We start from the raw sequence: 144,179 nt of genomic DNA, 5'->3' as shown, positions 1-144,179 counted from the left end.
CAGAGAACTACAGGCCTGTCAGTCTGACCTCGGTGTCAGGGAAGGTTATGGAGCAGATCACCTTGAGCGCCATCATGTGGCACGTACAGGACAATCAGGTAATCAGGCCCAGTCAGCAAGGGTTTATGAAAGGCAGGTCCTGCTTGACTAACGTGATCTCCTTCTATGACAAGCTGACCCTCTTAGTGGATGAGGGACAAGCTGTGGATGTTGTCTACCTGGACTTTAGTAAGGCCTTTGACACCGTTTCCCACAGCATTCTCCTGGAGAAACTGGCTGCTCGTGGCTTGGACGGGTGTACTCTTCACTGGGTAAAAAACTGGCTGGATGGCTGGGCCCAAAGAGTGGTGGTGAATGGAGTTAAATCCAGTTGGAGACTGGTCACAAGTGGTGCTCCCCAGGGCTCAGTATTGGGGCCATTTCTGTTTAATATCTTTATCAATGATCTGCAGGAGGGGATCAAGTGCACCCTCAGTAAGTTTGCAGATGACACCAAGTTGGGTGGAAGTGTTGATCTGCTGGAGGGTAGGAAGACTCTACAGAGGGACCTGGACAGGCTGGATCATTGGGCTGAGGCCAGCTGTATGAGGTTCAACAAGGCTCAGTGCTGGGTCCTGCACTTGGGTCACAACAACCCCATGCAACTCTACAGGCTTGGGGAAGAGTGCCTGGAAGACTGCCTGGCGGAAAAGGACTTGAGTGTGTTGGTTGACAGCTGACGGAATATGAGCCAGCAACGTGCCCAGGTGGCCAGGAAAGCCAATAGCATCCTGGCTTGTATCAGAAATAGTGTGGCCAGCAGGAACAGGGAAGTGATCGTCCCCCTGTACTGGGCACTGATGAGGCTGCACCTCAAGTACTGTGTTCAGTTTTGGGCCCCTCACTTCAAGAAGGACATTGAGGTGCTGGAGCATGTCCAAAGAAGGGCAACGAAGCTGGTGAAGGGTCTAGAGCACAACTCTCATGAGGAGTGGCTGAGGGAACTGGGATTATTTAGCCTGGAGAAAGGGAGGCTAAGGGGAGACATTATCGCTCTCTCCAACTACCTGAAAGGAGGTTGTAGCGAGGTGGGGGTCGGTCTCTTCTGCCAAGTAACAAGCGATAGGACAAGAGGAAATGGCCTCAAGTTGTGCCAGGAGAGGTTTAGACTGGATATTAGGAAAAATTTCTTCACTAAAAGGGTTGTCAAGCATTGGAACAGGCGGCCCAGGGAAGTTGAGTCCCCATTCCTGGACGTATTTAAAAGATGCGTCGATGTGGTGCTTAGGGACATGGTTTAGTGGTGGACTTGGCAGTGCTAGGTTAACAGTTGGACTTGATGCTCTTGTAGGTCTTTTCCAACCTAAACGATTCTATGTTTCTATATATTTTAGACTCTCACAGGGCTTAAGCGTTCTTAGATTTCATAACAACATACATGTAAAGAAGCATATCGGAGTCAATTAAAACAGCCTGTTAAAAAACATGCTTTTAATTAGTAATTGAAAAAGAAACATACTCAAATCACAAAGAAATTTAATTATGTCATACCCTGCTGTCTGCTGAGGATGCACTCCTGAAAAGTACAATGGTTAGCAGTTTTTAATTTTTCCCACTAGAATGTATGTAAGGGGGGCACGTGTATTTCTTAGTTTTCTGTACAATGTAAATACACAGGGACAGTACATTTGACATGGCGGATGGACCACCATGAGCATGAACTGGAGGAGATGCTGAATTTCAGCAGCTGGCTTTTTGGAAAAAGTTGGTATTCCAAAAGAACTCATCTGCTTCATTACAAAACTAAACACTTATAAAACATTTAGTTCTTGCTGAAGAATTAAAGTCAATCAAATCAATAAAAGATCAAGGATAGAAAAACATGGTAATAATGACAGTCATTGGTGCATGGTATTAAATGATTGATGATGGAATTCCAAAATGATAACTAGAAAAACAATAGATAGCAAAGGGGTATATTTGTATTTCATTATACTGTGTCAGTAATTTAAATAATTTTTACCTAGATAGCTGCTGAATACAAGAATCATTCTAATTGCTTACCTTTCTGTAAAATTATAATCTAAAAAAATGTTTTTCATTGGTTCTTAGAGAAAAACTGATATTAAAGAGAAATGTGTTTGCCGCAGAACAAAACTGGATTAATTCAAATGAGATACAGTAAACTTCATCTAGTGAATCTAATTCTCAGGAAACGGAGATTTTAATTGTGGTCAGAACAAATTCATTAGAGAGAAGAGTCACACACTGAAGTTTGAAATATAAAAAAATGGAAAAATGAAAAAATATTTCAACAGCAAGTTTAGGATCAATTTTCAGTTCTGTTTCAAAGACATTTTCTGATGCTGTAATAACAATAATTTCATTTTCTCGTTAGTCTGTAATGAAATGCAGCATCCTTAACATTAAAAGGCACACTTTTCAATCTCTGAACTGGCATGTCATTCAACACAGTCAGATCATCAGGTTAATTTTGTTGGCTGCTGTGCCTCGGCTAACCACTTGCCACACTCCAAACAAAAATTCCTCAGGAAAGATTCTATCTCAGAATAGTATTTGAAGAAACAAGTCAGAAGAGCCCACATGAAGCTCATTTTTGTAGGGCAAACAGTTGGTTACATTCCTTTTATTACATTATGCTTTAGAGAAGTTCAGGAATCAATCACACCACACTCACTACCAGTCCAAAGAGGTTCATTATTATTACATGCAGTCAAGAAACAGCAGATTACACAGAGCTGTCACATGTAGATGTTTCAATTGAGTTTGTTTCTATATAGGTATGGTAACAGAATATAAAATCAAGTGTAGAGCACACTTCACTGTGAAACACGCACAATGAGTCACAGAGAGAAAAGGAGTTATTCACTGGCCAGTCCAATACAAGAGAGAACACCAGGACTAGCAAAAAGATACTTGCTCATTTTGATTAGACAGTTATGTCCTGAAAAAGGAGGAAAGTAAGTTTTCATTTCAGGAGAAGATTAAATCTTGAACTCCAGCAGTATTTTAAAGAAGAAACTGAGTATAATGGTTAACATGCTGCACTGAGAATCAGGGCATCCCTTGACTAAGGCCCCACACATTAATGTGGGGAAAACGAGATGTCAGGCAAGCACAAAAGCAGAAACTGCTGACAGCTACTGGATGAAACAGAAACAAAGAGACCCTTTGCATTTTAACCTTAGGCTTTGGTTTATCTGGATGAAATACATAGGTCTAATTCCTCATTCTCCTCCCACACAGTCACACACACATTTATGTACTACCTGTTAGCACTGGGGTTCATCCGACTGCTTGGAGAGCCAATTCAGTTTACTACACTTGCAGAAATAGAATACATTTTTGAGAAGATAACTTAATTCTAAAACTTGTAAATTGATATCATGTTAAATATGCAACAGCTGACTCAAACAATGTTTCACATATACTACAAATAATCTTTCAATATCATAAGAATGTGTATTTGAAATAACAAAGTAAACACGTAATAGTTCACTTACCCCAAGAGCCACTAGGATCCAGAGAGAAATGAGATTAGGGTACATGAACATCATATCAACTGAGAGTAAGTATGTTTAATCCGTGTTTAATATCACTTCTGTTACTTCTGTTTCATCTCTCTGGAAATCTAACCTTGTCTTGGAATGCTTCAAACACCGTAACTGAAGTGCTGAAGGGAAGACGCTTCCGGCTAGTTCCCCAGATTGCACAAAAGTAAGGCCAACAGCACAGATGACAGAGTTTAAACTTTCTTGCCTTTGTTGTCAACAATTCTGCTATAGATGTCCTTGCCTTGATTTTGGGCTTTATTTACCGGTTACCCCTGTTCTGCCCAATCATAGGCCTTTGCTCAATATGACTGAACTTTACTTCCAGTTATCTTGATCCCCCGTTTTAAAAAAAAAACCAAAACAAACATTCTGCTTTTAGAAATTAGTTTTGACAGCATTTAGAGCTATGGACTGTTTCTTTGGCTGAACTCCACTTGTGCTTTTTCTCTAAATTCCTTAACACTGTAGCACCAAGCTTTTGTTTCTTGATGCAGTGCTGGAAGTAAGAATTCTAACACAGACTTACCCTATTCTTTTTCTTACCACTGGGTTTTTACCTCCTTTGAGGAAAGAGAGATGTCTTTTTTTATACATTAATGTATCAGAATGGGAGGGGGTTTACTGACACATATCAGTATATCTCATTACAGTATCTTATCTGCAAATAGTTGTGATTAAAATATTTCCTCTTATGCGTAAACCTTTTGACATATATTAAGTGGGAAGATAAATTATAATAATCTAGCAGCAGAATTTCGTGAAACTGGTATCGGGGATTCCCCTGGGAGTCAGCTGTGTGCCCAGCTGAGCTCCATTCTGCAGTGAAGCAGTGGGATCTCTGATAAATCACTACCCTCTTCTGGAAATGAGTTTCTAGATTCACTTGTTGCAACTGCATGACAAGAATGTTGCAGTTCTCTGTCATACAAACATCTTATGTAAGTCTCTAAGGTTAGAAAGTTGGTCCACCTTTACATCAAATTGAGAGGTTTCATAAATGGACACTTACTCTGAAATCTACTGAGGTCATTAGAGGGGCTCCCTTATTTGGATTCAGGGAACCTGCAATCTGGAGCAACAGTTTAACAAAAACAGAAAAGCAGAAGTGACAGTCACTAAGTGTGCCGAAGAAAGTTTAATGGTGAGTTCCTGAAGAAAAAAACGGTCAGCATTCTAACTGTGAATGAAAAACATGAGAAAATATAGGAAATTTATCATAGAGATAAGCTAGAAATACACAAATAATAATGATCCAGCATACAAAGAATTATTACAAACAAAATAGTATGTCATCCAGGTACCTGTAATGAGATTAAAGGTAAGCCAACTCCAACAGTTCCAGTATACAAAAAGGATGATATATTAGCTGCCACTACCTGAAGAAGAGATTGTAAAAAACAGATTAGTAATGAATATTACTGCAACTGATTTACTAATTTTTCAGGCTTCATCAGAATTCAAACACATTTTACATTAATTACATTAGTTTACTAAAAGTTATCATCACAAGTACAAACCCTGAAAAACTGCACAAGAATGTTGATTCCTCTTTATATATTCTGCTAGTTCCTGCCTGGCCACCTGTTACGAATGGGTGATGTAGAACACTTAAGGAATCACCGACAAAGGTATTAGCAAAAGTGGTTTTAATACGATGTCAAAGTGCGACTTAACAAAGTTCGATGGCAAGGTTCACTCTATTAATTACTGCATGGAAGAAACATACGAAGGAAAGTTGAGTTACACTTGAGTTAGAGTGATTCACAGAGAGACCAGAATCTCTAAAGAATGAGGAAGACCCTCCCGTTGAGTCATGAGGTTCAGAGTAGACCGCCTTGCTTTCTAAACTCCTGATGGAGCTTAGGTGTGGCTAGGTCCAATCTTAGTCTCAGACTTGGACAATGGTTTGTGTCTAAGGGATTGTACATGCAAAGTGTATATAATGTTTCATTAGCATCAATTCAGCATGCAATCAAAGTTACCATACTACAAGGTTATGTGTGATACCGGTTGCTTACCAAAGATCTGTCATTGGTAAAGGGTCTCTCTGCCTCGAGGAGCAACTTTGAGAGGTGTCCCAGCTCAAGGAAAGATCACTGCCATGCAGCCAAGCTGCCTAGCAGGGTGAGCTCAAAGAAGGCTCACTTAGGCTGTCATACTTACAGGATAAAGTGGTTGGCTTGTAGCCAAATTACATGCCATAGAAAAGTTATGCAGGAGACTCCGTCTACTCACAACTTTTTGTTCCCTGATAAATGAGTCTTGGAAAAGTCACCCACTATTCATGTGTTAATCACATGATCAGTGTTCCGAGCTCATATGCATTGATGATGACTGTGTTGCTCTGCTCCTTTGTGGGTTTTCAGGAAACAGATTTAAACTAGAGGAGTTCACAGCCCGGCTATGGCTGAGGCCTTTACCTCTTCTGGAGCCTGCACCTAACCACCACCAGTCTGGTCAGGGGGTCAAGCGCAACTGTCACATCACCATACTTCTTATCACATATGTATTTATTACTGATACACTTTAAACTCATTGATCTGTAAGAATCTGCAGGAACAAAAATTTTTCTTTTTTTCTTCATGCAGAAAAAGACGTTCCTTCCATTTTGATTAGTAACAACATTGACTATTTAGAACACTGAGCACTTCTCACTCACCTGTTCAAAACCACAAAAAGGACAAGCCATGAATATCAAATAAGTAAAAATTTGTTCTCAATATCATTTGTGCAGTTTCTAATGCCAGTTGAGTCTCATGTAAAGAGAGGAGTTCTAGATGACACAAAAAGAATGGAATTACTCAGTAGAAACAAGTAATTTAAAAATACCCCTATTAGAAAATGAAAGGCTTGCTTTCGGTGAAAAGCATCTGGAATGGTTATATGCTTTTAAGACATAGAAGAACCACTTGTTTATTTCAGCTAATCTTGTATCCCCATAAAGTATGCAAGCTAGGAAGTACAGGAGATCCTCAAGTTCTTGAAACTACTAGATTAGTTCTTGCTTGTTACCTTATTGCCTAATGAGACATAACTTTAATTCTTTATAAGAATGTACATGAAAGAATATTAAGGTGCTTTAATGATGCGTACCAATTAGTTACAGGTAACAGATATTTACTGAATGTCTCTTTTGTTAAACTGAGTAGTAATTCATGCAAGAAAACAAATAATTGCTGGATTACCATTGTGAAAATTTGGAACAGACCACTGATCCTAATATTTCGGAGCAATTAACCTCTGCTTATCCTTGAAGTAATCAAATTCATAAATTGTGTTGAAATACATTATTCCACATGTCTGCTTCTTTTTTTTTTTTTCCATATTGGAAAATAAACTTGCTGTTGGAAACGCATGATCAAGAAAACTGTAAGAATAAAATAATTCTCCCAGTAATAGTAAGGACAACGATTCAGACATAAGAAGCATTTATCTGCATAGGCTGACAAAATAATTTTGCCCACATAGTAAACCAATTTAGACCATGTGATAGCTGCATAGCTTCAGTTAAGGCAGTGCTGACTGGCAAGGTGTATTAACACCTTAGTAATGATGTTAACACTGAGCTTAATATGGTGTCCAGGTGGCTTAGAGTGTGTGCATAAGACTGAGTAGACATTAGAAAAACATTCTTCTCACATGGAAGACAAGACAGTCACTAGTCACAAATTACTAGATCTGTGTTTGCTGGTAAGTAGGTGCAAGCAGTCAGTTTGGCAGAATAGAATGGTAAAACTCGCATGAAGAAACAGAAAACAAACAAGTTTCTTCACATGAAGCATTTTAGCTGAACTCCATGCAGAGATTTTTAAGTGCCTTGGCAGACACCTATGACAAGCATTTATTGGTATTCACATTTGGTTTCACACATGCGTCCCTGATTGCTGCACACTGCAGGATACCTGTAAAGCCTTATCACTGAGAATTAAAAAATGAAAGAATAGATGTGACTTTCCTTTTTAAATTTCACAGTTTTTCAAAAGAAAAATTGTGGTCATCAAACCCAGATTTCTAATTTTGCAACAGATAATCCTTGCCACAAGGAGCACACAATCCAAGCATTTTTATAGTAACTGGTTCTAGGGTGGCACGTGTTTCTAACTAGCTATTTAATAATTTCAGTAAGAAATATTTTTCCTTCCCATCCTATCTTAAAACAATACGGCACAAAATGTCTTATGACCTGCTTTAGTTTGTTATGAGTAGCCTTAATCAGCCCACAGCTTCCATCAAATCACTTGAAAAAGGGAGTGAAAACCGTGGTATGCTGCTGATTTGGATGACCAACTCCTTTGGGCTTTTATCTAGTAGAAATATTTACCAAAAAAAAAAGTGTTAAAATACTCCAGTTATCTCACTGCTTTCTAGTTATTTACTCTTCACTCTTGATAATATATTCATTACTTTAATCAATTCTGACTTCATATTAATCATATTCACTGAAGCATATAGACTTTTATTAGTGTTTATCAAAGCAAAGTATTATCTTTAGTGGGCAACTGAAATTGCCAAAGAACTCAAGAGAGCAAAGAACAATGAGAAAAGATAAGGACTTTGTAGCTTTATATTTATATATATACACACATATATACACATATATACACATATATACACACACATATATATATAAATACTAGAACTGAAGTCAGAGTTTAATGGAAATCAGTGGCATCTAATGTATTGTACGATTTCAGTCATGAAACTCAGATTTTTAAGAGATTTTAGAGGAATCAGGCACATGAAACTCATCATAGAAATTAAAAAGAATTCTAGCACTTACTTACCTTCCCTAAACTCTCTAGAAAATCCTGTCCCCGGATCAGTACAAGTGCTTAGCATCATATGACAGTGAACAGTTGAATTGTTTTACACCTTTCAGTGTTCTGCTCTCGATTCTAGGGTGCACTCTCATTCACGTTTGGTAAATGCCACCTGCAAAATGTGTAAAATGGCCTTGGCAAGATCACACTTTCAGGATAGTCTTATTTGAAGGAGCAAATTGATTTTTTAAAAGCTATATAGTATCTGGTTAACTGGTGGAAGAAAACAGCTGAGTAACTAATGTACATAATCACTGGAAACTAATCCCTATATGTGAGGCTTTTCAGTGACCCAAACCTGAGAGTAGTTCTAATATTACTCACTCCTGACCACTATTACACAGGGCTCAACCAGAACTTCAAACATGCAGCAACTTCCAATTTTCTGTCATCTCCAAAATTAAGAGAAGAAAGAAAAAAAAGGAAAAAAACCCACCTTTATTTTTGACTAATTCTTCACCACAATGGAGAATACAGATCTGAACTGAGAATTAGTCCCCATCATTCCAGATTTTTTTTTCTCTCTAGACACAAGACACAACACAGTAGGCTATACACTTGGCTTTGCAACCGAAAGATTTTAGAATTCTGAAACGACTTCTCAGGTCTCTCTATTATTTTTGGCATTGTATAATTGACCTGCAAAATCATCCCTTTTTATTGAAATGAAAACTTAGATCAATTGAGTCAAGGAAATCTATTGCTACTTAGATGAGGAAAGACCAAGAAAGCTGGGGTTTAGTTTGGAAGAGAAGGCTCAAGGGAGATCTTATCAAATGTTTATATACATCTGAGTGGTGTATAGAATCATAGAACCATAGAATGATTTGGGTTGGATCGAACCTTCAAAGATCATCCAGTCCAACCTCCCCCTGCCATGGGCAGGGACTCTTTCACTAGATCTGGTTGCTCAAAGCCCTGTCCAGCCTGACCTTGAATACTTCCAATGATGGGACATCCACAACTTCTCTGTGCAACCTGTTGCACCATCTCACCACCCTCATCGTAAAAAATTTCTTCTTTATGTCCAATCTAAATCTATCCTATTTCAGTTTAAAACTGTTGCCCCTTGTCCTTTACTACAGGCCTTGGTAAAAAGTCTCTCTATGTCTTTCTTATTTTATCCACCTTTATACATTGATAGGCCGCAATAAGGTCTCCCCAGAGCCTTTTCTGCTCCAGGCTGAACAACCCCTTTCAGCCTTTTTTCATAGGAGAGATGTTCCAGTCATCTGATCATTTTCATGGCCCTTCTCTGAACCCGCTCTAACAGATCCATGTCTTTCTTGTACTGAGGACCCCAGAAGTGGATGCAGTACTCCAGGTGGGGTCTCATGAGAGTGGAGCAGAGGGGCAGAATCACCTCCCTCACCCTGCTGGCCGCACTTCTTTTTATGCAGCCCAGGATATGATTGGCTTTCTGGGCTGCAAGCACACATTGCTGGCTCATGTCCAGTTTTTCACCTACCAGTACCCCCCATGTCAAGAAAAAAAGAAGGGTAGTTGTCATAGGTGACTTCCCTTCTGAGGGGAACGGAGGGTCCCATATGCCGACCAGACCCAACCTACAGGGAAGTCTGCTGTCTCCCCGGGCAAGGATAAGAGATGTCACTAGAAAACTCCCCAGTCTGGTAAGGTCCTCAGACTACTACCTGCTGTTAGTTCTTCATGTCAACAGCGAAGAGGTAACAAAGAGAAGCCCTAAGGCAATCAAAACAGATTTCAGAGCCTTGGGGTAGTTGGTTGAAGGATCAGGTGTTCAGGTGCTGTTCTCTTCGATACTTCCAGTAGCAGGGAAGAACAATCAATGGAACAGGCAGACCCAGATGATCAACACATGGCTATGAGGCTTGTGTCATTGGCGGGACTTTGGGTTTTTCGATCATGGGATGGTCTGTTCATCCTCAGGTCTAATGACATCCAATGGGATGCACCTTTCTCAGAAAGAGAAAATGGGTTTTGCCCAGGAGCTAGCAGGGCTGATTGATAGAGCTTCAAACTAGGTTGGAAGGGGGAAAGGGACAATACCTGGCTATTCAGCGACGAGCAACAGGATGGCATGCTGAAGTTCGAGGAGCTGAGTGCTACTGAAATTCCTCAGACTGCTCCATGAGGCAACGGGCACAAAGAACCACGTTTGAAGTGTTTTTACACAAATGCACGCAGCCTGAGCAACAAGCAAGAGAAGCTTGACGCCTTGGCCCAGTCCCAGAGACATCATAGGCATAAGTGAAACCTGGTGGGATGAGTCCTGTGACTGGTGTGCCATGATGGATGGTTACAGGCTCTTCAGGAGGGATAGGCAGGGCAGGCAAGGTGGGGGGCTGGCATTGTATGTAGTGGAGGGGCTGGAACGCATGGAGCCAGCAGTTGGCGATGGCACAGTTGAGAGCCTCTGGGTAAGGATTAACGGACAGACAAATAAAGCGGATGTTGTTGTGGGAGTCTATTATAGGCCACCCAGCCAGGATGACGACACGGATGAGTTATTCTTTAAGGAACTAAGGGATGCTTCCAAGTTATCTGCCCTTGTCCTTATGGGGGACTTCAGCTTGCCAGATGTCAACTGGGAATAGCACACAGCTGGTACAAACAGGTCCAGAAGATTCTTAAAGCATCTGGATGATAACTTCTTGGTACAAGTACTAAGGGAACCGACCAGGAAAGGTGCCTTCCTCGATTTGCTTCTTACTAAGAGAGAGGGTCTTGTGGGTGAAGTGGTGATTAGTGGCTGCCTTGGCCACAGCGACCACAAAGCAGTTAAGTTTAAAATCTGTGGTAACAGGAGGAACACTGCCAGCAAGACCTCAACTCTGGATATGAGAGCTGACTTCAGGCTGCTCAGGGAACTACTTAGTAAGGTCCCGTGGGAAAAAGCTTTTGAAGGTGCTGGGGTCCATCAGTGCTGGTCACTTTTTAAGTACCACCTCCTAAGAGCACAGGAGCAGGAAATTCCAAAATGTTGGAAGTCAAGCAGGTGAGATAGAAGGCCGGCTTGGCTGAGCAGCGATCTTATGCTAGAACTAAGACAAAAAAAGAAAATGTATGACCAGTGGAAGCAAGGTCAGGCAACATGGAAGGACTACAGAGTGGCTGTTCGTCATTGTAGGGAGGAAATACACGCCACCAAAGCTCAACTAGAGCTGAAGCTGGCCAGTACTGTGAAGGACAATAAAAAGGGCTTTTCTAAATATGTAAATAGCAAAAGGCAGGCAAGAAATATCATTGGCCCATTACTTAATGAGCACGGTCACCTCACAAACAGGGACATAGACAAAGCAGAGACGTTTAATGCTTTCTTCACCTCGGTCTTCAACACTGATGATGGGCTCTGGGACCTGAGAGCCCTGGGCTAGAGAACCATGACCGCAAGAATGACAGACTCCCAACCAACCCCGAACTTGTGCAGGATTTGCTGCTCCAACTGGATCCCTATAAGTCAAGGGGGTCGGATGGAATTCATCCAAGGGTACTTAAAGAGCTGGCTGATGTCATAGCGAGAAATCTCTCAATGATTTTTCAATGCTCCTGGGAACCCGGGGAGGTCCCAGTTGACTGGGAGCTGGCAAACTTTGTCCCAATCTTCAAGAAGGGCAACAGGGGTGACCCTGGTAACTACAGGCCTGTCAGTCTCACCTCTGTGCCTGGCAAAATTATGGAGAAGATTATTCTGGGAGTTATTGAAAACACCTGAAAGACAATGCAGTCATTGGCCCCAGCCAGCACAGGTTCACAAGGGGAAAGTCCTGCTTAACAAACTTAATTTCCTTCTATGACAAGGTTACCCACCTAGTTGGCCAAGGGAAGCCAGTCGATGTAATCTTTTTGAACTTCAGTAAAGCCTTCGATATGTCTCTCACAGTATCCTCCTGGACAAAATGTCCAGCATACAGCTGGATAAACACATAATGCAATGGGTGAGCAACTGGCCCGTGGGTCGGGCTCAAAGGGTTATAGTAAATGCGGTTACATTGGGCTGGTGACCAGTCACTAGCGGGGTTCCACAGGGATCCATCTCAGGGCTACTGCTCTTTAATATCTTCATAAATTACTTGGATGCAGGACTTGAAGATTTGTTATCAAAGTTTGCCAATGACACAAACTTGGGAGGGGCCATTGACACTCTCAAGGGCAGAGAGGCCCTGCAGAGAGACCTGGACAAATTAGGGAGCTGGGCAGTCACCAACCGTATGAAGCTTTAACAAGGGCAAGTGCCAGATTTTGCACCTGGGACATGGCAACCCTGAATGCACATACAGACTGGGGAACGAGAGGCTGGAGAGCAGCCCCGTGGAGAGGGATCTGGGGGTTCTGGTCGACAGCAAATTGAACATGAGCCAACAGTGTGCCCTGGCAGCCAAGAGGGCCAACCGTGTCCTGGGGTGCATCAAGCACTGTATTGCTAGCCAGTCGAGGGAGGTGATTATCCCGCTCTACTCTGCACTGGTGCGGCCTCATCTTGAGTACTGTGTGCAGTTTTGGGTGCCACAGTACAAAAAGGATACAAAGCTACTAGAGAGTGTCCACAGGAGAGCCATGAAGATAGTGAAGGGTTTAGAGGGGAAGCCGTACGAGGAGCTGCTGAAGTCACTTGGTCTGTTCAGCCTAGAGAAGAGGAGACTGAGGGGAGACCTCATCGCAATCTACAGCTTCCTCACAAGGGAAGGAGGAGGGGCAGGTGCTGATCTCTTCTCCCAGACGACCAATGATAGAACCCAAGGGAACAGCAGGAAGCTATGCCAGGGGAGGTTTAGGTTGGACATTAGGAAAAGGTTCTTCATCCAAAGGGTGGTGGAGCACTGGAACAGGCTCCCCCAGGAGGCAGTCATGGCACCAAGCCTGACAATATTTAAGAAGCATTTGGACAACGCCTTCAGACATGTGGTGTGCATTTTGGGGTTGTCCTATGCGGGGACAGGAGTTGGACTCGATGATCCTTGTGGGTCCCTTCCAACTCGGGACGTTCTATGATTCTAAGTCCTTCTCCACGGGGCTGCTCTCAATCCCTTCATCCCCGAGTCTATTGGGGGTTACCCACACCCAGGTGCAGGACCTTGCACTTGGCCTTATTGAACTTCATGAGGTTCACACAGGCCCACTGCTCAAGCCTGTCAGGGTCCCTCAGGATGGTATACCTTCCCTCTTGTGTATCAACTGCACCACTCAGCTTGATGTCATCTGCAAACTTGGTGAGGGTGCACTCAATCCCACTGTATACAAAGATGGAGCCAGACTCTTCTCAGTGGTATCCTGTGGATGGAGAAGAGGCAATAGGCACAAACTGAAATACAAGAAATACCATTTAGACATAAGAAAAAAATATTTTTATGGTGAGGGTGGTCAACTAGAACAGGTTGCATAGAGAGGCTGCGGAGTCCCATCCTTAGAGATATTCAGAAAACGGCTAGACCATGTATTAAGCAACCAGCTTCAGCTGACCCTGCTTTGAGCTGGGGGGAACTGGACAGATGACCTCAAGAGATCCCTTTCATGACTTCACAGAAACACTCTCACTCAGAGCAAGAACTGGGCTCCTAGTCTGGTATAGAGGATCTCAGACCTCAGGAACAGAGGCAAGAATGAATTCCATTCGCTTACACAATCCTTAAAGCTGCTACACTTTGTATGATAATTTTATGACTATGTAGTGTCAGATATTTTTAGGTGTCCTTAATCCTCCTATCTTTATTTTTCCAACTCGTACTGATAATTGTTTCCTGGAACATGAACTGACTGATCAAAAAAATATTTTAATGACCTTTAAACCGAGGTAACATATTTGTAGCTATTTTAATGCCAATATCTTCAAGCCACAGATTTTTTTTAAACATTTCATAGACTTTTTTTTTAACCTTATCTAATATCTTCCAATTCTCCTTTTTCATCTGGCCAATAAATCCTGGTTTAGTATCGTCTTCATTTTTTCCCCTATATTAGCCTCTTAAAGAAAAATGTAATAATTTATCTTGAACACAGTGTATCTTCTAGCTTTACTATCGTTCCATTCAAAAATTGTTTTCCTATAGGCCTTCCATAGAAATTCTTGGGGGCACATTTTTCAGAGGCAAAAACAGCAGGCAAGAAAGCAATCGTCAAGGAAAACTATTGTCCATTAGGTCCCAATTTCCAGTGATGCCTTTGGAAATTTCGTTGCATGAGAGCTGCAGATCTCAAAGAAATCATGGGATAAGAGGGAAAGTTCTTGCATGGAAAAAATAACAAGTTAAATATTAGGAAATAGCATATAAGGCTGAACCCGTCAGTTCTCCCAGTGAAGGACGTTCATCAGTAAGGTCCTGCAGAATTCTGTGATGAGACCTATCCTATCCCATCCCATATATATTCATGGAAGAGGAAGTGGTAAGCAATAAGGTGAGAAGGTCTGCTTGATATTGCAAAGCGATCCAAGTTTTTAAGTAAGCGGGTAAACTGTGAAGAACTACAGAAGGACCTTAGGATACTGAGTGACACGGCAATGAAATGGCAGATAAAATTCAGTGCAGGTAAGTGCAAAGTCACGCATGTGGAGAAAAATAATCCTAACTATCATCACTAGTTTATTATCATTACTCAGAACTGAGGTCTTGAGGTTATGATATATATTTTCTCAGAACTATGAGGTCAATGTGCAGTCAAAAAGCAAATCAAATGGTAGGAATTCTCAGGAAAAGAACAGAGAACAAAATCAAGACCATCATAGAATCATAGAATAGTTTGGGTTGGAAGGGACCTTTCAAGGTCATCTAGTCCAAACCCTCTGAAATGAGCAGGGACATCTTCAACTAGATCAGGTTGCTCACAGCCCCATCTAGCCTGTCCTTGAATGTTTCCAAGGATGGGGCATCTACCACCTCTCTGGGCAACCTGTTCCAGTGTTTCACTGCCTTCATTGTAAAAATTTCTTCCTTATATCTACTCTGAACCCACCTTCTTTTAGTTTAAAACCATCATCCCTTGTCCTATTGCAACAGACCCTGCTAAAAAGTTTGTCCCCATCTTTCTTATAAGCCCCGTTTAAGTACTGAAAGGCTGCAATAAGGTCTCCCCAGAGCCTTCTCTTCTCCAGGCTGAACAATCCCAGCTCTCTCAGCCTTTCTTCATAGGAGAGGTGTTCCATCCCTCTGACCATTTTTGTGGCCTTCCTCTGGACCCGCTCCAACAGTTCAATGCAATGTTTCCCTTTTTCCAGTCACCAGGGACTTCACCTGACTGCCATGACTTTTCAAATATCATGAAGAGTGGCTTGGCAACTACATCAGCCAATTCCCTCAGGACTCTGGGATGTATCTCTTTGGGTCCCATAGACTTACATATGTTCAGGTTCCTCAGGTGGTCACGAACCTGATCTTCTCTTAAAGTGGGAGGGACTTTGCTCCCCCAGTCCCCGTCTTGCAGTCTATCCACTTGAGAGGTGTGGGAAGAGAGACTGCCAGTGAAGACCGAGGCAAAAAAATTGTTGACTACCTGAGCCTTCTCCTCGTCCATTTTTACCAGTTTGCCAGTCTTGCTCATCTGAGCGGGGGTAGGTTTTCTTTGACCTTCCTTTTCTGGCTGACATACTTATAGAAGCCCTTCTTCCTATTCTTTGCATCCCTTGCAAAGTTCAGCTCCAGCTGCGCCTTGGCCTTCCCGACCCCATCCCTACACAACTGGGCGGCGTCCCTATACTCTTCCCAGGATACCTGTCCTTGCTTCCACTGCCTCTGCATTTCCTTCTTGCCCTTTAATTTGACCAGCAGGTCTTGACACATCCATGCTTGTCTCTTTCCTTCCTTTCCTGATTTCTTACACCTGGGTATTGAGAGCTCTATGGAAAGTGTCCTTAAAGATCTGCCAGCTCTGTTCTGGTCCCTTGTCCCCAAGGGCATTACACCACTTTACAAGCTTATAGTTCACGCATGCTTTGAAATGTATGTGCAGTCCTGCCTTTCTCATCTCAAAAATAATACAAATTAAATACAAAAGTTTCAAAGAAAAGCAACTAGGATGACAAAAGTTATACAACACCTCCCATTCGAGAAATGAGTAGGTGGGCTAGCTAGTACTCTTCAGTCTGTAAAAGAAATAATTTAGAGTGGATATGCTACTTAAGAAGATTATTCTTCAGAAGAATAAGAACTGTTAACTTTCTCTTCCAATACATAATTCTTGGGTTCCATCAAATTAAACAAGCAGTATCCAGGTTCAAAGCTAACAGAAGAGGTGATTCTTTGCACAAAAAAATAATTTTATGTTTCTGTGAATACTTGAGAGAAGTGTTATCATATGATTGCCTAGTTCTTACTCTTCCATAGGCACCCATTTATGACCACTGCTTTTTTTTTTTTAAGGGAAAATTTACTGTCAAAAAGATGGGCAAGGGTACAGAGGCAGTACATTCCATAGACACATACATAAAGCAAATGTGGGCATTTCACACTCAGAAAATAAATATTTAATCTCTGGATCAAATGCTGCTTCTTGCATTTCCTCTTCTACTCCTCAAGAGAAGAATGCAGAAAATCTACTGCAAGACCATCTTTGTGAGGAGACAGCTGCAACCTATTTGGAGACAAGATACTTCGCTAGATCAACTCAGCCTCAAGCAAGCTCAGAAGGTAAAAGATACTGAAGACATGGTATGGCATTAGTTTATTGGGCAGAGGAACATAACTAGGATGGTTGTTGCCCTACATGAACTTGCAGCAAGTGGCCATGAAAATGCATGTATCCAGCTGCAAGTAGGATCCAAAGACGGAATAACACAGAGAGATTCATTTCTAATGGCTATGCATCATTATTGATAGCTGAGCAAAAAATTAAGTAGATAGAGAGGAAATCAGCACTTCAGAAATAGTATTTGTCCTGAGCAGGGGGACAGGTGAGCACAACTAACAGTTAGTTGTTTAGTAGCTAAGGTAACTCACATTAGAATCAGATGTTCAGATGGTATAAATTCTGGCACCAAGTACTGTGCTTAAGTCTCTACACTGACAATATAATGAATCTGCTCCTTTTCGCCTTAATTTGTTTAAAGTAGATACTATGTTGCCTGCAATTAAAATTTCTGAGAGAATCAGTCTATACTGCTCTGAAAATCTAGCATTTAGCACATTGTTTAGAACTGTGTATGGCTGCAAAATCACATTTCTATTATGAAAAAAAAATCCCGATGCACTGAAATGCACTACACTGTTTTAACATAATGACTTCTCCTTGGCTTGTACGCATTTGTTGGAGAAATCCTACTAAAGGTAATAAAAACAGTCCCTGACATTATTATCTTAAAACTATATTTAAAGAGAAACTTTTGAAAATTGGCAGAACATCAAAATACTTTTTCCTGTGCTTCCTTCACATAATAACAAAGCATTAATTTACTCCCTTTCTTAAAGAATCTGCATTATTTGTACAACTATAGTAACGGCAAAAAAACACTGAACAGAACACGGATGAAACACATTAACCCTTCAATGTATGAGCAGAATGCGATTTGCACACAAATGTGGGAGATTTATTTTTCTGAGTCACTCTAGCCAGGAAAAAAAGAACTCTGCATAAAACCACCTTCTCTTCTTGTGAATCTTGGTTTTACTATCAGCAACTTTCAACATCTACTTAAAATCCTCTTTTGACTGTGTTTTTGTTGCAGGGACTTGTTAGCAGTTTTATATGGAGTGGAGTTTTGCTTATTTTTAATATGAACGTAAAGGATTGGGATGTCAAAAAGATCTGGAGAAAGTAACATTTCATTTTCCCCTGGTTAATGTCCAGTCAAATGCACTCCGGGAACTAATTAGATTATTTTAATCTTGCGAGAATAACTTTTATCAAACTTGTACTTCAAATTTCTGTAATGGTAGACATAGTTTACTTTTCTAGCTATGTTTAAAAAATATTAATTTTTAAAAGATTAATGACCTGAAGATCTCTTAGTCTTCATATCCATTACTACGATGAACCATGAAACCATTAAACATGAAGAAGTATTATCTGATTAACCTTTCCACTCCTTAAAAATATTTCAGATGGGCTACATTACATTATCAAGTATTGCTGAGAGTCAGAAAATATTTGCTGCTGACTCCCACAACCAATATGCTTGCCATATCCATTTATAGCCATTACTTTAGAGAACTTTTTCCTCCAATTCCTGACAAAATTCTTATGGTTAGAATAAACTGGGAACAAAATACACCTGCATTTAAGGTGAATGGACAATATACATAGTAAATACACTCTCTCCATTTCACCCACTTTAAATTAATACTTATGGAATTTGATTTGAGATTAGCATTAGACCAAAAGCTGGAAAAAACTGACAAACTGGCACCAAAAGCCCCCAACCTGGCTTATTTAGGATAGATAGTGGTCTAAAATTGTACACCAATCTCTGAAAGCTTTCCTTGGCCAACTAAAGATCACTTCATTAGTGGTTATTTATTAGTATGTAGTAAATGAATGATGGACTTGTTAGAATGTATTTCTTGGCAAACTCCTCCATGTAACTACTTATACAGCATACCTTCCTGCAGCCATTTGAATCCCAAAATATTCTGTCTAGCAGTAGAAAAGAGCCTCTGGCCATATTTACTTAGCAATACAGACACAAACAAAGAAACAACATGGGTCCTCCAGCCCAGCTCTCCACGGTCATAGGTACCTGTGAAAGCAGTGCCCAGTCCAGCAGAGCCCACAGAACATCTACTCCGTGCACAACAAAACACAGAATACTACCCAATACTCTCTAACAAATGTAAGACCTATAGATAAATACCAAAGCAAGAACTATAATGTTCCACAGGAACAGAGCAGGCAAGATTGAGACAATGTATTTCCAATTTACTTAAGATCTACATTACAGTCCTGATTAATCCTAGGAAATTGGTACATTCTACACTATAGACAAACTAAAACCAACTGCTAGTCCTTGCCAGTTTACCCTCATTATGAGACTGATACACCTGCCTTGACAGGTTAAAAAATGGACTGAGTAAAGAAAAATCTATGTAAACTGTTCCATGCTACTTTTTTCATTAATTCTCTTGTCTGGGGAGTGTTCTTGTCATCTTAGATTCTTCTTGGTGCTGTTCAATTTCTTAAGCATTGCATGCTTAGACTTTCTAAGGTCCAAATTTTACCATTACTGCAATAAGTTGAAATATATTCTATGAGTCATCCTATTGATGCCAGTTGTTTCGTAAGAAAAAAGAAGAAATCATTCCTGGACCTATTAGCAAAAAGTACCAGATTGGTTGCTTTGAGGGTGAGTCAGGAAAAAAACCTGACTCCAATTTTGGAAGTTATTTCAAAGGCGGTTCCATTTATTTGTCCCTGCTGCTTTTCAAATTTGATTTTTAAGCTTTTTTCTTGTACCCTAAAAAACATAAATGAAGACATTGAATGTTACTTTCAAAATAACTGGTATGACTTTAATAGATTGATGAGTTATTATTAGGTTAGCAATAAAATATTATTCCATTTCCAAAAACTGATCAAGAATTGAAAAATAGCTTACATGGATGATCAGCCATATATTATAATGGCAACAAAATTAGGCCCTAAACAGGTAACATAGAGAATGGCAGGTTAACAGTCTAAAGTAGATCAAATAAAAAGGTAAGATGCTTGAGCTACAAAACTCCTTATAAGGAACGATTATGATTACTACAAACAATGAAATTAAGAAAAAATCCTTAAAAGTATCTCCTAATAAGCAAAAAGAACACTAGGAAACTGAGATAGGATGTGAGGAAATGGCGTAAAGCTGCATCAGTGTTCAAGAAGCATTTGGACAATGCTCTTTGACATATGGTTTAACTTTTAGGTTGCTCTGTGTGAAGCCAGGAGTTGACTCGATGATCCTCATGGGTCCCTTCCAGCTCAGGATATTCTACGATTCTGTGTTTCTGGATGCAGAGTACAGGTATTTCAAGTGACAAGGGTATAATCTAAATCAAGGTGCTATTTAATGGATAGGAATTAAGAGAAAAAAAAGCACAAAAGTCAGATGTTAAACACAATGATGGATATGAATGTTGCAACTACTTTGCCCTTTGATTCCCTTCTCTCCCTTCTTGCTAACATCCTTTATTCCATGAACAGCCAAAGATACACTATATAACCTGTATTTCAGGAATACCATAGTAATAACACAGGTGCACGTGAACATAAATATGTATGTCCCGACCACCTGTCCCCCCTCATAGTACCGGCACAGATTTTACGCTTATCAGTTCTTAAGATAGTGCCAATATGAAGTTGTGTTCATCTTACCTAGCTCTGACAGTATAGATTCATAATGAGCTTACTTTTGCGCACCTTAATGCAAGAAGATCAGATCCTGTTCAAGAGCTTCTTTTTTTCTGTTTATTCTAAGAAATTCACCACTATTCAGAATCAGGCTTTTTATCTGTTCTTTATCAAAAGGCTACAAATCTGAACCGTGGTTTAGTCATTAATCCAACTCCCATTAAACCAACAGAAAGACTCCCTATGATACCAAAAGGAAATGTATCAGATTCATCATAAATATAATTCAAATATTTTGGAAAGACAAACAGAAATAAAACCAGCTAGACAATCAATGCTCAAGAGAGTTTGTCTTTATATCAGTTTTTTAAGAGGCAGGCAGTACAGGCTGGTAAAAAGGCAAGACACTTTCATGGCTAAAGAAGGCCATGCATTGCTTTTTAGTATAGCAACATGGTGACAATTTAGAGGACTTTAAGGACTACTTTATTAAACCTAAGTATAAGCTTGCTGTTTTAAACTGAAACTTGGTAAAAACCAATGGGCTGCATTCACAACCCATAAACATATTACAGCTTATAATCTTCCTACACGAGTTAAAAAAGTTAAGGAAGTCCAGCAAGTTAAAATGTATTTTATTTCTATGCACTTTTTCAGCATGTAATTACTTTTTCATCACTAATAAATAAAATATTTCAAGTTAATAGTTTACAAAGGCTGGCAAACAAGTTTGCTTAACAATACCGTGCCTACATGTGAGGAAAGAAAGAAAACTGTGAAAATTCCGCACTGGCTGGCAGATGGCAATAGTTTATAGGTACTAACAGCATTTTCACAGAATCATAGAATAGTTTGGGCTGGAAGGGACCTTTAAAGGTCATCTAGTCCAAACCCCCTGCAATGAGCAGGGACATCTTCATTCAGTGCAGATCATGGCCGTTCACGTTTCACACACAGAAACACAAACAGGCGGCCAATTTCTCCTTTTCTGTCTTTCCTCTTTCGTTATTGCCTCCACAACGCAAGGGCCCAGCCCCCCACCCGCCAGACGTTCAGGGTCGAGCACACCCGACCCGAGCCCTGTTAGGGCAGCGCTGGCTGCAGGGCGCCTACGCACGCCTCCGCGGCCCGCCCTCAAAGCGCAGCCCCGCGCTGTCGTCAGGGGCACCACCAGTGCTCGGGCTCCGGTTTCGAGCACCACCTCCGCCACCGCAGACAGCCCCATAACTCCTGCACTCGCAGCTGCGCACGGGAGCTCCAGCTGACTACTTGATGCGTCACTCCGGGGTTACAGCACGCTTCGCTGCGCCCCGCGGCGTCACCTACGCTTTACTTCCGTGAGCGACGCCTACAGAAGCTGGTCCGCAGCTCCAGACCTGGCGACGCCTCCTCCCGCCCTGCACGCCCTCAGTGCAGGGAGCAAGGCGCTCCCCCACCTCAAGCCTGGGGTGGACTGGAAGCGACGACCCTGCAGCTGCGACGCCGACGGGCAACGGCCGCCGGGAGCGCAGCCTAACGGCAGGCCCACCAACGCACCACGAGAGCGGCAGCTCCCCCGCCCTACCCACTGGGCGCTGAGGCGGCGGCAGGCCCCGCCCACTACCCAGCTCCCTCGCCCCCTCCGCCGTGGTCACGCCTGCGGCAGGTTCCGATTGGCTGCAGAAAAGCGGATGCGCGGAGGGCTGGGCGGTGGGCCGGTAGCTGTCCTCTGTGCCGGGCGGGGGTGGGGCGGGGCGGGGCGGGGGGAAAAGGAGAGGAGGAAGAGAAAGAGGGGGAGGCTCCGCTTGCCGTACCGGCAGCTTGGTAACGGCCTCACTGCCCCGCGGGAGGGGGCGGAGGAGAGGGAAGGGCCGTTGGAGGCGGTGGCAGTGGTTCTCCCTCTCTTGCTGACGCTTCCGTCCGCGGTCGGGCGGAGGCTGCTGCCCGCAAGGGCCGAGCGCGCTCGCGACCCCCGCGCCTCTCGGCGCCTCTGGTGGCTGAGGCGGTGGTCAGCTTTGAGCCTGCTCGCTGTTGCTCGCCAGCGAATCGGTGGGCCTGGACTCTTAGGCTGCCCCTGACTTTAATCCCTGACTCGGCATCTTCTGGAGCTAGTTTGCACTTCCTGTGTCCTCGTTCACAGGGGAGAACGTTGAAGATAACTCTGTACTATCTTAGTACTTCCTCGATTCTTGCTCGCTGCAGATCTGAGGGACCAGCATTGCTGTGGTATAGTAAAAGTTGTAACTGGTGTCACTTTTCCCCTGATCAACAAATCATACATTAATGAAATGACTTAACAGTGGTTTATGTCAGAAGAGCATTTAACTCGGGTTTGGGTTTTTTTGCACCATAGGTAACTCTGTTCTCTCCAAATACTTAGTTATAAGAAGTGTTCTGTGTTTTGCCTATTGATGCAGATAGTAAATGCTACTCTCAAGCAGAAGAAAATGCAGATACTGTTCTGTTGGTCCAGAGTCACCAGAAAAAAAAATAACCACACCACAAGAATACACTGTCTGATTTTGAACTGCTGTGTACACTATACACTAGAATAGCTATAGTTTGCTGATTGTTTGAGTCTCTTGTCACCTTGAACTTTAGGTAATAGTTTATCTGTGTGCTCAATGGATGTAAATCTCTACAAAATCAGAATGTGTAACTCATTGCTTAGATGTATGTATATTACATGAAGTACTGCAAGACAGCCTCTTAAATATGTGATTTCTTAATATGCTTAAGATTAATTAGTAGATAATTGATGTATGGGGGTGTCTTGTCTTCATTTTCATCTTTCCTCACTGCTCTTCTTTTTCTTTTCCTCACTTCCAGTTCTATGTCTTCCTACTTTGCACCATCTCTGGCATTCATTATCTCATGCAGTATACCAATTCAACTTGCTAAGGCATCAAAAAGCTATTGCATAATTCTGGTTTTGTTGTCCATTATTCCATGAAAGTTGATTAAATCACTGCCAGAGTCAATAACGCAACAGCAGGATATAGCTGGAAGGAAGGTGGATGTGGGAGGAGCAGGACCTAAAGCTTCTTAGCCTTAGGCTGTAGAAAAAAACCTTAATGTTGTCTTATCTTTCTCCCTTAAGTAAGCCAGAAGGCCCAGAATTCCTGTACAGGAATTTCCATTGTTTCCCATCCCTTTTTCTTCTATTCGCAGGTAATAATGAACTGCCAGCAGCTGTTACCCTTTCTGTTTTGGCTGAGCTGACATTAGTACCCCTTTTGTTCTATTAGTAGATTGTGGATGCTGAGAGATTAAAAGAAAAAAAAGACAAAGGAATGTCTGTTCCTCTTGCCTAGTGCTTTTAGATAAAGAAGTTGTTAACCAATACTATGTTAACCTAACTATTGCATAACTATGTAATTGTAAACTAAAGCTAAAATGCAGTTTATTAGCTTTTTTGGGCATCTAATGTGATAAGAATAAATAGGAATCATCTAGATAGGTCCAGAAGAACTGTTCAGTAGACCTGGACAGGTTTCTGAGGTTTTTTAAGCTTTTCATTCCTATGTGATTGAGAGGAGAGGGTTTTTCTCCTTTTTGGACAAAAATCTGTGGCTGATATTTGACAGTGTATTGTCTGACAAATGTAGTTTTCTCATTCACAGCAATTTGTTTTTACTAAAGCTGTTTGAAATTACTGATGTTCTTAATTTGGATCTGAAGGGAAGCAGAAATTTGGCTTGTGTTCAGTATTATTCCAGATAAGAGCTAGCTTAATTTAGATGTGCCATTGACATAGTTCAGTGTTTAAGTATGTTCTATTTAATTGTTTCTTGAACTTTGAGTAACATGAAATGCAAAGTGTTTTTTATAATTCAATGCCTGAAACCCTAAAGTTTTTAAAAAAGATGTAATGCTCAAACACCCCAAGGTACTTGGAAATAACATTTCTAGATATGGAAACTAAGCCCATTAAGGCTTATAAATCAAAAGATGTTTATGTTGAGTTAAATCATGGGAGGGGTATAGGGAGTGGTGGATACACTCAGAGAGAGTAGGAGTTCCCGATTTAGAAATGCATACTTTGCTCCTTGTGTCCTGGATAGATCTTACCCTGGATGCCTCCTGCACTGTATTAAGCACCTTTTCTTTATACTTATGCCTACAGAAATAATGTCATAGAGTTCAGCAGAGATAGGCCCAACCCTAGCAGAGAACACACAACCCATTTTCTCTTTCATAGATTACCTTTAAATAAAAAAAAAAAAAAAGTTGATTATTGCAGGCTCATAAGACAAATCTAAAAGGTTGGTTTTGGTCAAAACCCTCATATATTTAGAAGAAAAATTTTTAGGTTTTATTGTTCCATAGCTTCTTTCCTAAGGAAGATGATACCCAGGTCTGTGTAGCTGAGGTGTGTTCTTCCTGTACACAAGATGATAGTGATTTAATTTGCGTAATATGCAGCTGCTATAAAGACTTGTTTTCAAGGAAACGTTGGAAGCATAGAGGTTATTTTGTCCTGGAGAGTGGATATGCAGGGTTTTGAGCAGGTACTGGCTTGATATTAAGTGACATTTGAAAGATGTAATACTTCTTTCTAGCATCTCTTTGCAATGGTTACCAAATAGTTACTATTACTAGTTCTACTATTAAAAAAAACCAAAAAAACAAAAAAAAAAACCACAAAAAAAACAACCCCAAAAAACTCAAGTAGCAGCAAGAAATCCATCTGTTTCCTATTTTTGTTTAGTACTAAAAATGTTGTCCTAGTTCTTGACATACTGCAGAATAGCTTCATCCTGTATTTCATATTAACTATATAAAGTATTAAAATGTGTAGGAGATGTTACCCGCCTTTCTTATAAATATGCTAAGGTTATGTGTGTTCCCACTCATGCTCCCACCTTGCCTGCCCTTTCCCCCTGCTGTAGGTGATGTTCAGTCCTTGTTACTTTCTGGAAAACATCAGGAGAAAATTACTCATTTATGAAATTCTCTGAAAAAATTTAGTCACCCTGAAATCCCTAGATCTCTCCAGTGCATTGGTTAGTTTGGAGGTAAGGACTTTGTATGTTTGTTTGATTGGTTGGTTGGTTGTTTTTTTAACAACTAGCTTAAGAAAGATGTAACCAATACATACTGAGTCTTGAAAGCATATGGAAGACAAGGTTAAGAAAGTGCCTGCTGTCTGGAGCAACATTGCAATAGTTACATGTATGCTTTGTTCACCTTTGTTTTCTGTGGAAAAACGAAGGGGAAGTATGAGGGAGAAGTTTATTTTCCAATAAAATTGAAAATCGGCATTTGTGAATTGAGGGAGTCTTAGTACCTAATTCCAGTTCCAACATATCACTGAATTGTAACTAAGGTGCTGATTCCTGAGATGTGTCCGAAGAGATGGGCAAGAAATGGTAGGTTGCATGCTGAGGTGGTAACTTTACTTCATCAGCAGCTAAAGCTTATTTTCCTGTAGCTATACAAAGTTTGCTTTAGAAAGCATGTATGGATTTAGTCTGTTTCAAAATGAGCAGCCATAGCAAGCAAACCTTTGGCAGTAGAAGTGAAGCATATGTAGAGCTTGGATAAGTATTTCAAACTTTAAAGTTTGTCTTTCACAAAGGTTATATTGCACTGGTGGGTGAGTATGCAGAAGAATATATTGCCTCTGCGTGTTGAGTTGACAACACTTGGAGGAACTTCTCTTTAATTGCAACTATGATTTCACAAAAACTCAAATATAGCAAATCACAGAAATCTCAGCAGCATCATGGGGTCCCCAGGTCCTTATCATAGGGATCTTCAGTGGTTGCTTGTGTTTTGGAGGTATCTGAGTTACTTAAGAATTGTTATTGAAAAATGGCATCAATATATTCAGCAATTATTACTTTTGAAGTTTTTCTGACTCAGATGAGATAGCAATTAAGTCCATGAATTGATGTTGAGCAGTAGCGTTGCTGAAATAAATGTATTTGCTGCTTCCTGCCTCTACCACAAGCACTAAAACAGACCTTTGTATGGCTGAGTGCTGAAATAAATCTAAAAAAAAAAAAAAAAAAAGAAGATGATATTAGAACACCAAAAATTACCCCAGGTAGTTATCTTTCAACTCAATCACCTTTCCAGTTTGGTTTACCGTAGTGATGTAACACCTGACATAATGAAGAGATATAATGTGCAGAGTGGTGTGAGAACTTGAACAAGTGACTGGAAGTGGCAAAGAAGAAATAGCAAGCACTTAGGTTTCACATGCTGCTTCAAAAGCTGGTTGTCAGGCTTAATCCTGAGATGTCTTTCTGTAATTAGAAGGAAGTTTTCTAATTTTCATTCTACCTTTTATAGCTTTTTGCAATGGTAATACAAAAATAAAATCGTTATTTTTTTCCTAGTTTGTAACAATCAGGTTATTTTCAAGGAAAACAGTGAAATGAATGGCTTGCTGTCGCAGCAAGGGAGAACTTTTGTTCCTTTATCTTCCTTTTCCGTTCCCTTCTGATACCTCAGGTCCTCCCTCCCTCATCCGTAGCTCCTGGCCACATAGTCCTGCAAATTCCCTTGCTTTCTCTTTGGCCCTCATCAGACAATTCTGTGAGTCAGTTCAGTTCGTTAACCTAGCAGAGAAGACAGTTTTCTTTTTCCTGGTAGACAATTTTCTGGCAAGTTGACGTGTTGCATGAGCTCAGAGAGGAATCCAGAGAACACAAGAGTTTGTGCAAGGTAAAAAGTATGTATATTTGTTGACAACACATTGACAACTTCTGATTGGAAGTATGGAGAGTGAAAAATAGGGGAAAAGTGTTGTCAACTCCCTCCCTTTCAGGATCTGTGAGCTGTTAGATCAGGTCATCTCATGATGCCACAGGTCGATGAATGCGAATATTAAAGGAGGACTGAGTTCATAATTCAGTCTTGCTTCTCTTTTAACTTCATGCTCATCTAAAGTAAAATATTTTTGGTTTGGAAAGTATGTAAAGGCAGGCTTTGTTCAGCAAATACCTTTATATGGACAAGAGATACCAGTCATGTCTGTTTCTCTTCTCACCCCTCTCCTCACCCCCTAAAGAAACAACACCCTCCCCCCACCCCCAAGCCATTTTATGTGAAGACCTAAACCTTGTGTGGAAGGGAGATTGAACATGTTGGTTCTGTCTTTTGATACAGCCTAGTAGGTGTTATATAACTTGAGATTTTGTTTATAGGAGGAAGTTTAACTCAGTGTGTCCATCAGAACATGGACAGTATTAGCATTCATTTTGCCTAGAAGATGACTGACTCATGCCATCCAGCAAAAATGTTCAGTTTCTAGCTTCCTGGTTTATTGGAGTGATGTACAAATGTTAACTTTGTTTGTTTTCTGTGTATTAAGAGGGTATTCAGCATCTAAGTTCTTTACTTTCTCTACTACAACCACATTTCATATCTATCAGAAGTGTTTAGACTTCATAGCTTGCTGCACTCCAAGGTTTGGACCTGCATTTGAATTAACATGTAAAAAAATCTGATTATTGCCTTTTCATAGTGGTCATGCTTCTAAGCCTTAGACAACTATGTAAGTAAGTAAACAATACATGTTTACTGCGTAAATGCATTTCCTTGTTTTTATAGGACAGGCAATTTTAAGGAAGGTGGCCTTAGGGTTGGGAGTTTGCTTAAAAATCTGGTGTAGAGACTCTGTCCATGTGTTTTATGCTTTTTATATGTGTCATGATGTAACCTTTGTAATGCAATCATAACATTGTTAAGTTTTTATCCTTTACTTAAATAGCAGACTACAGGGTTTTTTTTAATCTGTGTTTGGGGCTCTTATGTCTTGTTTTTTTGATGTTTGGGATAAAATACTTTCACCACCCATGACAGATTCCTAGTAAAGTCTAAGTGAACAGTCAGTAATATTTCTGATCTCCTTTTTTGTTTTTAAAATGCTGTAGAATGCATTTCTTTTGGATAGGCACTGTCCATCCATCCTGTCTAGGATGTGGGGAATGGATGTTTAATTCTCTGCTGTGCCACATACTGTCATGTGACCTTGAGACTGTGTCTTGAGTTTATACAGCTTGCATCTGGACTAGTAAATTAAACAGTCCTAGTATAACTTTAGTGGCCTTAGTTGCTGTAGTATGTGTCCATGGTTGTCTTAGGCACTGTAACAGGCAATCAGAGTATGACTGTCAGAGCCATAGTTCAATAGGTATGAACAGAACAGAATAGTTGATTTGGAAGGGACCTACAACGATCATCTAGTCCAACTGCCTGGCCACTTCAGGGCTGACCAAAAGTTAAAGCATGTTATTAAGGGCATTGTCCAAATGCCTTTTCAACACTGTCAGGCATGGGGCATTGACGACCTCTCTAGGAAGCCTGTTCCAGTGTTTGACCACCCTCTCGGTAAAGAAATGCTTCCTCATCTCAAGTTCGAACCTCCCCTGACAGATGCAGCTTTGATCCATTCCCACACCTCCTGGCACTGGATCCCAAGGAGAAGAGATCAGCACCTCCCTCTCCACTTCCCCTCCTCAGGAAGCCATAGAGAGCAATGAGGTCACCCCTCAGCCTTCTTCTCTCCAAACTAGAGAAACCCAGTGTCCTCAGTTGCTGTTCCATTTGTAACATGAAACGACTTCAAGGCCACATCTTTATAGGTACGTCTTTCAAGCAAAATCACCAGCATGATGTGTATTAAGGACTGTATTAAGTCAGTGTTGTGGCTTGTTAGTTAACTGTAGAAGAAATGCAAATAATGAAAGCTGAAGAAAGCATGCAACAAACTCCCTTAATCTAATTATTTCAAGTATTTGCTACTACTTTTAAATAAAATGAGATTGTTCAAAAAATCCATCAATGGATGACCTTGAAGTTTCCAGGATGTGGACTTTCAGGGTTAGATTATAAGCGTGTTCAGCTTTGGCATAAATCCTATTCATGTTTTAGGGAGACTACACTGGTTTCTGTAAAACGTCAGACTCCATTAATTCTATCAGTTTGGACTGTATTTTGGAAATATGAAATTAGTTCAGAATAAAGTTGTTCTGAAGTAGGGATCAAGGTGAAACTCAGAGAATACAAAACAATGCTATATTCTGCACTTAAGCTTTTATATTACTATCCTATGAGGATATGACTTGATTAAATTTACAGGTGCACACACGTCATTTACAGATTAACTGTATACACAAATGTTTTGATGAGATACCTTATTTACTTTTTGTTTGCATTTGTTCCTTTGAAATGTCTTGGTAATAGGCTTATCTTGTGCGCACAGTAACACAACGGAGGAAAACTAGATTCTGTTTCCTCTAGGAAGCTGTGCTGTTTTTTCTTTCCTGTGGAGCTACAAAACAAATCGCTATATTATTGCTTTGTGAACTTTGATCTGCCATCCATGTTGTAGTTTATTGTTTTATCATTGATATCAAAGGCCACAGAAAGTGAAGATAGCTACTTGTATTAGTAGTTACTAGTAGAACTAGTATTACTAACTGACTAAACACTATATAGTAAGATGTATATTTTTAAGTGGATGTTAACTGTGGAGCCTTCCTCATGTTTTCTGTGACTTCCTTAGAGTTATTTCTGTACTATTTTTTGCACGTAAAGGCTATTTGTTCGATTTTTCCCTCCTGCCAAATTTTAAGATTTTCATAGAAGACAGTTTGCATGTTTACCTTCGTATGAATAAAATCACATTGTTTCAGGAGTAAGACTAAGTTAAAGAATAGTCATGCTCAAATGAAGTATTCAGGAGCTTTCCAGTTTCCATATGAAGTCCCAATGCTGCTGACCTTAGTCATCACTTTTGGCCACTGATTCTGTTGCCAAAAATTCTCATGGTACAATGCCAGCCTAAATTTCCTACATGCCTAACTGTTGCCAAAGTTCTGTATTTGTCACCCCCCCTTTATTTTCCTAGGTAATCTAAAAATGTCATTAACATAAAGTCAGCAAGTTTGTTCCTATTGCTTCCTTTATAGCTCTAACGTGCTATCAATGGGAAATGAATTTCAGCAACTGATGTAATATAATGGATTTTTTCAAAATGACAGTCAAGTAACCTTTTTCTGACATCTGAGATAAAAAAAGAAATCCCCTTTCCTCTGTAGAATGGTTTGATTTACAAGATTTGTCAAGGTTTTGTGTACAGTTGCATGTTAGTATGGATTTCATGTCCTACAATGCTATCTTGAGTGCACCTATTTTTTCCATTAACATTTCTTACCTACCTCAGTATTGACACATCACATTAGACTGATAAACTGTCTTTTAATTCAATAATGTTAAAGATTTAGTGGTGTTGCTCTAACTTCCTGACTTAAACACTTGTGAAAACCTAATGTAATCCATTCCTTTTTGGAAACTTTAGATGATCGTCCAGTGAGTGATAGTGAATGAAATGCATCTTTGTTGCATTTTAGTATAGATCATGCATTTAAATGAAGTCTTCCTCAGCAACAGAATGAAATAGATGAAGTTAAAAGGTACAAATGCACTAACTGAAACAGGGATATTGAAATACTGTCACAGCAGTTAGAGCTTCATTCAAAAGTGAATAGTATAGTTAGGTGAGTTCAGAAAAATCCACAGTGAAGTCTGGAAACACTTAGAAAATCTACAAGACTTCACTCACCAACTGAATTTTTCCTCAAGTATTTTGGAAAGGTAATTACAATTAACTATAGTACTGCTGCCTCTCAATGTGGTGAACTGGTTTACATACAGCTTCATGCTTCAGTGGCTAGAATGTTTCTGGTACATCACATGTCTCATTTAAAAATAGCTGTCTTGTAGTACGCTCAGCAGCATAGATACGACCGTAGATATATCTAATAAGTCTTGTCAGTTTCTTGTGCATTAATTTACTTCTGGTGGTGCCTTTTCTGTTGGCATCACCTGTCTCCAGGTAGTCTCTTGATATTTAGTTATTTGTGAACGCATTAAAACATTAATTTTCAACACCAGCATCCTATGTTCCTGCTAGCTTGTTTCTAAACCTGGAATGGGTTTGTAAGCGTTTTGGGAATTGAATACTACTGGTTAGCATAGGGAAGAAAGGATTTCTGATGTATTCGGAATGATTTTGCTGTTTTGAAATATCTGGTTTGAGTGCAGTTCACTTGCATTTGAATTTCCATTGTGTTTGTTATTTGTATTTATGTAACTGTATATTGTGCCTTTAAGCACCCCTCTGGCAATAAAAACAATTTTATACTATATTTTGAATGTCAGCTTTGGCACTATCATTTTGTTATATCAAGATACAGGACTAGATTATAGCACTTACAATTATAGTAATTTTAGTATTTTGTCTTTACGTATTTCTGTGAAATTTATTTTTATAACTTTATTTTTTTTTTATATGTATGCTGACATAAACACAGGCATAATACAATTGTTAACTTGCCCAGTGTTTTTCAGTTTAGCAGTGCTTCGTTGTCTCCTTCTTATCTAGCACATTGTTGCAGCTTTCAGAGCTGTTCTCAGGTGACTATCCTGCCATTAATAGGTCTAAATAGGAGACTTATTTTAGCCATCTGATTTAAATTGTGGAGATGGTCAACCCCTCAGGTTTTTAGTCTTACATCTTTAAAGATGTCTCACAATTAATTACTTGTAAATAAAATAAAGACTTTGTGTTTCCTTTCTGCCAGTGTTGTGACTGTCTGAAATACTTTCATCAGTGATGTAAGCCTTCCAACAAGAAGTTCTGGTGTCTAGTTTCTATTCAGCTGAAATTACTCTTCAGCATGTGTTGTATGTAGAACTCACTGGCTTGGAGAATCCACAGAGACCCTAATACATCTGTTCTTCTTGCTCCTCTTAAGATCTTGTTTTTCTGGACAGGCAGTCAGAAAATTGTTGAACATTGTGGACATGCAGAGGTCCCTTACAGCCTGAGTTATTTTTTGATTCTAATTAAGGTACAAGCTAGTTATATACAACTTACTATTTTAAATTTGATTTTTCCTCTCAAAATGGTGTTGGAAAATTTTCTAATACATTATTGCTTTTCATTTAAACCCTATTCTGAAATTGTAATGTGCCACATGCAGAGCTGCAGTGGAAAATGACACAGACAATAAGTAGAAGAGAACAATTATTGACCTCCCCATTTTATAAAATGGAAGTTCGAACACAGAGGAGGTGAATAGACGAACAACACTCAAAGACATTTCTGACAGACCTCTAATTAAAACTAAATTGTTCCTGCCATAACTGCAAGAATATCCTACTAAAATCCAGTTGAACAAAGCTTACGCTGTCCTGTGACAAGCCCTTTGCTAGAAGCTAGGAAAAATCCTGTGAAGTAACCCAAACTAGAAAGGCTCTGCAGCAAAAGTATTGCTACAGATATTTTAATATTTTTCCCTAAAATTTTATTACAATCTGAAGGATAGCTGTAATGCAAACTTAGGCCTAGTGTTACGTATCAGACAGGAAACTGCTGTTACTGATTTCCCTTCGAATTTTTGTTTTGATACAAATTGGATTTGGATCCAGTAGAATTACTAGGAAGTACAGGAATTTGCTGGTATTTCAGGTGCCAAGGGCACCATTGCTTTCTCATTGCTGGTGCAAGCACCTTTCCCCTCCTTTGGTTACAGCAGGATTCTTCTGTGCTTTAAGAGAGCTGGCTGCTGCATTCCTGTGAGAGACCCTTGTAGGGAAAAGGGGCATGAGCTTAGTAATGTGGTCATCAGCTTGCCAGCAAAAGTCTTATTGATCTGAAGGAAATCAGCTGTCTTTCCTGTTAATTCTACCCTGTGTGACCTGATCTTTGCACTCAGGAAGGTGAAATATAATTAGGTCAGCTTAGATCTATATATTTTGTGAAATCTTCAGGAAAAAACCCAAGAGCTTGGTAAATAAAGTCGTGGATAAGGGAAGATAGTATCATTTCTCTGGCTTTTGTGAGACTCAGATTCATGCAGGGCTTCAAGTTCTGCATCTGGGTTAACGTGAGTTAAGTTTGGGATTTGTATAATTTTACTTTCAAGACAGCTGCTGATTATACAGTTGTTTGAGACAATTTTAAGAACGACATGCAAGTTTGGTACTTGTAGTCAATTTATTCTTATGTTTTTAAATTTTCAAATGTTATTTTCTTGGTATCTGCAAAATTGATGGCATAAATGTTAAAGAACAAGAAGTCTGAGATTGGACCCACCTCTCAAGTATGGAAGCAACACGGTAATTGTATTGTCATTAGCTGTTTGGTACCCATAGCTGTTTTGGTACCCGAGATTTAATGAAAAAAACCTGTACCTGTATAGGTATAGGCTTATAGAAATACCTTCTTTTGGTTATAGATGAAATGATCTTAAATGTCTGAACTTCTTTCTGGGATATTCATCTTTGTTCTGTTGTCAGCCTGGTATTTGCTCAAAACTGGGAGCATTTCAGGTTACAACTGAGGTACATTGTGCTATTGTTGGAATAATCTTGCCTTGCATTATTAGTCTGGCCTTGTCTATACCTTTCTTATCTCTTTCCTTAATGCTTTGGTTTTTTTTATTTTTGAAGTGTAGTCATAAAATTTCTTCCCACTGCTAATGGGAGTTACAATGGTATTTACAAAGCTTGGCTCTGCTGAATTGATGACATTTCTCTCATGGCTTTTGCAAGTTTAGCTTGTAACTTAAGGCACAATTGAACTGAGCAACCTGACACTACCTGTTTTGCCAAAACTAAAAACCAAAACAGATGCTTCTTTCAAACACTTCTTTCCAGATGAACCTTTCTTTTACTTGTCAAACATGTATATGTGGTTTTTTTTATTGCTTGAAGGTCAGCAGCTTCATACTGTTTGGGATCAAAGTGTTTCTACCACCAGCTTTCTTTAACATTTTAGATAGTAGGACTGACATTTCCATTGCTAGTAAATGAAGTAAAATTGCATGGAAAAGAAGACTAGTGCAGGAAGTGCTTCACAGTTGGCATAACACAATCTTCTTACATATCTGCTTTATCAGCTAACTGCAAGTTCAAGATCCTGAATTTTTAGCAATCCTCATGATTTTTTCCTGATACTTGGAGTCATCATATCTCTGTAAGGAGAGAGATTGAGGTTTCATTGCAAGAGGTGACAGATTTCTGTGAAGACTGTGCTGCTGTCTGCGCTTTTTTGGGCAGAGATAGAGTAAGTTTGTGTACTGGCTTTGGAGAGTTACATTTTAAAACAAAAGTTTGAGTGGAGGCTGCAAGAGCACGTAAAGATTCTTATTATTAGTCCATCATAAATATCAAAGATGACAGCAAAAAGATCTGTGGTCTTGAAAAAAATTTCTTATAGAATTTATTTCCTAGCATTTTGTATCACTTCATCAGGAAAAGGATATACAGGCTAGCCTACTAAACACGTGTCCTGATAGTTACAGTATCTAAGATGGAATACTGCAAAAATGATGGCATTTGCAGAATTTTATAATTTTCCTTTGGGAAAAAAAAAGGGGGGAAATGAGAGAAGAATCATTAGCAACCATTTTAACAAGCATGTTTCTGAATACAATTTGTTTGATATACCTAAATACCTTTGTAATAGGAAGTTAAGCTAATGCTAGGAAAAGATTAATTCTTATAACACTGCCTATGCAAGTGTAAATACTAGGGTCTTGATTCCTTGAAGAATGTAAATGTTTAACTTCAAGTAAGTAGAATAATATATGAAATACCTTATAAGAATTAGCTATTGGTGCTTTACAAAAAAAACCCCAGATGGTATGAGACATTTGCATTATATTTAATCACCTATATTTGGAACTTGTTTGGAATTTTGCATTAAATAATGCAAAATTGATGGTGAAGGGTTTAGAGGGGAAGCCGTACGAGGAGCTGCTGAAGTCACTTGGTCTGTTCAGCCTAGAGGAGACTGAGGGGAGACCTCATCGCAGTCTACAGCTTTCTGGCAAAAGGAAGAGGAGGGGCAGGCACTCATCTCTTCTCTCTGACAACCAATGACAGAACCCGGGGGAACGGCAGGAAGCTATGCCAGGGGAGGTTTAGGTTGGACATTAGAAAAAGTTCTTCACCCAGAGGGTGGTGGAGCACTGGAACAGGCTCCCCCAGGAGGTAGTCACGGCACCAAGCCTGACAATATTTAAGAAGCATTTGGACAACGCCTTCAGACATGCGGTGTGAATTTTGGGGTTGTCCTATGCAGGGACAGGAGTTGGACTCGATGATCCTTGTGGGTCCCTTCCAACTCAGGACATTCTGATTCTATGATTCTATGAAATACCTAGGCCTAGAGTATGAAATTTCAGTGTAGTGGAAATTGCTGAAGATTATATTAGTGTCTTGCAGGCAACCATGAGTTCAGTGTACTTATGCTCCGAATCAACAGAAAGCAATTTTAACAGCAGCAGCGCTAACACTACATGCTATAAGAAAACAATGCAGCGTACTGTGTTGGCAATCTATGGAAAAAAGCAAAAATATAGTGTAGCATAAAATTAGAAAGCTATCAATCTGTTATCACCTAGGTTTTTTATAATCCCAAACAATCAATAAGTGTGGAGTACCTGGTCAGTGGCTCAACTTTGAAAAGCTGTATTTCAGTTCTGTTAAAAATATACCACATTTTATTTTGTCATGCTTCGAAAATGAGGATTGTCTAAGTGATCCATTAACACTGTTTTCTCTTGCATATTCTAGTGTATATCCATATATTAAATTAGCTGTAGTTATTTGATAGCAAATCTAAATTTCTTTTTTTTTCTTTGCTACAGTATAAATATTTGTGTAATGTTTCACCAGCTAAAAATCTCAACAATAAACAAGGACCTGAAAAAGAAGTAGCAAAGTAACTTTTTCAGAAAGTAAGACTAAGTATTTGTCTAAAAAAAGACCCAAAACTACAACTTCAAGATGAAGCTTATGATAAAATTACTGTCCAGGTTAACTTTACAACCCATCCAGATACCAATTTTAGCACTTTAATTCTTTTGCTTGCTTTGTTCAAGATGTTGATTACAATGGTGCAAATTATTACTGTCTTCTATATAAAAGTATGAGTCTATGGCTGTTTATGGTTGTTTTCTACTTTTTTTATTATTCTGTGACCGTCAATATCTGTGAGAGAAATCTAATCTCTGTAATGAAATGGAAATCAAATTCAGTCTTCAAGTAGAAGGAATTTTTGAGCTTTCTAATCGGTGTCTTTACTGAAGAAAAGACTGTAGTCTTTAGTCATTACATGTATCTGTTGTGGCTGGCTCTGAGTTGCGTGTAGACTGGCCAAAAAGTGCCTCTTGCTTAGCAGGTGGTGTGCATGAGAGTACTTCAGGAGTGCAGAGTTGTAATGGCTTACGCAAACATTGGGTAATTTGGCTAATAACTGGAGGTAGCGTTGTGGAGGAAGAGATGCACATGGGCTGCATGAAAGAGGATCTTGAGCTAATGCTGAGTGCTGGATGCATAAATATAAAGACCATATAACAAATCTATAGGCATAAGGTGTCATATATACCGCTAGATATTGATTCATAGTTCTGTTAAGATTGCTACATCTCTTCTACCCCACAATCCTCAGAGACACAGTGGACACACATCTTGTGGTAGAAATGACATGGAACCGATGCACAAACCCCTGTGCTTCCTTCCTCCTGTGTGACAGGAGAAATGGGTGTGACCTTTGGGTTTCAGCTCAATGTCATACATTAGATATTTGGTAGTTCACACTCTCCTTGCTCTTCTCTAGCAACAACATATAGTGTAGGCTTCAGGAGAAAAATCTTTGCCTATTTAGCAGACAGATTCCTCCAGATGTAGTCAGTAAATATGCATAGAAATGAACTTGTATTGCTAAAGTGAGGTGAAATTTGCTTGTACCCTGGACTTTTTACTGAGGTTTGTCATAAATAATTTTAACCTTAGATTTTGGTGTCTCTTTTAATTCTTTGTGATGAGGGTTTTTTTTAAAATTGAAAACAGTTTCTAGGTGGGAGTTAGGTATCCAGAGCGTTGCCTGTCTCCTCTATGCCTTGTGCACCACCTAGTGGATTCTTTTAATATCCCTCCAAAGACTCATCTTTTCACAGGTCCGTGAATTGCAGTATTTGTTTCCAGAAAGATAACTCACACCCCACTTACTTTGCCTAGTAACAAAATATGTCTTAATTCATACCTTTCTGTTTAACTTCCAGTTGTGTTTAGCAACATCATAAATGATTCTTACTTTAACATGTGGCATCAATAATCATTAGTGACAATCTAGTTTAAATTTAGCCTTCACCAATTTAGAGAATCAGGAAGGACAGTACTTTCAAAAGTCTTAAATGCTGTTTGCATGAAACCATTACAAGTTATTCCAGTAGTTCATACATGCATTATTTTTCCTTAAGCAAAGATCCTTTTACATTTAGTAACTTGTATACAAGGTGATGGCACTGTAAAGTAAAGCAAGTAAAATTTTACTGAAAGAACTAAGCTTTTTCAAAATAAATAAATAGATACCTGAGAACTATTCTGGAAGTGTTTTTTTTTTTATCATCTCCAGACCTAGTTTCAAAAACTAGGTGGATTTTCATAGTAAAAAAAAGTCAATAAAGATTTTATTCTTGAAAGTAATTTTAAAATGAGGATATTCTGTTGACGTGACTGTGTATTTTTTTTCTTTTTCAGACTCACTAGAAATAGATGAATTATTTACTTCTTTAGAGGAGCACATGCAAGCTCAGGAGAGTTCTGAGACATTCTCAGCATCTGAATTGCCCAGCAACAGAAAATTGTACAATGAAACAAACCAACCTGCTGAGAAACAAAAACTTCATAGATTTGCAGAAAAATAATGAACAAACTAATGCTCTAGTATCAATGCCTAGGCAAAACTTATTTGTCATCTCTCTGGAAACTGTATGTGAAGAACAAAGAACAAAATTGGCAGACAGGTAAGCACTAGAAAAGAGAGCTGATTATTGTGCATTATATATCTCAAATGTTAAAATGGACCTTTAATGACAATTACATTTTCTTAGATTGCTTTTCAGAAATTAATATAGTTCTGTCACTCTACCTTTTTTGCTTGCAAAAATAAGAACTGCTGAGAACTCTGTTCTCTGCAATGCCAGGCTTAGGGCTCTCTAATGTTTTCATTCATTTGTTAAGCAGTCGGAAGACTGTGGTGACGGTATGCCAGTCCTATATGGAAAGATCCACCACCTTGTCCTGTTCATTGGAATAACTCTTGCCAGAAGGATCTCTGGCTTCTATGGAACAGTACAGTAGCAATTTGTTTTACACCTATGTGCATTAGCGTTATTTGTGATCCCAATTTGTTTTTCAGTGAAATCAAAGATGGAATTCTGTTAATTCTTTGTTTCACCTTTGGGTTGGGCAGGTTTCTAGTAGTGTTAGTAGGGACTTCGGGAAAAGCTGAACTTCATAAAGTGGAAGAGCTAGAGAAATAGTAGAGAAGCAATGCAAAAAGCTTTTGTTTAAGGTTCTGTTTTAGTCCAACAGACTACAGTTGTGTAAAAACTATTTAAAAACTGAAGAATAGAAGTTTGTAAAGGAAGTTTTTAAAGAACATGAATAAAAGTAAATGCATCCAGACATTTCCATAATAAAACCCTTTGACTTAAGACTGGCCAGCAAAGTGGTGCTTGGGGTTTTCCCAAACAAGCTAGAGCTTGTTGAACTTTTTGCTTAATACCAGAACTAGACATAGGCATTCTCATCTTGAAGAAAATAAACATTTTTTTCAGAAAAAAAGTTAGAACTACAGAACAAACTGTTGAGCACCTGTTTTAGGGCTTTTTAATGCATATACATTGTAAAGGATTTTGGGCAAAACTACCTGATTATATCAATTTTTGTTGCATATCACACTTTGCAATTAAGAAATTATTCCAGTTTAAAAAAACACCACTTTGATTTGAAAGTTTTCTATTTTTTTCCTCCAGTTACTTTCAGGAATATCATAAGGCAAAATCTCTGGCAGTCAATAAATATGTATATGAAGCAACAACTATGAAACATCTTCTGGACATAGTGGATAAACACTGCAGTGGTAGTAAACCATTTCACTGTGATGAGAAATTTCTTTTTAAGAATTTTACATATAAATAGTGCATTCTGTTGATATTTTGAGAGACTTTCATCGAAATGGACTTTAAGTCTTCTTGTCCTAGTGGATGTTGTGTATTCTGTAAGTCTATGAGCTGGTACAATGCAATTTAAATTTTGAATAGCTTGTGGTATATAAACTTCTTTCCTCTGTGATATGAATATCAGCATTCTAATATAAGTACAGAAGTAGTTATGTAAAGAATATTTACATAATTGCATAATAAATTTTACATAAAGTTTAAAAAAAATAATAACTAACCCACAACCTTAATTAAATCGACAGGGAGTGAACTCAGAAAGTGAATCTGCAGTGTTGCCTTGATGATTTTGGACCAGGCAAAATGATACAGTTTTGTTAGGCAGGCTAGTTCTAATTTTTAGCTTAAGGCCTAACTGTAGTCCAGCAAAGCCATTGGCAGAAGTGTGAGGGGGTATGAGGCTTCTGCTTACACTCCTCAGCTGGGCTAGTTGTAGTATGAGATGTAGCAAGCAAGACTGCTTCATTGGTCATAGGTGTGGCAGTGCCCCACTGGGTAGTATAAGGCAAAGGGTTTAGACTGCCTTAGCTCCTGTATCCCTTTTTTTCTTCTTCCTCTGCTGTGTGCCAGCTAACACAGGTAGGACAACTCGGGAGAGAATTTATGCAGTTGGAGATAAGCTTGGTTCAGATTATTCACTCTAGTCAACAGGTCTCTTCTGAAAAGTTATTGAAACAGCTTAACATTGTAGTGTCCCTTACATCAGGTTTGAAGCAAAGCTGTGTCTGAGTCAAAGCATTTAACTCATTTTGGTTAGTCTATTAGTCACTCAGATCACGTGCCACATTCACAAATCTTTGATTTTGTGTGGATAATCGGTTGTCTCTGGACTGTGAAATAAGAAGTAAGTTTGGAGACCTGAAAAAATGTTTTGCACAGGAGGCAGTGTTATTTTTAAAAGTGCTAGCTTTAATACTTTTTTTCGTATGCAGATGTTTCAGATTAAGCTACAGTTATGAAATCTACAAGGAATAGTTGCCTCTTTATCCAGGTAGGTTTATATGACTAAATTCTACTACAATCCTGAGTCATGCAACTAATGTCACTGACGTTCATGGAAGTCACCGACAGACTGCAGCTGAGGCAAAGTTTTGCGTTATCAGAAAATGTAGAAAATACGTGTTTAACTAGCTAACCTTGATTTTTTTTTTTTTTTTTTTAATTTATAGGTAAGGCAGGACCTGTTTTCTGCAACGTGAAAGAATCCAAAAGCAGATTAATAGAAAGATTCTGCAACAAAATCATCAAGAAATTAATTACCTGCTCTCAGAGGGGGAAAAAAACCTTTACAAAGCCACTCGTCAGAGCAAAAACAACATCATAGCCTGAAAATTAATTACTTCATGTCAGAATTGAGCAGTACTAACTGGAAGATTTAACTTATAAAATTTGCTGTAGGGTGTTGTTGCATTCAATTGGATGCATTTATAAAGCTTTAGGACTGTTTGCACTTTTCACATCACTCATGAGGTTCAATCTTTGTACACGATGTACTTTTGGCATCATTTTCTCTCTGACAGAATCTAGAGCTAGCTGTGAACATGCATTCTGTGAAGAATATTCTTTTTCAGGATTTTCAGAGACCAGTTTGTCATCAGGTTTCAAAAGAGGAGATGATGACTCAAAGTTGTTTGTCTGACAACTCCATATTCATCAGCCTCCTCAGAACCTTTTTTCAGCCTTCTTTCCACTGAGCATTGGAAGAATTTGCCTCTACTTTTTTTTCTGAAGATCAGAAAGGAAAAAGGTGGTTACTGGAACGGTTGTTTCTCTGAATTCATTCATTTTGGCCTTCAGTTGTCTGAGTAACATCACACTCACTGGTATCTAATTCTGATTACTGCACCTTACCTGCTAATTTTTGCGAATCATATAAAAACCTCTCGTGTCTCCTTCAAACATGTGGATTCTGCTTGCTTACCATCTTGTTTCTACTCTGCATTTCTCACTAAGACATGATGAGACTTCCGTTTTCCTAAATCTTTCTGTAATCTAATTATTCAGCTTTGGCAATACTGAGTTTTACCTTCTGCTGAAGAACAATTGAACAATTTCCTCTGCTCTGCTCGTTCCCTTCTGACCTCAGGCAGGCATCAAGAATAACACGTATTGTTTTGCCTTAAGTAAATCATCGTAAGGTGTGAACTTGGAATTCTTATTTTGCTGACTTCTGGTTGGTGATCAAGCACAAAATTTCTCTACCCTTCCTGTCTCTGTGGTGATTTCAAGACAGCAGTCTCTTGCATCTGTATTGATTCTCTGGTCGTCATTTATCATGATGCTGTTTAAGTACATTTGTTTCAGCCATGTAAATTACAAAGGCTATGCACAGACATGCATTCAGTTGAGTGTGTATAGTGGTTTTTTTAAACAAAGAAATAGTCCTGCTATTGCTACTACAAGCTAATTGTGGTTCATGCTTTATGAAAATGGACATTCTTGCTGATAAGGCAAGGGTAAAAATAAAGGCAGGAGAAAATATCTTTATGATAACCCAAGATGAAATTAACTTTGTTGAGGTTAAACAGTTTGTGTTCTCTGTTCAGTCGAGGACTTCAGTTAGACTTTACACATGGTATTTTGGAGCAGAGATAGAAAGTGTTTTTTTCTGTTGGCTCTTTTAACAGTGCTAACACTGAAACATTCTGAGGTGATTGAGAGATTAAAGTATCAGAGGCAATAGTGTCATATTCTGCATTAAAAACCATGTCTCTGTCTTCTCTTGTTCCTTAATTTGTGAGCTGTAAAATTAAGTCTTCTGGATTTCTGAACTAGGTACACTGGTGGCAGTCAATTCCATAAGTGAAAATATAGATATGCTGACAAGAAGCTCTTCTTTGCTGGGTGAATATAAAAAATAATTTTTTATTATTTTATAATTAATTGTTCATATTGAATATATTTTTGCATATAATATATAATTTATTTAAGGTTTTATTTTTATATTTATTATTTGTATATTCTTAATTTAAAATGTAATATTTAAATATTATAAATTAAATACAGTTTTGAACAAATTATTTTATAAAACGAAAGTAGTTGGAAATACCACTTAATATTTAATTAATGAAAATACATGCAATTCCCTGTAACGGCTGCTGAAGCTCACTGGATTTACATCATTGCTGTAAAACATGAAGCAAGGAAGCAGTGATCTTTAAGACAGAGGGAGAGAGTGTTATATAAAATCACTCACACAACTGCAGATGAAGAAGAAAATGATCATGTTTACTTACATGGTGTAGTTCTGTGATTCAGTGGTGATGCTGAACTCTGTTGAAAACACTCACTAACTTTAATCTTTTTCCTTAATTTGTTTTTAAATAACCTTAGACTGCTTTGAAATAGCAGATAGATCAATTTCTGGAACAGAACACCAGTTTGAAGTCTTTTAAGTATGGAAGAAAACACAGATATTTACAGCTTAAAGGTGAGCTTTAAAGATGCTTCTTCAGTAGTGTTATCTGAAGCAAATCTCAGTCATTTTATGGTAGGTGGAATTCATATATGGTGGCCAGACTGGGATGCTTTTATTCCCATTTTAAGTGTAGACAGCAGTCAAAAGGTGATAGTATTTAACTATTGACTGTGATGTCTCACCCAAGTAAGCATATTTAAATATGCTACTTTTAGCTGATGCTTGCTTATTTAGTGAAGTTTTGTACATAACTAATTTAGATTTGCTTAGCACAATGAGGGTAATAGAATGAGAAAACACAAGTCTGCTGACTGTGAATTTAGGAATAAATTGTGTTCAAAACTAAGTTGTGTATCATACTGTGCTTTTTTAACGTGGTGATCTAGGTAACTGAGTAAAACAAGCAATAAGGTTGGTTTACCTGACTGCATGTACCCACTTCCCTGTTTTTCTCATAAGTGTCATTGGATCATCAAAATGGGGAAAGCCTGGAATCTCTGCCAAAACAGTACATCTTGCCATGATAATTTCATCCCTGTCTATATTCTGGAGTCAAGCTAGCATCACAGAAAAAGCATACCAATTGTTGAGGCATTATTCTATAATGGTAATGGCTAATACGCCTCATCAGATGTTGGAAACGAGATGAACTGGCTAATAAATGTGTACGAGGGGAACTCTTGTGTAAACTCAAGGAGTCTGTTTAGTATCCAATCAATCTGCATTCATTCTTGTATTTTTCTCAGAAAAATCTGGTTTCTCCTTTTCTCATGCTCTTTTTTTAATCTCTTAATTTTGAATATAGAAAAAAACTGTGAATTTGCTGTCTCGTATCAGTATTTTCCAGCAAAGGTAGTAAGTGTTGTACTTTGGATACTTCTACTCTATTTGGCTTTCGTATTGAAAAATAGGATATATCACTTTGTTTTTCCTATGAAATAGTGTTAAGATTGTTTTCACATGGTGGCAGACTTCAGTGGAGTCCAACTAATAAAAATGTCTGAATGGAAATTCTGATGACACTTTTTCCTTCAGGAAGACCCAGTTTTCTGGAGTGTGGTTAATGGTTTTAAATGTTTGGAAAAAGCAATAGTGGAATATCAAGCATTTTTCAAAAACCTAACTACTTTTTACCTCAGAAAAGACTGAGCTTTTGGGAGAGAAGTTGAAGAAATATAAACTGTAACTTATCTTATATTCTAGCTTAGACAAGACTTTGACTTTTTTGGAAAAAAAAGGTGTGCAATAAGTTAGCATCCTCACATCTAGATGCAAATGTGATGTGATATAGTACTCTTTGTGTATGTGATACATGGTGTGCATATTGTTCTGGTCAAGCCTGTGCCTCCAAATCATAAGACAGTTTATGAAACTGATTGATTGAAAGAAATTATATAGATTTCAGGCCATACGGCCTTGAAACGTTTTACAAACTAAGCAAAATAGTTTTCAGATGCGTCACTTCATTAATGACAAATTTTCAGTAAATGGCAGCTGTCCATTCTAACAACATAGCTGCAATAAGTAGACAGCTTTAAAATAGAAAGTGAATTTGATTGACAATGAATACTGCCAAGAAAAGACTGAAGATAAGAGTACATTTAACTGTATTGGAATTTAATTAAAATACCCTATAACTATATAGTTACATAGGTGGTGGAAGATGAAGAAGTATGTGGTTATGGTCAAGAAAAACGTTACAGAATATTTTGGCATGAAATTCCAAGAATTTCTTTAGGATTTATTCAGAAAATGGATGTTTGAATACTGTAGGAAATAATCTAGGTTTTTTTAGAACTGCAAAATCATCAGTAGGTAACAAATGAAAATATTATTTTGAAGGAATGGCTTCAACACTGTGATAAACTTGAGGAGCATTTAAAAATATGGCAGTCACAGGTACACTTCTAAGTCCTAAGCATAAATGACACAGACAAATAAGAAGAATATTTTTTCTTCTCAGCAGTCATGTTTGACTGAAAAATTTAAGTTTGTCCAGTATTGTTGTGGTGGTGACTTGCTTTGTCTTCCAGTTCTGTTCAGTACTATGAAGCTGTGTGTCACTCTGCCTCTCTCAGTATTCACCTTGCTGATAAGACCCTGCAGTGTCAGAAGATTAGGGGACAAAAGGTGTACTTGTTTGCTCTGGCTAAAGATGTACCTAATGTTGTGAAAACCAATTTATTCTCTCTCTCAGTAAGTAGGTAGGTGGTAGAATGATTAAAGACAGCCAGGGATTTCATATGAAAAGTTGGAAATATTGAGGTGAGAGAGTGGGGCAAAGAGGCTGTGGGGAGGAAGACAACAGACTTTTAGCAAAGGAGAAGCTGTTAACTTTAAAAAGTACAACAATGCACAATGTGTGTTCAGAAAGATGTGCTATCAATCAGTGTTGTTACCAATATTTTTCTCTGCTTTATTCCTTAAGTGAGTGATAACATGCAAGGAAGCACTGGTGGGATTCTGGGGAAGAGTAGTCTGCCCCAGAAGCTGGCGCTGGGCCTGGGGCAGGCATTTAAGCATGCCAGCTGATAGAAGGGGGCAGCAGGTTGTTTGCATTTTGGGACTGTGGCTGGAGACCCAGAGTTGGACCAGCCCTCGGCATCTTTTCAGAGGTTTTAAAAATAAGGATATCCAACAGGTGATTTCATCAGTCAGATTTCCCAAAGTGTTGGCTTTGAAACAGAAAGTTTACTTCCTCCACGTCTTTCTTACAACCCTGCCACAACTTGGGTTGCTGAGGTCACTGAGGCTTTTCTTGACTAGTTGGGATCTTACACAGCATCTGTCTCTGCAGGTGTTCTGCTGTCAGTTTGCCCATGGTGAAACTGTCCTCTGCTTGGGTAGGTCGGATAAGACGAGGGGACAGGGGGGCAGAAACTTCCTGTTCTGCTTCATGGCCTCTGCCTTAGGCCAGAAGGCTGGAATATAATAAGCTGTAGCAATCAGAGGAGACAACAGCCTTGTTTACTGTAGCCTTGTTTCTAGATTTAAACCTGTGTAAAGTCAGTATTTTAAGGCCAAGTGTAATTCCTGTAGTTCTGGGATAAATGAAATCTAAATAAATGTTTTCTTTTTTTTCATGGAAGGTAGGTACTTCTAAACTCATATGAAGTGATACTTGGAGGGTTTTCCTAATAGGGACTTCTGTCAAGGAGATTGTAGATCAAGTGTTTTACAAAACAAACAAGCACAAATTCATGCTGTGTTTTATATTTCTGCTGGAAATAGGTTCTCCTTTTTTATCCATCTGGTGATGGTTAAACAGGCCAAATGAAATTGTGCTGTGTGCTGCAACAGTATAGCTAACCAGGTGCTATGTATGCCTGTCAGCAACATGAAATTTATGTCCTCATTGAGATGTGAATGATCCAGACATATGCATTTATTTTGAAAGCAGTGTTTAGATGGGATAGTATTGTACTGCTCAGTAGAAATACATCCTGCAGTAGAGGAAACCTGTGCATGTGCATAAACCTCTCCACCTCTGCTGCCTTCCCCCATATTTTTGTTTAGAAGTAGCAGCTGAGGATATTGGGGCTGCTGCTGCGGACAGAGGCTGGGTCCTGCAGCAGGGACAGAGGCCAGGCCAGGCGAGCAGGTGGGCTGCCATCCTGTGGACAGGAGGTGTCTGATGCTGCTGACAGGCTTGTTGAAGTTGTGAAGGAGTACGAATGTACTCCAAAATACTCAAATAAGTATAAAGTCAGTTTTTCTGCTTTTAAAAGAAAGGTGGTTTAATCAAAGCAAAATCTTTTAAGTACTCTGATTACCTACATAAAAGGTAGTGATAACCTGGTACTGTGTGTATGGAAAGCTTCCACTGACATTTTGTAACAGCTGTCACAGAACCAACCAGCTCATTTGATAAAGTGAATACCATTCTGCCAGGTGCCAGCACATGTGTCCTTGTGATTTAAAAAAAACAAACCCCTTCACTCTCTACTTGTTTCCACATTTCCTTTTTCACTGATGCATTCAACAGTAGTTGGAAATTAGCCAATTCTTGTGTTGCAGGAATTCTGTCTTTTCTGAAAAAAATAGTGTTTTGTATTTTATATACAAGCTCTTAAGCCTCTTAAGGCTTTCTAGCCTTTGAGCAACTTTATGCTGATTCAAACCAGTAACAGACACTGTAACACGTTTGTAACTTCTTATTGAAAGGTCTCACCTTATTCCATCAAAGGGTTAACTTCAGGCATGTACAGATGGTCTTTCCATTAAATGCACGGTCCTCAGGCTGCTTCTTGTGTGCCTTCTCTAACTTCACTGTGACCAGCTTTCTCTGTTCCCCTTTTCTCTGAAGTTTCCACTACTTTGCCTATTTTTATTTTGGTTGTTGTCCTCCTACCCCTTAACTACTCCATTCAAACTAATCTCAACTTTCTATAAGTGTATTATATTTACCAATCCAGGAGTAAAGCACAATAGGAGTATAGCATTTAGCTTTTGGCATCTGCCTCAATCTCACCAGGAGCAAAAAATATGATGATTGAATGAGTGGCCCATTGAAGTCAATAAAGATCACAGCTTTACATTGTAATAGCTTTGGATGAGGCTTTAGCGAAGCTCCAGAGAATGCATCTAACCTTCTCTCTCGTTGATGGTAATTACACAGAATCTACTTTAAGCCAGGTCAATACTTGCTTCTGGGTTAAAAAAAAAACAAACAACAAAACAAACAAAAACCAGAGGAAGTATTTATCTTGTAGGACCAGATTTAGATCATAAGAATAATAAAGGAGGACTCTTTTGAGGACTAAATCTAATCCATTAGTTCTCCAGGTCTACACACCATTAATGGATCAGGTAATGTAAGATAACATCATTCTTTGTGCTACTAGTCAATTTAGCTTTGACTTACTTTTTCGTTCTTATGTTCCTGAATAATGTTGTAGTAGTCTACAGTGTTGAAGGCAACAAATTACCTATAGATTGGATTGGGAACTACATGTATGCTGCTGTTTTTGTCCAGACCAGATGAAAAGTTAATATCCTAATAAATATTCTTTGGGGATTGAAGTTAACACGATGATGTGGGGCTTGGGGGGTGGTGGGTGGTGTGAGGTGTTGTTTTTATTTGGTTTTGGTTTCATTTGTTTGGTTGTTCTTTTTAATTTGTGAGTGCAAATAAACTTTCACATTATGTTGCTAATATATATATGTAAAGTAAACATTTCCTTCTAGCACAGAATTTTTCACTGAGTGTTTGACCAAAGCAATCTGTTAAATGCTGGGCTTTGGGTTTTTTTTTTTTTTGTTTTGCTGTAGTAAGTTGCCACCTTTTAGATGGAGCCAGGTATACATGAATCCAAACAAACTGGCAATACACCTTTGCATCTATGACTAAGACTCAAGTTCTTTTTCATGAACCAGGATATTTGACTGATGAACTAGCAATTTATAAAAGTGGTGATAGTTTAAGCCAGTTTAGTGGGAATAGGGAGGTGGGGAAGGCAGAAAGAAGTGGATGTACTGTCGGCTACATCTCATTTGCTGGGCAGGTTTAAGGTGAACTCTGTTGTTTGAGATCATGTTAACATAGCTGTATTTTAAAAGAGATGAGCTTGGGCCTGTTTGTTTTAGGAGCTTGTCTGCTTTCTGTTCATTTATAATTTATGGCATTCTACTTTGTGTAAAATATCTGGGGAAAAACTGCTACTTATTCAGTAATTAAAATAAGAGTTGTTATATGGTCTGCCTTCTAGTGGATCTGCAGAGCAGTAAAAATTTGGGCTAAAATGAAATTTTAGAAGACAATCTCATATTACTTCTAAAAAGAATTAGAAACACTACTTGGTCTAAAATTATCTCAGTAATGTTTAAATGAGATCAAGCTATGGCCCAAGAGGAGATAGACAAGAAACTGAGAAGAGCAGAATGAGACAGAGCTCAGCATAAAAGTCATTGTCAAGTGCTGTTTATGAGGTTGATGAGTTAATGAGAAGGTGATAACGAGCATAGATTGTTCATGGAACAAAATGCTGTGGTGCTGCCTTACGGCAGGCAAGTTTTACTTTACAGAACAAACAATAGAGTTGCTGGACAACAACTGGCTACAGTCATAGACAGCATGAAACCTGATCATTAATTTGAAACCTTGGAAACTGCCCTTCTTTCTCCTGGCAGTACTGACCCTACTTCTAAATGGTGAATGAAAAAGAGGACGATTTTCTTTCTCAGTTTACTGTTACTGTAGCTAACAGCTCTTTCTTAAATACCACCTTTAAAAACTGTCAATTACAGCTACCAGAACAATCCTGCCTGCACTTCGTCGTTTTCAGTATTCAAGTGCCGTCTAATAGGTAATCCATTTCAGTGGCAACTGAAGTGAATCTTCTATACTATATTATATATGTTTCAAATTCAAGTTAAGGCCATCTTACAATAGACAAAAAATGGGCAAAAAAAATGTGGGTAAAATATAAGTATTTATAAAATGTTGACCAGAACACTACTCCTAATTTTTGAGTGCTCTTCTCATTTTGTTTTCCTTCCTCAGATTTCTTAGTCTGAGAAAAATAAAGCAGAGACAGAAGGAAAGAAAATTAACAGGATGACTAAAATAAACAATTAAAAGGCATAGCGCAGAGGTTACTTCAAATAATAAAGAATGCATTTACTGAATTTTCTTCCGTTCCCCTAACTGCCCAACCCTATTATCAGCAGAAAAAAACCTGATCCAATTTGTCTTCAGGAGTGGAGGAATGGTTAAGGGCATGAATCCATCTCAAGCCAGTGAACTTATGGACCTTAGCTAAATTATTGATGCAACAGTAAAAGTAGCAGTTCAAACAGATTTCATGCTGAATTATTTTCTAAATCCAGCTTGTTTAAAAACAGCTGTAGTATCTGTAGTTTAACAGTTCATTTTTAAATTGAGAGATTGTATTTAAGTGTCAAGTAGATGGTTTATTGGTTTCTTTTGTTTAAAAAAATCAGAATAATAAAATATAAGGGTAACGCATGAAATGTCACTGACAGCTCTGTGTGAAACTATAGAAATACTACAACCACTAAGCTGCTTTCAAATGACCCCCAAACAAATACACCAGCATACTATACCGCATGTAGTTTGTCTTGAATGGATGAGTTCAAAATACCCACAAGCTCTAGTAAAGGCACTACTTTGCTGAATTAGCTTTCAGGTTGAATACATGGCATTTTCTTAATAAGGGACTCACTGTTCAAATATATATTGGCATCAAATGGTCTTTTTTTTTAAAAAAAAAGTCAGTCTGGATATCTGGAGTTTATTAATGTTCTGCCACATTGTGTGTAGAATCCCTGGCCCCCGCCTTTTTTTTTGTTTGTTTGTTTTGTCATGTAATAATGGCAATAATGGCAAATTCTTATTTTTCTGCATGACCCTCCCTCAGTTAGACCCTCGGTTCCTCAACTGGAATTTTTTCTTGGGTACAAACAAAACTGCCTTGGATTAAGAGTGTAGTCTTATTACATGAGCCCAGGTACAGAAGCTATTTAGCTGGTTGACTCAGAGAAAACATTCCATGCTAGCCAATTTCTGTTCCACAGACAAAGTTCTCCTGGTATTACAGTGTTCACAGAACTCAAGTAAAAATGGGATTAAAACCTATATTTTATTTTCTATACTATCATCTAGTATCAGGGATTGTTACAGAAAAAACTGGCTTGTTGCCACAGTAATGACATAACAGATGGTAACGGTTTTTTGTTATCATTCCAATGAGGGTGTAAAACTGATGCTCCAGTTGACTAGCTTACCTGCCTCAAAGAGAGAAGACAGTCTTGCGCTAGCTGGAAGCAAGATCTATATGATTAATTCCAGCAGCCCCAGCTGGCTATTCTTTCCTACTATCCCTGCCACTCCTTATATTCCTGCATTCATTCCTGAAAACCCCTGCAAGCCCTTGAACCCTTAAGGGTTCATCCAACCCATGGATGGTTGTGTAATCTCTTGACTTCACAGTTTTGGGAATTAAGTGGTGTAGACCTGGAATGAACTTCTGCTTGGAATGCAAACCAGAGCAGTAAATTTCAATGATGTGAGTGGTCAGTTCTGAAATCTTGGAAGAGAAAGCCAGCATGGGTTAGGTGGCACTCTGTCAGTCCTATCTCAATTTGACTATCTCTAAATGTACAATCCGTGTGTAGTTATTGCAACAGCAGCTGGACATAGAGAAAAGCTAGCCCAAGTAATTGTATTCCTGGAGTAAAGAGAACACATCCTGGCAGATTTTTTTTTTTTTTTTTTTAATTTTAAAGTCATGATGCATAAGTGGCGTGGGGGGTTGAGTGGGCATTTCTAAAGGCTTTACAGGAAAATAATAAAAAATCATCAACTCTTTTGAAAATATATCTTAGTGTCTTACATTCTCATAGGGTAGAAAGGTACTATCTCCCTTTCCTTAAGGGCTTTTTGTATGGGAAAAAAATCTTGTTTTTTCCTTTAGTAATCCCTAAAGGTTCTGCTTCATTAGTTTTTTTTATAGCTTCAGTAACCATAGATGCTCAGAGATAAAAGGGAGCTTTATCTGGCAGTCATACTACAAACAGTATATGGTCTCTATGCAGGAAGAAAAGCTACCTCAGGACACAACTGTATTAGATTTCACTTAAAAGGCATTTCTAAAGAAGGTTGTCTAGTGTGTGAGCACAGAAATCACCACTTCCAGTTCAAGAACAACTGGAGAAGAGACAGTGTAGCTGTAAGCTGTTTCGTTATGTTTCCTTGTAGTTGCTAATCCAGTACCTCTACATTTCTAGAGCAGCGCTGTGCCTGGGTTATTGTCACATTATTCATTATGTTATTACAATGTTCTGAGTTCAATTGAATAACTTCAGTTTTCTGTTTCTTGAAAAATCATGGTATTACTGCTACAGGGAAGCTGAAGAATATTGTTATTTATGAATAAAAGGTCCATAATTGCTTTTGAATGTAACATCCTTAAAACAACGTTCCATGTAGAAAATGACTTTCCTTGCAAGTAAAACATTTTCAACACCACTCGGAGAAGGTTAGAGAAGTAACTCAGGCTCTTGAGATCGAGGACCAATCTATGTTAAGCAGCTAGTTAAGAAGAAATTGATTTATCCCTGACAGATCGCATTTGGTGGATCACTATCATCATGGCTATTCAAGGACCATACTAGAGTTCTCAAAATGTGAATGGTCAGCTTTACTCATTATTAAAACTAGGAAAATAAATGGTAAAGGAAGAAATATATTCTGCTCAGAACCAGAAACCTGGTTGTTCAGAGAGTATTTTGATGTAATTTATACATTCGTTAGCAATTTGCTTAACATCTAAACTGTAAAGTAACTGTTGGTAACAAAGTGTATCAGCAAATACCATTTACTTCAAGAAATCCAGGAACTGATGTAGTAACACATTTATTGATCACTTTACCAATTAAAGATACAATTTTATACAGTCAGTCAACAGCAGTAACATACTTTATGAGAAGCTATGCTTTAAAAAATGGTGTTTACAATATGAATTTCACTACAACTTTTCAAGCCAAGCTTTTACAGTGCTAATCAAACAACTGCTGTACTTGAACTTTTTCCCTAAAACATCAACAATAATGTTGTAGACAAAGTAGCTTTTCCGTTGTTAATGTGGGTTTAGAATTTAACAAGACAACTTTAAAAGGTTTAAAACATCCATAACATTGTCATTACTTTAACATTCACACTGATAAAGTGATACATTTAATACTTTCTAGCATTAATAAACAGTGTAAAAATATATTGCATATATATATATAAATTTGTTTCCTTTTCCTGAAAAAACCTAGTACAAACTAGTAGTATATGATCCCCCTTCAAGTTTCTTTTACTTATTTTAAAGATTGAATAGTAGTAGTTTTAAATTAACAGAAACAAAGATACAGAGCATCACTGTTGTGCTCCCCCATAACCTCTTGTCATGGTTACTAAGCATATTAACCCCTTGGTAATGGTGGTTCCATTTTTGCTAACACCAGTTAGAATTTTGGCACTGACTGCAGCGGGGATAAGATTTTGCCCAGTGTGCTTTTGCACTGGATGGTGCCAGGCCCCCTTCATCAAGTGGTTAAAAATCTTTGCTTAGGATATGTCTATCTATTATAGTTAAGATTAAGAAATGCTATGCTCAAGCTGTTCATTTGCAATAATGAAAAAAAAAAGGTTCAGTGTTAAATTAGTGAGAAAAAAAGTAAACTTGTAAGGTTAAATGATCATGTAAAAGTTTTACCATGTTGAAAATTTCACAGTGAACACAGTAGGCTAGTACAGCTGAATGTTAATGTTTGCAATGCCTGCAATCATAAATATTGCAGGTAATTATTAGCACACAGCAGCTTCCTGGTTTTCTGGACCAAGATGAACGATAAAAGAAAATAAGAACAAGAAATAGTAAGATTCACTGAAGGTTTTTTTCATGCTGTACAGTGCTCCAAGGAAGACTATGTCAAGACCTATCCAACTATTTAACGATTAAATTTTCATAAGTGCTCTAGGTAATCAAAGACAAAACAGTTTTGCCTCTACATTTTATGATCAGGTCCTGACAAGATGCACATCCAGATTTGTGCAAATAAAGAATCAAAACATCTAAACCAAATTAGAAATGAATGTTGGAACAGCATGGACAGATAAATAAGCTAGCAAAGGAACAAAGCATAATGTGGATAAATAAATGGTTCATGACTGAAGAAAACCAACCTCAACATTCAAAAATTATACTTCTGTATAAATATATATTTCTCCTGTAATATTTATATCTGTGAAACATAAAACCTTGCTAGGAATAAACTTCAATTTACTTATCCAACATTGACCATTTCTCTGCTTTACAGAACGTAAAGACAAATTACTTTGTATTACAAGCATTATACAAAACATTTTCCCTGCTGCAATAGTTTGCCGAAACTGATATATTCTAAACCCAGCACAAAGATAAACACAAACACACTTTTGTTGCATCCTATAACCTGTTTTTGTCTACGACTGTGCCATTTCATACACTACAGTGCTAACAAAAGTAGTTTGCCAACAGGATTTTACATGGGACATCAGAGTTTGTAGGTTAACTGACCTTACACAAAGCCTTTGTAAGGAGCTAGTATGTATTTAGCATATTACAGACATACAGCATTTCAGTTGCATTAATATAACCCTATTTAACAAAGCCCAAGCTGCATAATTTCACATTATTTAATTACTTTGTTTAAAAATAGCATTTGAGCAAATGCAAGCATACAGAAACTCATCTGATGTAAACTGGAGCTTAAAATAATACAGATGGCCATCTTTTTTTCTTACGTTGTTGATCATCCGTAATATAGCTCCTGATCAAAACGCAAAGATGGATGAAGTATGAATGTATTTTTAGGGCTTCATTTTTAATTAACTTGAATGTAGCTTTATTCATGTTTGTGATCTGTTCTGAAAAACGTGCCAAGTAATAGAAAAACCTTGAATAAAGATAACTGAAGGTAAGGGCAAATTATCATGAGCATTATCTCTAAGACCTGTACAAATGCTTACAACAAAACTCACTTCATACAGTGCCATAAGCTTGACAGTAACTCACAAAAAGAGATGCTGTATAACTATATTTGAAAATTAATTCATTGGTTGTTTACCTGCAATGGAATATGGTAGGTGCTTAACATTTTTCCAAATCAGGCTAGTCAGCTGGGCATTTCAATGTCAATTTCCTAATGTAAGGTATTAAAAAACAACAAAAAAAAACCCTCTTCTGTAGTCTTGCCACTCATGAATATAGACATGCCCCAAAGTAGTGCATGTGTGCATGCACATGTGCATGTGCATGATTATGAAAGAGAATTTATTTTTAAAGAAATCACTTCAGACTACCAGTATTGCAAATGTCTGCAAAGAATACCCAGCAAATAGGCTATGATTTTTTTCCCTTTTATTTATTATCAGGCTTGCTCTTGCCAAAGTCTGCCTAGAGTGGACAATCAATTAGTTTGAATGAAAAAAGCCAATTCAAACGTTTTCTGACAACAAAATAAAGAGTTATATCTTAAACTTGTTTTGAAATCCACCTTCTCCATATGGATTTTGAAGTAATATAGCCAAGGTAATATACTGAAAAACATGAAAAAATACCAAATATATTTTTTATATTATTTCTCCCTGCAAAAACAAATTTCTTGGACAATTAAGATGTGGAGGTTCTATCTGCAATATTCTTTAGCTTCCTGAAGCACCATTCTCAGCTGGAACATCTTTCAAAGCATTGTTTTTGAGTTTAATGACCAAATGTGAATGCAACTAAAGGTCTCTCACTAGTTTTAGGATTCTGAAAACTTAAAAAGAACATCCCAGTCCATCATTTCCAGCTTATATTAGGTAAGCCAAATGGGCATTTGGGTGCACAAAACGAGTAACTGAATGTCTGAATACTATTTTATGGGCAAACACTCCAAATACAAGAGGTACACATGTATCAAGTTGAGGCACTCCAGACTGATAATTTCACACAAGTTTGAGATCTGTCATTATGCTTCAGGTATTTAATTTTTTAAAGGTCTATGCAAGACTCAAGTCCATAGGCACTGTACGACAGTCCTGTTTCCTGTTTCCACCTCAATATACCATGACTTTGTACTTATTAACTGATGATGAACAACTGCGTGTATACATAGTGAGTGTCAACTTGCTTCACAAAGTTGGGGCAAAGGAAAATACAGGGGCCATGCAGGGCATTATTTTAAATGGTCTCTTGAGAGCACGCAGAGGAAATCTTGCTTTCACCCTGACTCTTTCTCTGCTACTTCCTCACTACAGAGAAACTCTTCTTGTCACACCAAGCCTATGTTAGAATCACTGAAGAGTAATTTCCCCCCAGAAACAGGAACAGGGCAGACATAAAAGCCTCCTTAGATATTTACCTTCATGCTATGGAGGGAGAATGGCAGTGTCACCAACTGGCCAAGCTGAACAGCATTGGCTGCAGAACTAGAGTTTGGCCCTAATAAGATTTAAGGTTTGGATCAACATCTATATGGTTTAATTACTTAGCTGGATCGAAAGAGTATGCATACGCACATACAAACCTGTACAAGTCTTATGTATTACATTACTTATGGTTTAATTACTTAGCTGCATCAAAAGAGTATGCGTACGCACATACAAACCTGTACAAGCCTTATGTATTACATCACTTATTACCAACTAATAGATGAGCCAAGAACATAATATTCACACTACAATGTACACAAAGGTGTAGTTATTTTGGCACACACGCAAGGCTAACAGTCAGTTAAGAGGACACATACTAGTGCAACACATTACATTTGCTCTATCATGATGGTAAAAGGTTCGTTTCTTGGCCCATGTAAACAGAGAATTCTCATTCACGAATGATAGGCACATGCCCCCAGAATACATGCATTGCTGAAAGGCAGGGTTATGTTTTGAATATCATACATGCAGGCACAAAGAATTAAAATTTATTTTATAACTATGACAAGCCTTAATGAAAAAAACCTATCAATTACAACTTTAAAGAAGTTTTGATTTTGGAAAAAGATATACGAGGATTTTTCTCTACAGATGGCTGGGATACCGATTACTTGCAAGCCAAACCCATAGCAGTCATTTGCCTTTTAGTTCTGGCTAATTCCAGCTACCATAAAAAATATTAATTGAGCCAACAGAGGGAAAATATGTGTGACTGAAATGCTAATTCATGAACAAAGCTTTCTATAATGCCAAAAAGTTGTCAGAGGAATTTTTAATTTAGGTAAGGTCAGTAAAATACATGGAAAATATCATACTTCAATCCAAAAGATCTTTGAAGGACAATTTCTATGCTGATGAAAAACACAAGTTGTCACATGTGAGTAGTTTTGAAATCTCCCTTTCCCTTCCCTAAAGTGAAAAAGAGATAAGAAATATTGTAGGTTTAACAACAACAAAAAAAAAAGTGGCTAGATCTTGGCCACTGTCCAATGCTCAACATTTCATTTGGGATTCCAAATATTTCATTACAACTAATGACAACTGTTCACATAGGACTGTTGAAACAATGTATGTTTTTTAATGTCTGCTTCTCAGTAACACTGTGATAGCTTTGATAGCCACAAAAAGCAGGACAATAATTTTTGTTTCTGATATTTCCATATTGATAGGGTTGTTGCAAAACTCTCAACAAATAACTAAAGCACATGGAGTGACTAGAGGGAATTAGTAAGCAAGCACTAACAAGAAAACCCATTTGACTTCTGCATATTTTATTTAAAAACTAGGTTATATTTAGAAAATTATTTGTAAGGACTATTCTTTTGCATCAGTGAGGATTTTTATTTCTTGTCCTCAATCTTGCAAAGGCTTTGATGGTCACGTTAAGCCTCAGTGGAGATACAGGTAAGATTGTGTACTGCCATAGTATTTAAGGGTTTAATTTTAAATGAACAGTATAATTTAAGTTTGTTCTTTATGGCAGTTATTGCTAAAAACTACCTTTTGGTAGCATGTTCAGTAGTAATGAAAGCAAAGATAATTAGGAACAACAGGGTTTTATAGAAGGTGTCACATAGGAGAATGCTGCATAGTATAAGATGCTGAAAATCAGACTGGAAAGTTAGATGGAATGAGTTGAGAAGCCCCAAAAAAGGAGATGAGTGTAAACTTTATTAGGTACCCATGTCCTTACTTCAGACTTGACATTTACAGTCTGGACTATGGTGCACAGGAAAAGCATATGCTCTACAACACTTCAAGGGTTGAAAATGGGTCACCTCCTAAGCTATCCCTTTCCCTTATCTCTGAGGTACCAGCTATATACTTGCTGTCCTGAGAGCTGAGGGAATGGCAGATGAACAAGAAAATGTACTTTGCCTCATTCCTAAGCAGGCCTGGAACTTGTGGCTAACATTCAAGCTAGTATTTAAGCTTTTACATTTCCACTAATATCTGTAGGAAATTAAGAGCTTAAGTAGGTGGCTGAACCCCTAATACACAGCTGCATATGCTGCTTTTATTCATAGCCCTTATCTTCCACACCAAGTGTACTAAAAGGGAAAAATCTTTCCAAAGTACTATCTTTGCAGCCACAACTTGCCTTCACCACTGTCATATCAGAATGAGTTCTTTTCATGCACCTGTTTGATTGAGTTTTAAAACTATCCAACTGTAGAAACAAAGAAGAAACAAAGTTGTCTGTTCCTCGAAATAAAATACTGCTATCTGAAACATCTTCTCAGGTCCCAATCCAAAGCTTACTATGCCACTGAAAGTATTTCAAAGAACTTTGCATCAGGTCCATACAAAGTGCTTTGGCTCTGCTCTGGCAGAATCCCAGCTACTTCCATCAGCCTCTTCTAAGCAAACAGAGTAGCTCAATTTCTAGTCAGTGTCATCTTGGATCTGTCTGCATTCTCAATTCCTTTGCATGCCTTCCATCTTATGAGCGTGCTGGTGTCTCTCACACTGTGAACTAGCAACTTAAAACCTAATTATACCTTAAAACCTTCCTAACCAAATCACTCCTCCTGTGTAGCAACAGCCTGGCATTACTGACACTCAGTATTTGGGTACTTGAGAAAGTCTGTCACTTGTGCACCTCAAATTAAGTATCACCTGATATGCCAGAGAAGGCAGCTAGCTAGCAACAAACAGCCAGATGAATAGTGTACTGAAAGGGCTCTGCAGTAGACTGGACTTCAGCCTTCATTCGGGTTGGGTCCAGATCTTTTCAGTTACCAGTGAGTTATGAGTCAAGTCTTAAAGTCAATGGGAAGAACAGGGACACTGGTTTTGCCTGTAACTTAGCTGAAGGATTTACCAAAGGTTAGAGGCTTAGCCTTTTTATTCATAAAAACCAGGACTATCCTGGAGCCTTCTTCAGGTGCACAGGCACCAGTGACATAAAAGAATGTTCTCTGCATTTAGACAGTTCACTACCATGCTGGAATAATTCAGCCATTTTTGGTATCACAGTATGCTATTTTCTGCCTCAGAGTGTGACAGGTCACCAGTGCAACACAGGAGTGGATAATCCTTCCTTCCCTGGAAATTTTTCTTCAAGAACAATGGGTAACTCTTCAAAAGGCTTCACAAAGCTGGATGCTTCTCATCCTGAGCATTCTTACATACATCAAAAATCTTCCCTGGTAACCACAGCCAACCATGGGAAAAGCCATTTAATCTTTACAAGATCATGTGCTGAGTTTTGACAAACTTCCCTCCCTCTTCAAAACAAAACCCAAAATAAATTATAAACAAACAAAAAAATTCTCCAAGTCCACAAGGAAGTCCTTGCCTTTGTTTGCTATTGTTGTTTTGGTTTCAGGCTGATATATGAGCTCAAAGAGTCATTGGAGGCAAAGTTACAAGAAAGGCTACCATTCGATGTCAGAAAAACAAAATACGAACAGTTTAAGGGCTAAAAACCAATGCTCTGTTTCCGGACATTGGCCAAATCCAGACTGTTGACGTGCATGGCACATGACAGCACACACTGCTCACTAAATTTTATGTACTCCAAGTAGGATGCTGAGAGGTGTGGGGGTAGAGCAATAAATTTATTAACCTTTATTCAGAGTCAAACCTGAAAATCAGTGCATGAGTTCTTTTTGAAAGAAAGCAAAGCAGAACTGCTAGCAGCTGGTTTTGAATACTGAAAATCTTATCTTTCATAATTTTAGAGAAGCAGAGTAATACATTAGGGTGCTTATTCAGCTCTTGCAGAAAATTGGACCAGCCTTTTCTCTCCTTTTTAACCAATATAAAAAATGAGTTATTTTTATTCCTATTAAGCTGTTTTGGCATGGTGGGCCCCAGGCAGGTCACACTCAGCTGCCTATACCTTAAGGTGGTATAGGTACTGTGGAACTGGTTTTCCTTCTGTAGCAATGGAAAGCCATTCCCATCAAAACTATTACTCCCAAGTTAGGCAGCAAAAGAGAACAGAGAATCAAATCCCTCGGCTTCAAACAAATCTAACACAAAATGTAGCCCAGTTATAATAGTATATTTCTGTGGGCAATCTGCACCTAATTACATGGATATTAATTGTAAATGTCCTTATTCCAGAGGGCCGTAAACTTCCCTTACACGTGTTATAGCTTAAAGGGAATATTATGTATGTGCATAATAACATTCACTTAATAGCAATCTGATTGGCAGTGTTGAGTCATAATCAATATTTTAAAGCATTATTAGCTTAATGCCCCCTTCATTTCAAATGTGAGGCAGTGCAAACTTGAAAACAGACTGCAAAAAGCTTTAATAGACTTTCTTAGTAATGTTTTGTTCCTCGCTTCTCAGGTTAGTACAATAACTCCATCCAAATCCAGCCAGTCAGAACCATGCTACAGTACACACAGTAACAAGCACAAAGTATAGACAGAAGGAAAGTAACGGCTGGTATTTTCCACCTCTTTCTGTTGATGTAAAATACTTTAGAACCTATATTGTCCTAGAAATAGCTTTTTTTCAGTTTTTCATGAGTGGTGTATGACATTTACAGGCTAGCACCTTGTATATTACAACCACTTACTCCACAATAGTATATTGTTGAATGTTTTAAGGAAAGTGCCAGATCCCCTATAAGACATTTTAAAAAAAAGCCCCAAAACAGTAGTCTAATCAAACTGCATAAATAATGGGATAGTCTTCAGAAAGACTGCTATGAAAGACCCTCTTTTCAAGAGGTTTTCTTCGACATCCTCAGGGCAACTGGACATTTAGGAATGTTTGAGATCTTTTGCTTGAATTGACAAAGTGTGGTATAACTGCTCTTCACTTTTTTTTTTTTTTGTCTAAAGCTCAACAAAATGATGTATTTTTTGTACCGATATATTTATTTTGCCAATATACGCATGAGGAATGTAATGAAGTGGCGTTGTGCTGCAAGTAGCTCAGCAGATGTTGAAATCATTTCCAGTTCCTGAAAACAACTTCTTGACAACATAGTCTTAGCATTCACAATATTCAAAACATGTGGGATTCATCTACATCATTCTTACAAATATATTCTCTTTCCCCCTCTCTTTCTCCCTCTCTGTTGTAAAACCTCAGCCTTACTTGCTTCCTTGTACTTTATGATCGTATGTGCCTGCATGCTTATAGCCAGATACATATCCTGAAGCATCCACCAGATCTTCTCGGCCAGCTTTGCCTTTTCCTTTCCCACTGGGATCAAACCTCTCTTTGTGAGAACCTGTGAATTTTGATGTATCTGTAAGGCGTGATACAGTTGGAGATGAAATGGCTTTCTATTGGAAGAAAGAAAAGAATAAAAAAAAACACATCAGAAATAAATTATTCTTAATACAGATATTTGTACATGCTACCAACATTTAAATCTTTGCTAATGATGGAGACTATGTAAATATCTACTCACTTCCAGAAAAAGGATACAAAAAACGTTTGTTTCTTGCCATTACATACAATGACAATAATCATATAGCCAAGAACAAAATAGTGCAAGTTATGTCAAAAACTTTTGGAAGAGACTTTCTATATGAGATACTTCTGATTAATAATCGAGTTCTAAGCACCAAAGATATAAAGAAGTCATAGGGAACAGCCATGTTCAAAATCCATTATGTCAATATCCAAGCATAAAAGCCTGGCTCCACCAATATAGAAAAAGCAAACAATACAGCTAGAATTCATTGCTTCAAGAGACGAATTTATTCTAAACTCTAGGATTCATGAGAGGGGTAACAAACTAGAAGGACTGAAGGTTATTTTCAATGTTAGCAAATTAGCAGTCTATGAAATGGCACTGAGCAAAGACTTTCCTCTACATTGCTTCCACTGAGTCATATTGGGCCACTTAAAAATCAAAGTCTTGTTGTCATTGAGACAAAGAAAATTTGACTACACAAGCAGAAAGAAAAAGGTATTTCACAGAACAATACAGGAGCATGCTAACCTGTGTGCTTGGACTGGGAGCAGTCTCTGTGATCCTTAAGTCTACATTTTAAAATCAGAAGAGAAAGGGCACTAAAGGAGAAGGGAAAACACAAAATATTTTTGCGTAGTAGTGGAAATGGAGCTAAGATGAACAAAGACTGATAAAATCTGGGTACCTGTCTTAGGTGCGCCACCCTGTAGGGTGCATTTTAGAGACAAATGTGACATGGGCTTCATTGCAGTGAAGTAAATGCTCTGGGAAACTTATCTTTCATCAAAAACCTCATTCCCCCTCTACCCATCCTCGGCCCAAACAAATGCTCATTAACAAGACCTCACAAACAGGCTTTTGAAGTAACACATAGCTCTTCCATAGGACAACATACACCATGTCGAGTATCTTTTAATGCTAAAGATCACAGACTTGGAAAAAATTCTTGAGTCTTTGCCAAGAGGAACAGGATACTTGGATTCAGACAGACTGGGAATGAATGCTATAACTTGTACACTATGGAAGCCACACATCCTCCACACCATTTAAATAAAAGCTATTTTGAGGGAATTTTCCCACATACACAAGTACTTAATGAGAATCTCAGGTTGTAATCTTCTGCTTTTCTCCCCCCAAACATACCCAACATGTGACACATACAATACTGCACTGCTCTGCAGCATTACTTTTGCATAAGGCCCTGAGGGAAAGGTGTTGTGGAGGTGTGAGTTCTGTCACTATCTGAAAGAAAATGACCACCGGAGCATACATTTATCAAAACAGCATTGCTGAATGACCTTTAGGGATTTTTGCCTTGCAGTCTCAGAGTACTATTTGCAGAAGTGGTTATTTTTCTATGTTGAAAAACAGAAACAAAGACAATGCTTAGGAAGAAGTATTGCTTCTTAATACATACAGTTTTCTTGTCCACATTGTCCTGCAAGCACCTTATAACCAGGAAACCTGTATTCACAGTAGAGCTAATTAAAAAAAATACACTCTGTGATCAGTAATTCTGTTAGCAGCCCAGCTAGATAACATGAAATGCAATAAAAATGTATAAGCCGAGACACCAAAAGCAGGAAAGTAAAAACTCCCGGCCTGGTGACCAGCTAAGAATTTATTCTTTCTGTTCCTCACGGTATTAGTAAATTGAACAGGTTGTACACACAGTCACACAACAGAACCAAAGGACGGTCTGGCCACTGGAAATCACTCTGACAACTCAGGGAAAACAAAGACACACACTTCTGTAAGAGTGCATAACCTGTTAGCTTCACTCCGGGCACAGGCACTAGGAATTCTGTGCTATTTGAAGTCGTACTCGTGAATCCCTGTTTTGTTTGGTAAGTAAAGGGAAACATGGGGGCTTGTACCTTAAACAAAAATTCTGGCACAAACCAGTAGGAATAAGCTTTTATATGGTGCAATGTTTCCCGTTATGCAGTGTGCATGAGCAAGAACCCAGCCACTACTTGAAGACAAACTGTCAGACTGCTTGACTGAACAGAGTCTTCCATCAACCACCATTCTGAACCATGAAACATCTATAGTAGTGGGCAGTACATGCGTCTCACCTAACTCGTATAAATACACGGGGTCCCCATTTAATTTTCATTTTAAACCCCCCACAGATCATAACAGCTGCAGGAGCACACTAATAAAGGCTGACTGTAGGATGGAATACATGTGGGGAAGTTTCTTATGCTTGTTTAAGTTACTACTAGACCGTTCTCCCTCCAGAAGAATATATGATGCTTCTTACTAAAGGCATTTTCTTAAGTATTAGCACACTTCTTGTGTGTTCTTAAGAAACTTACTAAGGAAATGAAGATCCCATCCGTGACTCTCCCCATATAAGCCAGCAAGGAAAAAGCTAGGGCACGATACTTGCCCAAGTATCTTTCATCGTCCCTAACACCAGAAAAAAGCTGCTATAGAAGATGCAAGAAAGCTTATATAATCAAAGGACTAAACTGTGGCCTTGAGGCTGCACCTCGAGTACTGTGTTCAGTTTTGGGCCCCTCACTACAAGAAGGACATCGAGGTGCTGGAGCATGTCCAAAGAAGGGCAACAAAGTTGGTGAAGGGTCTAGAGAACAAAGTCTTACAAGGAGTGGCTGAGGGAGCTGGGCTTGTTTAGTCTGGAGAAGAGGAGGCTGAGGGGAGACCTTATTGCTCTCTCCAACTACCTAAAAGGAGGTCGTAGTGAGGTGGGGGTCGGTCTCTTCTCCCAAGTAACAAGCAATAGGATGAGAGGAAATAGCCTCAAGCTGTGCCAGGGGAAGTTTAGGTTGGATATTAGGAAAAACTTCTTCACTAAAAGGGTAGTCAGGCATGGGAACAGGCTGCTCAGGGAAGTGGTTGAGTCTTCATCCCTGGAGGTATTTAAAAGACAGGTAGACATGGTGCTTAGGGACATGGTTTAGTGGTGGACATGGCAGTGCTACGTTAACGGTTGGACACGATGATCTTAAGGGTCTTTTCCAACCTTAATGATTCTATGATTCTATGTTACTTATATAACACTACTGCTAAAAGCCACAGGATGCTACCAGTGACCAAAGCTGTTTGTACTGTAAACATGGAAATACTCCAAATGCTTTCATTTGGGGCAATATTTAGTATTAAGTTAATTAAACTTAACACATATTTACCTTCCTTGCATTTCATCACCACTACTTTACAGAAAATCAGTTCTCTCTAAATGTGCATACACTCTGCATTCTCACATGCAGAGAGAAGTCTCAGAAACTCTAGTTGACTGCCTTTCCCTTTACCAAATTCATTCTCAGGACAGACCGCTATTCTGAGAATTGGTAATGGTAAGTTTAATCACTATTTGGAAAAAGAAGGACTACAGCTGCTGCTTCTCTGTTTCAAAGGGGTGGCATGATCAGTACGAAATTTGCTTCAATACCCAAATTACAATAAAAATAAATAACAATTTTGTTACAGTAACGTAATTGTAACAGACATACTAAGACTTGTATGAGTACAACATGAAAGGAAATGCATGTATGTTAACACGCAAGAAGAAATAGTAAAACAAGGATTAATAGAATGGCCTGTGTCAATAACGAAGGACGTTCCCAGGAAACTACTCTCAGGACGTCATTCCCAGAGGAATGTGTTGTTTATATCAAGACAGTCTGCACTCTGATAAGACCACAACACAGATGACTTATCAGAAAAAAAAGGTGCATTCTAACAACAACACGATAGCAACTAGGTTGCAGCGTGTCACATGAGCCTTTCCTTTTCCTGTTAGTCTACTGGGAAAACAGCAACACATTTCAAACCAACAAGGAAAACAGAGGATGGGCAACAGCTTGGCCTACAGTTTATGGAGGCTGAACCAAAATCCTGAAACAAAGGACCAATCTGTAACAACTATTCACTCTTAAAGGTCATGAAACATCTATCCAAAAACTAGTTTGTCATTGTCAATCATGAAGAACTCAGGAGACATAGTGATGTCTCAGTAGTGAGCATCCCTTATCCTGTGTATCTCACACACAGAGGGGATGCACTGTGTGTGTGAAAATGTGACCAATTTGGCACACATATCTTCGTGCTTTACTGTGAGAGTGTGAGTGAATGAAACCTATTAGAAAATAGGTACATGGGAATGAGAATCAGCTTACTAGAGACTTGTAAATAAATTTTACCTTCACCTTCTGTAGGACCTTGCACTGAGTGGGGTTTTGGGGGTTTGTTTGTTTGTTTGTTTTCCCCCCACTAATTTCCCTTGATACTTCTCCATTTGGAATTTACCAGTCACCTGTCTACAGATTTCACATCCACTGCTTCCTCCTGGTGTCTCTTTCATAACACTGTTACATCCTCTGGTGAAGACTTGTGCTAGGACTAACATGAAAAACATTCTTTTATAACTCATTCTTCATCCGCTAGAGCCAAGTGTGTTCCCAGTGCAACAGCAATACAGCAAATGGTTGAAATACAAAAAAATAGCTCTATGGTTTAGCACCCCTTTGACATATCTCAAAAAAAAAAAAAATATCACTTATTTAGCAGACAACTTGGGACAATGGTTCAGATCTTTGGCTTTCATATCTATTAATTGAAAGTTGATACCTGTATGTGCAGGAAGAAACAAACATCAACATTCTAAGTAAAGGTAAATTAACACCACAGATTAAAAAAATACAATCTTTTTGTCCTGAAAAACAGTTAAACAAAACCTAAAGCCCCAGCACAATGAACATCACAAATCCAGAGCAAGAACAACAGTGATCCCACATCCTGCGTTCTTTCAGCCTAGAATGGATCAGAAGGCTTCCTGCATCACAGGAGTCACAATACGCGAAACGAACATAAGGGCAGTAGCTGCAAGGCAAACATTCTTTCTCCAAATTGCTTTTAACTGAGTAAGAACTGCAGCCTTTTCCTAAGTTGCATGTGAAGTCACTGGTGCATCCCTTCCCACATGTGACAGAATATTACAATTGAAAGATGACAATCCCTGTTGGTTTCCTGCTGGCATGATTTCTTTGAAATGGGAGGCTCACTTTGTTTCCAACAGTACAAAATTCAAGCAATTTTAATTCCTTGTACAATATGCTCTCACTCCCTGAACTGATCCATCCATATAAAAAGATCAGAGATAATGAGATGCCACCATAAGGCTGTGAGGAACAACCCATTTCTCCTTTTATCTTTCTTATGATGAATGCGTATCCATTAAAAAGAAAATACTACTTCCTCTTTAAGGTCATGTAAACATTACACAGCAGGGCCAGGTGCAATCAGAGCACCCTGCTAAGGTGCTTTCTTTCAAAAAAGCCTTTATAAGTACAGAGTAGAATACACAAGGACTTCACATCTGTCTTGGACTCCTCAAACAGAAGCAGCTAGCGGTACTATCTATCACAAAATCATAGAAGGGCTGAGGCTGGAAGAGACCTCTGGAGGTCATCTGCTCCAAACCCCCACCCCCTCACCTACAGCTAGTTGCCCAGGATCATGTCCAGATGGCTTTTGAATATCTCCAAGGATGGACACCACCACCTCCCTAGGCAACCTGTGACAGTGCTTGGTCACCCTCACAGTGAAAAAGTGTTTCTGGATGTTCAGATGGAACCTCTCATGTTTCAGTTTGTGCCCATTGCCTTTTGTCCTATCACTGGGCATTACTGAAAAGAGCTCGTCTCCATCTTCTTTGCACCCTCCCTTCAGGTATATATACATATATATACACATATATATGTATATATATACACATGGATGAGATTCCCTCTTGAGCCTTCTCTTCTCCAGGTTAAACAGTCCCAGCTCTCTCAGCCTTTCCTCATAGAAGAGATGCTCCAGTTCCTTAATGATCTTCATGGTTCTTCACTGGACTCTTTCCAGTAGCTCTGTATCAGTGTTCTACTGGGGAGCCCAGAGCTGAATGCAGTACTCCAGATGTGACCTCACCAGTGCTGAGTAGAGGGGAAGGAGCACCTCCCTCAGTCCACCTGGCAATACTTTGCCTAATGCAGCCCAGGATACCAGTAGCCTTCCATGCGGCAAGGGCACATCGCTGGCTCATGTTCAACTTGGTGTCCACCAGGACCCCCAGGTCCTTTTCTGCCAAGCTGCTTTCCAGCTGGATGGCCCCCAGCATGTACTTGTGCATGGGGTTGTTCCTCACCAGGAGCAGGACTTTGCACTGCTCCTTGCCAAACTTCCCAAGGTTCCTGTCAGCCCATTTCTCCAGCCTGTCGAGGTCCCTCTGGATGGCAGCACGCCCCTCTGGCCTATCAGCCACTCCTCCCAACTTTGTGTCCTCAGAAAACTTGCTGAGAGTACACTCTGCCCCATCATGCAGATCACTAATGAAGTTAAACAGGACTGGACTGAGTATGCCCCCTCCGAGGTACACTGTGCCTTACTGGCCTCCAACTAGACTTTGTGCCACTGATCGCCACCCTCGGGGCCCAGCCATTCAGCCAGTTTTCAATACACCTCACTGTCTGCTCATCCAGCCCTTATAGCAACAGCTTGAGGGGCTACGAGACTCTTATGGGAGATCACGTCAAAGGCCTTACTGAAGGCCCAGTAGACACTATTCAGTGCTCTTCCCTCATCTACCAGGCCAGTCGTTTCATAGTAGAAGTTTATCAAGTTGGTCAAGCATCACTTCCCCTTGGTGAAGCCATGCTGACTACTCCTGATGACTTTCTTGTCCTTCATGTGCCTGGAGATGATTTCTAGGATTAGCTATTCCATCACCTTCAGTGTCCTAAGGTGACAAGTTTCTTCATAAAGATCCCTCTATGAGCTGATTACTTATTTTTAATGAACTGCCTTTATGAATCGAACATGCACTCAACTTGTTTTTAATCAAAATGCAGTTTCTGTTTATGAACAACAAAACCAGCTACGGAAACTAAACTGGCAATTGAGCAAAGGGCAAAAACAATTAAAAGGGTAGCTGGGAGCTCATTCTTCTGTGCAACCCAGCTGTTCATTACAATGCACATGGGCATTGGGAGGCAAATAAAAAAGAAAGGGGGCTGGGGGATCTGACTGTCCCTCATCAATGAGGAAAAATGTAGGAAGAAACAGCACAAAGGGCTGGATGAGGACAACTTCCATCTTAGCAAGTCAGCACCCTCCCTTCTTTTTCACAATGAGTCACATACAAATGATTCTGTCTTGTCATATAGCAGTTCTGCTTGAACTGTTTACTATCTAGAGTAAGTTATATAATCTCTCTAGTTAAATTTTTGTAAAGGCAATGAATTACTTGGAGCCAACCTGCTCCTCTCCTTTCTGTGAGCCCACATAAGCCTCCATTTTCCTTCTCTTATTTGCACATACAGTTAACCACAAAGTTTGCATATCACAGAAGATGCACGTGAACATAATTTTTTTTTTAAACTTTCTCTTTAAGAGAAAAGTTTTACTTAGCACAACAGAATCAAATATAATCACTGTATAAACTCATTTTGGCACACCAAATGAATCAACCAAAGATATTTTCCAAAAATATCAAGACTGCTGTTCTCCCAAGACTGACCATTCTTCCCTTCACTTAGTTGTTTCCATTAACACAAGCCAGCAGCTACAATTTCAGTGTCTTTGCCTCTATCAAAAGAAGAGATCACTGACAAAAGACCCGTTCATTCACCAAGCTTGTGTTTTTACTGATATTTTGCTGGACCGTTGTGCTCACACTAATCTTAAAAAAAATCTTTTAAAAATGGCTGTTGCTCCTTCACTGTCAGTTTCCAACCAAAGATGTGATCACACGACCTCCAAGTTCATGGAAACATCTCAGATGAGTCAGGAAAGGTATGTATGCCTCCCGCCTCTTTCAACTGAAACTCCTCTAACACCAAAACCTCACTGAGATCAGAATAGGCCACAGTCTCAGAAGCAGCTACGGGAAATAAAAAGAAATTTTATTTAGACCAGTAGATTTGCTAACTTAAAGTGATCATGCATTTTTTGTTAATAATTCAGTATTTTTCCCACTTTGTGTCAGTGTTTACAGAGAAGTGCTACTAAGACAGCGAGGAGCTTGGAGCGTGTGGCATACAAGGAGAGGATGACAGAAGGGTGTTTATTCAGACTCAAAAGAGAATAAAAACAATGGAGGCAAATCTTATTCCTGTCCTCAACAGAAGGGTTATATTAGAAATAGAGCCAGTTCAGAAGTACATAGGAAAAAAACAAAACCTACAAAAAAAACAAAGCAAGAGATAATCGACACTATTTAGAAGTTGGGAAATTCCAACTAGACACATGGGAAAAAAATTCTTCACCATTGTGGTTGGTTAAACACAAAAATGGCTTACCTAGAGAGACTAGGGATTCTCTATCCCTGGAGATGATCAAAACTTAAAATCATAGACTCACAGAACAATTTAGGTTGGAAGGAACCTTTGCATACGAGTCCTTATCTAGGATAAATCCTTGCTCACAGCAAGGCTGAAATGAGCTTGCACAGAAGCTTCTCCAGTCAAGTCCTGAACACCTCCAAAGATGGAGGTTCCACAGCCTCTCTAGGCAACTTGTTCCAGTGTTTGACCACACCCAGGGTAAAAAATAAAACAAAACAAAAAAATCCAACATCTCATCCAAATTACAAATTACCCATGTTCCAACTTCCGTGTGTCTAAAACAGCCCTCATACCAAAGAGAGGAAGTGAAAGCTGCAGAGTCTTTGTAAACCCTGAAACCCTTAACAGTGCAAGATGCCTCCCTCCTCCTTTCTTACGAAAGACACCTCTGCAACCTCGGGCAGATTTTGCCTTCTACCTCAAGATAACCGATGAATCAAAGAGCAGTTTACAGAACAAGTAAAACATTCATTTCATCAGTTTTGAGACTTAGAATAAGTTTCAGAAATGTATTATCAGTCCTTATGAAACTGAAAGGAACTACAGTAAGAAGAAAATGAAAGCACAGAAATCAAGAACATGCATTCTGTCAACAGTACTGCAGAAGAATATAGCGCTTTTCTGAAGAAAAATACATCCACTGAAAGCCATGCTATTGCACTGGCTTGGCCTTTATGCAGCAGGGAAACTCCATCAATGCAGTTACGTCAGCATGAACTTTATGGACTCAATAGGACCTCTATCTCAACATTGATGTCAAAGGCTTAGGAAGCAGCTTATGAAGCTTGTACCATGACCATGAAAATAGGGTAACAGTGTAAGACTGAAAGATTCCCCACACTTTCAGGACTCCTCCTTCCAGAACAAAGTTGAGGCAAAGAAGGAGGAAGACAATTCAGTGCTGCTAAGGTCATGTTCTTCATGTTCTGTCAGCACTCATTGCCATCCTTTTACGAAGCATGCAGTTTAAAACACCAAGCTAATGCCAAGAAAGCTGGAGCGTTCACCTGGCACAATGCAACAGGCTGGACAACCAGATCAGTGCAGCACCACACAGCTGTAGCTGCATTGCTTCCATTTCTGCAGCTGGCACAGTCCCTGCCAAGCTCTCGTTAGCTGCACGCCACGCGGCTTTGCACAGAACATGGCCCCATTCCCAAAAAGGATCTCCAGAACCAATTACTAGGAAGTAAACGCAGCAAGAAAAGCTACTGGACTTCAGGAATATCATACATTCAAAACAGACATGAAGTGCAATGGTTTTTACAATGAACTCCTCTCTCCACTGAAACAACTCGCCTGAAGATGTTTTCCACTGCTTGCCATCACTGACAAAGATTCAGGTTTGATTTAAAGCTGTTCCACAGCTTAAGCAGAAACTTACTCGCTTGATGCAAAACACTGCAGTAAGGTTTTCCGGTTTGGGATTTTTTTTTGCCTGAATTACAAATGTCCAGATAGTACAGAAACATTCCCTTCCTGACTTCGGTATTGTGCTTTTTTAGTAACCAGTGGATCAAACGAAGCATTGGAGGCAAACATTAGCTAACAAAATGGCAGACTGTGAGCATTAATTCCTCCCCCGTCCCTTTTCTTTTTTTTTAAACGATCATCTTTTCTCAACTCACATGCTAAATTAAATCAATGCTATTAAGACTCTGATGGGAGAGCTGCAAAAATTGGTGCTGGCTATTCAGGATACAATGCTGCTCTTCAAAATAACCAGTAACTCAGTAACAGTACTTCTGGGCAGAAAAACAGCAGTGTGCTGAGAGTGCTTGCACTGCCAAAAATGCCAGTGATGGGCAGTAGGTAAGGTGCTAATACCACTCCTTACCAGAACGCATACATTTTAGCCATGGTCTTCCTGGCTACTCTCTGTCAACTGTTATCATCCTTCCTCAATTCCTCACTGAAACTGAAGGCCTTTCTGTATTTGCTCCTTCAACCATAAAAACTTTTGTATCTAATAGCATTTCTTCCTAGAAAAGGTTGCCATAGAGATTTGCTTATGTAATTAAAATGTTCTGGGAGCCTCCACAATCAGCACCAACGTTAGCAATCTTAGCAAGGTTTTTAAAATTATTTATTTGCTGGTTACATCCAGAACCTTTGTAAAGAAGGAGAATCTAAAACTGACTATGAAATGGGGAAAAAAAAAATTCCCAAAGGGAAAGTCTTTCCTTTTTGGGGGATTATACCAGGACTCCATACCAAAATGACTTTTTCTTTTTTTTTTTTTTTTTTTAAATTCATGGGAATACATGCATATGCATTAAAAAAACCCGCAGAAAGTCAGGAACAGAGATCAAGCTTCAAAGAAAAATTTGGATTTCATTCATGTGTCTTCAGTTTAGCACGCACACAGACACACACAAAAGAAAATGATAAGCAAGTCCACTTCAATAAAGCCAAAAAGTAGTGATAACACCATTTTAATTAACCAGGTGATGACTTTCAAAGGAGTGGTTTCCAGTAACACCACTTGGGTGTTTTAACACTGCAAGTCCTGACTCTATACATAGCACCTTCTCACCAACTAGTAGTCCAGCTAGAGCTAGACCAAAATACATTAAGAAGGTGCCTTGTATGTGACATCACTTCCAGGAACAATTTCAAATTAGTAAATTAAACCTGCCTCGCCCAGATCTAACTCCCATCAAGGTAAGACCATGTAGTGCCCAGCCATAAGGGGCAGATCAGGTGTTGCACACTTAGCATTTACAAGTGGCCCAACTCCAGCTCCCAAGCATTTCAAGACTCCAAGCAACTACAAATCATGCGATCTAGTAGCCTGATTAACACGGCCTTCCACAAAGTTGAAAACAATGTGCCAACGCTTCTCAGAGGAGGAGTTCTACATTCCTATAGGTGGCGAAGACAAAACAGAATAGGGAAGATAGCACAGACTCACAGGGGTTTTTTTGTAAGCTGGGGTGTTGGTGAATCCTTCTTCAGCCTAATGTTACAAGCAGTCTTTAACGAGATTTGTTCTGACTCAGTTGTAAAATAGTCCTCTTAAACTTCTAGATAATGGGACGAACACAAGAACTGGGGTCTCCCAAGTCAACCCATTGTTTTTTATTAAAAACAAAACAAAACAAAAAGTTGAAGGAAGGTGAAAGTCTGCATCAAATGCAGCATGCTTCCGTTTACCAGCATCACATCGTAATTCTTTTAGTAGCTTTACACACATAGGCAGATTAAATATAGCTTAATGACAACATTTATGGTACATTAATCTTCTTTACGAGATGGGTGATTTCTAGCTCATGTCCTTATTTGAGGACTCAAACAACATACATACATATCTACACGCTTTGTTCCTATAAAATTTCCGCTCTAACTTCAGAACAGCGAGTTAATTTCTGTTGTCTATACAGGAAGATAAAGAAGCATACATGTTTTTTTCCTGCCACAGTCATCATATACCGTAACCAGCCCCCTGACCATCTTGGTAGCCCTGTACTGGGCTTGTTCCAGTGTATCAATCTCGTTCTTGCACAGGGGAGCCCGAGACTGGGCACAGCTCTCCAGATGTGGTCTCACTAGTGGCAAACAGAAGGGAAGGATCACTTCCCCAGACCTGCTGGCTACCCATTTGCTCTTGCAGCCCAGCCAGCATGTGGCTACCCTTCCTTGCTGCCATGACTCACTCACTGCAAGGACTGCTGCTAACTCATGTTCAACTGGCTGTCCATCACGACCTCCAGAGCTGCTTCCTAGACTGTTGGCCCGCTACCCAGCCCATACCTCACCAATTTGGGGCGACTGGGGCCAAGGCCTTGCCATAGTCAAGGCATACTACACCCCTTTGTCCACAGTGCCAGTCAGTTCATCATAGAAAGCAGTGAGGTCGATCAGGCATGACTTGCCCTTGGCAAATCCACGCTGGCTGCTCCAAGTCACCTTCTTGTCCTTTGTGTGTTGAGAAAGGGCTTCCAAGAAGATTTGCTTCACAACCTCCACAGGGATTGAAGTTGTGCTGACTGGCCTGTAGTTACCTGGATCCTCCTTCTTGCCCTTCTTGAGGATGTGTGTGACGCTTGCCTTTTTCCAGTCACTGGGGACCTCCCCCAGCTGCCAGGGCCTTTTGAACATGATAGGGAGCAGCTTTGCAATGACACTGCCAAGCTCCTTCAGCACCCTTGGATGCATCCTACCTGGTCTCATGGACTCGTGCATGTCTAATTGGCTCAAGGGATTCTTCACTCTGACTTCCTTTACTGTGGGTACTGCTTCATGCCCACAGACTCTGCTAGCAGGCTCAGGGACCGGGCAACCCTGACGGCAAGCTCTACCAGTTGAAAAGGGAGGCAAAAAAAGGCATTGAGTATCTCTGCCTTTTCCATGTCCCTTGTCACGAGGTCCCCTGCCACACCAAGCACTCAGCCCACACTTCTGCTACCAGGCTACTTACAGAAACCTCTCATGTGGCCCTTCACCTCCCTCACTAGTCTCAACTCCACCTGAACTTTGGCTTTCCTCACTCTGTTCCTTCATGCATGGGCTATATTCCTTCCACATAGCCTCTCCCGGCTTCCACCTCCTGTGTACTTCCTTGTCGTGTTTGAGCTCAGTCAGAAGCTCCACGTTCATCCATGCTGGCCTGTTGCCATGCTTGCTCGACTTCCTGCACGCAGGAATGGACCCTTCTTGTGCTCTGAGGAAGCTGTCTTGAAGATCAACCAGCTCTCCTGGGCCCCTCTGCCCTCCAGGGCAGCTTCCTGTGGGAAACTGAACAGGCCAAGATCTGCCCTTCTGAAGTTCAGGTTTGTAATTCTGTTGTTTGTCTTGCTCACTCCTCTCACGATCTTAAATTTTACAGTCACCTGGTTGCTGCAGCCAAGGCTGTCTCAGCTCTTACATCCTTAATCAGTTCTTCCTTTCGATTGTGAATAACAGGTGCAGAGTATCTCCTCGAATCATGGATCATCCACTTTAAGAAATTTTTTTAATTAATTTTAGAAATCTTATGGATTGCTTACTTCCAGTCATTTTAGCTTGGTTAATGTCATCCATGAGTACCAAGACATGGGATTGCGAGTTTTTTTCCACCTCCCTGAAGAAGGCTTTATCTGTCTCCTTTTCTTGATCAGTAAGTCTGTAGTAGATTCCTACTATAACATCATCTGTGCTGGTCTGCACTCTTCTCCTTACCTGCAAGTTCTCTACTTGCTCATCATCTGCCCCAAGGCAAAGCTAGATGCAGTCAAGCTAAGCCTTTACATAGACCACAATCCCTCTTCCTCATTTTCCTCACTGTATTTCCTGAAAGGTCTCTGTCCATCCATTGCAGCATTCCAGTCAGGAGAGCTGTCCCACCACACCTCCATAATCCCAGTGAGGTCATAGCTCTGCAGCTCATTTGCCCTGCTTGTTCTCCATGCTAAGTGCTTTTGTGTACAGGCATTTGAGATGGGCCCCAAGTCCTGCTGCATTTACAGAAGCTTGAGAGCCTCCCTTGTCAAGCTTGTCACCTAGACACGTCTGCTCTGTTCCTTATGACCTTTCCTCTTCAGGTTGTGATAACCACCCATACCCAGTTTAACACTCTCCTTAGTATATTAGCAAGCCTAGTTTGCACAGACACTCTTGCTCCACTCTGTTAGATTTATTCCATCCCTGCTCAGTAGCCCTTATTCCTCTGGTCACAGAAGACAAAGCCCTGTCTGCAACACAAGCCATACAGCCAAGCATAGTCCACTTCTACCCAAGCTTTCCTCCTCCCTGTAAGGACTGGGAAGGCAAGACCAGAGCTCCATGCCCTTCACTCTCTCCCCCAGACTTCTGCAGTCTCTCTTGATATGCTCCAGGTTACCTTTGGAGCAGTACTGTTGGCACCCACAAGGAAGAGGAGAAAGAGGTCCATGGTAGAAGGCTGGACAAATCTTGGCAGTGCATCTGCAAGAATCCCAGATCCTGGCACCTACCAAACAACAAAACTCCTGAGACATAAGGTGGGGTCAGAAGATATGTGCCTTGATCGTCCACAGGAGGAATCTCCAGTAACTGTGACTGGTACCCATTGCTCCTGACACCTGGTACAGCACTGTTGCCAGGGTATGGTGACACCCGTTACGGAACAGGGAAGCATAACAGCACATAAAATATTCTGGATGGCAAAAGCCATGGTCCCTCGGTGGTCAGGGATGCCTCCTGTGACTGTTCACTCAACTCTTGCTCAGATTTTGGCTAACAACACAGCTCATGTTAAGGCCTGATGTATGCTGGGAGCAATGCCGTTAGGTCAAAGCAAGGGCAACATGTAGGCAGGACAAAATGGACAGGAAGAGATAAAGATCATTATGCAGCCATTATCACCCACATCTTGCTGTCTCCTGCAGCCAAAATTCTTGCATACTGATTATCTGGCAGCCTCTTCAGAATCCACTGACTTATGGAAATATAGTATAGACCAAACCCCTAAACTGAGAGGTATAAATGCATCAGGTTATCCAAAAGGTTTTTAAAGCTGATCCAACAGCAGACAGACTGCTAAGGCTTTCATGCTTCCTGGTGTGATACAGGGGATGCTCACACCGTGACAGAAGAGAAAAGGGGGAGCACCCTCACTGTAGGCTAGAGTACTGTGACACCCCCTCCATGGCACCCCCTCCATCGTTATTCTTCTGAGGATTGAGTGAGTGACTCATGTACTTTTTAAAGTCAGAGTCCAGATTATGATTATTCTATTGCATGCTGATTATTAAGAATTTGACCTGATTCTGCAGAGGGTCTAGGTGACTGAAAAGTATAGGTAACTGCAATTTTAGGTAATAGGAAAGCTATCCTAATTGCTAGAAATTCTATATAACGATAAGCTACGCTGATTACTAAAATCTTTCTATAATAATAAAGCTCCAATTATAACTACAAACCTGTGGCCAGTTTTACCAAGGATCCTTAAAAAGAACCTGCCTGTCCCTATAGTGTCAGGTAGTGTTGGGTGACACTGCCACTCATTTTTTCCCTTTTGTATGGAGACTAAGTTCAGGCTCAGCTGACTATGACGGGTCCTCTTGATCCTCACCAGCGCCCAGAGTACTATACCTACTCTGAAATTGGAGATCTGTAGGTGGAACAGACCTGCGACAACTTAATGTTGCCAGAAGTCACAAGCTTCCAGCCTTCTCCATCTTGACAGTCTCCGTCCACTTGGTCTCCAGCTGTTGCTCCTTCCTCACCTTGTGTATCTTGGGCTTTCCACAAATACCATGTCAGTCTCCTCTTCATCTTCCCCCTTAATCTGGAACCTCAGGGCCTTGACCATAGCACATCTTCCACAACAGACCACCACTGCCCAGCCTTCAGGGAGATGCAGAAGCACTCTGCAGCACAGGACCTAGGTAGAGGGGTCCTCCCTCTGGAGCCAAGGACTCTGATGTTCTAATGGTAGTCCTGTGGACTACTACATCATCTTAATGGATGTCCATGTGCCGGACAGTATGTCCTGCAGCATGTTGAGACCACCATTGTACAGTCTTCAAGCAGACCCACATAGTCTTGAATGGAATTTCTGAGCCTCTTTGCACTCCTGCTGCAATAACTGCTATGTCTCATTTGCTGTGCTCTGTGGGCTGCACTCTGACTTCCTTGCACTTTCCCTAACAGGTCCCTTTTTGTGAGAATACAATCCTGCCCACATCACCATCACCCTGAGCACCGATCACCTAGCTTTTAAAGTGCTGTCACTGCTGTACTGCCCTGCCACCCACATCCCCCTCACACCAAATTTGACTGGACTGAGCCCTGAGCAACCTGATCGAACTTTGAAGTTAGCCCTCCTGTGAGCAGAAGGTTGAATGAGATCATCCCAGGTCCCTTCCAGTTGAAATTATCCCACATTTCTATGTCAGGGACCCTGTTGAATATACACTGAGGTTCAACTGGTTTCGTTTTAAGAGCCAGCAATGACCAAAGTAAGTATCTGTTCTACAGGAGGTGCAGAAATGCATTCAACATAGTTACAGCACACAGCTTCTTTTACAGGAAAAGAAAGAACCTCAGGCTTGCTCTTGTAGCCTTTGTGTAGGAGTGAGGGCAACTAAAGGGCCCTAGACTTCATCTACATGTCTGATTGTAAACTGTCAAAGATATATGACCTGTAGTGTATATTCTACTGCCAGATCACTACCAAATGAGCTAATAAAGCTATGGCTTAATTAACCCCTATCACTTGCCTGTTGTTTTTCTTCCTGTGTGAGCAAGCCAACCATACACCTTCCATTGCAGATTAGAAAGTAGCTCAAAATTTCACTCAGTTTCAACGTCTGGCTGCTGAGCCTTCTCAACCACATCAACCACAAGCAGGGATTTTGGTAACTCTACAACATTCTGAAGGAGAAGAAAAAATAAACAGAAGAAGAAGAAAAAAAAAATCTTCTATCACAACATACACTAAAATCCTCATTGTCTGATGTGAAAGAAAACTTTCCAACCATCCTGTTGAAGCAGTGGTTTCCCCAGGCTGCCATTCAGTACAGACATGTTGCCCTGCCCACCGCTCCACCCCCCGCCAAAACAGAGAGCACAAAACATAAGAAGTTAAGACACAAAAATCTCCAAACGCTGCTGAAGTATACTTATCCACAAGCCTCACTTAATCATGCTTTCAACTCCTTCCCTAATATGTTTAGATTAAAGTGTCAGTAGTCACACTGAAGTTTTCTGCCTGAAACCTGAACCAAATCTACATGATCTACAGCAGAGCTGTACAGGCACACACTACCTGGCACGGCAGAGTTATCCTATTTCTGTTTAAGAAAAGCTTCATATAACTGTCTAACCATATAGAAATCAGTCCAACTTAAAATTTCCAGGACATAAGACTTCCCAAAGTAAACAAAGCATTAGAATGCTTGTATATAGATTTCACACCTGCATTCCCAGGTTGCTGGGGGGAGAGTGGCCGTTTATTTATTTTAATGTCTTTAATATCCAAGTGTTTGGGTCATTTTAACACCCAGGAACTAAATTACCATGATAAAACAAACATAAAATTTGGGGGGTTTTCCCCCACACACTCCCAGCCTGCAATCTCCCTCCCTTTAAGCTCTGCCTCCTGCTCCTTCCTTTGCCAGCAACCAGGAGAGAATATGGTGATCCCCCTGCTCTCCCATTATTTCTTCACTTCTCCAACTCTCCCCAGGACTGCACATACAATAGGAGTACAGGCAAGCCTCACACTGCTGGCTCATATTCCCCCTCCATTCCTCTCCCCCTGCTGCTGGCTCATTCATATACCTCTGCAGCACCTGTATTATACTACCCTGCATCTGCAAAGCTCTCTCATCACCCTGTCATCCATGCAGAAAGAGGCTGTTCCCTTATTAGCAGCCATTGATCATTTCAATATCTGACTGCTGAAATACCGAAAATGGAATCAGGAGTGAGGCCTAGAAGAATGTGCAAAAGTCAAAGGGAGAATCCCTGGAGAGATGAACAAGTTCTTCAACCTCACTAAAATGAGTGAAGGACAAAAAGGAAGGTTCATTATTTTAAATCTGTATCAAAACTACCACTTGTTTCAAATGAGAGTACAAGAGTAATAAAGTCTTTTAAAAATCTGCCAAATTGTACAACTCAAAAGAGATCTCTCCACTTGACATTTCCACTGTTCATTTGTGCAGAACCAGTTTCTGGAAAGATTATTTACAATTAGATTTTCATTCACAGCTCTACAGCCAAAATTCAGCAGGATCACAAATTTTAAGCAGATGAACTAAATTCACAGGACTATTCAAGTTGATGGTAAACACTCCACTATCTCCTAAACTACAGGGTAAAAGCTTGCCTAACCTGAGCACTTACAAGGACAACCAAACTTATGGACACTAGGCTATAACTTCCTTTTCATATATAAAGCTTAATGCCAATATTTAAAAAAAAGAAAAAGAAAGAACATTATTGTTCTGACAGACTTGGAACAAACAAAAAACAAAGACCAGACCACATGATAATTATTCCCAGATTTCCAGTGTTCTGGGATTCACGTGGCGTATTAAGTGGATTTACAACATCTTTGCTTTAGTCTTTTTGGTATTTCACACAACATCTTAGAACTGTTTAATGAGGTTCTAAATTTAATTCCCTTCTACTCTTTTTGATTTGGATACACCACTCTTCATGATTGTTTTTATGTTCTAACCACACACCTCTTTCTATGTTCTAACCTCTCCTTGAGTTTTCCTGACCATGCTGTTAGGTGGTACTACAATTCCTAGCAGAAGCAATGACAGTGCCACACAAGAATACACTGTAGTGCAAGACTCAGCTGTTGCATAATCTTTGCTCCCCCGTCAGCTCAGCACAGTTGTTGCTTTCAGGCCTACAGAGGCACGCAGCTTGGATTTGTGGATTGTAAAGGGAAGCAGGTGAATATAACAACACTGCAGTAGAACAAAGGACAGCTAGAACAATCCATCCATTAGATCAGTAACGTACCGTTACTCCAGATATAATCGGGGCTTTTCCTTCAATTAGTTTATATATTTCTTGAACTGCTTCCTCATCACTCTTGTCTTTAAATCGCTTCTTGGAGAGTTCTTGAAGAGCTTCCTTAAACTGCTCAAAAGTGATAGTTCTGGAAGACTTTCCCCTGTCAAAACACACAGAAATTGAAAGAAATTACAAGACAGCACAACAAGCATGCCAAGAATAGCAGAATGGTTTCAGTTTACCACAGTGAACAACAGAAAACTGCAACAGAACAGGAAGACCCATGCAGGCCATTTATGGTTTCAAACAAAACATATCCCCCAGGAATATCACTTTCTTTTTTATGTACATCAGTAGGACAGCACTTCAGAAACTCCCCTTGATGAATGTTCAGAAATAAAGAGGAAATAAAGGGACCTGGCCTGCTGTCAGAATGCCTGCAGCTCATCAAATCAAATATAGTCTCATTTGGTTGATCACTTTTAAAGCCTGCATGCATAAAAGACAAGAACTGAAGCATCTTAGGTGAGTTTTGTTATTTAATATTTTTTATTCCTCTTTGAATAACTGGTTATGACATTATTATTCATAGGTCACTGTTTATGTATTCACAAGTAAATTAAGAATAACACTGCTGTGTAAAGCAAACTATTGAAAAGCATTTAAAAACTTGAAATTCCTCTTCTATTAAAGAGTGACAAATTTTAAAGTGATAAATTTGAATTCAATACCTGCTTTCCTTCTTAGACCATCGGCTTCATAAAACATCCACAGGTTCATGGAAAACACAGTATAGAAGTCTGATAAACTCATAAACCCCCAGAAGTTCAGAGCTGAAGACTTGCTGTTATTTTCACTAACAGGAAGCCCATATTTCCACACTAGTAAATTACTTGCTTAGGTTTACTTTTACTGGAGAAGATTTTGCTATAGCAGCGTACAGTGCAAAATCTGACAAGTGGAGTGGGAAATTCACACTTTACAAACATCTATTTATACAGTCCTGCAGATCCTGCAGATCTTTTATACCCATCAGGCCAAAGGGTTCAATTGATAAAACTCTTACAAAGAAACTCAGCATTCACTACAGAGATGTGTTTAACCAAAAGGGGATTAATGCAAGTCTGTTTTCTAGCATTTTAAAATATTCAGTTTAGGCAGGAGATAATGTAGTGGAGTACACACTGTTCCTTTCTTTTCCCTAATATGAAACTATTTTCAGTATTCCTCATTTTAAAATTCAGGTATGAGGCCACATCATTAGTGAGATTACTCACCATTAAAAATTTTTTTTTTCTTTTCTATGAATTATATCACATACAAAACACACTGTTTCCTGTATTATTAATTACAGATTCCCTGATCTTTAGAACAAGAATTTACACATAAAAATTTAGCCATATGTTTTAAGCTAAAATTTAACAGATCAAATAGAAAAATTTTCAAAAAGATGTTCTGATACTTACACTGATGTAAGCTTAAATAGTACCATCTTTAATAGCAAAAGACATTTTCAATTGCTTATAACATTATGAAACCCTCAAAGTTGAAGAAATATTTGAGAGTCCATGTTGCTAGGAAACATGCTACTACATGAGTTTTGTTTGCCACTTAAGCATTTCTTTTTATGCCAATTTAGAGAGTATTTCAAGCAAATCAGGAGACAAAAAAACAAAACAAAACCAAAAAAATACAACCAACAGTGACAGCTGTTTATACAGGGATAAATGATAGATGCAAGGATAGAGAAAGTGTGCACTGGCAACAGACATCTCAGGCTATAAACACTACGCATAGAAACATAATTTTAACTCAAGCATCACAAAGAGCCACTGTGAAGAGCAATTCATCTATCTATCATTGATTTATCTTTGATCTTCTCTCAGATACCTTCAGAGGTCAAATCCCCCTCAGCTGGAGGGTGCCTCCACTAATGCAAGGGGAAGTGAGATTTCTCAGTTTTAGACACCAACAGTTAGGAAGTGACTCCTACTTCAATTAATTAAACACAAGATGAAATTTTATTCCAGGCTTTTAAAAGAAGGAGAAATTGGTTATTCACAACAAAATTCAACACTAACGGAATGCTTTACATACCATTCATTACTAGTACCTTTTATTTCCAATGCAGCCCAACATGTAGCAAATCCCTACATCCCTCACACTTCCTATTTTAGCCAGAAATAAATTTTATCTGTTTTTTGACCAAACTTTGTTGTTTGCAACTACTTATCTGCTTTAGGTGAAGCATATGCTGGAATATCGCACGGAATTAGCTAGTAAAAGAACATCATGACAGTGGAAATGAAGAATATAATCCAGTATTTCATTAATCAGAAAGACACATGGAATAAACTGTAATTAACTACCTGGAATTTGTCCAGGATTCTCATTAACAGGATTAACATCCCTCTTCTGATGAAACATGTCCAAGAACTTTTAACTAGCTCAAGAGGTCCGGACTTCATTTTGGTTTGCCTCTTATTTAGAAAAAGATGGCATTGGCAATCACTGCAAAGCTTCAGTGTAACACCACACTAAAACCCTTGTTCACTACAGACTCACAGCCAAGTCTAACATATAGACCTTTTGAATGCAATTTCCTGTAGTGCATAGGTTATCTGGAAGCCTCCAATCAGGATTGCTACAGTTTAGCTTGGATCATCAGTCAGGATCATCACAATGGGAAAGAGAATGACCACTTCCAGCAAAACCTGTTGAAGTTCATGTTGATTCCTTTTATTTTTACTAACACATGTAGAATTTTTGGTTCCGCACTTATCAAATAGAAAAGCATGACTTTTTTTTTCTTTTTTTTTCCCCTGTATTAAAAGGAAAATACATAAATAAGGGTGCCAAGAGGAACAAAGAGCATCTCCTTCTGGTCAAAGACATAGCCATTCCTACCTCTCACATTTGGTCTTTTCCCTGTCACACTAACATGGGGAATGGAAAGGAGGTTTTTTCCCGTCTAACTTAAGGTGTAACCACAAATTGGATACATATATGAGCAAAGTAGTATTGCTGCTGAACCCAAAAGAAAAGGAAGTGTGCATCATGGCAGATATTCTTTACCAGCAAAATACATTGATTGGAGTGACACTAAAAACAGGATTGGGAGAAAGGAATTTTTGGAACTATATCCCAGGTAGAAGTTTCCTAAATAAAGCAGCTTTAATTTTGAAATTCATTATCTTTTTCTACACTCCAAAAACATTCTCTCTCCCCCTCCCATCTATTACAATATTATCAAGCCCATCTGAAAAGCATCATAATTAACTCAAAAATTGTACAGTTGCAAGGTACACCAAGTCTTGTGGAAAACCCTAAGAACATAGCTCATGATTAACTTGTGTTCTGGCACTTTTGGTATGCCATGTACGGTACACGTATGCCATGTACCATAGCATCTAAATTACCAAGTAGCAATGCTACAACCCCTCCCATCTGTAGAGGCAGGTCTCAAAGAGCTCTGAGCAGCTGCTGCTATCATTGTTACTCAGCAGGACTGCATGCTCCTACCTCTCTTTTACCTGTACAGTCATGGGTTGAATGCAGAGGAGAAAACAGTCTAAGTAGGTAGAAATAATAGAGGCAAAGTCTCTCAATGAACCTATATAGCTCTTGATTTACACACTCTTAAGCTACAGGATCAGCCCCCTCCAGGTCCACAAAAATGCCCTGCGGAGAAAGACTTCGGCATACTGGCGGACAAAAAATTGGACGTGAGTCAGCAATGGGCGCTCACAGCCCAGAAAGCCAACTGTATCCTGGGCTGCATAAAAAGAAGCGTGGCCAGCAGGTCTAGAGAAGTAATTCTGCCCCTCTACTCTGCTCTGGTGAGACCCCACCTGGAGTACTGTTTCCAGCTCTGGAGTCCTCAGCACAGGAAAGACATGGACCTGTTAGAGCGGGTCTAGAGAAGGGCCACAAAAATGATCAGAGCAATGGCATACCTCTCCTGTGAAGAAAGGCTGAGAGAGTTGGGGGTTGTTCAGCCTGGAGAAGAGAAGGCTCTGGGGAGACCTTATTGTGTCCTTTCATTATATAAAGGGGCCTTATAAGAAAAGATGGGGATGGACTTTTTAATAGGGCCTGTAGCAATAGGACAAGGGTTAATGGTTTTAAACTAAAAAAGGGTAGATTCAGACTAGATATAAGGCAGAAATTTTTTACAATGACTGTGGTGAAACACTGGAACAGGTTGCCCAAAGAGGTGCTCATTGCAGGGTGGTTGGACTAGATGACCTTTAAAGGTCCCTTCCTACCCAAACTATTCTATGATTCTATGAAAAATGGTAATACTATGAACACTGCATGACACACAAGGCAGTTGTACCCTCAGTTTATTTCCACCATTCTTAATGCCCTGTTCACATGCAGGAAGCCCCTTCCTGATGCCAGCTTTTCAGAGGTCATGAAGTTAAACTAAAAAAAACAACCAAAAACCAAACAAGAAACCCACCTAAAAAACCCCAAACCAACCAGTTTCTTTCTATTAAGCATTGCTACAAAGAATCAGCTTCTTTGTGTATATTTGTAACTTGTTTTTAGAAGATCATTATAAATATCTTGTTTCCATGGGAATAACAAAACAAATACATTAACTTTCATTTTCCAAGTGTTACAAGTTCAAACAACTTGTCTACAATTAAGTATGCCAAGGGCGATCTCTCAGCTATTAACGCTCTTCTCTTAGGTTTAGCATTCCAGAGAGTTAACAGAGACCTAGAAATAAGATAAAAAACTGTACATTAAAAAAGAAAGGGGGGGAGGGGGGGAAGAAAAAAGGAAAGAGATGAATGAAATAGAAGGAATGTGTGAACAGCTACAGAAACACAACCCAATCAGACACTGGAAATGAAAATTAAAACTATCTGACTAACTATAAGACAAAATGGAAAATAGTAACAATAGAGGGAAGGTGGGAAAAGAAAAGACTTTTACAAAAACAGACATCATAAGCTTTGCCACCTCAATGAAAAGAACAAAATATATGTAAGAGGGACATTAATAATATAATTTTTTTAAAGCCCTGTACTTTATTATGACACAAAGAAACCTTATGTTTAGGAAGGATACATTCTTACATGCCATTCTATTTTAAGCTCTGCTTCTTACAACAAACAGAATTACTCCAATGCATCACTCTTCTGGGGAGGAAACAGCATATTCATGGTACATTCATGAAAGTTGCTTGTATCTATGCTTACCTTTGGGAACAGATTGAACATACTTAGAAGAATTTTAGGAAGCTTCCCCTCACTTCCCCTTCCTTGGTGGGTCTCTCCACATGTAACCACTATGAATGGGGAGATTCTGAACTAAAGCTTGAATTCCTTGATTTGCTCTTGGGAGCCCAAGTTCACATATGTAAAAGCATCAGTTCTGAGCCCAGATGTCAGCATGGTGAACATAAAGTGTAAAAGACCAAACATTGGCCCAAAGTAGATTGCAATAGCAAGTGATGCAGTTTTCATTTGCAAATATTACTAACAGTGTCCTGTGTTCATAAGATTAGAACAATGCAGTGTGAAAACGTACTGTTGCCAATTAATATTTCTATGTTATTTGGACTTGAATACTATGTGGATTAACGGTTCTTTACAATTTTAGCTGAAAAGAAAAGCTAATACAAATACACTCCACATACCCAATACACAAAATCCTTGACCAATATTAGAAATCTTTATCTCCATAGCACTATTACAGTTCAGTGTTAATACAGCAAAGTCTCCACCTTAATAGTTTACTGTCTTAATCTCTGAGCTACCAAAAGTCATCCCATACTCCCATCCCAAAAGGTCACTTTTCCTTTCAATTTTCTTAGATTGAAGAGGGGAAAGAAGATGTAAAAATACTGAGAGAAGCTTCTATTCTTGCTAGCATGCCAGAGAGGATTACAGCAGGATACACTAACAAGGACTGTTTTATCATGGAAGTTGTCATCTACCCATAAAGGTCTAAGGAGTACAGAAAGTCTGACAAGGGTGTGAAGACAGCAAAACTAGAGGTGGGAGCCCAACAAATGTTTTTGCATAAACTCTTGTACAAGGAGTTTTGTTTGTAAGGTTTATTTAGTCTAAATTCACCATGGGCTTGGGTGTCTCAGTCAAACGAGCAGTCAAGCAAAACTCAACAGCATCATCTCTCGTAAATCAGAAGAAACAGGATTTTTGGGTACTCTCTATATTGATTTCCTTCCCAAGGCAGTCTCATTCATTCAGAAGACAGAATGAAGGATTGCGCCAGCAACAGAATGCCCCAGTGGCTTATTTGTCACAGTTTTGGACTTACTGGCACAATAAGTTTCATCAGGCAATTTCTGATTTGCCACTACTGCTCCCACATCCATGTAGGTAACTGCTAACCAAATAATAAGAAACAGTCCTGAATTATCAGAATTAATCATTTAAATTATTCAAATTAATCATACAAAGGTGTCATGATAACATTGAGAACAGACCGTAAGTCAGACTTTTTACCCCAAACCCTAACAAAGGCATATTTCCTAATGACATTCAGACCAGACTTTGAACTTTAGCTGTTTCTACTTTATCTTAACAAACAAACAGAGAGAAATCAGAAGTGTTTCTTCTAAAACATGTTTGGGTTTTTTGTTTGGGTTTGTGTTTGTTTTTTGTTTTTTTTTTTATTTTTTGGGGGGGGGGTTGTTGTTTTTGTTTTAAGTTAAGGGAAATAATAGATGGATCTTGCTCAACTTGTCCAGAATTTTTTACTTTTGTTCCAAGAGCAATCTGCCATACTAAAAAATCACCACAGCTGAAACTCCCTGATTTTCATACAAATAGATTTTTCTAATTTACCACTTCACAGCAGCAACTTTATGATTATTACTGTGTTTCCCAAAGCATTCACTCCTATTCATTTATTAGAACTGACATTTATTTTTTTCTTGCTACTTGTGATAACACACCAAGTCTTCTTGATGTAATCTATAAACATAATATATATTAATAGCACTGGTTAGTGGTATTTGTACTGTACACGTTGACAGTAAAAACGTACCACAGACAAATTCCTTGGAGCAAAAGAGGTTTGTATTGGTCTCTGAAATACATCATTCATCTAACAGATGTATTCTTTTTCCCAAGAATGTCGGCTGTAATGTTACCAGCACAAAGTCCAAGGCTAGCCTAACCTGTTTAACCAAGAAGCAGACTATGCCATGGGGCTGGTAGTTTATTTTTTTCCTTTTGTGGTTTACAATTTTCACTTTCTGCTCCCTTTGGGCTACACAGCTCAGCATTTTTACTGGCCATCAGCCCCACAATTCACAGTCAAAAAAAAGTCCCAAACTACAGCTAGGTCCCTAGGTAGGCTAACCAGGCTGCTAGAACCTTGCAATCTAATGGAGTATTTAACATATCCTATGAAGATCTGTTTCTTGCTATATATCAGTCAGGAACAAAATTACAAAATTTAGATATACAATGCCAAAAACTTACAAACAAAAAAGAGAACACAGTTTCTTGGATAAAACTGAACAATATATGACCAAAGCAGAGACTTGTGTAAAAATTGGACAAATATAGGTGAAGGGAGAAGGGGGTGGGGGGAAGAAAAGATACTGTAATACAATTCTATCAGGTTCTTTGTACTGCACTATCTAATAGCTCTAAAGAAAGGTGGTTGTAAAAGAATCAATTAAGAAAATAAAACTTGAGGTATCACATTGCATCAGAGACTTTTGCCCAGTTAATGGGTAGAACTGGGATACTGAAATACATCTGGATGTCGATGCAAGCAGGAGTAAATTGGCAAATTGTTAGGAAAGAAGATATCCTTCCAGAAGATATCCTTAGAAAAATGATGCTAGGAAGAAGATACAGCAGAGATCTTCAGCTAAGGTAGTGGCCACTTCTGGAACGCAGGCACCTTTGAGTGCATGGCTATTTACCAGAAGTGGATTCCCTTGAGTGGAGTGCAAGATTAGGACTGACAAAGGACATCCAGATGACCTTCACAATTACTCTATAAATATAACTTCTAGCATCTCAGCCAAGTCAGACATAAGGAGTTGGACTGAATGGTTTCATATACCCCACAATCACAAGGCAATGCCATCACCAGTTTTCTCATCATTCCAGGACAGCAAAGCAACAAGAGAGGCACAAAGCAAAATGCAGTGCAAAATCCTCTCTCTATATCACAGCAATAGTCATGACTTGCAGAAACCTCTCTGGAGTTAGGGAGTGGGGAGCAAGAGCAGAAGAACACACATCGTTCACTCAGGAACTGAACCTGGAAATGCCACTTTCCCTCCAGGTGCTTTTTGTCTCATTACTGAGCAAGGGTAAAGAAGAGTGTGCGTAGTTCATTATAAGTATCTGAAACTGTGACAGCTTGTGAACTGCCATGCTTTGAAAATCTGAAGCAAGAGGACTTCAGCAGCTCATTAAACAGCAGTCGATACCTTTATCAGGCTTTATCTTAACCTAAATATTTTAGGCTTCTCTCATGAAAACTCTCTTCTATATTTGAAGTTAACCTTTTTCTCCTCTTAGCTTTATTTTGGCAGCATTTCCTTCTTATGTGCTTCACTCACAGTGAAAATCCGTTTCAATTAAAATAAAATCTGAAGTTAAAAAAAAAAAAAAAGGGGGCAAACCCAAAAGCTATAAGCCTATCAGACAAAATAGTATTGGGAAGGGAATGAAGAGGGGAGACTGGAGAAAGAAAATGACTTGGCAAAAACACGTAGTAGGTAAAAGCTTCCAAAGGAAAGCAAACCTCTGAATGAGTTAAAGAGATTAATGGGACCTAAAGAGGATGTGGAAAAGAAAACATCCAAGCAGAAAGTAGGTCTGATAGTTATATAGGGCTTAGAGGAAGAGATGAAATTAGCTTAAAAGAGTAGCAGAATCCACTTGTTTGTGGTTTGTTTGGGTTTGTTTTTTCAGTTTAAGTTAATAAAAATAATGTTATATCTGGATATTTAGGAATAAAGATCCATGTAATGGTTAGCTACTGATAAAAAGCTGCAAAGGAAGTATTTGGAAAACTCTGTGAAGCTTGAAGAAAGCGCATGCCCCAACTTATGTCAAAGGAGTTTGCATTGTTCATGACAGGCACATACCTGAGTTTGAAGAGAGAGCCAAACGTGCTACCAAGTACTCTGGGAGGATTTCAACTTTTCCTTGCTAATTGGTATCATACAAAGAAGAGAGATGTTCTGGCTGTCAATCCCCTGGACTCTACACGAAGAATGTAATAACTGTATACACACAATGGATAAAAGATAGTAATTTTATCACAAACATATTGCTTTTATCCTTAGAATGCTGTCTACTTCAGTGAAAGAATCCAATAAATGACACGCAACTTGCGTGTTGTTGCAGATCGTGTTGTTCAGTAACATAGAAATGCTTTTGGGTACATGAAGGACTGGCACTATTTGTCTGCAAAACTCAGTTGGAAGTTAGACATTAAAGTACATAGCAGGGGGAGTGAAAGTGGCAGGGAAGTTAGCTGAAGTACAGAAAGATGTAAGAAATGGACAGCAAAAAAAGAGAGGCTGCAGACAGGTCTTAGACCCAAATGGTAGGGGACAAACTAGTGCTGAAGCAGGAAGACAGTGCCTCAGAATCAGGCTTCTGCGGATATGCTGGTTTCTTCTCCAGAGTGCTCAATTTATTTGCCATTCTCTTTGGTTCTTGTCATCTTAAGGATATGTGCTAGGCTGGGCACACACACACAGATCATAAGGGAGCAGAAACTGTTAACCACAGTGTAACAACCTAATACAGTTCACAGCTGCCAGGGACACTGCTGACCACATCCAAAATATGAAAATCCAAGAGGATGATGTCATAGTGCTCATTAAGTCAGATTCATACCAATAAATGAAGGCAGTTAAGGATAGCTGAATATTTACTAACAGTTCTCAATAGCTAATCATTTCATCTGTCAGTCTTCCCCACACTGTTACGAGCTTACTACACAAGCTAGTGATAAGAAGCTATTTTCTTGTAATACTACTTAGCAATTTATCTTTCAGAGGGCTGAAGAAGCTGATACAGCCACTACAGTTTCAAAAGCTCTTTCTGCTGTTGAAGCACAGAGGCTTATGGCAAAGGCATTACAGCTGAGAGGACAGGGCAAAGAACCAACATTACCAGTACTTTCTCTGCCAGTTAAAGCAATGCACGTGAACTCATTGCTTGACAACCCAGGGAAAAGAAAAGCAGGAAACACAGATAAGGCATCCTTCTAGAGCTCACCAGCAATCCCATATGAGCTGACACATCTCATTCATGTCCCAGAAAAAAAAAAAAAAAAAACCAGCAGCTAGGTTTATTTTGATTCACTGTCTCCTGCAGTGTGAAATATTTGGTTAAAAAGGAGACCAGTCTACATACAATGAAACAATGTCCAACACAAACACTGTTGAAAGGAAACAATGCTGCATGGCCAAACACCCTCTAATTTTCAGGACTTCTGTTATATTATTAACATGAATTTGTATAAATACATGACAATCAGAGATAGGAAAAGGACGTAACCCACTGAACTTCTGTGTTAGCACCCAGTCCCCTTAGGCTTTTGATAGCCAGTAACCTTCCTTACTGCTTTCTCTCCACATGCAGTATCTATGTTTTGACTGTGTTGACAATCAGGGAAGACAAGTTACCTCTTTTGATGAGACCAGTTAACCAAGAACAAGACATGGCATTTGATAGAGGAAAGAAAAATGAAATCTCCACAGTAGAAATCGAAGTTACATAAGATAGTGCTATTGTTATTAATGAGACTCAGAACGGAACAGCTCAGTATCTCACTAAAGACTAGATATATGATACGACATCTTACTCGAGTGAGACAAAATTCAAACAACTACAAAAGGTCAAAGAGCAATGGCATTATTAAATAGGCCTTGACATAGTAAGGTCTTAACTTATTAAGTCTCAAGATACTAAAGCTTAAAACATGCTTTCATTAAGAACTGAATTGGACCTTGACAGTAAACCATTGCACAAGGAACAGAATAACTGAATCCAACTCATTATTATGCAACAGTGAGGATCCAAGCTTCTTTCTAGCAACATATAATCTGAAAGTTTTGCTCCTCTCAGTTTTTCCTTAAAATTACATTAAAAAAACCAAATTTGTATGTGCTGCTAACTTTCCTAGAATTTCTTTCTTGTTTTCGTCCTGGGATTTTATGATGTTTCAGTAAAAAACCTAGCTCCACATCTTTCCAATGTCTAGTATTATGAGGGTTTTTTAATTCCCAGGCAGGATCTTTATAGCTACCAAAATGGCCATTTCACCTAGGTGTGTCCAATCCACACCAGAGCGACATGAAAAGAACAATGCAAGATGTTGACAAGGCAAAGGGTGTGTATTGGGGGGACATGTTTTTAAATCACTATGAAGCTCAAGTAAAACTACAAGTGCAATTTAAACATTTTAGTGCTTGTTCCTATAGGGAAAGATGTCTAGAACACTGTTCCAGTGAGGCCTCTGACAAAACTCCCATCCTAATTCAGAAGTTACACTGTTCACTACAAAGAAAAAAGTCGCTGACTGAAGACAAGAAAAATGAAGGGAAAAGAATGGAAAAAGCAAACTAATTCACATAAAGCATATTCACTCTATTTTTCAGGCACTGCAGCTGTTTGTCAATGGCCATACTGCCAAGACACAGCAAGTTTACTCATATTTCGTGGCTGAGAAATTAGTAAATGAGTAAATATTTCCAGTTACAGACTGGTTTGGGGTTTTACGGAGAGAAAAGTATAATACTATTTAATACTATACATAAGAACTGTCTTTTCATTGCTACTTCTGAAACACAATTTAAACGTTAAGCAACACAGCTTGATGTATTTGGGGACTGTGATAGCAGCTCATTGCTTCCAAAAATGCTACTATGGAAGCCAGAGCATCAGTCTCATCTAATCCAAGGTGGGACTTTCCTTTAGAGTTTAATAACACAGAATTGAAAACCAACAGATTTTTATCAGACTGTCCCAATAAGAAAGTATCATTGTCAGATGGTTTTGCAACAGCAACATTCCAGCTTTTCAAAAAATTTCACAGGGTTGGAATTTTTTCCATGTCAAATCACATATACGCATGAAAGCAATTTCTGAAGCCAGTGACAGCTCAATGACAGTGAACTCCCCTGAGAGGTCAGATATATTCATGTAAGTAAAAAAAGTGTGTGTATGTGAGAGGGGTTGTTTTAGTGATCCTGAAGACAGGGAGAAAACACGGATGTATGTATATCTGCAAACATTTTCTGCTGGCAATACGAGAAGGTGCAGCATTAAAAACAGACAGCTGACGTTAACTGAGAGCACAAGCTCAGTCTATGGGAATCATTGACCATGGATGGAGATAGAAAGGTGTGAAATCAAGAATGACACACCAAGTGAAAGAAGAATAACTACAATGAACTAACTACAATGGCAGTCCATATCCAGAGGTCACATGCAGAGAAACCCATAAGACATCTGTTTGTCATAACTAACAGCCAAGGACCAAATCACAGCCTTCAAGAAAGGAGACTTCAGATTGCAGGTACACACACAGCAGAAATACCACAATTTCTCTTTCAAGCAAAACAAGACATATAACTTCAATAATGAAGAAACTGCTCATGCCTCCCCTTCTGGAAGATTGCCTTCCCACATTAAAGGGAAAATCGGATGGTCACAGGAAATCTCTAGATGTGCAGATGGTCTCCAGTCTTCCCATTCTATGTGCGTTCCTTGTATGTGAGATTTAAATCTGTGTTAGGACTCCAACATTCACAACAACGTCCTGCTTCCCATATCCCCCTTATCTTCATGTCTTCTGAAACAGCAGTTAGAGAATTAAAATTACTAATGCAATTGTCTGCGTTGCCAGCAGTCTTTTTGTTTTGTAAAATGGGGATGACAACAGAAAAACAGGCAGAGCGTGGCCAAAACAGTCTCTCAAGCAGTTTACAATGAGAGTAGGAGAATATTTGAAGAAATATCCACCTGAAGAGAACTGTACTATTTAAAAAAAAGGAAAGCAGAAAACCTACAGTAGTTTGATGTGCAAAATATTCCTCTTAATCTTTGCCCACAAGTAAAAAAAGCACATACAGATAAAAGAAAATTGCACATATTCGAGATGTATACAACTGACATTTCAACACTTTAAATCATGTTCTTGCTTTGTGTACAGCATTGTTCAATCATCTACAAACTTGCAGACATCAAGTTACTTCAACGAGGAACAAAGCTAATTAGTTCACTCAAAAACTGAATGCACACAAAAATTTGTGGGAAAAAGTATTTTCCTATCATTTGGAAAAAAATGGAGGGAAAAAAACCAGGAGATGTAGGAGTCCAAGCTAATTCTTGCTGATACGAAAAATTAGGAAGTAAGCTGAACTTAAACAAGTATTGTAAGATTTTTTTTTTTTAAATGTCCAGTCTTGCATTTTGTAAATCTTCTTCACATGACAAAACAAACTAGAAGCCGAAGGTATTCCAGATACCAAATCCAAGTTTTCAGAAATATCTCTAAATTTGCTATTGTTCTTCTTTGGTAGACATCATGCTTTCTAGTTCAGATTATATACAAGTCATCTAGAACACCATGCGTGTAAATTAAGGTTTTTAAGCAACAAAGAGTTTTAACTGGTGAACATGGTATTTTTGGAAACCACATATGCAAAATTGTAACCCACTCAGAAATCATGTTGAAAATTAATTCTCTAAGGTGGGGTGTTCAAGAGAATGTCAGAAGACAAATTCGACGTCAAGAGCACAGTTTTGCTCAGTTCACCTTTCGCAATAGCTTCAAGATGTCCTTGCCATAGTGAATGAATAGGGGAGCACCAAGCAATTGAATTCTTCTCATGGCACATAATAAAATGCTTTCAAGTTAACCTGAAACTGAAGCATAGTGAAAAACAGCTCAACAAAAACAAGCAGGCCAACATTTTTCAGAGATCTGCTGCAGTCAAGTGACAAGAAACCAAAAAACACAGCAAACCAAACCAATAAATAACCATAAACCAAGGCTGCTTCCATTCAGACCAAAGAATAAATGTAAGACAATTGTCATGTCAACGGGATCCTTATTTAAGCACAGTGCTTTGATTTTTTGGATCCAAAGAAGCTAATTTGGCTTTGAGTGGTCTGACTTCATACATATCCTACATTCTTGGAAAAAGCACTGTTGCAACATTAACATAAAGCAATACTGCAAAGAAGTTAATTCTATCTGCTCACTCAAGCATCAATGTCATTTCCAGAAAAATCTTACTGTTCTTTTGCAGAACAGGCACTGACATAACTCCTATGAGAACATACAGAGTTATCAGCAGTTTCTAACTGCCGGAAAGTGCAAGACTTTTTGTGTAGAAGCTGAAAAGACTCCAAAAAAAAAAAAAAAAAAAAGCACCAGGGGAGACTCGAGGTCGACCCCTAGGGGAGTCGGGGATACAGAGGATCCAAGGCTGGCTATACTTCAACGGAAAAAAACGATATTGGCAGCATGTGAAGGGGTTTGAGCTGCTTCAGAAGTGGTTGGTACTGAAGCACAGCTCCTCTTGGCACCCCAATTGCCAGTGCTGGGCTGAATGTTCAAAGGGAGGATCCCCTCTACACATCATGCAACTGATGCTACATGGAATAAGTGGGTCGCACTGATCACACAACGGGCTCAAATAGGAAACCCCAGTTGCCCAGGAATCTTGGAAGTGATCACGGACTGGCCAGAAGGCAAAGATTTCAGAATATCACACCAGAGGAGGAGGAGGTGATGCGTGCTGAGGAGGCCCCACTGTATAATAAGCTACCAGAAAATGAGAAGCAATATGCCTTGTTTGCTGATGGGTCCTGTCGTCTTGTGGGGAAGCATCGGAGATGGAAAGCTGCTGTATGGAGTCCTGTACAACAAGTTACAGAAACTGATGAAGAAGAAGGTGAATCGAGTCAGTTTGCAGAGGTGAAAGCCATCCAGCTGGCTTTAGATATTGCTGAAGAAGAAAAGTGGCCAATGCTCTATCTCTGTACTGACTCATGGATGGTAACGCTTGTAGCTGGTCTCAAAACATTATTGCTTACGTGTGCCATAGAGATATATATAAATTGATAGGTAAATACTTGCTTTTCTGTTATCCATGCGTTCTAGTCAAGTGCCAGTTCTGGACTGCTTCCCTCCTTATTAATTTCTCCTACAGAAAGAGAATTAGGGCTGCGGGTAGCTGTCAATGCAGATGGGAAGTCTTCAGGCTAAATCATACAGCAGCAAAAGCTATATAACACTTGCATATAAGAAAGGGTGGCGCCTCATTTCTTCTACAGATTCACAAATCTAAAGAAAATATATATGCTATTGCCAATGCAGAAAATATTCTTCAATAAATTCCTCTGCTATGCCTCTATCATTTCTCCTTACCATATCTTGTGGAGGTATGTACCTTTGCACAGCTTAGGGAAAAAATAGCTAATGAATCTGCCTATCTTCTTATTTTGTATACCTCAAGAGTCATCTCTATGCACTTCCCATTCCAACACAAAGTTGCAGTAATTGACAAGGCAACCGTCAATCCAAAGGAAGATTCCCCTACTAATCATACCAAGGAACATCTGCAGGAAGCACAATATACCTCACAAGTAATAAGCGTAGACCCTTGAGCTCTGAGACCTAAACAATTCAATGTAGGCAAAGCAGAGCTGGAAGAGAAGAAAAATAGAGGGTTTGCAAACCACAGAGTTCTATCCATTTCCTAATAAAAATCCTAAGCTAAAGCTAAAAACCCTAAGATAACTCTACCAGAGAAAGTCTGCCAAACAAGTAGTTACAATAAAGCTACATCCAGCTTCAGAAATAAGCCATTTTGATTCTGAGGCAGTCCTCCTTGGGGTGAGAGAGATCGATCCTCTCTCTTTGTCCAAAGAGGGAAACATATTTTACTAATGGAAGTCTCAGTTGTACCACAGAATCTGCAGAACAGTCGATGCCAATGATGTCTTGGCACTTTGTGAAAGCTATAAACAGACAGTGACCAAATTATCTATGGGAATCTATCTCCTCCCCTGGATTAAAGGTTTGTTTATCAGTCTTTACAGTGCTGACTCATGTGCATCTGAAACCAATCCAAAAGAAATGCAAAAAATTTTGACAGTTAACACCAATACAGATATTCTCTCATTTACATCACACTTCTCTCAATTCAAAGCACTAGCTGTATTTAAAAGATCCAAAAGTTTACAATAAACTGAGGTTTACCCACATAGTTTTCTATCTTGCAGACATCACCATCACAAACCAAAATGACAAGGAACAATTGGGAAGCCTCCAAGATGTTGGAATGAATTGTGAAAGCAGAAAGAAGACTATGAAAGAACAAGTGTACATTCTTTTGGCAATCTGTGACTTATTTAGATCAACAGCTACTGAAGGAAGGTATCAAGCCAGTGCTGGGAAAGATTCCAACAATTTTGGAGATGTCTAACATAACTTCAGTGACTGAACTAACGAAGCAGCTAGAGCTACTGAACTATTAGGGGAAATTTTTGCCAAATTTAGCCTGTCTCTTACATCTGCTGCAAAATCTATCAGGGCATAGGACCTCCCTGCATGCCAGGATGAAACTGAAGCTGTCCTTAGATGAGTCCAGTTGAACAACATTGCTGTGATCAAGATACCACCGAATAGTTAACAGCATTTAATAAGCTCAAAATACTTCAGAAACTTTTCCTTAAAAAAAACAAACAAACAAACAAACAAACAAAAAAAACCCTCACAACGTAACAAGCCATACCAGACATCAGAAACCTTCTTGAAGAGCAATACTAACTCCCTTTTGACGCACCTCCTTTTCATTCTCTGTCAGGTCACAACTCCCCAGCTTCTGAATAAAAACTGCTAAATATGTGCTGCCCTCTTGACTTTTGCTTTGTACAAAGGGCACTTTCTGTTTCACTGCCAAACAGGAATTACTACATTCTTCATTAGCAATATCTAGCAGTTCTTAGTTACTTACATTCAGAAAATAAGGCTTCACATCTTTTTCTCCTGAATTACTATCTCAATTCTGAAGCTGGCATTTTCTTCAAAGCCAATGATTTTACCAGCTGAAGCAAGAAAGTCAATTATTGCTCCAAACTGTTATTTTCTGACAATATGGTATTTTGGTGCAAGAAGGATATGCAATGTAGTAATATCCATTCCCACAAGCTGTGGTATAAGAGGGTAAGTTTTCTAAATTGTGGCCAGTTAATGGTGCAATTAGTATTAGAATTCTGTGCTCTTATTCCCATGTACATGTCAGAAGACTGTCTTACCTATCAGATCCTTATATACCCATTTAACTGTGATATAAAGTCTTCTGAATGAGGACCACTGATGAATTTCCATGGGAGCTAATTCAACATCTCTCACACTCCGCCAGCACTGCCTGTAGGGTAGATTGCTGTTCACAAGCAAGTCAAGTATATCCTCACAGCCTATAAAACAAAACTGCAAACTGACTCTTGCAGGAAAACAGGATGACATAAAAACAATAGATTAAGACAATGCCATGTACATATACACTGTTAAGCTCTATGTGCTGCACAGCATATACCAGCCTGTGCAGGTCTACTGTGAAAACCCCCCATAAAAAGCAATGGACAAACATCTTTGCAGAGTTACATGCTGGTCATTTTTACCACAAAACCTCTATATTAGGTATGTTTATACAAGTAGTTAATTTAAAACTAGCTTAAGTACTTGATTCATGTATTTATAGTTGAGTTAACTTCTCACAGTAAGGGCAGCAAAGCCAGGAGGAGTTCAACAGCAAGTGGTTCAGGCCAGTGCTCTGCTTCAATTACTAAACAAAGCCTGATAGGGTAGAACATAACCAAAGCAAGCTTTATGCACTGCTGAACACCTTATCCTACACCTACATAGGTCAACAAAGCCCTGTGAGACCACAGCTACAAAAACTAATACGTCTTTGTGCCTTTCTACCCTGCAGCAGAGGTAGGGTGTCCACCCCTTTAGAGGCATCAGAAGTCAAATCCTCTCACTCTTCAAAGCTCCAAAAAGCCTCACAGATTTTTCAAATGGGGCTCAATGAAGATGTCAAGCAGAAATATTGGCCAGAATTCTTCTGAGTATGTGCAAATCAGGCACACTTTGTGTGCTTCATTTTCTTAAACAGCATATGACAACAACACTGTTGAGAGATTAGTCAATACTGTAACTCCTTTAAAAATCACCACATATTGTGGAGAAGCTATGCTGTTCAGCAAATGACTTCTTCCAAGACTAAGAGCAAGCAGTAGCAAGCACATATAGGAATCTAATCAACACTTGGCATAAGTTACTTGGATAACTGTCTCCAGAAAGTACATCTTGTCGTCTTCTTTATCTCAAGGCTCTGACAAATGGAGTTGAAACACTTCCAAAAAGTGCAAATGTCATGGTAGGTAACATCAAGTCAGTGTCCCTAACATTAAAGAAATCCAGTTCTCTCCGGGTAGCCCTTAAATCTGATAGCTCTTATGTACCTTTACTGTTTAACTCAGATGACTGTCACTTCACTGTCCATCTGGACTATGCCTTTCACAGATTAGTACTTAAAGACATAGAACTAGAAATTAAGGAAGCCAATGACTGGGTGACACAGTGCAGCATCTAAAAGGGGAATAAAAGGAACAATCTCCCAAGCATGCATGCGATACTGTATTGTTGGTCACAGAACACAGGACTAAATCCGAAAAGGAATTATTAAAATCAGACAAACTGTTCAAAATGGCCAATGTTGACTGAAGTTGCAGTCAGCTGGATTTGCAGGTCAAACTCAAAACCAGACTGTTAAATCAGCAAGCAGAGTTCATCTTATCAGTACAGCAGGAGGAAAACCAAACAGCTTCTTTAATTGACTGCTCAGTATCCTTTCTATAGCTTTCTTCGTCTGACTAGAGGAGACCCAATAGGCCACAGTCTGTTACCTTGACAAAAAAGAAGATCAAATTAGTTCTGTGCATTGTAGTTCAACACCTTTCCCAGCTACACCATCCACTTCAGCATAATGTAAAACTCTCCCATTACTCTCATCTGAGTTGAAGTGATGAAAGAAAAGCAACCTGTCTGGAAAAGGAAACCACCATTCCAGCTTTTTTGTAAAAGTAAGGAAATAATTTCTATTTATTTTTACTATAAAGGCTTAGAAAACCAATCATGCTATTTGTGCTATCTTAATAAAGTATGAGCTGCTGGAACACATGGCAAATGTATTGGTCCTCTCAAGGAATTACTAAACTGAATACTCTTCAGTGTTCATTTTGAACCAGTACCAGGACTTACTGGGAGCAAAAAACATTTAATCAGATTATAATCATTACTCTCAGATTTGCATTCACACTACTATCTTTAATTATTAGCATATAAAATGTCCTAAACTCAAATCACAAACAGTTCACCACCATTTTCATCCAACACCCATTTCCAATACAATGCTTGAAAAGTATCAAAATTCTTCATTCTATGGATATACACAAGAATATCACCTAATAGAGTGGCTATCAGCTACCATATGGGGTATACATTTTCTTTCATCATAGCTACCTTTCAGTACATTCTATTGTTTTCTTATATTTGAAACTTCTCTCAACTTACAAAGCACTAGATAAAAAAATGTAAGACCCTATAAATGCCAAGTTACTTTTTCTTCCTTGGTCTATCTATAGGCTTTTTTAAGAATACTAACTCACCTGTTTACTTCTTTTGCTAAAAAAAAACCAAAAAAACCAAAAAAACAAACCACCAACCAAACACCACCGAAAAAAACCCACTTAAAACCTTCTTCCTAGACACCTCTTGTGGAGCTACAACCACTAATTGATGCATACTGATTGCACACCTGTGAAACCTTCCATTGACACCATGCGAAATGAGAACAGTATGGCACATGCTATTTTACCCACAAAAGCACACTGATCTCCACTTGGATTGCAACTGCCCCAGGCATCTGTTTCTATACAGCATCCATCACAGGACAAAAATGTAAACAGCTTAAATTTGGAAGAAAGGTTACTACCTGTTTCAAATTGAGACACAGGAAGACTGAGCATAAGAAGTATCAAAATAGGATTCATTATGTTCCCCTAGTGCCACAAACTAGCTTGGTGTGCAACAGAAGTAGCTGCTATATACGGAGAAGCAATTGGACAGGATGGTAAACAGTGCGGTCACCATTTTTCATCTATCCCATACCACAGAGCCTCATTCTTGCAGAAATGAACAGACACACACCTTTTTGTGAAATACAGACTGCACATGACGATGAGTAAAGAGCTGTCTACCCTCTCCTCTATGATCCTCTCATCAGTAGCCTCTTGTATTACTCCGACACTGCTCTGGGTCACATAAACTCTCCATTCTCAGCACTGTCAATTCCATTCAGAAGCCTAACAAACACCTCAAATATCATGAAACAGATAAATCCAGGGTTAATTGGTACTGCACTGGGAATTGTAACAATTATATCTGGAGATCTTGTATAACTGACTTAGATTCCAAAAAATAAGCACAGACCTATCTTGTTTTCTCATACTGATTTTTCAGTTGTGCTGTAATGAACTACTATCATGTTACAGTATCACTATATATGTGTTGTTAGCTGAAAGAAAAACAACTTATCCTTGTACACACTTTTATGATGATAAAAGCTATCAGTTGCACCTTTTATATAGCATAAAAAAATACAGCCACTGACAGCACAACAACTGCTCCTCTCATTAGCTTACTTTCTTTTTTTAAACAATATTTGCAACTGAAGTGCATAGTATAAAGACCCAAGACATCTGGGCAATGAAGCAAGTGCTGTCATGTGTCATGAGAGTCACAGCCTGGTGCCAAAGATCACCACTGTTCTGCAGCTGCTGGTGCCCATGATCACAAATGGCACTAAGTGGTACAATGCTCTGCTGTATCAGCAGAGACAAAGAGATGAACAGGTCTACAGCTCTAACCCTTTCTCACCAGATGATGGTGGCTTATCCTTTTCTTTAGAGTCTTGTACTTTTATGTCTGCTGAAGGAGCACTCCAGAAAGCTTTTAGCTTTTCTAAGCATCCTATGGAAGCTTGTGCCACGATCATGAAAATAGGGTAACAGTGTAAGACTGAAAGATTCCCCACACTTTCAGGACTCCTCCTTCCAGAACAAAGTTGAGGCAAAGAAGGAGGAAGACAATTCAGTGCTGCTAAGGTCATGTTCTTCATGTTCTGTCAGCACTCATTGCCATCCTTTTACGAAGCATGCAGTTTAAAACACCAAGCTAATGCCAAGAAAGCTAGAGCATTCACCTGGCACAATGCAACAGGCTGGACAACCAGATCAGTGCAGCACCACACAGCTGTAGCTGCATTGCTTCCATTTCTGCAGCTGGCACAGTCCCTGCCAAGCTCTCGTTAGCTGCACGCCACGCGGCTTTGCACAGAACATGGCCCCATTCCCAAAAAGGATCTCCAGAACCAATTACTAGGAAGTAAACGCAGCAAGAAAAGCTACTGGACTTCAGGAATATCATACATTCAAAACAGACATGAAGTGCAATGGTTTTTACAATGAACTCCTCTCTCCACTGAAACAACTCGCCTGAAGATGTTTTCCACTGCTTGCCATCACTGACAAAGATTCAGGTTTGATTTAAAGCTGTTCCACAGCTTAAGCAGAAACTTACTCGCTTGATGCAAAACACTGCAGTAAGGTTTTCCGGTTTGGGATTTTTTTTTTGCCTGAATTACAAATGTCCAGATAGTACAGAAACATTCCCTTCCTGACTTCGGTATTGTGCTTTTTTAGTAACCAGTGGATCAAACGAAGCATTGGAGGCAAACATTAGCTAACAAAATGGCAGACTGTGAGCATTAATTCCTCCCCCGTCCCTTTTCTTTTTTTTTAAACGATCATCTTTTCTCAACTCACATGCTAAATTAAATCAATGCTATTAAGACTCTGATGGGAGAGCTGCAAAAATTGGTGCTGGCTATTCAGGATACAATGCTGCTCTTCAAAATAACCAGTAACTCAGTAACAGTACTTCTGGGCAGAAAAACAGCAGTGTGCTGAGAGTGCTTGCACTGCCAAAAATGCCAGTGATGGGCAGTAGGTAAGGTGCTAATACCACTCCTTACCAGAACGCATACATTTTAGCCATGGTCTTCCTGGCTACTCTCTGTCAACTGTTATCATCCTTCCTCAATTCCTCACTGAAACTGAAGGCCTTTCTGTATTTGCTCCTTCAACCATAAAAACTTTTGTATCTAATAGCATTTCTTCCTAGAAAAGGTTGCCATAGAGATTTGCTTATGTAATTAAAATGTTCTGGGAGCCTCCACAATCAGCACCAACGTTAGCAATCTTAGCAAGGTTTTTAAAATTATTTATTTGCTGGTTACATCCAGAACCTTTGTAAAGAAGGAGAATCTAAAACTGACTATGAAATGGGGAAAAAAAAAATTCCCAAAGGGAAAGTCTTTCCTTTTTGGGGGATTATACCAGGACTCCATACCAAAATGACTTTTTCTTTTTTTTTTTTTTTTTTTTTAAATTCATGGGAATACATGCATATGCATTAAAAAAACCCGCAGAAAGTCAGGAACAGAGATCAAGCTTCAAAGAAAAATTTGGATTTCATTCATGTGTCTTCAGTTTAGCACGCACACAGACACACACAAAAGAAAATGATAAGCAAGTCCACTTCAATAAAGCCAAAAAGTAGTGATAACACCATTTTAATTAACCAGGTGATGACTTTCAAAGGAGTGGTTTCCAGTAACACCACTTGGGTGTTTTAACACTGCAAGTCCTGACTCTATACATAGCACCTTCTCACCAACTAGTAGTCCAGCTAGAGCTAGACCAAAATACATTAAGAAGGTGCCTTGTATGTGACATCACTTCCAGGAACAATTTCAAATTAGTAAATTAAACCTGCCTCGCCCAGATCTAACTCCCATCAAGGTAAGACCATGTAGTGCCCAGCCATAAGGGGCAGATCAGGTGTTGCACACTTAGCATTTACAAGTGGCCCAACTCCAGCTCCCAAGCATTTCAAGACTCCAAGCAACTACAAATCATGCGATCTAGTAGCCTGATTAACACGGCCTTCCACAAAGTTGAAAACAATGTGCCAACGCTTCTCAGAGGAGGAGTTCTACATTCCTATAGGTGGCGAAGACAAAACAGAATAGGGAAGATAGCACAGACTCACAGGGGTTTTTTTGTAAGCTGGGGTGTTGGTGAATCCTTCTTCAGCCTAATGTTACAAGCAGTCTTTAACGAGATTTGTTCTGACTCAGTTGTAAAATAGTCCTCTTAAACTTCTAGATAATGGGACGAACACAAGAACTGGGGTCTCCCAAGTCAACCCATTGTTTTTTATTAAAAACAAAACAAAACAAAAAGTTGAAGGAAGGTGAAAGTCTGCATCAAATGCAGCATGCTTCCGTTTACCAGCATCACATCGTAATTCTTTTAGTAGCTTTACACACATAGGCAGATTAAATATAGCTTAATGACAACATTTATGGTACATTAATCTTCTTTACGAGATGGGTGATTTCTAGCTCATGTCCTTATTTGAGGACTCAAACAACATACATACATATCTACACGCTTTGTTCCTATAAAATTTCCGCTCTAACTTCAGAACAGCGAGTTAATTTCTGTTGTCTATACAGGAAGATAAAGAAGCATACATGTTTTTTTCCTGCCACAGTCATCATATACCGTAACCAGTCCCCTGACCATCTTGGTAGCCCTGTACTGGGCTTGTTCCAGTGTATCAATCTCGTTCTTGCACAGGGGAGCCCGAGACTGGGCACAGCTCTCCAGATGTGGTCTCACTAGTGGCAAACAGAAGGGAAGGATCACTTCCCCAGACCTGCTGGCTACCCATTTGCTCTTGCAGCCCAGCCAGCATGTGGCTACCCTTCCTTGCTGCCATGACTCACTCACTGCAAGGACTGCTGCTAACTCATGTTCAACTGGCTGTCCATCACGACCTCCAGAGCTGCTTCCTAGACTGTTGGCCCGCTACCCAGCCCATACCTCACCAATTTGGGGCGACTGGGGCCAAGGCCTTGCCATAGTCAAGGCATACTACACCCCTTTGTCCACAGTGCCAGTCAGTTCATCATAGAAAGCAGTGAGGTCGATCAGGCATGACTTGCCCTTGGCAAATCCACGCTGGCTGCTCCAAGTCACCTTCTTGTCCTTTGTGTGTTGAGAAAGGGCTTCCAAGAAGATTTGCTTCACAACCTCCACAGGGATTGAAGTTGTGCTGACTGGCCTGTAGTTACCTGGATCCTCCTTCTTGCCCTTCTTGAGGATGTGTGTGACGCTTGCCTTTTTCCAGTCACTGGGGACCTCCCCCAGCTGCCAGGGCCTTTTGAACATGATAGGGAGCAGCTTTGCAATGACACTGCCAAGCTCCTTCATCCTACCTGGTCTCATGGACTCGTGCATGTCTAATTGGCTCAAGGGATTCTTCACTCTGACTTCCTTTACTGTGGGTACTGCTTCATGCCCACAGACTCTGCTAGCAGGCTCAGGGACCGGGCAACCCTGACGGCAAGCTCTACCAGTTGAAAAGGGAGGCAAAAAAAGGCATTGAGTATCTCTGCCTTTTCCATGTCCCTTGTCACGAGGTCCCCTGCCACACCAAGCACTCAGCCCACACTTCTGCTACCAGGCTACTTACAGAAACCTCTCATGTTGCCCTTCACCTCCCTCACTAGTCTCAACTCCACCTGAACTTTGGCTTTCCTCACTCTGTTCCTTCATGCATGGGCTATATTCCTTCCACATAGCCTCTCCCGGCTTCCACCTCCTGTGTACTTCCTTGTCGTGTTTGAGCTCAGTCAGAAGCTCCACGTTCATCCATGCTGGCCTGTTGCCATGCTTGCTCGACTTCCTGCACGCGGGAATGGACCCTTCTTGTGCTCTGAGGAAGCTGTCTTGAAGATCAACCAGCTCTCCTGGGCCCCTCTGCCCTCCAGGGCAGCTTCCTGTGGGAAACTGAACAGGCCAAGATCTGCCCTTCTGAAGTTCAGGTTTGTAATTCTGTTGTTTGTCTTGCTCACTCCTCTCACGATCTTAAATTTTACAGTCACCTGGTTGCTGCAGCCAAGGCTGTCTCATCTTTTATATCTTAATCATCTTCTACTTCAATCCATGGAAAACAAGAGACAAAGTCTACATTGATGTTTAAACAGTCTAGAAAATACTTACTTTGTTAATCAGTAAAATGAGGTAATTTGTAACTAACACAGATTTCACATAGCTGCTTTTATAAATGAAAAACAGGCAATTTTAAATGATGGTGCAATATTATGAAATTAGGCTGACTTGGAAAAAAAAAAAAAAAAAAAAAAAAAAAAAAAAAGGGAAAAACCCCTCTAAAAACCCCCAAAACCAGATTCTCATACCAGAGCCCTACATCTGCTCTAAAGCAGTAGAAGTCCTTGTAGTCCACAAGTAGCATATGCCACAAAGTGTAGGAAAGACCAAGCAAGCTGCTATATAGTACTGTGCATGATATCATGCAGCATTCCATATCAGCTGGGAAATGAATCACCCACCACTGTATCTACAGGTTTTCATGTGATGTCTACTCACATGAAAAGGTGTTTTTAAAATCATAATCAGCATACATCACTAGGGGTACAGAACTTATCCATTTTACATGCGCAAAACAAGCCTGCATAACAGCAGTTGAATCTAAATCCATCTTTCTTCTCACAAGTGATCACTGGTTCACTTTTAGAATTTGTGCCTCTTGGCAGAAGGGGGAGAAGAGTTGCTTTGTTTTTTTAAATAAAAATCCTTTCAAGGAAAAAGTGCAAAAGACAACATTACATTTGGCTTCTTGGACAAGAAAGGAAATTGGATCTTAATTTCAATTTCAAGTATAGATGATGCGGTAAAGAGCACTTTCTGTTGTAACTTACCTACATTTCTATCTGTAACTGCACTACTTCACAATTTGCCTGGAAGGGAGAGATTTATTAGCACAGATTATGCTCTGCATACCATTCTATATCCACTTAAAACTTATTTCCTGATACAGACATATTAAAGTACATAATGTTATGCCTACTTCATGCATAAAGTGGGATTACACAAATCAGATTCTATGTCACTTTTTAAAAGAATCTCTCCAGTAGAGAAATAAAAGGCAACTTAAATCTACTATGTGCTTCATTTACATATAAAGACCAGTTCATATCTATTTACACATTTAAAAAAATTAAGAGAGGCTTCAGTAAAATCTCTGTTAAATACAAATTACTTCAGAGAAACCTCATGGAGAGATATCTGTTTTGAATGAGTGCAGGTGTCAAAGTACTACTCCTTTCAAATATATTTAGAAAGCAAGAAGTATCATAATTGTTCAATACAAAGAAAAGACAACAATTACATTGTAATTGACAAATGGGGAAAGCTTGTCCTCATTCTTGCCAAGAGTTATCTTGCCAGCTGCTTAGAGCAAACATTATCCATTTTAATTCTTCCACAGTCTTGCAGCAATGGTGAACTACTGCTGAATTAAGACCCAGCTGGTCTCAGGTGGAAGCACTCCTGTAGAGACCTGACTGATCCAGACTGTGGGAACTAGGCTAAACAGCTGACTGTGCAAGATGTACTAAGGATAGAGTATGGGTGGGACTGCTCAAAAGTCAGGGCACAATAAAATGTGTTGTGAAGATTCTCCATGGGAACAAAACCTTCCTTTCTCAAAAAGATGGAGGAGAGTTTTCTGGCCTTTGGAACACATGGCTTCCTCAGCAACAAGAAAACATGTCAAAGCAACATAAGAAACTATTAATGGCATTTGAGAGAACAATTATGCTTTCACTTGATCTTTTACCAAAAATATTTTAGAGGGTGAGGAGTAAGGTATATTTACAAAGCTTCTGTAGATTAACTAGTCTTCAATAACAATCCAGTATAGAACCACAAAAATTTGTTTAAAATTTAACACATAGCAACATCAAAACAAACAAATGTTTCCATGGAGACAACTACCTAAATAAATGCTCACAATGGATCCAAGGTGTGACGTCACCCAGGCCTGCCTGCAACCATAGTAACATGCCAGTGTAAACAGAAATATTTTTATTTTTCTATCTAATAATGTCATATAATTAGCAGTTTTATGGTAGTGCTTAAACCATATTCCTGCAGTGTTGAGTGGTAACATTTCTAAAATAAGAGCAGAGGTATTTATATCAGGGCTATTACTATTACCATATTAACTACATACAACAAGTGGAGTATGTGTATGGCATAGCTAACATATCAAATTTCCCAGAGCAGTTGTTGACCCCAATAAACAAAGAAATTTAAGTTCCTAAGGCAACATGCCAGAATGCTGGTCAGAGATGAGTGACATCTATTCTTCTTGGGTATTCTGCTTTCCTTAATACAAAAACCCTGAAGTTCTTAGACTGTTGTGTCTCACTGTCTTGCTGGATTAAGAAGAAGAATGCAGCCACATGTTGCTTTTCATACCAAATGCAGAACACTTCTGTGCCCTTCTCCTGTGTCACCAATGAGCTTGCTTTCTCCAAGGCAACAAGATTCACTAAACCCATATTTGCACTCTGCAAGCACAATACAAGACACAGCCTAAAAAACTTTTGCAACTCTGAAAGAGTAACATAGAAGAAACAGTCAGTTAATAAGGAAAATTTTGAAGAAGGAAGGTGATTGTTTCAGCTACTAAAAAGATACCCATGGAATTCCCATTCTCATGGAAACCATCCATTTTCAAATGCTGTTGCACATCCACAAGTTGTATTTCTCTAAATTCAGTAGACTCAGATTGCATTATCACTCTTAATTTGTGAAACATAAAAGAAAGATGTCTATATAAGGTTCAGATAGTATGTGAAAAATGAATGCTTGGAATGATCTAATAGTATTAAGATATTTATACTAAACCCCTACATTTTAGCAGAAGCCTGAGCTACAGGGAAATTGAAGTTATTACCATTACAAAAATGGTGAAATACTATTTTTGGTCCTGTCATGAAAATTTCACATACAGTAATTTATGAAAACTTTCCTTCTCATAGAATATGATTGTTACTTACCCTTGTCTTCAAGTATGGCAGTGAATTTAGGGACAAGTTAAAAAAATTACTTCTTTCATGTCTACTATTGTGCATTCTTTGCATTAGACCATTCCTTCTTCATATCCTAAAGTACATACAAATGTTGTGCTTACATGAAGGCCTTCAGTGGACCTTTTGTACAAGATAAATAGACAAATTACGCTTCAGTCTGACCTGACATCCTCATGCAGAAGGAAAACAGCATTCTATGCTTATTTTCTTATTTGCAACAAAGGTTCATCAGAATTTCCTCAACCTTTGTAACAACATCAACTTAACCTTAAACGAACTAATCTCTGAAAGACAGACACACAGTCCCAGCTTTGAAGAAGTATCACAGACCATTCAAAACTTTCAGAAGTTTTGTCCACCTGGTTTGGTGGAGGTGGGGAGGAGAGTGCTGAGTCTACAAAAATGTTCATTACTTCTCAGGATTGAACTGATAAAATCTCTCCTGCAGCTGAGAAAGTTACCAATCAGACAATAAAACACTATCTTTCAGTAGCTCTTAGGTAAACATATCTGTTACTAATTTCCCTGTTACTTTACCCTGACTAGCAACACATAGTTCCTACCTATTTTGCCAGTATCTGTAGGAGAACAATAAATGAAGCCTGGGAAAGTTAGCAAGATGACAATCACGGGCTTTATACATAGACATAGTAATTCATAAATCCAAAGAACAATTCTACTAGATTAATTATTTTCTAGTGTTAGAACAACATGTGCCATTGTCATAAACTATAAGCATAGCTGGCTAAAAACCAAACCCTGCTAAACATAGTGGCTTCCCAGTAACAGACCCAACAGCAAACCTGTTTGGAAGTTCTACCACAATGCTAGATGGCAATTGTAGTTGGGTATGACAAACATCACTTCTTATCTTTGTGTGTGTTCCCTGACCAGACTACAACTGCGTCATCTCACTGAACCACTATGGCTGACCGTAAGAATCCCAGGCCAAACTTGATCTTGTGAGACGCAGTCTAGCTGAAGAACCTAAAAACAATAGTGAAGCACAGAGCCTTCTGATACTTATAAGCGTAACTCTTACTGAGGCATGGAAGCAGTACTCTGCACTTTCTGGGGAGTTGGAAATTCTTTTATAGTGTTTAATATTTTTCATTCAACAGGGAAAAACCTGGGTTGTCAAAAAACCTTAGTGCCCTGCTGGGAAAAACCTGCTTGTAAAATGGACATGAGTAAGAGTCTATTTTGTGAGTATGCCTGTTTTGATGCATCACCAAATCTATCATTATCCTTTAGCTTAGAGTAATGTGAAGTAAAAGAGAAAGCAAGGAAAAGCAGTTGTCTGAACATGCTCGAGAAACCCTGTATACTCAGCCTATGCATAAGCCTCCTAAGTTACAGCACATTGCTAACACTTGAGTAATTAAATCTTCCCTTGTTAAAACTTAAAATACTATATATGCAATAAATGTGATCTACACTAAAAAGAATTGCCAACATATGCTTTCAAGAATAGAAATGTAAAAAAAAAAACCAAAAACGAAAAACAAAAACCAAACCCCAAAACACAACACTTAAGAAAATGTGGAAGTATACCTACTGGAAGCATGCACATGAAAAAACAGACCTTCCTAATAAAGATAGCAAATCTCAGCTACTGTAAGTTTCCCCATCTGCCATTTAAGCAATATTAATTTAAAAATAAAATAAGAGATGAATATATAAAATACATATTACATGTACATGTACAGGTGAGGAATGAGCAAGTAATTAATAAATAATTAAGATAAAAATGCTTTTGCATTTGATGCAGTTAGCTTCTAAACTAGACAGAGGAAAAGATGGTGTGCTTCTTCCAAGAGAAATGACAACACTTCATAGTGGTCACAGGAAAAAGGTCTGAGAAACTGCTGAACAGGCACCTCCCTGCAGAGGCAGAGACAAGAACCCCCAAGCTGAGCTGAGACTGCTGAACAACCGCAAGGGGATATGCTGACATTTCCCTTGAGCCTCAGGTCCCCGCCACCTCACAACTCATTCCTGCAGAACAGGACTGGATTCCTTCTACCCCAGCAGGCACCAAAACTGATACTTCTTTATATCTGCTAATGTTGCACAATTGTTTATGCCATATCACAGGGTTGTCCTATCACTAACTTGCCCAGATACTGACATGAGAAAGGAGTGCTAAGATTTATTATTTCCTGTGATGATAGATACAGAGAAATTTTTAAGTCGATGAAAGCCAAAAAAAATCTGAAAATAAATGCCAGCATTGTCTATCATAGATCAAGAAAGTAACACACAAGCCTAAACATCCATTTCAAATAAGCTAGTTCACTGACAGTATACCTAACTCTGGCAACACAACTTCTAAAAAATACAAGTAGGGACTCAAAGAGAAAGTGGACTGATACAAGAACAACAGGGTTGCAGTGTGCATATATAGTGTTTTCAATTGCCTAGATAAGATCCTTAAGGAGACAAGCAACAAAGAAAGCAATCAATCAAATAAGTAATGTCATTCTAACTGTGCATGTTACACTGGACAACCTTTCAAGATCAAGGGCCTCTTCTTCTCTGCCTTTCTATGCTTTGATGCACTCTAAAGGGTCAGTGCTTGCAGCAAGTTTTCCCAACTACCCTTGTAAGCAACTCAGTTTGCATGTCCTCCCCAGCATTACACCACAGTAGTTGAGAGCACAGGCCAAATAAATCTTCCTACAAGCTACAAGTACAGTTGAGAGACCTTCCTTAAAGCATGTCCCTCAACACAATGAGGTGTGAGACACTTTAAACAGTTACTGTGGTAATAAAAAGCAGAAAAGACAAGGCTATCAGATCAGATACCAGGGGGAGGGGGAAGGTGAAAATGATCCAGTTCCACACATAAAAGAGAGAACAAAAAAATTCTGCCTAGGTTTTCAATCTGGGGAGAAAGTTTCACTAAAGCTCCAGTCTGCTCATAAGAATAAGCTAGGACCACTGAGATAATCCTAAACAACTGATCACAGCCATGAGTCTGCGTCACAAATTCACCATCAGTTTGGCGTGGCCTTACACTTTAAACTTCAGTAGGCGTTGTGCTGGACATCACAACTGTTGTTAGAATAATGACTTTTAGGTACATATCCCGCCTTAGCCTCAGTCCTCTGAGGCTGAGTTTTGGCAAGATGTAAAACTACATCCTGACTTCAGTCAGATATCCTTCAGGAAACATTCACATCATTTACTGCAGTCAAAAAACATATTTCTTGGAATAGCCTGCAATTGTTCTGATCACATCATACCTCTTTGTACAGCATAACACCTGTGACACTGAAGTCAGTTTAAGATAGTAGGACAGATGCTGAAAGCTGTATCTTCAGACAAAGCAACACAGTTTCATAAAGGAACAAGAAAGATCGATTGTGACAAAGACATACAGTGCCTCACAACATCTGTAAGCAACAGAAGACAAATTTAGATGATGTCTATAAAACATGTTGGGGAGACAAGGAAATGATGGCAGAAAGGAACTTACTTGATTTTACTGAAGACAATGTCAACATCCGTGATTGTCACGTTCTTCCCGTCTATCACATGACAGTCCTTACATAGCTTTGACCAGTTCTTCCCATGCATTTCTTTTCCCGTGGCTCTTGTATCACCATGGATGGCAAATTTTCTAAAGGCCTCTTCCAGAGCACTTAATTCTCCTGCCATAGCTCCTTCATGGGAGCTGTTTGAATCATAGGATAATCGTTTTGCTGCTCGGTCCTTTGCTGGATCTGAAGGAGACTTTGGAGGAGTCTTATTCACAGGTTTGGTCGACTTTGCTTTATTGTCAGCCATTGTGCTACAAAGAAGAGGAGGGTAAACTCATTACATTAATTTGCACTAGTTTATTTTCTGTTAAGCTACAGGCTACAGTCCATGTCACAATTTAAGAAGACTAAGTGGTCTATAAAGTTAGCAAGAACTCAGTGCCCTCCACCATCAAACAACAGTCTATACATAGAACTATGTAACTCTCAGCCCATCTAGAAAAAAATTCTAGCATATTTAAAAAAAAAAAACAACAAACAAACATCAGGGAAAGAACATTCCAAAACAGGGCACAAACCTAATTTCACTGTCATTACTTCAGCCAACAAGAGAACACTTACTGTTTGCTTCTTTTTTTTTTTTTTTTTTAAATGGCAACCACCACAGTCACTCTACTGATTTGAATACAAGTATTCCCTTTACATTGTAGGCATTACTACCTACTTTTACTTCTGAGGGAAAAAAATAAACAGCCCTTTATTTCCTGGAGTGTGGCTTTTTAATTATTTTTTTATTGAAAAATGGAATATTTTGAAAGTGCAGCAAAAATATTAACGTTATAACTCTTATGTTATATAATGTAAGGGCTTATGAGTAAGGAAGTCCCAGAAATGTTTAGACAAGTCTCTCTTATTAACAAAACCATTCGTTTCTCAAGTTTATGCCCAAAGAACTGTAGTTGTGGAATACATTTGGAATGAATATATCCATGATGCAGGAGCACTGAGAAGGGAATTAATTGCTGCAGAGAACAACTTTCAGATTACCCTATGTTCACGTAGGATAGGTTTGCATTTTAAAAGAAACCTTAAACTGAGCAACAGAACACTAAAGTTATTTTCAGGTGTCTTCATAAAGAAAAACCCCTAACATGCCAGAAGCATACCATAGAAGCCTTTGCTTTCTGCCTATCCACTCTTAGTTTGGCAGAAGAGGCACTGAAAAGCCTAGGGACAGAGTGCACTATGTGCCTGTCCCAACAGCTACATGCAGACTGTTGCCCAGACTCATGTCTGTGGTCCTGCTACAGATTTTAACCCATAAAGAGGTGCTTCAGGTATCAGAAGTTTGGCAAATACTGGATAAGGGCTGGAAAGCCCACCATACTTTACCTTGTCCATTCTTCTAAAGTCACAGCTGTACATGGTATGTGACTAACATATGCAAAGATTGGTATGTATTTCTAGTTAAGATTTTATTTCTGTATCAGATAGAAAGTTTTTCTGACTTATATACTGTGCTTCAATACAAATTCTTCAGCAATGGAAACAATTCTAAAACTCTACCTCTTACAACATTGCTTAACCTCTGTCACTTGAACAACCAAGGCATACCCTTTTCTGCACACTGCAACAGAACTAACCGTAACTACCTGGTATGCAGCAGTTATTCTTAAGTTTCATGATTAGAAACAACATTTTAATAAAAACTATACTAAAAGACCTTTGTCCTTTACACTTGAGCAAATGCAGCATGGCCAAAGCACTACTGTCTATTTTGAAAACATTCAAGTACATGCTTAAAAACCTTGTTATATCTTAAGCCTGAGGATCCTTCCGTTTTGTTTAGACTGACAGCACAAGTTTTGGCCAACAAACCAAAATCCCAAATTAAAATTAATATGACAGGAATTTACTAAGTGTAGCCTGAGAGTAAGTAACAGGACAAAAGAAGGTGGAGATCTGCTATAGTAAGGTATGTACAGCTCATACCATTTTGCAATTTTATCTTGTGCCAAACAAGCCATTCAGGAGATTTTCGGGGATAGCCCCCTCTTGCTTGTAGCAATTCTGTCTCTTCTCCCAAGTAACAAGTGATAGGACAAGAGGAAACGGCCTCAAGCTGTGCCAGGGGAGGTTTAGATTGGATATTAGGAAAAACTTCTTCACTGAAAGGGCAGTCAGGCACTGGAATAGGCTGCCCAGGGAAGCGGTTGAGTCCCCATCCCTGGAGGCATTTAAAAGACGGATAGATGTGGTGCTTAGGGACATGGTTTAGTGGTGGGCTTGGCAGTGCTAGGTTAACGGTTGGATGTGACGATCTTAAAGGTCTTTTCCAACCTAAATGATTCTATGAGTCTGTTAAGAAGTTACACTCAGTGTGAATATCCTTGAAAGATACAACAATCGCACAGTTTACAAACTAGAAGGAAGAAAACATCTGTGCCACTCTGTCTCATCAGAAATTAGAAAAAATAACCACATGCCTACATCTTTTAAGTATGTCCTGACAAAACCTTTCTTTAGCCAGTGTCAGTGCCTTGCTGGCCAACTTTGCGTAATTCCATATCACCAACAACCATAACTCAACTTTGCACAGCACAGCAGAAATGTCTTTTAAAAAGCAATTAGTGATTTCAAATCATGAGCTGAAACCGACACTTGAAAGGGTTCTGATTTTCTGAATCGTCTGATTTTTAAAATGACTACATTATTTTTTTTTGTCCATACTACTATCGTGTACTGCCTTCAATGTGATAGCTGTATCTATTGAAAATATTTTTTACTTACTTTCAGTTGCTAATAAATTAAAAGTTTATAAACCTGGTATAGGAAAAATGCTTAAAGGAACATAGTTGGTCTTGAGAAAGAAAGTTCACTTCTAGACTTAGTTGTCTCAGATGTCAATAAATGAACTTTGTACTGGGGTGTTTTGAGTAGTTCTGGGCCAGGGGGAAACACTATAGAAAAGGCTTCAGTTTTGAATGGTGAAATCTGATATGCAAAGCAGACTTATTTCAAAGAGATCCTCACCATCTAAAGCAGAAGATCAAGGATAGATTAAAACTAGGGCTCTGCTGTGGTTGCCAAAAATTGTCATGGATAGTCCTTTTCTTGTTGAACCATAATTACAGTTTACTTGTTAAAATCCCACATAATAGCATGAAATTTACTAAAAAGAAGCTACCTCGTTTATGAAAATACTGACCCAGCCTCACCTTAAAATTTTGTTTCTTAACACTACAAACAAGACACTGAAGAGAAATATATTCATTAATATACTATATTAGAAGGTAAAGAACTGCACAACACAGGATATGAAATCAGATTTTTAATGGGGTCAGCTCCTTTTACTTTTTTTAGTGATTAGAGACGAGGAAGGAGACCATGCCATATTGAAGAAATGATCTCTCAAAGAGAAATACAGAATAACCTGTTTGCCAAAAATTCAAGATCAAATGCAGTTTTGAGTCTTCTTTACCCTTTTTTCCCCTGGACAAAAGGATCAGAAGCTGCTTGCTAGCTTCTGCTGGAAGTAAAGATTAGCAGTAATTTGGGGAGGGGCCACAGCAGGGCGATAGGTGGAAGTGACAAAAGAAAGTGACTACTCTAAAATACCAATTCTAAGATTCGGTAAACCAAAATTAAACCACTGTTCAAAAGCATGAGCTGTGTAGATGCCAACTGTAACAATTACAGCTAACCAAAGAAATATCTTTCATCACCATTCAAAAAGTCTAATATGCACACAGTTAGATAATACTACATTTCCAGAGCCAGCAGAGGGAAGGAAGGCAGGACTAGCCACCAATCCCATCCTCTCCAAATACTGCTGGCTCCAACCTAGCAGGTCCACATCACCAAAAGCAGCCATAAAAGACACTAAGAAAGTGGTATACGCAGATGCTAGAGTTCAGAAGGCTTTGTGAAAGAACAACAGTCCCAAAAAGCTGGAGTTCCAGAAATCCACAGAATATTTAGACAACTAGCTGTTGTGTTATGAACTGCTACAGTCTGTGTCATGTAATAATCCTTTAGTAGCATCAAAAAACAGTTCTTGTCCCTTCTCTCACTCTGCAATAGGTAAATAATACGGCATGTTATACAGACAGATATCTATACAGAGATTAAGCTAGTGATCAAACTGAATAAGGTCATGACTAAATCCTGCTAAAACAGACTGAAAGTGCAGATCTGTGTTCTCAGCACATGCCTAACCCATTAGAAAAAGTTCTCTCATATCATCAAATTTCCTTTCAGCCAGAGACTACAATACATACTCATCTGCAGACAGACAACTGGGAGAACTCCCCTAGATAAAGTCACGTACTAATCTGGATTCTTCCAAAAATGAGGGGAAGCAGCTATCATTTATGTGAATTCCAGTTGCCAATTCTCTATAGCTGCATGAATACCAGGTACATATAAATAAGCCCAAAGTCTTAGTACTGACCAACTGTCAGCTCTACTGGAAGACTTATATTAGTTTACACTCTTTAGCTTATCCACATCCTCTCCGGGTGTCAACATACTGCAGGAATCCTGGTACAATTTTGATTTAGATTTGGGGGAATTGCTCTTAGAAGTAATCCATCTCTCAGCACCAACAAGGAAGACCTGAAGACTTACTAAAACCCAGAGTATTTTTGCCAACAATTTCAGCAGCTTATGCAACTCTACAGAATATGCATGTATCCTACCTGGTCAGAATTCACTGCAGCACCTTCCCTGGCCTGTCCCTGAGAACTAATGCATGGCTAATCTGGTCAGGAAGTGCAGACAGCTTAGTATTTGTAACAGAAGTTAGCATCGCTGCTACATCACAGACGCGGAAACCAAAGCAGAGGGATGGAGAAACATGTCTGTGCTGCTGCCAGAGTTCAGAACATAATGAGAACCCTGGGTCCTGTACTCTCCGCTGCTTTAATTATTAGGCCACAGCAAGCAGGTGCATGATTGTATGGAGTGCCCTGAAGAATCAATATCCTCTGACTCTATGGAGGAAATATAGTCTCACTAGCTGCAAATATATTAACCCATTTTACGATCTCCACACCAAAAAATGCTTTTCGAAAAAAATCAGCAGGAAACCATCAAAAGTGTGAATGCCTAGCTTTTTGGGCTATACCATGTACTTTCTCATCTGCTTTGTCTAGCTTGCCTCTAGCATGCTAGGAATACACTGTCACAGTATATGTTGAATTGCTTTCATCTGCAGCAAGTATTACAAAACCAGTTTTTAATGGAAGACTTCTTGCAGCATTAACTGCCACGGAAATCAATAAGAGTGTATTCGTCTAAGCACAAAAGACTAGAACACTACAGCAGATACTTATTGCAGCCTCAGATACAATCCGGTTAATAAAGAAGGCAGCTTATTTTACAACCATTTTTTCTTTAGAATATTAACCAACCAAGAACTGGCTAAAACAAGGTCAAAAGTCCTGTGAACTAAGGAAAACTTTCAGTTCAAACCTTTTAATGGCAGAAAGCATTCAAGCATCAAGCAGACCTCTGTTCAGGAGGCTGCTGGGATTGATGAATTTGGAGAAAAGATTCCATAGCACAATGGTACAGTTGCAATGCAATAACAGAATTACTAACATCTACTCTTTCGTGTAATGCTTGCCTTTGCATATGACCTTATTTCTCACGTGCAACATCTCCATTGCAACTTGCAACGCAACTCCACAAGACCCCAAAGTTATGTTTACACTGAGCATCAGAGTCATCCTCTAGCTAAAATCTAAAGTCTGCAGTGCAAATTCCTCATCTTGAGCCCAATGACAGTAACTTGGATAAAATAGCCCTAAAATGGAATATATGCTCAAGTTCTCAATCTTAGCTCTGATCCCTCCCTAAGTTCTTAACCCCTTCTACCATATGCCCCAGACAACTAAGCAGCAAAAAAATCTACAAATTCTGTCCTTGACTTCCTTCTGTTCTGCAATTCCTTTTGCTGTTGTTTTTAGGCAAAGTCCAAAGTTCTGCTTTGCTTACGGTCACACCATAAAGCTTTGTCCACAAGGTCGAGTGGAGATGGTACCCTAGCTGTACCCTAAATATCCACCAAGATATAATCCAAAACAGAGATTCCCCAGTCTTTCTGCAACCTCCTTCCCACCTAGCAATTCTGTTGTACATTTCGTCCCCATGATCTGTTAAGTAAGAGGGCAAATAGGTAATCCACAGCACAAACCCTAGACTTATAAGCAAAGATACTGTTCTACTATCTGCAAAGTATCACCAGCAGGTTAAAAAAAAATATCTTTCAAGCACTCTGTTGCATTTTTGCTAGTCCTTAAGCCAAGTACAAGTATGCAGGCTTTCCAGCGCTCTTGCTCTTTGTAACGGGTATTCAGACTAAAAAATTCTGTAGGTCATGGGCGAATTTCATCTAACTGATCTTCCTTGCATCCTCGCCATCCAAAGGGGGGAAAATATAACAGATTAATCTGCAAAAGCATCTATGCATCTATTTAGTTGGCCAAGAAAAACAGGATTCTATATTCAGTCAGATAGCATCTCTCATGCATGTGATCACATCAGACATTTGAATGAATGCTCAAGAAAACAGTAGCCAGGAATCGACCGATTTTCTCGAGAACTAGAAATAGAGTAGGGGGAAAGGACAGAGATGGTGGACCCCTTGCAATGCAGTTAACACAGCCAGCAAGTTGAGGTAAGTCTGGTATTACATAAAGATTTTAAGAACTGTATGTTGCTAACATTAACGATTTTACTTCTGTTTTAACCTCACAATAAGCTTCCTATTTCTGCACCATTCTCTTATAAATGCATCAGCTTCAACCTCTCCACACCTACATTCTCAGCTCCTCAGCCTAGCCAAACTACCAGCCTTCCTAAAGATATTACTTAGATGGTCTTAAACCTGAAAGGCTTTTAGCAAATAGGCATACTACAAAGAATTCTGCCCACAGGCACACAACCTAGTAGTTATATGCTGTTACCTGGTTTTACCTCCCATTCTCCTGCCAATCCTTCCTGCATATCTACTGTTGGTAAACATGCAAGCGCTTAAGGTGTAATTTATATCAGAATCTGTTTCTGCACTGTTGGTAAAACTTATCCACTGCACCACAAATAGTTGCCATCCAAAATTTCTTGAGACCTCCCAGTCAATCCAAGCAAAAAAGAAAGCAACTTTTCAATGAGCATGAGAGGTGTTATATTTATGAGCAAATTGGATTCATAACATTATGAAACTGTGCAAGGCATTTAATTTGTCTGACTGCATCTGTTTTATTTTAGTACTTGATCTATCTCCCCCATGTTTTAAAAATGTTACAGAATTGCAGTTAAAGGGAATTCTCATTTATTTTCTCTCTGTAGTTATTTATGCCAAATAAAAACAGCAGAGACAAAGTACAGCAGATGGAATCTTTTTCCCACATTTTTGCATAAACATTCAAGCTGAGGGAAGGGATAAACAGCTGGAGAAATGCAACATCCTCCTAATAAAATGCAATGGTTTAGACAATGCTCTTAAAGCGTCCCTTAAGCCTCCTTCATAACGATCAGTGGGAACCAGAGTTAAGGCATTTCTCTTCTGAGTTCTGCTCTGGGCATGTTTCTCCACATGTGATGCTCAAGTGAATGACAGCCATCCATTTTCCCTAGCATACAACACAGAAGGAAAATGAGCAGAGGACACTACAGACCAAGCAAAGCTAAGACAACTCTATCTACATTTAAACCCATCTTTACTTAAAGAAAATTAAATCCTTTCACAGGAAAATTAAATCCTTTCACATAAATCCTTTATGAGGAACTGCATGGCTGTACCTCAAGTTCTCTTAAAAAATATCTGTATCTAGCACTATGGACAAGGGCAAGGCTGGCTAGATCATAGAGCTACATTAAGACCTTCAGCAGGACACATGCAGAGTAACAAAAAAGGTGGTTACTCAACTTGTCCAATGTTTCTCCTTAGCAAAACAGTATTTCAGACTGTGATGAAGTTACGTATGCCATTAAAGGAACAACCTTAGAAAACACACTATCAAGGACAGAGATTATTTTGACTGCTGACAAATGGCTGTTACTGTTCTATTTCTAAGAACTATTGCTATCTGCCTACATAGCTACTGCTACTTGTATACAAGACTAAGTTTAGTTCTTAGTAAATTAAAACTCCACCATTTCAAAGAACCACTTCATAAAATATCACCTCTCTATATACGCATAAATGAAGCACCTATACACAGACACCTTTATCAGCAATAGTTCTATTAGAACTTTTTTTCTTTTGAGACACATGTTCACCTGACAACACTTAAAACTACACAAAAACTCTTTATCTAACTAAATAACTCTTAACTAGCTCTACAATATACTGTAATGTCGTGTCACTTACACAAGGTTTCAACTATGAAGGCAAAAGCATTAATACAGGCATTCACGACACATTTATGTACTGGTGAACTCTTATTTTTTTCCATTATGTGACTATCACATTTGAAGATTTCACTTACTAAGTATTCATCCTGAGCTCTGCTGGGCTGCTGTTGTTGATAGATGAAGAAATAATCTGTAGACAAATATTCTGCAATTCCACACACAGGCAAGGATACAAGCCAGTGTCTAAAACAGCCTTCACAGAAGAAAGTGAATACGAGACTGATTCAAGCACAACAAAAGAGGAGCCTCAACTATTTAGATGAGCTATTTTTTCATGTTGTACCAAAAACACCTTGGGAATCACAGATCCAAAAAGACTGGGAGACAACAGCTGCTCTCCGCAGTAGTTAGTCACACAATTAATTTACAGGTCCAAATAACATGCTGGGCCTATCATCACTTTAGGATTAGTTGAGTACAGGTTCCTCAACTTGTAACATTAAAATTGTAGAGTTTGCTTAGCCTCATTTCTTCATACACTATACATTGTCCCCTCCCGCTGCCCCCATCCAGAGCAGACTACTCATCTGAACTTCCATAGAACCCTTTCAAAATATTTCTGCAAAAGCCATGAGTAATGAAGATCTGCTCCATGAAAGGAGATCAGAGATTGTACAGCAAGGAGATAATTTCAAACACCAGTAAGACGGGGGACTTTGTGTACCACCTATAGGTAAAAATATCAAGAGAACCAAGTTGATGCTATTGACAGGAATAGAATTAGATCAAAGAAAAACTGAGCTAACAGAGACTTACAGGCCTTGAAAGCACTGTAACTTTTAATAGTCACAAAGCATCACCTCTGATCAAAGAACTGGAGATGCTATAAGAGCTACAAAATCATGAGACAAGATGTTTTACCATGAGAGACTTACAGAATTCCACTAATGTAATTTGTCAGGTGATTGAAGTCACTTGAGTGAGCTATCCAAATACCTTCATAGAGAAACTACATCACATACTAAATGGCTCTTTACTGCCAAAGATATAAAAAAAACTCAACAGCTGAAAATTCAGGCTACGCCAATGCAAATTAGAAATGAGACTTCCTTAGGGAGAGACAATCAACCATTGGAAATACTAAAAGTAACTTCCAAGAATAGCTGCAAATACTTCACATCCTGACGTTTGCACATTAGACTTCATTTAATACAGAAGATACACTTACTCAAGCATCTCTGAAAGACAGACTTTTATCAGATGTATGTTATTGGTCTCAGATAACTAACTGAAAATAACTAATACATGAGTCAGATTGTCTAAAGATCCCTTATGTTCTTAAAGTCTGCTGCTTCAGTTTTGTCTGAATCCAAAAAAATAAACTAACCTTTAAGTACAGATTTTTTTCAACTACTCATAGCTCAGTACAAAATAGGAGAGGAATAGTTCGCTTGCTAAATCATTGATAAGTTCTTTCACATCTATAAGCTCCTGTAAGATGACCTGTTTGGGTACTGGTCCTTCCAATAGTGAAATTGGATGAGACAGGCAGATGCAGATTTGTTTTTAATTTAAAAATAAGCAGAGTCATCAACAAGGAAAGAACATTTTTGTGAGCAAGACCTCTTAGCATTTGAATTTCCATCGCAAGAATTTCCTTAGCACTGATCCAATAGAACACCATTCCTTAACTGTGCATTTAAGAACTTGTTTGAACTAGGACTGCATCCCTCAGAGATTCAAGCAAAAATTGTTACGTCCTTGATTTTTCTTTTTTTTTCTTTTTTTTTTTCTTTTAAGTTTCTCTATGTTCATTTTGCCAAATGCTCCAATATTTGAATGCTGACACACAAGCATATTCTTAAAATTAGCCAAACTGGGCAAGAATTAACTTCATAAGATTATTTAAGACAGTTGTACTGCAGATTCATTTTTGTCTTTTCATCTGCCACATAATGCATTGAAGCTTTGGTCTGTATACTCTTGGTTTCTAGCTCTTGGTTTTCTATCCAAGACAAGTTAAGTTCATATCACACACTCGGGACACTATGAGGCAGGGGAAGGATGAGGAGGAAAATAGAAAGAGGGAACCTAAAGACATCTGGCAATAGTGAGAACCTAGGCTTCTCCACATCTGCCTTAGAGCCCTGACACAGTTAAGATTGCCTCTTAGCAGGAGCAAACTGAATTGCCCACCCACTACACATAACAACTAACAACAGAAAAAAAACTTCCCATCTGTTTTAATAGGCATACCACTGTGAGCCAAGAAAAATGACCAGCACAGAATGAGTCTGTTCGGCTCTATCAGCGCTTGAGATAAACACCCAGTCAGAAAAAGTGTCCCGAAACCTGAACAGGCTATGCATATTTGTCCTGTACCACATGTGTACTTAAAGACCATATTTATATTGGGGTATTTTACTGATAACATTCTCTCAATGTACAGTTACTTTCACTACTATTTCAAAGTATTCCAATAACCAGACTACATTGCAATGGGAAATTCTTGCAGTACTTCTATGTATGGCCAATTTGGGATGGGCAGGGTGATGCATTCACTAAGAAATTTCTTTCTGCTGAAGGTGAATTTGTTACTACGCATTTCTTGTGGGTTTGGGCACATGAGGGAGATGAGAGGAAGAAAGAGCTAAAACAGCTTATAGAGAACACTGGGGAAAATGCAAAGCAATGTGATTTTTCCTGTACAATGCTTTGACTTTGAAACGAAAACTCCATTTCAAAATTTTTTAAAAGTGACCTTAAATTTAAAGAATGGTAAAAATTAAGCAACCTAAAGATAAAATGTTTCATATTGGGTCAATGTAGATTTTTTAATTTTATTTCAACTTTCAGCATTTAGTCAAGTTAAACACATTTAAAAATCCCCCAAAACCAAGCCATTACTTGCATGTCCCAAGAGTGCCCTTTGATACCAGAACTTCCCTCTGAGAACTGTGCAAGTCTTATATTAAGTTCTACAATTTCCTTTGCTTTAACATATGAGAAAGCGAAAATACATAGTTGGATAGCGTGCACACATGTACCAATGTATCCTTCTTAACAACAGCTGCATTCCCTTTTTCGTACCACTTACAGTGTCTTGTTCTGTATTTTGGATCATAATATTTTGGGGGCCAGGCCCAAGTTTTTGTTCCATGGTTATACTGCACCTAACACATGACTTAAGGTCCCTGATCACACCTCCCAGACACTATGGCAATACAAACAGTAAGCAAAATATTTCAACTGGCAGAAGCACCTAAAACCGCTTATGCCCATAGTAGTCATGCCAGTATGGCAGAGAAACACTAGGGGTTAAAATATATACCTGCATTTAATTTCAGTGATGCATGGCATAAAAATAGTTTTTGGAGGGAGAAAAAAAAAAACTGTTTGTTGCTTGCTGAAAAGAGTCCATTTCATTTATGCAAGGGCTGCAAGCAGTATGCATGTACAAATAGAAAGGACATGACATCATCGAGTGACTACACCACAGGAAAGACTGTTCTTGTTATAAGTTTTTCTTCATACAGTGACACAGGCTTGTGAATACAGTCATATTCTCACACTGAAGACTTACATAATCAAAGTATGCAAAGCAAGAAAAATATCTGATATTATTTTAATTTGCATCTTATAGTCTGAAAGCAAGTTATCAAGTTTAAACATTGTATAGTTTATTCTCTAAAGCATTCTGAGATATATTAAGTACAATTAGTTGCCTCTACCTATAATCAGAATACACTAATCTTAACATAAATTGACATAACTGCCTGCCTGCTTCCCTCCTTAAAAGACCCTTCTTTTTTTTTTCTTTTTCCAAATTAAGTTCAAGGTATAAGTAAAAATAACTTTTATCATACAGCTGCCTACAGAAAGTAATTGCAATGAATACATCTACTATAAAAATTAAATAAAAAGACATTATTTTTCAATACAGTCAATCCACAGTTTAAACTGGGCACAGAAACAACTGATCGCTGGATGTATATTTCCATTTATAAAGATCTTTTCTTACATTTACAAGGGTCAAGTGCAAGCACTGCAGGAGATTCCTATGTGAACTTTATCTGCAATTTAATCCTTGCATGGCATGCTGTCTAAGCATTACACTGTACTATGATTTAATACTAGACATACACTTCAGCAGTTACAAATGATGGACTATTTAAAGGCATATGACTGTGACCCAGAGAGGTACAAAACAGCATTTTATTTTGGTTTTGGTAGGGGTGAGGTGGAGTCAGGGTAGGGCCTGTAAAAAACATAATTTTAAAAAGAAGTGGCTCATCACTAAAGGATTAAAAAAATGGCCATTGACATTTTAAAAATAAATAAATTGTACACATTTGATGAACAGTCATGCTATTTTAAGCCTGAGACTATGAAAGTGTATAGGTATCTCTCCATTTTTCCCCCAAGTTTTCACAGCCCTAGATAAAAAAAAACCCAAACCTTAATGTTTCATTATCATGCTAACATTTGCCAACCTTCTAAAGCATGCTATTTAATGATACTAGTTAAGAAAACAGTGTGGAGGCTCAGTAACAGTCAGTGAAAACAGTCTCATATCATTTCAGGCTGAGGGTTGGTTTTGCCCCTCCTTTTCTTTTCTTTTTAAATAAACATAAGCAGTTATGCAACCCTCCATAAAATCTGAAAGAACTTCTCCCCCTAAACCTGCTCATGTAGACCCTGCAAAACATGAATAGGGAAATCGCTTGTCAGCAGCAGGTACTGCAAGATTCAAAGCTGTCAACATTTAAGACAGAGTTTTCGCATGTGTCTTCAGCACCTTGTAGCACACACCCAGCTTCCCCGTGGAAGGATTTCACCCAGGTACAAGAGCTTTTATCAAGGATTGAAGAAATACTTGTAACCGCTGCTGATTTGGGGTGGGGAGGGTGTATTTGTCTTCAAACTAGCTATCCGGGCTCACAGACTCATTCACAGGATTTTGTCTCGTCCTGTTTTTCACGCTAGAATACTGTAGTTGGCTTTATACCCGTGGGTGTCACGCTGCAGTCCCTGAACAGTGTCCCACACCTGATGCTGGTTTTCATGGAGGACGCCATACAGGCGCAGTTCGCCGAGACAAAGCCCCTTCAGCTAACACCTGGGCATTTTAAAAAAAGAAAAGTCAAATCGCCTTTACCCATCAGGCTCCATAAAAGGGGACCGCTTGCTCTGCATAAGAGCACGAAGAGGCAGCTGCAGCGGCTGAGGCTTTGTTGTCGTCTGTAGATAACAGCAGAACATTTGGCGTGTGCGCAAGGTGGATCCGTCCCCCAGCTCCTCCGGGAGACGCCCGCCGGCAGAGTCGAGCTTGCCAGCCGCCCGCAGCCAATAACCAGCATCGCCCATCCATCGACCTGCTGCTGCAGTGCCGCCAGGACCCGGGAACAAGCCCCCCTCGCCCCGCGCAGGTTGCGGCCGCACCGTCCCTCCCCGGTGGCGGCGGAAGATGCGGCTGCGGGGGCCCATCCCGATGGGCCGGCAAACGGACACCAGCTCCGCACCGAGCCCCTCTCCCCGCCGGTCCCTTCCCCGGGGCTCCCGCGGGAGAACAGGAGGGACGCAGGAGAAAGGGGGCGACAGCGAGGGGTTAATCCTGCGGCGGAAAGAAGCAGCTGCCGCCGCCCTGCCCGCAGCCCCCCGCGGCCGTTACATAACGGCGCCGCGCGCCCCTCCGGTCGCACCGCGGCACCGGGGGCCGCCAGCCCGGGGCAGCTCCGCCAACGCGCCCGCCCCCTCCCCTTGCGTTTTCGTTAACTGAACAGAAACCAATTAGTCAACACGCTAAAAAGGGGGAAGAGGGCAAGAAAAACACACGCACGCCCACCCCCAAAAGAGACGGGCTTGTCTCGCCCGCCCTGCAAGAGGTGCCCACTCACCGCCGGCTCTCGAGGGGCGGCAGGTCCCGCCAGCCCAACCTGACGCTCGCCCGGGCTCCGCCGCTATCGGGAGCCAGTGTCAAGCCGGCGCGGCGGCTCCGGCAGGCACCGCCCTCGCTGCCCGGGCATTGGCGAGCGCCCGGCACCGCCTGCCCGCCCCTCCGCCGCTCGCCCCCATAGGCCGGGAGGGCTGTCCGGCGGGCGGCCGCTCCCGCCCCCCGCGGAGCCTGAGGTAATGGATTAGCGCAGGGGCAGCTGCTGCCTTTGCTGCCTTAAATGGCTGGTTGCGGCTGGCAGCGCCTCTGCCCGCTCCTCCCTGCTTGCTGCCCGGTGCTCGGCAGCAGGTGGGCAGGGGCAGGGGCAGGGGAGGCCGCGCGGCCGGGAGGTGGTGGCCCCCTGACCGCTTCCCCTCGCCAGGACCTGGGGCGACGCGGGGCGGGCCAGTGCCCCCCGCCACGGCTGGCGCCGGAGTCGAGGCCTGGTCCAGCAGCTTTCGCCATCTCGAGCATCCTATTCCCCCTTCCCGAGGGAGAAGCAGAGATCAAGGAGCGCCACAGTCTTCTGCGTCCTGCTGGGCTTTGGCAGGTTTGGGTCCAGATTGTTGCTCGCCTGTGCTTTAAGCTGTGGTTGTTGACATAAAGGAGACAAAAAATCATGTAAAAGACTCGGCTGTGCAGTGCAACAGGCGTTCCAGAAAACCTCACGTTCCCTCAACTTGCCACTTGCCTAGGAGCAGGCCTAGGGTTGGCACAGTGAAGAGATGCAGCCACTAACCTGATCTCGAGCAATCCCATCAAAAGTCTTAGAGCACAAAGACAGTTCAGGAGTCAGCAGAAATCTAAGGAACTGTTGTGCATCCTCATTCATGAATTTATGACCCGACTCCAACGACCCCGAAGAGGCTGATGGATCATAACTTGATAGCTGCTGTGCTGGAATCAAGTTAAACAATCTATCTACAGAGGTGAGGGAGAAAGGAAAAAAGGTCCAGTTAATGTGCAGTGGAGTCTCAATTTTTCAAATGCAGGATAGATACATAGCTAACTTTTAAAAATAGTCATATACCTATATGTACCTTAAGATGCACAATAATAGTTTATAAACTATTATAAAACTAGTTTATAAACTCTTATTTCAGTATCTTGAGGCAATTATTGAAATGTCCCAGAATGTCATAAATGCTTTCAGGCCCCTTCATATTAGGGTTGAGTTTGGTCGCACCTACCAGTGAAGGTTTTGTGGTAGAGTATGGCAAATGCACTTGTGATCTCTCATGAGAGCACAAACCAAAATCATGTGTTTTTTTTCCAAGTTTTCTCCTTCACCATGTGGACACAGGAAACCTCCCCTTTATAAAGCCTGAGCTGGCTTAAGGCTCAAGAAGAGTCCCTACCATGTAGCTGAGAAACAGATTAAGACAGGTACAGCTTTAAATCAGAGCCTAGTTTCGAAGGCAAAAATTAATGCAATATAGATTAACATGAAACAAGGTATGGTAAATAGCCCAGTGGAGACTATTCTCCTAATGTTTAATATGGGGCTGGTCCCACATTATCTTCAATTATTTCCCCCATCCCACACAGTTTAGAGTATAATTTTCTGTTTCTCTAATAGAATTTTCTGTCACAAACCATGCCATCAATCTTAAAAAAACATGCAGAACCAGAATTATCCAAATTTGATTCTGTGATAGAATTCAGACAAATTTCTCAATTTGTATTTCATTAAAAAAAAAAAAAAGAGAGAAAGAAACTTCATAGAATGATAGAATCATACAACGATAGAATCATAGAATCATAGAAAAGTTTGGGTAGGAAGGGACCTTTAAAGGTCATCTAATCCAACCACCCTGCAATGAGCAGGGACATCTTCAACTAGATCAGGTTGCTCACAGCCCTGTCCAACCTGACCCTGAATGTTTCTCTGGGCAACCTGTTCCAGTGTTTCACCACCATAATTGTAAAAAATTTCTGCCTTATATCTAGTCTGAATCTACCCCCTTTTAGTTTAAAACCATTACCCCTTGTCCTATTGCTACAGGCCCTACTAAAAAGTGTGTCCACAACTTTCTTATAAGGCCCCTAACTTAAGTACTGAAAGGCTGCAATAAGGTCTCCCCGGAGCCCTCTCTTCTCCAGGCTGAACAACCCCAACTCTCTCAGCCTTTTCTCATAGGAGAGATGTTCCATCCCTCTGATCATTTTTGTGGCCCTCCATCCCTCTGATCATTTTTGTGGCCTTCCTCTGGACCTGCTCTGGCAGGTCCATGTCTTTTCTGTGTGGAGGACTCCAGAGCTGGACGCAATACTCCAGGTGGGGAGTACCAGAGTGGAGTAGAGGGGCAGAATCACCTCCCTCGACCTGCTGGCTACGCTTCTTTTGGTGCAGCCCAGGATATGGTTAGCTTTCTGGGCTATGAGCACACGTTGCTGGCTCATATTCAATTTTTCGTCCAGCAGTATTGCCAAGTCCTTCTCCCCAGGGCTGCTCCCAATCCTTTCATCCCCCAGCCTGTATTGATACCGGGGGTTGCCCTGATCCAGGTGCAGGACTTTGCACTTCGCCTTGTTGAACCTCATTAGGTTCACACGGGACCACTTCTCAAGCTTGTCCAGGTCCCTCTGGATGGCATCGCATCCCTCAAGCATGTCAACCACACTGCACAGCTTGGTGTCATCTGCAAACTTGCTGAGGGTGCACTTGGTACCACTGTCTATGTCATTGATGAAGATATTAAACAGTACTGGTCCCAATACAGACCCCTGAGGGACACCACTCATCACTGATCTCCAGCCAGACACTGAGCCGTCGACCACTACTCTCTGGATGCAGCCATCCAGCCAATTTCTTATCCACCAAATAGGCCATCCATCAAATCCGTATCTCTCCAATTTAGAGAGAAGGATGTTCTGGGAGACCATGTCAAAGGCCTTACAGAAGTCCAGATAGACAACATCCATTGCTCTTCCCCTGCCCACTGATGCAGTCACTCCATCATAGAAGGCCATTAGGTTGGTCAGGCAGGACTTGCCCTTGGTGAAGCCGTGCTGACTGTGTCGAATCACCTCCCTGTCCTCCAGGTGCCTTAGCATAGCTTCTAGGAGGATCTGTTCCGTGATCTTCCCAGGCACAGAGGTGAGGCTGAGAGGTCAGTAGTTCCCAGGGTCCTCCTTTCTACGCTTTTTAAAAATAGGTGCAATGTTTCCCTTTTTCCAGTCACCTGACTGCCATGACTTCTCAGATTTCATGGAGAGTGGCTTGGTAACTATGTCAGCCAATTCCCTCAGGACTCTGGGATGCATCTCATCAGGACCCATAGACTTAAGTAAGTTCAGGTTCCTCAGGTGGTCACAAACCTGATCTTCTCTTACAGTGGGAGGGACTTTGCTCCCCTAGTCCCTGCCTTGAGGTCCATCCACTCGAGAGGTGTGGGAAGAGAGATTGCTGGTGAAAACTGAGGCAAAAAATTGTTCAGTGCCTCAGCCTTTTCCTCGTCCATTGTTACCAGTTTGACAGCCATGTTCACTGGGGGAGTACACTTTCTTTGACCTTCCTTTTCTGGCTGACATACTTATAGAAGCCCTTCTTATTGTTCTTTGTGTCCCTTGCCATTCAGCTCCAGCTGCGCCTTGGCCTTCCTGACCCCATCCCTACGCAACCGGGCAGCGTCCCTATACTCTTCCCAGGATACCTGTCCCTGCTTCCACTGCCTCTGCATTTCCTTCTTGCCCTTAATTTGACCAGCAGGTCTTGACTCATCCACGCTTGTCTCTTGCCTTCCTTTCCTGATTTCTTACACCTGGGTATCGAGAGCTCTTGTGCTCTATGGAAAGTGTCCTTAAAGATCTGCCAGCTCTGTTGTGCTCCCCTGTCCCTGAGGGCAGTTTCCCAGGGGGATTCTATTGACTAACTCCTTGAACAGCTGCAACCTTGCTTTCCTAAAATTCAGGGTCCTGACTTTACTCTTCCCCTGTCCCATATCCCTCAGGACTGCGAACTCTACCAGTGCATGATCACTGCAGCCCAGGCTGCCTCCAATCTTGACATCTCTGATGAGCTCACTTGCGTTGGTGACCAACAGGTCCAGTAATGCATCCCCTCTGGTAGGGCTGTCTATTACCCAGCTTAAGAAGTTATCCTCAATGCACTGCAGGAGTCTCCGGGGTTGCCTACAGCTCGATGTGCTACTTTTCCAGCAGATGTCACACCAGCCACATCATCAGTTGACTGACCTTCCAAATCCAGAGCATCATACCTGTTGTATACAGGCACCTGGGGAGGCGAGGTAGGCAAGGAGGGGGTTTGCCTACTGCCCCAAGTCTAGACTTGCCTCCATTCACTCCTTTCAAGTTACTGCCTTCTGCCTCGTGACGTGAAGATATCGGATCCCTTTGATCGTGTTTTTTTTTTTCTGGTGGATGTTCCTGTTTCTGTCTCAGGGAGGGCAGAGCATGGTTCCAAACTTCTTAGAGTTTGTCACATCCTCTGGTCTGATAGAGGCAAGGCTGCTGCAGCTCCATGCCTCCACCTCCAATCAGTAGTGAGACTAAACACGTATTCCCTGTAGGCACATACAGACAAACACATTTCTGCAACACATGCCTGTATATATATATACACACATGGACAGCTACACAGATCAGTACAGACAGAAACACTCAGCACTCACATAAACACAAATAGCACCAATGGCCTCATCTTTTTCCCCTTTGGCTGATCAGGATGAAGGTCCATTAGTAGGAAATATATACATATATATAATGTGGATTCCTCTGATAGCTGAGCTTAGATACTCAGTCTATCCCTGATCCCCGATCTCCCCCACTGCTGTACCCTGGACATATGAGCCCCTAAGACCTGCAATCCCACTCCAGTTGGTGATACAGACCTCCTCACTCACAAACACATGCACTATGGATCTCTCAGTAGCTAGGCTTAGACACACAGTCCATCCAGTAACTGGTCATGGATCCCAAGTCTCTCCAGTTGCTGACAACTGGGTATGCTAGTCCCCAGACCCCACAGTCCCACTCCAGCTGCTGGTACAGATTTCCTTGCACACAACAGCACCTAAACATGCACACTGTGGATCCCTCCAGTAACTGGGCACATGCTACCCCATAGCTTAGACATGCCTGGATCCTTGTTCTACCTGGTTGCCTCCCACACAGAAACATACACACATGCAGTCTTTCAGTTGATCTTACAGCCTCTCCATCAGTTGGCATAGACCTCCTGGTCCCTTTGGAAGCCACCTTCTCCAATTGCCTCAATCCCAGACACACACCTTGTTCCCAAGCCTCTTAACCTCCTTTCCACCTAGTTTGACTTGATATTTGTACTCTCACTTAGTCCAGTTGCTCACACCACAAGCACATATGACCCCTGATCCGCACTGCAGTTGTTGGCACTTGTTTTTACTCACTCCCGTCTCTCCAGTTGATGACACTGCTGATATGCAGGCCTTATAATCCATGGTATGACTCCAGTTGCTGACACTTAGTCCTCCATACCATCACATCCACCCAGAACAGAGAGTCCCCTCATCCAGGAAAATAGTTAGAAATGGAATTTAAGAAGAAGGCAGGACAGCAGGTGATGACCACATGCAGGGCATGGCCAGACAGACATGCTGACCAGCAACCTGTTTACACGTGAGCGACCCCTTTTGTCCTCTTAGCCCTCTATTTACCCACACTTGTTCCTTTCGAAGCCACCATGATCCCTCCCTTTCTCTGCCTTTGGTTTGTCCCCTAAACATCCCCAAGATTCCCTGAATGTCAGGGGAGGTTAAGACTTGATATTAGGAAACATTTCTTTACTGAGAGGGTGGTCAAACCCTGGAACAGGCTTCCTAGAGGAGTGGTCGATGACGCATGCCTGTCAGTGTTGAAAAGGCATTTGGACAATACCCTTAATAACATGCTTTAACTTTTGGTCAGCCCTGTAATGGTCAGGCAGTTGGACTAGATGATTGTTGTAGGTCCCTCCCAACTATTCTATTCTATTCCATTCTATTCCATTCTATTCTATTCTATTCTATTCTATGCTATGCTATGCTATGCTATGCTATGCTATGCTATGCTATGCTATGCTATGCTATGCTATTCCTCTGCATCCCATAATGTGTCCTATACCCCCTAGGCAGTAGCCCCCCACTTCAGTCCAGAAGTTGCTCTGGAGAGCCTTTCCAGACTCATCTGTTGGGTTTCAGACCTGGACAATGGGTGTCAGTTCTCTTTTGTGGCAGTCCTGAGGGGTACAGGGGCAGAGGATCTGTTTCTCTGAGTTCCCCATAAGGATGGAGGTTCCCCTGCTTGCCATTGTTGCTCTGTGCTACATTTAGTGTGTGGAGAGGAGCTTTTTATCAAATAACCTAACAACACTTAATTTCTGGTCACACTTTGAAGATCCCCTGTCCTCAAATAGAGAGGGATTTAGAGATTTAATTTAGCAATTTAATTTGACTAAATTTATGAATTTAATTCCTAGTCCTGAATGCATACTGTTGAAAATGTGCCATCATCCAGTTTTAGAAAAGACAAATGAGTCACAAAAAGAAATCAAGGATACCTCAGAGCAAGCATGTTCTGCCAGCCTAATCCTCACTGGCCTCCATTCCATCCTTCAGTTCACAGTCTGTCAGGTAGCTCACCTTCCAGGGGTGGGGATGAGAAAAGAGGTTTCTTTATTTCATTCTTCAACTGATGTTTGTTGTTCAAGATGCTTGTCTTTTACACCTCCCAAACTAAGTTTTATAAAAGTATAGTATACATTCACAAAAGCCCATTTTAGGGTTATCTGTATTGGGTTTATGTGGCAAGGTTTTGGTAGTGGGGGAGTACAGGGGTGCCTTCTGTGAGAAGATGCCAGAAGCTGCCCCCATGTTGGACAGAGCCAGTCCCAGCTGGCTCCACGATGGACCTGCCGCTGGCCAAAGCTAAGCCTGGTGGTAGCATGCTGTGATAGCGTATTTAAGAAGAGGTAAAAAATGCTGCACAACAGCAGCAGCTGGGAGAGAGGAGTGAGAATATGTGAGAGGAACAACTATGCAGACACCAAGGTCAGTGAAAAAGGAGGGCAGGAGGTGCTCCAGGCACCAGAGCAAAGATTCCCCTGCAGCCTGTGGTGAAGACCATGGTGATGCAGGCTGTCCCCCTGCAGCCCATGGAGGACCACGGTGGAGCAGAGATCCACCTGCAGCCTGTGGAAGACCCCACGCTGCAGCAGTTGGATGTGCCCTGAAGGAAGCTGCAGCCCGTGGAGAACCCTGTGGCCCTGTGGAGAGCAGCCCACATTGGAGCAAGTTTTCTGGCAGGACCTGCGACCCCATTGGGGGACCCACACTGGAGCAGTCTGCTCCTGAAGGGCTGCACCCCATGGAAAAGACCCATGCTGGAGCAGTTCATGAAGAACTGCAGCCTGTGGGAAGGACCCACATTGGAGAAGTTTGTGAAGGACCATCTCCCATCAGAGGTACCCCATGCTGGATCAGGGGAAGAATGTGAGGAAGTGGCAGAGACAAAGCATTATGAACTGACCGCAAGCCCAATTCCCTGTCCCCCTGCACCGCTTGGGAGGAGGATACAGAGAAGTCAGGACGAAGTTGAGCCTGGGAAGAAGGGAGGGGTAGAGGGAAGGTATTTTTAGGTTTGTTCTTATTTCTCACTACCCTACTCTGTTTAACTGGTAATAAATTAAATTAATTTCCCCGAGTCAAGTCTGTTTTGCCCATGAGAGTAATTGCTGAGTGATCTCCTGTCCTTATCTTGACCCACGAGCCTTTTGTGATATCTCCTGTTGAGGAAGGGGAGTGATAGAGTGGCTTGGTGGACATCTGGCAGCTAACCAAGGTCAACCCACCATATTATCACACTACCTTAATAAAGTAATGTAACCTTGGATTCATTTTAATCCTGTGTGCAGACTAACTCCTTCCATATTTTAAAGCAGGAGAATGGACAGTTCTTCTTTGCATTTATTTTCATTTTTAACTCAAGAATGCTATCATAGAGTGCTATGTGTGCCTTGGACATCTATTCAAAAAATAAAATAATGTGAATGCCAACATGCATCTATATCGTGGATTTCTGCAGCACTCAATACACTTAGTTTACATGATGCAACTACACTGTTACAATGAATTCCCTAAAGCTCCCAGAAGCCTTCTCTCATCCCTACACAAAGAATGATTTTTCTCAGTCCAGAAAATAATCTATTCAGTTTTACACTGATAAGACAGCAGTGCTCTGCCACAGAACAGGGCATCGCAGCAATTCCTGAAAGTAGTCCAACCCTTGATTAGCTGGATATCCTCTGGAAGTCCATTCCCTCACAAGAAAAAAAGACCCTTGACCATAACCTTGAGATCTCACTGTCTCTCACTATCTTATCCAAAGATTAGCTGCATTTCCCCAAGAGGTTAGTACAGCTGTGTTTGTAGGCTGTAGCTGTGGCTGAAGGATACCATCTTTTCTTCTAGGCACAGGCCACTGTGTAAGTTCACATGCGACCTGACCTTATGATTTGCAAGTGTGATCAAGCATTTTAAATTCTCTTTTGCTCTTCTAAACAAACATTTGAAAATATGATTGATCAAATGTCGTTCTCTCTGACACATTCTTGTTAGACATTCCCAAGCCACTGCAGCAGGAGTACATTTCCTTAAAATCTAGAAATGGAGCAGAGTGCAGGCACTGGTCATACCCTGTGTCCCACAGGGACTTTCAGAATGCAAAATTTCTACAAGCTGCAGTTTAAGGATTAACTTTCTCACCTCTGGGCTGATGGCAACAGAGAGTAGAAAAAATGGCCCAACAGTTTCCCTTTTCAGAGCTTCACAATAAGAAAAGCATAACCAGATTTCATGCTGAATTCCAGAATATTGCTGATTTTAATTAACACTATGAGAAGTACACAGATCTATTAAAAATAAAATTGTACATATTTCCCTACTTTATTCTGTCCGTCAGCTAACATGCCACTTCTTCTTTCATTTCAAGACAAAGTCTTCTGGGAGGGATACAGATTTGCTTCCTGCAGTGACACAGCTTCTTTTCGAGTTGCTGTACTTACTGCCTGTCTCTCTTATTTCTATAATGTTTATCCTCATATGAGTTCTCTTAAAAGATTTTGTTATTTTAAATATTTTTTTTGCTTTTTCCTCCTTACTTCCCTAGTTCTCTAAAAGACAGAGAATTCTTTCCTGCTTAGGCAGCTGCTTTGCTAATACATTAAGCCAGTTCCACCAGAGTTGGAAAACTTTATGGCCAACATTAGTTCCTGGACTGAGAGAGATGATATGCAACACTGACAAAATGATAGATTACATAAACACTGGGTGTTCAGTGAATCAGCAGTTACATCGTATCTTGAGCCAGAACTATTAAACAGTAAATAAAAAGATTTTTCAAGTCATCGGGCCTAGGTAGGGAAATCTATCACCAACGTATCACATTATCATTATAAAAGGTCACTTTAGTTCACTTGTAATTTTCAAACATGATAAGTTTTAATCAGAATATTTGTGTGAATCAAAGAGTAGTATTAATTTGTTTGAAACTTCCATGAAAATAATGGAATCATTTTTAAATACCAGGTAGTCAGTCCATTTAGAAAAATAGGGGTTTTCCTGTTGTTGCTTTTTTTTAACCGCTTCTTGGAGTAGTTACAGAAACTAAAAATCAATCAAGACTACTCCAGCCTTTCATCTGGTGAAAATCAAGTACAATTCTCCAAGTTATACAAATAGTCATAAATATATTGCCATTTGTGTATGTATGTGCAACATACCTATTGTCAATGTCATACTACGTTACACGTAGTCAATTTGTGTACAGCTATGTGTATAGTCTCAGTCATTTACAGGAGGGCAAAACTAGCTACCTGCCAGACCCCCACTAGCAGTATAAATGCATTTTTTATATATAAAATTACAAGGAATACTTAATTGTATAAACAATGTGGCAGAATTTCAAATAGGTAGACAAGCATAAAGGGCCATTCTTATGCACAGGAAGCTTGACTTAGGACATTCTGTATTTTGCAATGTGCTGTCCTGTAACTTTGCTTAGAAACTAATCCAATTATGTTTATGGAATCAGTGCTGCTCATCAATTTTACTGAAATATAAATTAATAATAAAATCATGCAAATGTAGAAGCCAGAGTTCAGGAGATGTACACATGTATTAATGAAATAACTTGATCGCACTAACAGTACAGAGCACAGTCCTGCAAATGCCTGACCATGATAGAATTCCTTATTTATTTTTATTTGCCAAAGCTCCCATCAAAAAACAATGTTAATGAAAAGTTGAGCTTGAATCAGAGCACATAGAGCTTCAGAAGCTATAAAGTTAAAAACAGCCTATATCTCATTCACTCTTCTCTGTTTCACACAGACCTTTTTTGGGAGTACGTTATCACATGCTCTTTCTTTCAGATGGAATGCTATTCTAATCCATATTATATTCTCTTCCGCAACCTCCTACCAAAAAGTGAAAAGGAGTAGGACAACGCAGAAAAGCTTTAGGAAAGGATAAACTTCTGCAGATCCAATAATTTGGATCAAGATTTAAGAAACCTGAATTCCAGTAGTGTGTTTTATACAGACTTTCCATGGAGCAGCTAGCAACGTGCTCAATCTCTCTCTGCATCTGTTTTGTGGACATAAATTGGGAATAATCCATTTTACAGTAAGGATATCTGAGAAGCATAGAGATATTGTAGCACAAAGACATTACTTAAAAGGAAAAAATAAAACATTAAGTGATATGAAGGATATGACAAGAGGCAGGTCTTTCAAAAAAGCTTTTTAGGGCAGGTTCTTCATTCAGTGCATATCTTAGCTCTATGTGAAGTCACTTTGTAGTTAAAGCCACTGACTTTGTAGTCAAAGCCTCTGACTTTGTAGTCAAAGATGGCACATTCAAAAGCCCACAGCACTTAAACACCTCTAAATATCTATATTCTGTATCATTTCATACAACGGACAAAGACTAATGTAGTTGCTGCAGCCTTATTAATTTTCTGTTTTCTTTTTCCCTGAGTTAACTGTTGAAAAACATTTTGTTGTCCCTTTTTGGTAGTTTATTCAATTTATCACATATAGTCCTAACTTCACTCTATCTTTGTTAGCTCAGCATTTATTCAGAGCCCTAAAATACTCTCACAAGAAGATATAAATCACACTTCTTTTTGACAGGAGGGGAAACGGCCAGGAAGTGAACCTCAGAACTGCAGAGAGGGTAAACATCAGTGAAGTGTAATACCAAAGATTCAGTACTGCAGTTAAGACAGTAAACAAAACCCAATGGCATTTATATGGAAATGGTCACACCAAGTTATTTCCTTAGTGCAAGACTTTTTCACCACTGGTCTGCCTCTGGTGACCTATATTCTCAAATGCTTCAGGGAGAGGTGGGGAAGTCAAAATGAAAGATGAAAACTTTACCAAGACTGCCCACAGAACAGAAGCCGCCCTTCAGGTACTCACAGCAATTACCTGCTAGAATCTGAGAAGCTGGGTACTTTTTTGTTCTGTTAGCTTAAATTACTTTGTGTCATCAGATATGAAAACATATGAAGCATTTCTTAAACTCACCCATTTGTTCATCTCAAATGTCACTGACTGCCCCTGGCACTAAATTCCACAACTATTTTCTTTGTGTAAAAGTAAGAATTCTTTTACTGTGACATCTTATAACAGACTACTGTTAACAAGTGTTCATTGATTAGGAAAATGAAGTGATAAGAGATGTAGATTTGTGCTAAAACTAAGTGGTTGTTATCCAAGCAGCTACCATGTCATCTTTTTTCTTGGCTAGAGACAATAATATATGCCTATCCAACAGTCTTAGTTGTGATACTTTCTTTTTCTAGTGGTGTTAAGACAAACAGAGCTTTGTCAGAGCTCATTCCATCAGCGTGAATATATGTTGGTACCACATGTGGACTTATTTTAATTCAGCCTAGAATCAACATATGAAGTTCTAGCCCCACTAAAACTAAGAGTTTTACCATTAACATAAAAGGAGTTAGCATTTCATTTGCAATTCCCTTACTTTCTCAAATACTGTTACTAAATAAAGCCATAGAAAATTCAGTTCAAAACAAAACAAAACAAAACAAAACAAAACAAAACAAAACAATCAAAACAAACCAAAACTGAACAAAACAAAACTGAATCTGTTCTGTACTGCTTTGGGAGCATGTGGTTCAACATGACACAAAGCAAAGGGCCAAGTACAATAAAGGTTCTTATATTCTGTGTTGTTATTTGATTTAGGTCTAATGTCATATTTTGCCACTTAGTGCTTATTCCTTAGAAGTATTTGAATAGCTGAGTCCCACTCTTAATTTAGGCCTTCATCTATTACAAACAAGAGCCAAGCAACTACAAAATACAAAGCAAACAGTCAATTAGAGTAAAATCAGGGTATTTTCCGGTCAATAATGAGAGCTAATACAAGAAACCTTTTTGCTACCCAATGAAGGTGAAGGCTGTTCTTTTCACACTAAAAGGCATAGACATACTCTCTGTCAAATTTTGCTGAAGCTGAACAAGATATCCTTGTCTTCAGATGTTTAGATTAGACTTCCTCCACTTTTTTCACCACGGTAACAGAATGTCCCAGTGGAGTATTTGTCCACATCTCAAAGAGCCAATTTCATACTCTCATGTGTCTAACTACTGCTACAGGTAAGTTACTTTGTGTCAGACTGTGTATGGGAATACCTGAGACATGGAAACATGCTCTGGTGCTTCTGCTCTGGGAGCGTAAAACTCCTGCAGTGAACAAGAGCAGATAGGTATAAGGAGGAAAAGAAAGCAGGCATTAAACTGAGGTTTAATCACGCATGAAATGCTAGAGGACTTTCAAAGCCTCAAATCTGGAGGTTTGCTATGTCCTTGCTCTTTCTCTCCCTCTTTTTTTTTTTTTTTTCTTTTGTGCACATGGAGCAGCCATACAAGTCATGTCTGACAAACAACAAGGCTACACTGTTTGCGTTACCAGACCCCAGCATGGGATCAGACTTTTCCTAGAATAGTCTCAGGTCACATTTAAATGCTCATGGTTAAATGAACACTAAAATCACGTCAGTGGAGTTATCCAGCACAAACCGTACATAGTTGTCAGCTTTGTGCTTTTACATTGGATATATATCCTATTTAGGAGAAGAACAATGACTAGTACTCTGATTGCATCACGGAGATGCAGAGGGATAGTCCTTGATGTGCTGGGAAAAAAAAGAAAAACAACAAAAAAACCCCTACATTAGTACTAAATCATCAAACAAAAAAAAATTTCAACATTGGAAATTTGTTTGATATGCTCTCACACTCTTTTATTACAGCAGCAGAACTTCTAAAGTGAGCCAGAAAAATGAATTTGTCTCATAAGGCAGAGAGATGTGAGAATAACTGGAATCAGAGGGGCAACTTCTTCAGATTTCTAAGGACATCAAAGTCCTTAGGGCAGCTGACTGCAATATACTTAAAGCTGTGATTCAGCAGCTACCATCTCAATTGAGCTATATAGCTCAGTTTCAAAAGCTTTGGCTCTGTGAACTGTTACATTCCCCTGTAAGCCAATGATTCACAAACTATTGGCTTAAAATAATATTACTTTGCTTTATTAAGTACAAGTGGAAAATATTTTTTAAAAGCACGATTGGTCTACCAGTTGGGTAAAGCAGAAAAATGCTAAGCAAAAAACCAAAATTAAATATAAGGGTTAAAAAAAAGCAACATGCATTATAGAGAGAAATCTCTGTGTAAAATATTTGGCAAAGTTTTACAATGTGCAACACAGACTACTTTTTTTCCCAAAAAAATAAGTCAGCAATAAAGCCACTAAATTTTGCACTGGCATTCTTTATATATTGAACTACACTCAAGAGCATCTAAAAAAATTCAGGTTACATAATGACTGTCTCAGAACACTTCCGCAAGTTATTCATGTCCAGAATAGGTTTTAATACAATAAATCAGAGCACTGTGTTTCATGGCCACCAGTCTGATAATCCACTTGTGCTTCTTCTGATGGCAAGAGGGAAAGATGGGGTACACTGAATGATGCAGCTCTGTATTTTGGATTTAGTGGATTTTAATTTGAAACAGATCTATTTTCACAAATAGGTATTTTTTCAAGTAAAACCTTTCAGAGACTAAACTCATTATCTCGTATCTTTTTTGAGTTGATGGGAAAATCACTGAGTGAAAGAGACAGAATTTCACACTGTTTCCTGAAGCAGCATACAAACACAGTATTGCAGAGAAACAGAAGCATGAAGACTGGTATGAATCAAGCATGAATGGAAATGTATAAGTGTGGAAGCAGAGGGAAAAACCAAACTGCAAGTGCTGACAACACCTAGCTCACCTGGTGTATTGACCCTGACTGGGATACCACCCTATGTGGAAGAGCTGGTGATCCACATTGCAGCTTGCGGGAGCAGGCGCAGGCCTGCGCTGCGCTGTGCTGCACGTCCAAGCGTGGCCTTCAGGCTGTGCTGTGCATGTGCCATGGCCACAGGGTCACCTCAGCCAGCTGGTTGCAGCAGAGGAGCCTGCAGGCAGCTCCTGCTCAGCACCACGCACCGCGCCACCTGCGCACCCTTGCCCTTGTCTAACAGTGCAACAAGAAATTCGCACATCAATAACCTGCAGGAGTAGAGTTGTTTTCTTGTATGAAAATTATATAGTATCTCAAAGGACCAAAAAGGAGGAACTTCTCTCCACAGATGGTACCATGGCAAAATCCATCCAGGGTCCATTTGATGCTGCACGCATATGTGCTGCTCAGCATCTGAAGGGACAAAAGGTTTACTCGCTATCTGTATTCCTCTTTTAATTCTGTCTTATTTATTCTGCCTTATTAAAGCAGCTATTGTATTAAGCCATTTGTTGTCAGGCCTTTCTTATCGAACTGCAGAAAGAGCCCTGCACTGTATCTCTCACCTCACACCCCAGACACTGGTGCAGAACAGCAGATTGGCAGAATCTCAGCACATAAACATGCAGCTTACCACGATACCTAGTGTAGGGAAAAAAAGGACAAACTCTTTTCAGAGGAGGCAAAAGGATAATTAGTAAATTGGTGATGAGGTAGGACATGATGAAAATGCAAATGATGACAATCACTGTGAACTTATAAAGGTACAAAAGGTATGCCCAGAGGACTAGGATGTGGTTACTGATCAAGAATAATCCAGGAGGTGTGAGGAGGACTTAGTAATCAGTGCTCCCTGTTCTGTCAACCAAAGTAATCCTGGCCAGACCACTTAGATACACACACCTTGGTGCTTCTGAATATGTAAGTACGAAAGAACAGGTCTGGAAGAATGGGTGACATATAAGAGAGTAAGCATAAGTGAGATGAGCTTTAAAATAAAATCACCATCCCTCCCTGTATGGTCTTGCATAGTTTTCTTACATTAGATGCCACATCAATTGGTCCTGCACTGAACTTCACTAATTTAGACACAACAGTCTATAATAAAGAGTAGCATGTATCCCCAGCCAGGTGCCTGCACGCTTTCCTGGTCTGGTTTAACATAGGAGAACAGGTCTAACTGTGCTATACATGGAGGAGTGTCACAGTTAAAAAAAACAGTTTCAAGTTGCGGAATTTTATCTAATATAGTTAACTGGCAGTTAACAAAGTTAATTATTGATTCTAACATTGAGAAATAACGACAAACAAACACTCAGCAAAACCACCTCAGCTTCCCTCCAGACACTTCTCCCCACTCTACTTCTGGTCTCTAGTCTCCTTGCTGCAAGTTACATTTGGTCCCATTGGTGAAGACAGTTGGTGCAGGAGGCTGGCGTCAGTGCATTGTTGTTCCTTTTCTTTTGCTGCTGCTTGTTTCTTACTCAGCTGCTCTGGCATGGGCTCCTCCACCGGCCACAGGACCTTTGGCATCATACCTCCCCTGGGTCTCCTCTCTGTCTCTTATCAGTGGCTCTTTGCTCCAGGCCTTTTTTGGGTGGCTCTTTGCTCTAGCCCCTGCTTGGACAGCTATGTGCTTTAGCACTGCCCTGGCATCTCTCCTTGTGCACACATTTTGTCCAGCCCTGTTCTGTCCTGCTCCACTCCCATGTCTCTGTCTTTTTCTTCAGCATCCCTCCTGCTTGGCATCTCTCTCCTATGTCTCCTAGTGGTTACCACCCTTTCTTAAATACGGTTCTGCAGAGGTGCCGTAAACTGGCTTCTTGTCCATTGCTGAGCAGCTGTGACCAGCACAGGGCCATATCTGGCCTCCTCCAACACAGGTCACACCTGCAGCCCCACCGCTACCAAAACCTTGATAGGCATGCTCAGTGCAGGGAACCATGTGCAGCCAAGAATATCTGAACAGTCAAATCCAGGTCATTTCAGTGATTATATTCATCACTGATGAGGGAGGAGGGATGCCTGCCTCCCAGGATATAGTAATTTGTGACTGAACTTTTCCATACACCCATAGCTTTCTTTCAGTTGTTCTTGCTTTTTTTTTTTTTTTTAAATTTCCCAGACATCAGAGCACATTAAAAGAAGAGGGTCAGTCTTATATTAAAGATACAGAATAAAGAGAGAAAGAAATAAAGAGAGATAAAATTATTTCTCAAGATCATACAACAAAACAAAACATTGTATTTTATGCTCCATGCCATAACTAGAGGGATGTTAAAGGTTGTGTTCCTTAAAGGCCCTGGGTATTTGGTTTAATATCTGGGCCTTTGGTTTAACATATTCCTTAACTGAGGCCCAGGAAATGGGAACACCCATATAAAGCAACACAGCTGGGAGACAGTCAGTTTAGAGGAGGAAGATATCAAACAATAAAACCAGATAACTGAGAACTGTAGCAACACCTTACAAGTGGGCAGTATAAAGTATGAAAACTTGGGCACTAATTGAAGAAAAACTGAAAATTAATTGGAAACAAAGTATATGTATTAGCTATCAGTAAACCAAAAGCATAGTGAGATTATTGAAAAGGCAAATACATTCTAAAATTGTGTTCGTGTTTTCCAGTAAGACTGGAAAGTATTCATGGCCATTCAGGCTTATTAGTGAAACAAAAGGTGAATTCAAGTAGCACAGAGAGAAAGAAGGGCTACTACAATGTTCAGGTGAATGGGTAACTTGTCTTACAAGACAAAGATATGAAAAGATGGCTAGGTTTTAATAGACTAACCTGTTGAGACAGCTGTCTGACTGCTTCCCACTACACAAAGGCAGAGATAGAGTAGAGCTCTTTAAGGTGGCACACTTAAAGGCATACATTGATTGCGAAAAATTTAGGCAGTTGTTAGAAAATGAAAACTTGGTTAGGTTCCCAACCAGACAGCTGAGACCTAGGCACATCTTTCTGAAGGGAGCAGAGGACTCTGCTGACAGCAGCTTACTTCTCTACATTTTTGTGGTCCTTCATGCTATTAAGAGTTTGGTTCTGACCTCTGAATCAAGAGAGGAGTCCATACACACATAACCCATTGCACTGCAGAAGAACTGCATGCTACCTCTGGAATCTTCAATTCTTCCTAGATTTCATTGCCTTTCTATTACTTTCAGCTCTGTATTCAAGTCAGTTAAACTTCCCTGTCCCTTACCACCAGGGTGCCAATGAAAAGAGAGGAGGGAGAACTGAAAAGTCTCCATATGCTGGCAATTAACACAGCAGGATTCCAAGCCATCAGAGAGAGGCCAGTTCAGCACCTGTAGCCCATGAACATCTTCCAGTGTTAAGTTTCAAGCTTTAGCAAGTCTTCTGAACATGTAGAAATGAATGTCTCATCATTGGGCAAATGTCTTCTAGCATGAGCAAAACATATTACTCTAGTATCTGGAAGCTTCCCCTTCTTTTCTCTTTCCCTAAACAGCAAAGTACTGATGAATATAAAATGCGTAACATGGGCAAGTGATCATCCCTCCTTTAAACTGTGGAAGAGCCAAACATTTTTGCTAGGTTCTCCCTATGAAGGTTTTTTATTAATGGCTGAAACATGTCTCATGCAAGATTTCAGTCCAAATTATTTCAAAGTTAGAAGCTACTAAAAACTTAGTCTTGTTATGAAAAACACT

General features: G+C 39.8%; 1 protein-coding gene and 1 long non-coding RNA gene across 2 annotated transcripts; one reads left to right on the top strand and one right to left on the bottom strand.

The window, feature by feature from the left end:
* Positions 1-25,212: 25,212 nt before the first annotated feature.
* LOC148057532 (uncharacterized) lies at positions 25,213-42,477 on the top strand. The gene is made up of 3 exons (XR_015706505.1): positions 25,213-29,181; positions 38,156-38,421; positions 40,809-42,477. It is a non-coding gene; the product is annotated as an uncharacterized LOC148057532 (long non-coding RNA).
* A 9,940-nt stretch (positions 42,478-52,417) lies between these two features.
* Positions 52,418-126,256, bottom strand: TPPP (tubulin polymerization promoting protein). The gene is made up of 4 exons (XM_087765870.1): positions 126,104-126,256; positions 111,842-112,156; positions 80,220-80,373; positions 52,418-61,282 (listed from the first exon to the last, which is right to left on the bottom strand). Exons 2-4 carry the CDS (start codon positions 112,150-112,152, stop codon positions 61,088-61,090), a joined length of 660 nt encoding a protein of 219 aa, XP_087621996.1. The 5' UTR covers positions 112,153-112,156; positions 126,104-126,256; the 3' UTR covers positions 52,418-61,087.
* Positions 126,257-144,179: the final 17,923 nt, after the last annotated feature.

The sequence above is a fragment of the Nipponia nippon genome, unplaced genomic scaffold (assembly GCF_047370975.1).
Source record: "Nipponia nippon isolate SJK-2023a ecotype South Korea unplaced genomic scaffold, ASM4737097v1 scaffold_1, whole genome shotgun sequence".
In the NCBI taxonomy this organism is placed as follows: domain Eukaryota; kingdom Metazoa; phylum Chordata; class Aves; order Pelecaniformes; family Threskiornithidae; genus Nipponia; species Nipponia nippon.
This window is presented reverse-complemented; position numbering and strand designations above follow the sequence as displayed.

Bases quoted from the DNA above. Each gene is read 5' to 3' on its own strand.
- TPPP (XM_087765870.1), bottom strand. From the start codon at position 112,152: ATGGCTGACAATAAAGCAAAGTCGACCAAACCTGTGAATAAGACTCCT. The intron at 80,374-111,841 runs GTAAGTTCCTTT...GTGTTTTGACAG, and splicing joins ATTGTCTTCAGTAAAATCAA to GGGAAAGTCTTCCAGAACTA. The intron at 61,283-80,219 runs GTACGTTACTGA...TTCTTCCAATAG, and splicing joins CGATTATATCTGGAGTAACG to AAAGCCATTTCATCTCCAAC.